Genomic DNA, 144,179 nt, shown 5'->3' on the forward strand with positions numbered 1-144,179 from the left:
GATTAGAGTATCTAAGGCCATAATAATAATCTATTTTAATTTCTTTCCAAACCTTTAAAGGAAGGTCACTGTCATTGTCATCTTATGAACCACTATAATAACTTTGATGGCGTTTTAAATATAGTTACATGGTATTTTGTGTTTGTCTTATTTTGTTGCAGGTGGCTCATGAGGAGCACATGGATGCTAATACCACAATGGGAAACACAACCAAAATGAGCAAACTAAGTTTGGACCTCCATTAGCATCAATTACCACTGAGAAAGGATTACATTTATCAAATTATATCTTAACTACAACATAAAAACATCTCCCTTGGCAACAATTCTAAAAATTCAATTAGGTCAAGAATTTACACCCAATATAAGGGGACACCCCTATTAATATGGTTATTCAATGCGTTGCTTCCCCCACTATTATAAATTAGATGTTACCCATCCTCATATCTAAATAAAAGAAAAGGGAGAAATAAAATAAATGAAAAGCACCCCAATGGGGGAAGTAATGAGGGATATAAAAACCTTTTATGGGGCTATGAACATCTAGTTGGTAGTAAATGCTTATTGTTTCATTGTGGTGATTACATTGTAGACATAGAAACTCATTAATATTGGAAGAATACTTTTAGAAATCCTTGAGTCATATTTAAGGAGTCTATTACCTTGAGATCTATACAAACCCATTAGATCAAAAACCAAACCTAAAGTGAAAGTAACAAAATTTATTTTTTAAAAATTAAATGACCTTTATGGATAAATTAATATAATAAAGGAGTATTTCTTAATCCTAGATAAAAGGCTTTCAATGTTAAACGAATATATCTAATCTCTTGTGAATTCCTAATAAGATTAACTAAAAATATATTATTATACCATAACTATAACAATATATATCATCAAGTTCATCGCAAATAGATAGTACATTCATTTGTGAATAATCATGTTCCTCTTAAAATAGATATACTACTTAGTTTCTTAATATAGATATATTATTTGCTTTATATTTGTACCTATATAGTTTCTTTCTTATATAGAGATACACATAATTATATGAAGACACAAAAAGAGAGATAGATATTTACATTGTTAAAATAGATAAATAAAAAAAAGACAAATTACATTAGCCATGTGATGTGAACTTTTTATGAAAATAAGGCACAACACATTCATATTATCATTGCAAGAAATTGAAGAGGTTGAAAAACAAATCTAAAATAGCATCTATGCTCAACAATATGTCGGTTAAGCCCTGTGATGTGAACTGCTTGTTTGTTGTTAATGCCCTGTAAAAGAGTTGGATTAAAGATGTTTTAGAACTTCATTTCCAAAAAGGAAAAAAATTTATTGTAATTTTTTACTTCATTAAATAGATCGTATTTTGTCAACATTGAAGGGATTGGATTTTGTCAACATTGTTAGCAAAATGTACACCATGAAATCAAATGAAAAACGTGTCAATCGATGTACAATTGTACAATATGAAAATCAGTGTATTTCCACATCACATAACTCGATAATAATATGCTCAACTTATATAATCATATTTTCATTAATAGCCAGAGTTTACCTGAGTCTGTATTTATTTCACTTTTCCAAAAGCATAATCACAATCGAAAAGAACCATAAACTAAGATTTGTTCATTTGAAGGGTCACGAAACCATAAATATATATTTTTACCAGGGATTGCATAGTGATATATAGTGTTTTGCAATTTTTAAGGGAAAATACTTATGATTTGGTTCCAGCTGCGCAGGATGGAAAAAAACTTGATAATTATAACACCAACGTGTTAGGATGACATGAGAGCTGTTACCTATTTCAAAATCCAGCATGTGCTAAGAATTGCATTAGGAATTGCATCACTTGGGCTTTGAGCGATATGGAGCAAACAAAGAAATGCCCACACACTTTCCACCTAGAACAAGGCATGGCATAATGTTTTTCTGCTTTTTAATAATCTTCCTTGCAACTCGGGTAGGAGATATATTTGATGCATTTTTGTTCTGATTACCATGCTTGACTACGGAATAGATTGCCTGGACTTTCGAAAAACTGATTTCAATAAGGCATTTATGTGAAAAATGATTCTATTTGTTTTGATTAGGTCTATATCATTTTTATTTGCTGCTGAGTCTGGGAGAGCTCTTGATACAGATAAAATATTTGAAGAGCCAGAATATGGTTTACAGGTTGATGAGATAAATGGTTACACATTTTCTTATCCTCTGAATGTACCCAAGAAACAATACAAATTGAAGTGGATAGAGTCTAGAAAGCCAGAACGATATTCTTCAGCTGCGCCCTTATCTGTCGATGCCCGGCAGCGCATTGTTTCTAAACGTAGAGACATCAAAGACAACCTTGTTATTTCTGTTTCGTTAGGTCCTCCAAACAATTGCTTTCTAACTTCGAAGGACAAGAACACATGGGATGCAAAAGATGTCGCTGAGTCTGTTCTTTCTGAAAATAACACCCAAATAACACCCAAGGCAACCCCAGTTCAATTCCCAGCAGTGCCATCACTGCAGATCTTTCGTAGGGCTAAGATTTCTCCGATTAATATCATATTGGATGCCTAGTAAGCACTGTTTGGGGAGATTCGTAGCAGATGGGGCGATTTTGAGAATCGTTGGGTGGTATCGCCCTGCCACCAGTGGTGGTGGTGAGGCAGTGGCGGGGCGATTCTTAGAATCACCCCACCACCCGGCGATTCTCAGAATCGCCCAAAACAGTGCTTACTGGGCATCCAATACGAGAAATCCTAGCCCTGCGAAAGATCTGCGGTGATGGCACTATTGGGAATTGAACTGGTATTGTGTATATATCATATTTACATTTTAACACACATATATGTATAGTCTTGAAGTCAGAGAATCATATTTAAGATGCAACTTTTGTTTTTTTATTCACCTTTAAAATGGGCCAATGAAGTCACCCACTCAAATTTTATAATGCCAAATTAATAAGTGCAAAATGTCGTAAATAGTTCAGCCCAGGATTAATTCAACATAAACCGTTCGACTCAGGTTGCTAGTGGCTCTTCATCTCTAATCGAGGTATTCTGTTTGTGATATTTTCAGATTCTATATTCTCTCATGAAATGAATGGGATGATGAAATGAATAAGATGTGCAGATTCTCATGCATTGAATGAGATGATGAAATGAATAAGTTAGGATATTGGTTTTATGATCATCTCGAGGTGTTGTAGATGTTTGTATTCTGAGGCTTTCCAAAACATTACTACTTCTCTTTATTATCTGGCCTGTATAGTGTACCATCTGTTGTTTCTCTTCTGCAAGCGAGCGAGTCCATCTTCAAGTGAGCGTGAGATTGCCATCATAAGTGCATTTGCAAGCGAGTGAGTTCGTGTTTTATCTGGTTCTCTTGCGAGCATTCAACTCAAGTTGCTTATAACCTGGAATCACTGGTGGGAATTGAAGAATCGTCGGGCCACTGCCCCGCCACCACCACTGGCGGCGGGGCGATTCTCAGAATTGCCCCAAACAGTGCTTGCATGAAATGAATAAGATGTGCAGATTCTTATGCATTGAATGAGATGATGAAATGAATAAGTTGGGATATTGGTTTTATGATCCTCTCAAGGCATTGTAGATGTTTGCATTCTAAGGCTTTCCAAAACATTACTACTTCTCTTTATTATCTGGCCTATATAGTGTATCGTCTGTTGTTTCTCTTCTGCAAGCGAGCAAGTCCATCTTCAAGCGAGTGTGAGATTGCCATCAGAAGTGCATCTGTAAGCGAGCGAGTTCGTTTTTTATCTGGTTCTCTTGCGAGATTTTGACTCAAGTTGCTTATAACCTGGAATCACTGCTGGGAATTGAAGAATCGCCAGGTGGTGGGGCGATTCTCATAATTGCCCCACCACCCAACAATTCTCAGAATCGCTTTAATTCATTTTTGCTGCATCGGATTTGTCTTTTGTTAAATCTGAGGAAGTCATTTTTTTAAATCGTCCTTTTACTTTTTGTCATGCAATTTTGTTGGCAGTTCAATTCATTTTTACTTTTTGTCATGTATGACAATTCAACTGGGTTACATTCCTTCCTTTTCTCAGTAAGAAATGGAATTGAATGAAAAGACAGGCCGATAATATTGTTAACCATCATTTCAATTCTTCAACTAAGCTATAATCCTACATTTTCTAGGTACGATATGGAATTGTATGGAAAGCTAGGCAGTGCGAATAAAAAATTGTAGGGACGCAAGTTAATCTTCGACCAAATGGCTGGTTCCTTTTTGGGAGATTTTTCCCTATATATAATGTATATAAAATTTATCACCATTATTTGTATCATGAATTATAATGTTGTGTAGGTTTTATTAACAAAAATATTTGATATTGTTGACGTAAATCAATTAATTCATATTTTTGGATTTGGCATTTGAAATACAAGATAAAGAAATACAGATATTCGATGATTGTAACAATATTTATAACTTTGCGTTTAGAACTTTCGATACTTTGTAGTTGTAGTAGCATTTATAACTGTAATTTGGTGGCTTTTGGCTCTTGATATTCGATGATTGTAACAATATTTATAACTGTGCGTTCAGAACTTGATACTCTGTAGTTGTAGTAGTATTTATAACTGTAATTTCTTATTTTTACCCAGGATATATCATCAAGTTCATCACAAATAGATAGTACATTCATTTGTGAATAATCATGTTCCTCTTAAAATAGATATACTATTTAGTTTCTTAAGATAGATGTACTATTTACTTTCTATTTGTACCTATATAGTTTCTTTCTTACATAGAGATACACATAATTATATGAAGACACAAAAAGAGAGATAGATATTTACGTTGTTACAATAGATAATAATAATAATAATAATAATAATAATAAGACAAATTACATTAGCCCTGTGATGTGAACTTTTTATGAAAATAAGGCACAACACATTCATATTATCATTGCAAGAAATTGAAGAGGTTAAAAAACAAATCTAAAATAGCATCTATGCTCAACAATATGTTGGTTGAGCCCTGTGATGTGCACTGCTTGTTTGTTGTCAATGCCCTGTAAAAGAGTTGGATTAAAGACATTTTAGAACTTCATTTCTAAAAAGGTAAAAATTTTATTGTAATTTTTTACTTCATTAAATAGATCGTATTTTGTCAACATTAAATGGATTGGCTCTTGTCAACATTGTTAGCAAAATGTACGCCATGAAATCAAATGAAAAATGCGCCAATCAATGTACAATTGTACAATATGAAAAACTCATCTCAATAAGCCATTTATGTGAAAAATGATTTTATTCATTTTGATTAGGTCTATTGAATCAAATTGTTTTTCAATAGGTTTGTTTTGAGTATGTGAGGTTTTTGTTGTCTTATTAATTCAAGTGGAAGAGATCTTTCTTACATATCATTAGATTATGAAGTGACATTAGACATAATTAAGCTTTAGGCCATACCCTTTTAGAAAAAACAACCCAAACTAAATGATTAGTTATAAAGAATTAGAAATTTCACAAATATAGTAAACCAATATTAAGTGTGATTTATGGCCTTAAATGAGTTTTGGAGGGTAAACTTTTAAATTCCACAAAATTGAAATTAGAGGTCAATAGAGTGTGTGAGGTCCTATTATTGGATAGAGTTCTTGAGAATTTATGCTCCTATAACATTAGAGTCAAACATGAGGTATCTCAGGTCAAGTGCCTAATGGTTAAGAGCATGTGTCTCCTCCTAAGAGGTCATAGGTTCAAAAACTAGAAGAGATTAGAGTAGGTATGCCTTCGTAGACAATAATCAAATCGTTGCGTGGAGGTGGGTTTCTTATTCCACAAACAAGGGGGTTTCATACACCAATTTGGTGTCTGGCTTGGCTATGACCTTAAAATTGGATAATAATAATAATAATAATTAGGATATGGATTGTTAGAAATTCATAATTTTCAAGGGTGAAAGCATGGAGCTGGGTTACACTTTTTGGCAAGAGATGGCATGTTTGGGTGGAAAAAATGATTGCTCAATTGAGCCCTTTTTAAGCGCTCGATCGAGCTGTTTGAGCACTTAAACAATGTAACCCAATGTTATTTAGGAGCTCGATTTAGCCATGTCTCTGCGGCAGTCAAATGAAGGAGATTAGGTTTTGGATTTATTTTCTGGCTCAAGTAAGTTTTATTATATGGAATTGAATTTCAATATGTTATTTATTAATTTATATGTCATTGTACTAATTTATTTCATTATTTCTTTTTTGCTTGATAATTAGGTACAACAATAGCATGCTGCCTTCAAAAAGGAAGAAATTGCACTACAATTGAAAAAGATCCAATACAGTGCAATTTCATTCAGCAAAGAATTAATGCTCTTCAATTTCTTCGAGATGCAATGCAAGAAATTGGGTTGAAGAAAGGGGACTTTAGTGAATCACGTGTGGCAAAAAAGGCAAAGGAACCCCAACCACCATTACATGGAATGTTTGGAAAGACATACATTGGGAGATTCACAGACATCAAAGATCCATTAGAAAAGGAAAATGAGCAAAAGGAAGTAGAAAATATTATGGAAGAAGAAAATGATAAAACCCTAGAGGATGAAAAGTTTGGATTATGTGACATTGTTGATTAAATTTAAGTTATGCTTGGAACTCAAGCTTTGCAATGTTTTGACTTTGACATTTTATGAGAAGAATAAACACTCAATTAAGGTTGTTATGTGTTTAATATTTCTAAGATGTGATTTTCGCATTAACTTTTAAGTTAATCATTATTTTTTGAAAAAAAATGTGATTATTATTATTTTTTTGACATGAAATTCATAAAAAAAGCTATTATTTAACCATTTTTAGTTAAAATTATCGTATAAAAATTGTGATTTTGACATGTCAATTCTAGCAAAAAATTATCAAAACGTGTAGTTTTTTAGTTATATATATATGTTAAAAATGGTTATTTTTATTTCCATTGTTAAAAAATATTGTTTTTAGAAACTATTATTTCATGTGGATTGAAAAATTAATTAAGGATGTATAAATATGTAGAATATCAAAAATTCTAAATATCGACCTCCTAATTTAAAAATGCAAAACAATAAAAACCTCACTAAAAAAAAAAGTTAAAATTAAAATAAAAAAAAAGAAAATGTGAAGAAAACGACCACTTCAAAAACGATCAAATTTACAAAATAATTATTTACATTTTATACATTAGAAAATTTAAAGCTAAAAAACAGGTCTTTTTAAAAAAGGGGGTGATGCAGAATACTCACTTTTTTAAATCAGCATGAAAATCACTACCATTCTAAAACGTAATGTACATAAAAAAAATTAAAGTGCCAAAAGCTATGCTCTAAAAAAAAACATGTGCATTCTACATCACCCCTTTTCAAAATCAGGTCACTTTTTTGCTATCTCTACAAAACGAGTAACAGTATCAGTTCTCGTTTCAAAGTTTACATTGTTATGAGGATACTCACATGGAGGAGCCTCATGATGATGATGAAGTAAGTATTGATACTTGTGTTTCACTTGAGCATTTGGTAGATGGACCATATGCAGGGAAGGGCAAAATCAGTTTTCCGATGCTAGGGAGGATCTTACCATGGATGTCTATGATGAGACCTTGTATGGAGAAGCAAGGATTGTTGATTGTTGCAGGACTTGTTGGGGTTGTTTGTGACCTTATGGTAGAAGGTACAAAGGCCCGTGACAATGGAGGAACATGATGATCGTTGCAGAGGATTAGGTCATGCTTTAGCCACATGGAGAATTGGCTAAGTGCCCGGCATGACTCATGGACAGATTGGAGGAGGGCACACACTTGAGTTTCTTGGGTGGACTTCTCATGGCCAAGACCAAGAGAAACTCTTGGTGGAACCTTCAATGGAGGAGCCATGATGGGAGGGACTTGTGATGTGATGATGATGATATGGTTGGGTGACCGAGTTCACTAGAGCGAAGATTGCAGACTTGGATGAGGATGACCGATTGTTGTGATGGGTCTACATAGCTGGACTACATGGGCAACTTAGTCATGGACATCGGGTTGGAGACATGGAGCATGGTACTCTTATGCAGGGAAATTATGTACGAGCACTTATAGATGTGTCACTTATGGGCATCCAATGAAGAGTGCCAAGGCAGGGATGTTGTGCAGGTGGATTTGTTGGTGTGACATGGAGATGTTTTACTTATGAGCCGATGGAGAGGTTGTGCACTATTGTACAACAAGGCCATGGACTTGGATGGAGTTGTGAGCAGACTATGGACCATTCCTACTACATGGAGAGCTGAGGCATCTTGCAGAGACCTTTGGGCCGTGACTCGTATGCTTGCTAAGATGTTGGTTGGATATGACTCATGGAGCTCATGATGTTAGGAGATTGTTGTGACTTTTAGGGACTTCATATATGGTGGACTTAGAGGATCTGATGCATTAGGGAGCTGAGGTTAGAGACTTTGATTCAGAATGGGATGCATACTTTCGAGTACATGTATGTGTGTGGCTTGAAAGAGTGACTTGATGTGGAGGATCGATATGAGACACTTTGGAGTGATGGAGTTACAACTATGATGATGCCTTGGTGGCAACACTTGGGCATGGGTTGAGCCAAGACTTGACCACTTTGACACATGGGAGATGATTGATCTATGATCATGGGCAGCACATGGATAGATGAGACAGGTGTATACTTGTTTCTATGGCAGGCTTGAGGGATGACACATTGCAGATATGATGGAGGTTTCTTCATGAACTTGGGTGTGGCACATCGAGAGTCGGAGTTGATGAGATGGTCTCTTCATATTGAGGAGGCACAGATATGGATGATGATGTTAGGATAGATGTGGCTGATTTCAGGCAGCACATTGGTACCAAACATCATGGACAACATGTTGCAGATGAGATGAGGACTACTTCATGGACCAAAGCATGGCTTACTTGTATGGAGATGGATTCTTGATCGAGTTAAGAATGTGACGGGATGTTTTTGAGAAACCACTGATGGTGGCATGAGGATGTTCACTCTCATGGTTTGAGCATGATAGTTGGACTGATCACCCGACTAGTTCAAACATGGGGTCCGGAAGTGTATAGAGATGTGTTAGAATTTGTTGGAGTATCATGGGAGCAGTTCACACAAGGACAACACGTGATGAGGTCCATACAAAATGTTGTAGGAAGCATGTAGCTTGAGATGGAGGGACCAACCTTCCACAATGAGGAGCAACATGTGGAGATTGCAACGAGATGGTCGATGGTCATGGATTGAGATGATTTCCGATGTATGACATACCGATGAGGTGTATACCTTGGTATGGTGATCTTGGTGACAGATGGTTTCCGGGACGAGACATGATGGAGACGATGGTTCTACATATGTTGCAAAGATGGTTGCAGTATGTGGAGGAGTTGACATCATGGATGAGACAGTTGTTGATGATCTTGGTGGATGGCTACCAGGATGGTATGTTGTCGAGGACGACAACGACTTCAGGTGGAGGAGGATGTAAGGACCTGCAGTCCTAAGCATGCCCACTAGATGAAGTGTGACCGCGGGTGGACAACCTGCACACGGTTGGAGTAAACGAAGTGCAACTGTGGTGGAAGTGTGAGCTCAACTTGGAGATATGTTATACATATGAGGAGGGCGAGCTGAACTTATATGCGTAGGAGCATGGTGTAAACCTTATGAAGGTCGACCCTTACTTGAAGGCAAGCCGACGATGCGTTTGTGAAGAAGTAGGGGCTCGTAGTGCGTGGAGGACGAGTCGGCCGGGTGAGCCAACTCGCCCTGCCACACGTATATACATTGGAAGTGCGTGGAGGCATTTTCACAATCGACAATCGCTTGAACATCTTCGCTCAAGGAGTAAAGGCGCAGGTCTAAAGTGCGCAAAGCTAAGGAGAAGAGGCGCAGGTTGGGATGCGCCCATTCTTGGGCTAGCCACACGAAGGAGGACGCGTTTGACTCGGTTGTGGGTGAAGGGTGTGGGCAGGAGTGCCCAGCGGTTGGGTGAGGGTGTGCACGGGTGTGTGGCGCCCAGTTTATGCGACGGAGTGCCCGACGGTGAAATATTGGTGGGCGCCTAGTTTGTGCGATGACTTGGCACGGGTTCTTGGGTGACTCGAGTGAGCGCCCACCCGCCGTGCAAGTGTGCATGGTGACTTGGTGAAGTGTTGAGATTGTGAACGGAGGTGTGTCTCGGGCAGAGGCGCCCGTGTGTGGTGACTTGGAGGTGCGCCCAAGTTGGGCAAACAACACGATCGTGCGACGAGGTGAACGAAGGGTTGGTGAGTCATGCGGCAATCGTGCGGAGGCACCAACAAGCTAGGCAACCGAGTTTGCCGAAGTTGTGAAAATTGGCTAAGTGTAAATTTGGGGTTTCCCAAGATTTAACTTGTACTTTGTAAAAGTGAAGATTGCATAATATATTGATTCGGACAGACTCATATTGCAGGGAATTCCCCTTCCCTTTATACTATTGTGCATTTCTATTGTATAATGCTATTATGTGAATGTTATGGGATTTCACTTGTATAAAGGAACACATAATAATAGTTGGTAACAAAAATAAAACGAAGTATGGAATGTTAGGCGTAGTCTACAATCGTAAGTATTGGTGAAAAGAAAACGATTGGTAGTGTCACACCTCGCTATAAGCGGTTGAAAGACTACCGCAGGTGTAGGGGTGTTACAAGAGGGCTCTAGCACATGTTAGAAGTGAAAACTAAGGCATCAAAAAATAACTACTAATTTTTATTTATATTTGTCTTTAAAAAAATTAAATAATATAACAAAATGCCGAGTGAAGGGTTGCGGAATAAATTGCAGGATATTCCTTGGTTATCTTGTTTTTTTTTTCTAAAATTATTTTAGCGGCGTATAGACTCTATAGTACTCCTTTACGTAAATATGCGATGGGCTAAAGGATTTAATTCAATGAACCAGTAGCATTAGCACATGTTTTGGTAAAGAGGTAAGAGACAAAAGATGCTCTTAATAGTGGGTATGTGATAACTGGTATTTAATAAAAGGAGGATTACAAATATTTTTATTTTTTTTGGTATCACAAAGGAACTTAGTAACGCGCTTGACATGTTCTTGACATGAAAGTGTTAGTAAATTTTTATGGGTCTATAACTTGTTTTTTCTTTTTCCGTAGACTGGGTCGCAATTGGGAGATTTAAACAACCTGTCTGGAAAACTATTCTGACATATATATATATATATATATATATATATATATATATATATATATATATATATATATATATATATGTGCGTGGATATCTACAAGAGTTTTCCGCAAAGCCTGCAGACCATGTGTCTTCAACCCGATTCAATCTGATGATGTTGTGAGATTATTATTTTTTGATACAAACAAATCCATGACTACTAGTAAAGGTTTTGGCGAGAGTTTTGGCCTTTGAGAATCCCTGTGGCCTCCAAACCCACTAGAGCATGTATTCATTCTTCAATATTTCCTTTTTTTTTGCGAGATTAAATTTGATAAATTCTCGATGTAGATAAAAGTGGTGGTTCCTCTCATTTATGTCGATGCTCCTACCCCTCATGTCGAGGACTTGGTGGCCAGAAGCTTTCCAAGAATTCTAGCCTCAGGATTTCGAATCCACAACTAGACATTATGGTTTACACATGCCACAAGGTTTTGAATTGCGATATGAACTTGGGAAAGCTCTGGGGTAAATTCTCGCTTCCTTTGGATTTGGAGGGAGCTCATTAGATTTGTTTTCATGTTTGATAGTGAGGCGTTCGAGTGTAGTCCACAAGTCTTGCATAGATCCATTTTAAAAGGGATCCAATTTCTTCACGTGTAATTTTTTTATAGACCGACAATATTTAAATGTTTTGTATGGTTATTTAATTTATTTTTTTTAGATTTTAAAAAAAATATATTTGGGCAGACATGACCAAAAATTCAATTTTGATGATGGACGAATAAGATTACAAAACATATTGCATTGTAGAATGAGCCTCTAGTCTTAATTAAGTCAAGAGATATTGTTAGTCTATTTTATAATAAAATAAAATAAAATTAAAATAATGTATTTTTATATTTATATAATATTGAAAAAAATTCAATTCTAAAAATAAAATTATTATTGCTTATACAATAATAATAATAAAATATTAAACTAATATATTTATTAATATTTATATCCCTAGGGTGGGCTTATTTCACTCCATATTTCTCCTTTATCTATATTTCTCCCTAACCCACAAATAAGAATGTTCTATCCCATGAGTTGTTGTAGTGCTTTATTTTGAAATAGGGTTTAGAATTATAATTAACTATAAAATTAATAGATGAGTAGAAAGAATTTATTTTTTGTAAAATATAATATTTTTAATAGTAGTTAAGATAAATTGGGAGAATTTTTAGGATAAAGTGTTGTTCAAAATATTTTTTTGAATGCATAAATAAATTTAGTCCAAAAACCCATGGGGCAGTGAAATTTTACAAATTAAGCAACTAAAATTTAGTTAAAATTAATAATATAAAAAATACTTTGAAAAAATCTATTTAGTATATAATTAATAATAATAATAATAAAATTATAATTTAGTTAACTTTTATGATTTTTTGAAATATTGATACTAAGAGATGTATTATGAGTTAAGTATTTTTTATCTTATCATGAATTGATGTTTATAAATGATTACCAACTATTTAATTTATATGCGTTTGCTAATTAAATATATATATTCAATTAAAAAATATTATAAATTTTAATTGGTTGAAATAAAAGTTACACTATCAAAATGATTAAATTTTTTTAATTAATTCTTAATGCATAATTAAAATGATTTATAATTTTACAAAAATATAAAACACATATGAAGCATTTTGAATAGATTTATTTTCATGTTGTGTATTACATGTATATGATTACTATACACCAGTCTATATTCATCATAACTATCCATCTACTAGGAGCTAAGAGGGATAAAAATTAATTGCACTCTAAAAGAGGTTTGCACATCTAGATTTGATCCCTCTCTATTTTTGGTAGATCGAGAGTTAAGATGGATCTAGGTTGGTTTATATAAACAATAATAATGCTAGTTTTTAGTTTTATCATAAATGCATAAACACATTAAAAAAGATAACCAAGTTAAATGTTATTTACCATTCATCATATACACTAATGTGCATTCATTGCATGATTACCTGGCATCATCAACCTAAATTTCCATGTTTATATCCTTTATACATGTGCGTGAACATTAAGATGTGTCCATGTAGTCTTTGTAGAGCTCTGGCTAGTGGTAATCATGTGATTTCACTTGAGGCTTGGATTTCTCAAGGCTCAAATAAATTATATACTTCACATCCAGAAGTAACATTTCTCTCTTCACTCCCATTCCCCTCTCTCCATTTCTATAGCAACTCCCTCTATCTCCTCCTTCAACTCCATCTCTCTCTCCCTTCCTCCCTCTCTCCTTCTCTCTTTGGAATATCTACTATATATTTTTGATAGTGGTGAGGATAGAGGGTTTAAATATATCTCAAAGGTAATGTAAATTTTCTTTCAGATTTAATTAAATAATGTTATAAAATTAAATTATTTTGATTGTGAAATGAGTCATGGCTTTTGGGCATTTGGTATTGATTAGTCATGGTTTTGTAAAAAGCATATTTACAAGTTAATAATATCTATGTTAAAGTAGGGGTGAATATTCATAGTTAAAAATCATGTAATATTTTAAGCTTGTTGTAACTTTTAAGCTTTTGTGTGCTTATTAATTAAATTTAAATATGGTTTTTGGGCATTTGATATTGATAAGACATGGTATTGGCCCATGGTATTGTAACAAATCCTATTTACAAGTTAATAATATCCATGGTAAAGTGGGGACGAATATGCATGGTTAAAAACCATGCTATATTGTAAGTTTGTTATAAGTATTAAGTTTTTTTGTGCTTATTAATTAAATTCAAATTATTTTAATTTATATGGATTTATGTTTTACATTTTCTATTTATTTTATATTTTAGCCTTTACATTATTGTTTACATTTATATGTGTTTTAATTTGAATATATAGTTGAATTTTATTTTTTCATATGACAAACTTACTTACATTACATTACTCATTTACATTACACACCTCTTCTATATTGAGTTATAAAGTGCATGTAGACATAATAATCTTGTGAATTCAAGAAGTAAAATATGAACTCTAAAATAATTCTTTATGGTGCAAGGGATTACTAGTTCTCATTTAACTTTGGAGTGATTAATTTGGTACACATTTTTTTTTTTAATTTCCTTTATGAGGTTCTTAACTATGATCAATTATTTAAAGGCTCAAAATCTTGGTGAGGTCTTAATGTGTGATTTCATAATTTTACTTGCTTAAAAATTTTATTAATAAAATCAATATCAACAAATTTAATATGCAGTTTTTGTTGTAGCATCTGTCTAATATATATATATATATATATATATATATATATGAGAAATTAGTATTTCAAATTTTATTAACTCCAAATAAATCGAAAAATGAATTGATTTTATTAAAAATTATAGAAATGTAAAAAGTTTATAATTATTAACACTTTACTATGTAATAATTTTAACACATTTTGAAATTTCTTTGTAACTAGTAGATATATGGTGAAAATAAATGTACATGAGAATTCTTTTACAACAAAATATCATATAGATAGTTTCCCACCATAATTTATGCAGCTACTTAAATTATAGTATACTATTGTGCAAAGTCATGGCATTTGGCCAATAATTTTTTTTTTAAATTTTGATTTTTAATATAATTTTTATATCTCACAATTAAATTTAGAACCACATTATAATTAAATTTAAAACCATATAAGAAACCAATTAAAAATTATATATATATATATATATATATATATATATATTCAATTTAATATTTATATTTTCAAAACCTTAGTAAAATTCATAAAATATGTTTATCTAAAAATCAAAAGTTCTAACTGGGCATTTTTTTTATATCGTTCTAACTCTACTATCGTTTGAGAGTTACTCCCAAACATGGAATCTTATATATCTTTCATTTGAAAATGATGCTTCCCTTCGAATATTATAACAAATATAGAACAGAGCAGTGCATATCGTGAAATCTCTACAGCCATTATTGTGTAATAAACGGTAATCTGAATGCAATTGGCTTTGAAAATAAACAGACAGATGGTTGTAAGTGGTCTATGTTAGCTAAATAATGATTCTTAATGCAGAAAAAAAATACTTAAAATAAACGAAAACTTTAATGCCCAAGAAAACTACCTCTGGCCATTGATGCTACTCACATTCCGACCAGTTCCTTTCTTTGTTTTCTGCTCTTGAATGTTCAAGCTTCTTCTTTTGAAATGTGCAGGAGTACTCTTGTTTGATATTTTCAATATCAAACTTGATTGATGTTAAAAGCTCTTCTATCATATAACTTTTGTGAGGAGACGATCACTTGCTGAAATCGTTCATAAATACCGTCCAGAAGTTCAGCAGCCGTTAATAATATCGAGGACAAAAGATGAGAAGAGCGATGCATCAATATCATCACTGTCGGTCAACAAATATACTAAAACCTTTACGGAAACTTGATTTATAGCTGCAAACACCAGTTCTTAAAATATATAATAAAACTCATTTTTACCGTTCACTGCACTTCTTCTATGAATGTAGTCCCAAGAAATAAAAGCGTTTAACATAAGGTGTAATAGAAATTATCCTAAGGCATTAAGGAATCTGAGTCAATTTCGTGTATGTCTGCAGCTAGGAGCAAAAACTATGAAGCACTTAGATTTACAAAATTCACCAAAAACTCTCATCCATATGGAAATTTCAAGTTCTACTCACTCTATCTTGATGGTGCAATGCTGAAGGGGATTGAGTTAGTGAGCTTGGGGACAAAACAGAAGTATATATAACCAAGCTTTGTTGGCTATGTGTCAAGTGTTCCACGGATCATAGTAGAGAACTCGAGAGGGAATAATGGACCACTCTAGAAGCTTCCATCAAGAAATTAATTAACTGCAGTTGATTTCCGTAATTTTAAGAAATGACTGCAGTTGGTTGCAGTTGGTTTCCCAAAAGAAAGAAATGACTGGCAGTTTGTTTTCTATAATTGACGGCAGCCGTTGGGAGCCATAAAGAGAGCTTAACATTCTCCCACTTGGTCCATACTTCTAATCTTAAAGTCTCATCTTAAAACCCATTGATAATTTGTATTAAGTAATAGATACATGAATCATGGCTATAAGTCCTCTAATGATAAGTATTATCTTCCATGTATTACTATGTATTTATTTCTATCATAATTTATGTGGCAACAATTTCTTAATGAATAAACCCTATGTTTATTCTTGGTCCTACACAGATGAATTTTCTCAAATCAAATTAAGGTGCACATAAATATGAGAAAAACATCACAATAATTAAGAATTTCATTAAAATAACATTGTCCATACAATGAGAAACTACATAATGGAACCAAGTCCCATATTCATTACATGATCCTTGAATTTAAATGGTGGCATGCCCTTAGTCAAAGGATCAGCAATCATCAACTCACTGCTAACGTGCTCAATGACCACTTTCTTTTCCTTAACACGTTCCCTTATAGCTAAATACTTAATCTTGATGTGTTTATTTTAACTCCCACTTTTGTTGTTTTTAGCCATAAAAACAACAGCTGAATCGTCACAATACATTCTCAATGGCTTAGAGATAGAATCCATAATTCTAAACCCATAAATGAAAATCTTAAGCCATACACCATGTAAAGTAGCCTCAAAACAGGAGACGAACTCGTCTTCCATAGTGGAAGTGGCAATCAAGGTCTACTCCTCCATGATACAGCTCCACCGGCCATCATAAAAATGTATCTTGATGTTGATTTGCATGAATCAACACATCCAGCAAAGTTAGAATCTAAGTAGCCAATTACTTCCAAATTGTCCGTCCCTCTATACATAAGCATGTAGTTTTTGGTTCCTTGAAGGTACCTCATTAATTTCTTTGTAGCTCTCCAGTGATCTAAACCTGGATCACTCTGATATCATCCCAATATTCCCACAAAAAAAGCAATGTCAGGCCTTGTGCAGATCTGAGCATACACTAGGCTTCCGATAACAAAAGCATATGGAATGTTCTTCATTTTTTCCCTTTCAAAGTCGTTCTTCGGGCATTGGTTCAAATTGAACATAACACCCTTCATAATGGGAGCGACACTTGGTGAACAATCCTTCATCCAAAATCTATCTAAAATTTTATTAATATAGGTTTCCTGAGACAGACCCAAGGTGCCTCGGAATGTATCTCTATGGATCTTAATGCCAATGAAATAAGATGCCTCACCCATATCCTTCATCGAAATTTTTAGAGAGGAATTGTTTCACCTCATGCAGCAAACACTTTTCATTGGTTGCTAGCAAAATGTCATCCACATATAAAACAAGAAAACAAATTTTACTCCCACTGACTTTCAGATATATACATTGATCCATAATGTTTTCTACAAAACCGAAAGAAGAAATTACATTATGGAATTTCAAATACCATTGGTGGGATGCTTGTTTTAATCTGTATAAGGATTTCTTGAGCTTGCAAACAAATTGCTTACCATCACTAAAGGGGAATCCTTCAGGTTGTTTCATGTAAACCTCCTCCTCTAGATCTCCATTGAGAAACGTTGTTTTCACATCCATTTGTTGCAACTCCAAGTCAAAATGGGCTACTAATGCCATAATAATGCGCAAGTAATCTTTAATAGATACAGGATAAAAAGTCTCCGTGTAATCGATTCCTTCTTTCTGAGTTAATCCCTTAGCAACAAGTCTTGCCTTGTATCTCTCAATGTTGCCCAATGAGTCTTTCTTTGTCTTAAAGACCCATTTAAATCCAATGGCTTTTGCACCATTAGGCAACTCAACAAGATCCCAGACTTCGTTATTCTTTATAGAATTCATCTCTTCCTTCGTGGCATTGTACCATAATTCTAATTCTTTGCAACTCATGGCTTGTGAAAAGGACTTGGGATCATTTTCGGCTACAATGTTGTAGTCAGATTCTTATAGATACACAACATAATCATCAGGAATTAATGATCTCTTTGGTCTAGTATATATTCTTAATGTTGTACCATCATTTTTCTGAGAAGTATGTGGTTCAACTCATTGTTCAAAAGTTCTTGACAACTCTTGAACTACTTGATCTACCAGAATGTCGTTAGCGGCTTGTGGAACTTCAACAATTGGTTGTTTAACACCAGTTTGTACTTGAGGGGTGCTGTGAACAATAACCAATCTATCACTTGAGGTGGAAGGTTGAGATTCTGAATGATCCTTCTAAGAAACTATGTTCCTAGTTTGATCACTCCCATTGATCAAGTCATTTTCAAGAAACTTTGCATTTCTTGATTCCACAATCCCAGTGCTCTGGGATGGACAATAAAATATATAACCTTTAGACCTTTCAGCATATCCAATGAAATACCCACTAATGATCCTTGGGTCCAACTTCTTCTCTTGTGGAATAAATATTCTTACTTCAAATGGGCATCCCTAAACGTGCATATGTCGCAAACTCAGTTTCCAACCTTTCCATAATTCAAATGGCATTTCAGGAATAGCCTTAGTTGGAACTAGGTTTAATATATACACCGTTGTCTTAAGTGCTTCAGTCCACAAGGATTTAGGAAGATTGGAGCTACTAAGCATACTTTCGCACCATGTCCAATCATGTTTGGTTTCTTCTTTCTGCTTCACCATTCTGGTCGGGTGAACCTGGCATGATGTATTGGGCAACAATCCCATGCTCTTGAAGAAATTTTGCGAATGGCCGAGGTGCTTGTCCATCTTCTGTGTATCTACCATTATTTTCTCCACCTCTATCTGATCTCACGATCTTAATTTGCTTGCCGCATTATTTCTCTACTTCAACCTTAAAGATCTGAAAAGCATCTAATGCTTCGCTCTTTTTATGAAGCATGTAGAAATACATATATCGTGAGTAATCATCTATAAAAGAGATGAAGTATCTCTGACCATGTGAGTCCATGTGTGGACTACATATATCAGTATGTATGATCTCTAATATGTCCGAACTCCTATTGGCACCTCTCTTTGACTTGTTGGTCTGCTTTCCTTTTATGTAGTCCACACAAGACTCAAAATCAATGAAATCCAGAGTATTAAGTACCCCTTCATTTACCAATCTTTTAATTCTTTCTATGGAGATATGACCTAGTCTCCAGTGCCATAATTTAGAGGAATATTCATTAATAACACATCTTTTAGTGCCAGTGTGAACATGTATTGAATCATAAGTAACATTGTTTTGTAAATTAATGTAGTAAATACCATTCCCAACACAATCAGATTTATAAAATAAACTGAAAGATATTTCTGAAAAGTTGAAGGAATATCCAAAATGTACAAGTCTTGAAACTAAAATCAAGTTTCTAGAAAAAGTTGGAACGTAAAAGGTCTTTTCTAATTCTAAAACAAAGCCACTACTTAAAGTTAAATAGCATGTTCCTATAGCTTCCACATGCGAGCCCATCTTGTTTCCTGATAAGATGCATTGCTCACTTCCCACTAGCTTCCTTATGTTTTGCAAACACTGCAAGGAATTCGAAATGTAAATTGTTGATCCAGAATCAATCCACCATGTGTTAATATTGACATTAACCATATTATATTCATAACAAACAAACAAGATTGAATTACCTTTGTCCGCAAGCCATTTCTGAAATTTGGCGTATTCCTTCTTCATGTGTCCTTTCTTTTTACAGAAGAAAAACTTGGAATCCTTCTTGATATCGGCTTGGGGAGGTACTTTACCTTTCCCTTTACAATTGGCTTGAGATTTGCCCTTTCCACGCGTTTCCAACATTGCACTTTCTCCTAGTTCCATCACCAGTCCCTTTTCCTCTTGAACACACATGGTCATGAGTTCATTAATTGACCATTTATCTTTATGTGTGTTGTATGAGATTTTGAAGGGTCCATATTGTTGCGAAAGGGTGTTCAGAATGTAGTCCACCAAGAAAGACTTCGATATTTTAACCTCGAGTTTCTTCAATTGAGCCACAATGTCCTTCATTTGCATGATGTGCTTGCACACACCTTTCACACTGGTGAGCCTTAGGGATGAGAACTTCATGATTAGGGTGCTTGCTAGTGCCTTGTCTGAAGTAATGAATTGATCATCAATGGCTTTCAGCAAGTCTCGGACCTTTTCATGCTGATCAACGAAACCACGAATACCAACTGAAATTTTAGTCTTAATGAACATCATGCTTAGGCGATTAGATCGCTCCCATCATTCATAAAGCTGATGTTTGTTGTAGTGTTGGTATTAGTAAGTGTCGGTGGTTCATCTTTCCTAATAGCATAGTCTATGTCCATCCACCCCAAATGAAGGAGAATTCTCTTCTTCCAGGCCTTATAGTTATCTCCCTTAATTTCAGGGATATCGCAATGAATTTCAGATAAATTTGCAGGTTGTACAACTGCATAAAATTAAAAATCACATGCTTACATTAAATTTGAGGCCTAAATAAAATTTCATGCTTTACCCATGTAAATCATGCTTAAAATTGAATCTAATGACATAAAAATTGTCTGTGAATTAAATTTTCAATTCAAGCAGATTCAATTATTCTTTATGATAGAATTTATCAAATTATTCACTTAATTCATAATTCTAAAAAGTATATTATGATTATAATTCGATATAAATTTTATCTTAGATTTGAACTTTATGATAAAACTATTAATTCATAATTCCTGTGGGTAAGTTATGAATATTTTATCTTAATTAATTATATAAATATAATAAAAATTCATGTGGGATACAATTTATTATATTTAGTATAATTAATTACAATTAATGTTTAAATATTCTTTATGTGATCCTAATCAATCATAATATATAATATTATTTAATTGGAGATGTTGTGGCTATTCTCTAATCAATTAAAATTATATGGATCGCTAGATATTATTCCTTTTATGCATAAAAATTAACTTGATATGAAAATAACGATATTTTGGATAAACAAAACTATAAAATTCATGCATAACATTTAATGATGAGTCTCGTATTCTCATCCAAAATAGCATGTTTTAATTAGAGCAGAAATAATCAATTCATGCAAATTAAATACGAGCATAGTTATAAATTTGCACAATAATTATACAGATTGCATATAATTAAACCAAATATTATAAGCATAAAATTGAGCAAAAATTAGACATATTTCTAAATAAATGCCTTAATTCAGAAAATCCTCTAAATATGGCATTTCACAAATAAAGAATGTCTATAAACACCAAGGCAAAGATAAAAAAGCTTTGATACCAAATGTTAGCAAAATAACGATTCTTAATTGCAGAATAAAATACTTAAAAGAATCGAAAACTTTAATGCCCAAGAAAAATACCTCCGACCATTGATGCTACTCACACTCTGACCACTTCCTTTCTTTGCTTTCTGCTCTTGAATGTTCGAGTTTCTTCTTTTGCAATGTGCAGGAGTATTCTTGTTTGATATTTTCAATATCAAACCTGATTGATGTTAACATCTCTTCTATCATATAACTTTTGCGAGGAGACGATCACTTGCCTAAATCATTCATAAATACCATCCAGAAGTTCAGCAGTCGTTAATAATATCGAAGACAAAAGATGAGAAGAGCGACGCATCAATCTCATCACCGCCGCTCAACAAATATACTAAAACCTTTACGGAAACCTGATTTATCGCCGCAAATACCAGTTCCTAAAATATATAATAAAATTCATTTTTACTATTAAGGAATCTGAACCAGTTCCGTGTATGTCTGCAGCGAGGAGCGAAAAGTACAAAGCCCTTAGATTTACAAAATTTACCCAAAATTCTCATCCGTATGGAACTTCCAAGCTTTGATCTCTATTTTGATGGTGTAATGGTGAAGGGGATTGAGTTAGTGAGATTGAGGACCAAACAAAAGTATATATAGCCAAGCTTCCATCAAGCTTTTGTTGGCTATCTAAGTGTTCCACATATCATGGTAGAGAACTCCGAAAAGAATAATGAACCACTCCAAAAACTCCCAACAAAAAATTAATTAACTACAATTAATTTCCATAATTTTAAGAAATCACTCCAGCGAACTACAGTGAGTTTGTAAAAAAGAAATTACTGGCAATTTGTTTTCCATAATTGATGGGAGCCATAAAGGTAGCTTAACTGTCTAAGCCTAATTTTAGTCGTGGGTGAATAAAATTTTGGGTTAGTAGTGGTGTAATTCTAAATATAAATTTCGTCTTTGCGTGAATAAAGTTTTGTTCCCCACCTTATCCAATCGGATGGTTCTGCCAAGTCAAACAATGCAGACGTTATCTATGTAGTCCATGGATGTGCTTTACGAGGGAAAAAATCTAACCGTTCTAACTAGTTCTTTTAATCGTAGACTGTGTCCTTTACAAAGGAATTGCGATTTTTTTTAATGTTTTGAAAAAACCATCATGATATCTCCTTAGTCAAACTCAATTCTGCTTTACATAAGTTCAGAGATTATTGTGTTGTATAAAGGAAAAGTTTCAAACATTTTGCTTTTTTCTTTTCCTTTTCCTTTGTTGCAGAGTCAAATCCAATGAGGAAGTGTATACGGCTATTTATTTATTTTATGTTAGTTTTTACATCTCATAAATATATGAAAAATTTAGGTACAAATTTCTAAAATTTTTTATTATAGTTGTTAAATTTCAAGTGTATACGGTTATTTATTTATTTTATGTTAGTTTTTACATCTGATAAATATATGAAAAATTTACGTACAAATTTCTAAAAAAATTTATTATAGTTGTTAAATTTCAAGATTTTGAATATATAGAGATTTTTGATAATGCCAAATATATTTCCATCATTTAAAAACAATTTAAACATTCTACCTACTTAATTTTAATTTTTTTTTATTAATTTCAAGAAAACCTACCATCCAAACTATTTTATTAAGACAACGCCTTTTTTCAATTGTATCGTTAATCAGTACCTACCTTAACTTCCAGTAAACCCTACATATTTCATAGTTAAATTGTCGTGATTGACATGAAATTGTACCTTGCAACTTCATTATATGTGGTTTGTCGATATGGATTAGATACGTACAAGTGTTTGTTATTCGTGAATACGGATTGGACGGAGGGATTGCTGAACACGTCACAGCCATTCAAGAGGGCTCTAACACGTTAGAATTGAGAAGCAAAAACTATGCTAAAAAAAAGTTGTTAACTTTTATTTATATTTGTTTTTAAAACCATTAAATAAAATGCCGAGTGAAGCGTTGCGGAATAAATTGCAGGATATTGTTCGGTGGTCTTGTTTTTGTTTCTAGAATCATTTTAGCGGCTTACAAACTCCAAACTACTCCTTTAGGTAAATACCAATGTTTCTCCATATTATTTATGCAATACGTTACGGAATTTTTGTTTCTGGAATCATTTTAGCGGCTTACAAACTCCAAACTACTCCTTTAGGTAAATACCAATGTTTCTCCATATTATTTATGCAATACGTTACGGATATTTATGGCGATTGGTGAAGAGATTTAATTGAATGAATGAGTAGCATTAGTGCATGTTTTTACGTTACGGAATTTTATGTCCTTAATTGAATGAATTAGTAGCATTAGTGCATGTTTTGGTATATAGATGAGGGATAAAAGATGGTTTTTAGAGTGGGTATGTGATATCTGACATTTAATAGGAGGGAAAAAGACTTTTTGTTTGTTTGTTCATATCGCAGAAGAATCTAATAGTGTGTATGATATGTAATTATTAGTAAATTTTTAAGGGTTTATAATTTGTTTACTTTGTAGACATGGTTACCACTGCCCGCTTTGAACCTTAGATCACTTAGTTTTCACAAATTTCACATTATTTTGATCACTGATTGAGTTGTCTCCTTGGGACTAAGAACTACAATATATTAACGTGTGAGGTGATGAGGTGATTGCTTGATGGACACAATTTGTAAGCAATTTGAGTCTGCATTTACATTTGGTGGTACTGGTGCACAAAGTTACTTGTGAGATGATCATTTTCTTCCAACCCGTATGACAAGCAAATCTTTGGTCACTCAAATAGGTTGATCTAGAAAACTATTCTGGTGTATATATATATATGGGGAAAAATAATCATAGATCTCTACAAGAGTCGATTCCGCAAAGCCTCGAGACCATGTGTGTTCAACAAGATTTGATCTAATGATGTTGTGAGATTATTATTTTTTGGTACAAATGGATCCATGCCCGTCCGTGAAAAATTTGGCGACAAGTTTGGCCTTTAGAATCCATGTGGTCTCTAAACCCACTAGAGCAGGGTTTCATTCTTCAATATTTCCTTGTTTTTACGAGATTAAATTCGATAAGTTCTCATTCCATACAGTGGTGGTTCCTCTCATTTATGTCGATGCTCTTACCCCTAATTTCCAGAACTTGGTGGCGAGCTTTCATCTGGAGCATTCCATGTTGGTGAAGCTTTCCAAGAATTATTGCTTCGGGATTTGGAATCCATTGCTAGAGATTATTGTTTACACATGCCACTAGGTTTTGAACTGTGATATGATCTTTGGAAATGTGTTGGGTAAATTTTCAATTCCTTTGGACTTGGAGGGAGCCCATGAGAGGTTGGTCGTGTTCCATAGTGGGTAGATGTTTAATGGTAAAAACTCGGATGGAATCCGAAATCGAGTCCTCATCTTCACTTTAACATTTGGCTAGAGCCCGACCCGAGGTTCGTTTTCTAGTTTGATAGTGAGCCCGAGTGCAATCCGCGAGTCTTACATATTCACAGAAATATTCGTCAACCAATTTCCAGCTGCAAGTTTAGTCGTGACAAGAGTTCCTGATTATGTTGGTGCTTTGACTATTAGCTCTCACCACATTTTTTCATTTATATATATTTCATTTATTTTGGTTAAAATAAACCATGAAAAACTTAATCTTAGGACTAGCACTCGGTCTCATCCCTTCAAAACTCATGTCATTCTAGTAGGACACACAATGTTGCTAATGTAACACTAGTTGACGATTCACTACAATTTCACTTCGTTGACTTCATCAATGAAATCTGAATTAGTGAATAACCTGCACCGTCTTTCCATTGAAACAAATTTCATGTGTTGGGGTAGATCACAACTAGAATGGAACCATTGTGGATGGATAAACACACTGGACCTAAACCTTAGTGGTGGGTCATTGTCCACCTCAAAAGCAAATCAAAATAGACACTCTATGATTTCCCCTTAAAACCCATGGCATCTAGGTGGGGCCTATGACATACAGATTGAAACCTTGGGGGATGTGCTAACACTCAATAAATGTAAAGATGAAAAAGTACCCTATTTCCATTAGTCTGTATTTCACTTCCCATCTGTTTGCTGAATTTTGGTTCAATTCCATTTACAATCTGATAAGTTCTCTCTTATTCCTATGTTTTCTGTAGATCTTTTCTTGTTGCTCTAAATTATAGATCCACATGGATACTACAAATTATCATTCTATTAAATAGAGAAATGCGTGATTATGATAAATAGGAGTCTTCTATTTCCACTAGTTAGAGATAAAATAATAAAGTAAAAATAAAAGATAGAAAAATGCAGAAGTTGATGATAGGAGTCTTCTATTTCTACTATTTGGATATTAAATACTTAGAGTTCTATATAATTTAAGTTGTTATACTTATATAAGTTGAGTTATTAAATTTGAATCATTTGAGATACATGGAACTTGATAAGAGAAAACACTCAAGTACACCTTTCTTTTGGGGATGAAATGTACTATTTCATTTTGAAAATAATTAATACAATTTATAAATTTTGTAATTATGTGAATGTATATTTTCATATTTGACTATATTATCAATTTTATGTTGTCCTAATGTGATATTTTCTACATGCCATTTAGTTTAGGAATTTGATTTATTTAATAGAAATAAATTTGATTGAAAATGAAATGTAGAGATAATATACTATTATTCACTAAATTGTATTTTTTTAATCTTTTCATTATGGAAGAAGGACTACATGAATATATATCTTTCTAATTGAAATTAAGACTAATCCTTCAAATTCGATCACTGCTCAACCAACCTATTATTGTTGAATAAATTGCATTGGTTTATAACACAAATTTGTGATATAAATGATTCACAAGTTTTTGGTATAGATGATATATAGTTATAGTATTTTATGCACCATTTTCCATATCCATCATTTTTATGAAGTTAGCAAACATTTCTAGAAAATATTGTACGTTGATATCACATTTTATCAATTTGCATGTTTTTTTTCCAATTTTAAAATCAATATTTGGTATTATTGCATTTTCAAAATTGGCAATTTTGAATGTAATTTTAAATTGTAAGTTGAATTTTTAAATTAACGTATGTTTTTTTTTCCAATTTTAAAATCAATATTTGGTATTATTGCATTTTCAAAATTGGCAATTTTGAATGTAATTTTAAATTGTAAGTTGAATTTTTAAATTATCGTATTTAACAATATTATTTTTATTTGTTTGAGGGCATATGATAATATTTAAAATGTTTTTTTTTTAGTAAATTTGACATAATTTTAGATGCTATGTATTTTTTATTTATTTATTTATTTTATTTATTTTTATAATTTTGTATATTTCACATGATGAATATATTTTTTTCCCCTAGGAAAAATCATAATTTTATTAAAAATAACAAAATTACATTTTGTAGATGCAGAAGTGCATATGCAACAAGCAGCGCAAAAGTCTGCTGTCAAAAATAGAAGAAAAACGGTACGTAGTGTACAAATGGGGAGGAGAATGTTGTCTTTTGGCTCCGCTAGTGTCCACTGTATCTGGTATCTTCTCCGGCAAAGAGTCCATCAATTCCTATGTTGCAATTTTCTCAGATTATGGCGACTTGTGTATCTGATTGTTTGCTATGGAGATGGATGTCGTGGCTTCTTCTCCAAAGGATCTTCATCATGTTCAGGTGGAGGGATAACTGCCTCCTCGTCCTCTGTTTCTTCTTCTGTATTCACTGTGCATTGCCAGCATCTTGGTTTTTGTGTTTGTTTCTAGTTTCTTCTAGTTTCTCTTTTGACTTGTGGACAGTTATTATGGAGGTGACCTGTTTGTTGACAGCCTCAACACCTAAAGGCCGTGTTTTCATAATCTAGTGGTTGTTTCCACTATGTGTTGTTATGGATCAGAATTATGCTGTCAGGTAGCCCTTGACTAAAATCAACCTCCACACACATTCTGGCAAAAGTATGTATGCATCTAGCAATTCTTTCCACATCTTGCTTGATGTATTTACCTATCGCGTTCCCCAATGCTTCAAAAACTTTGAGAAGCCAGAAGTGTAACGGGAGGTTGTGTAGCCTGACCCATACCGGCATTTTAGAAACCACCATAGAGGAGGGGTCAAAACCCGGGAACCAGGGGGTCATGAAGAGTCCTGCATTTCCCCATAACCATGGCCCCTCCTGGAGGACACATTCTTTTTCCTTGACCGTGTCAAATATGACAATAAAAAAACCTTTGGAGCACAAATGGATGTCACAGTGTGTTGTCCATGTGGAGAAGATCCATTGTCGTAATGCATCTGTTTTGGGTCAAAAGCCATTGAATCTGCAAATGACAACCATGGAAGAGAAATCAGTATAAAATTTGTTTACCTCAGGCACATCGATTGTTAGTATTGGAGTCTGCGATCTTTGCTCCACAATATAGGGTCCAAGTAGATCTTGTGTTGGTGTTGGATTGTTGGTGGCTTCCCACTTCCCTTTGACAACATCCTTGAAAGAATCGGTGCCCTTTGAGCAAGATCTAAAGCTGCCACCTCTCAGCCTCGTGCTTAGAATGATGGTTGAGTCTCGCACAATGCCATAGTGTTGTACTGAAAATTTATCCTGTAAAATTTGTCCTGCATATACCAAGCTTAGTAGGTTTGCTAAGATTCCAAATTGTATTTCGTCCTTTATATTTTTTATCCGCATCCCTGTCTGGATTTGCTTTCAAATCGTATTCCCTGACAAGGTTCTGATGAAAATTTGTGTATGTTCCTTGCTGGGGTCCTTCGTCACTAGTTTTGTTTTTTGCCTGGATTCTTCTGCTATTTGGTTCACCGATGCAATAAGGGGTGCAGGGTCATCGAGGTCATTTTTCTGCCACTCATTTAAAATACCAACAGGTCTTCTGTGTATGAGGGAAACCCTGACCACTTGACGTATGGAATTTTTGATGGGGAGGGCCTGAGTCTTATATTTCTTCTCCACCTTTAAATCATCCTCCCACGTCTGTCTGGAGGTGTACAGGGGTGCATCAAAGCGCTTGAGCCATGACCCTATGCTCCCGCCCCTATCTTGTTTGTCGACCTTTCCTTTAAAAATTTTCTTGGGAACGGTGGTTCGGTCTTCCCATGGCAGTTTGAGGAGGGGCAGTGGTTCAATCAGCCACATCGCCTTCAATATATCGCAGGAATTGCTACCTCGCCAGACTGTTTCTCCCACGATATTTAGTATTGCGTCCCGAAATAGGGTAAGATCTGGTTGTTTTGAATCTATCAGCCCAAGGCGCTGTGGTATGGAGCCCTGAGCTACCCAGTGAATACCGCCTTGAGCCAAGAAGGGAGAAACCTCCTCCAGCCGTTGTTTGCGTTGATCCGCTCCTTGGGACTCCTTGCCTGCTAAAGTTCCAGGCCAAACCATTAGCGGTAAAACATGCTCTGCAATCCCAGTTGCTAGCCTCCTAACTGTTCCATTGTAGCTCTGATCTCTGGGAGTGGCGGCGGCGCAAAATTTCCTCTCTGTAACCCTAGCCATTCGAAAATCCTCGTTTCAATCAAAATACTGAACTCATTCGATCCACATGATGAATATATGTATGTTGTTAATATCTATTAAATCATTTATCAGAATTGAATTTGAGAGAGGAGAACGCAATTCCTTCATCTCAAACACTAGAAATAATCCCAATTAACAAATGTCAAATATATATATATATATATATATGAAAATTTTAAAATAACTTTATATATAGATATATTATTTAAAAATAATAATAGTTTTGGTTATTTTATTTTATCTTATCTTGTTGGTTTTCTATTTATTTTTAATATAACATGGCCATTTCTATTCCAAAAATAAAATTTAAATTAAATGTTTTATTTATTTTTTAATAAATATTATTATTTTATAATAATAATATAGTTTTAAAATTTTGTTTAAGATCATATAAAAATATTTGGAGGGGATAAAGAAATCCCAGGATTAAATTTAATGATAAAGTAACATTGAAAATCATAAAAATAATATATTGATCTTCTCTAAAAACATATGCTTTCATAACTATGCCTAAAGTCCCATAACACATGTAAAGTATTTTGAAGAGGTGACCATGTATATTGATTAAATAATTTTGTAAGACCCATGAACAAAGAAGTCCCATTGGTTGAAAACACATTGAAAGTGTAAGACAAGGAGGGGCTCAAGAATTTTTTTTATTTTTTTTCCAATTAAAAAAGTTCATTAATTTGATTAGAGGTATAAAAATGTTCATTAATTTGATTAGAGGTAGAAAAATTACAAGAGTAGAATATTATAAGGTGTTTTAAGGTTATTATATAAACTAATTATGGTGTTTGTTTTTAGGAAAATATCCTATGATTGTGTATAAAGTAAAAAAAAAAAAGGAAAATAAATTATTTATCGTTAAGAATATCAACGACATGTCTAGTTCTCGTGCAACCATTTTCTACAAATGATAGATAATATATAAAGAATATAAAATTTTTGGAGGGTCCAAAAAAGTGACAAAAATGATTTTAGATACATTTAGTATAATCAACCATCAATTTAGAAATAGTAAGAATATCATTTTCAAATAGAAAATGTGAAAAAAAAACATGAACGGCCAATTAATATATCTTTGAAGGAACCATTTCCCGAGGTTGCCTCGATTGATCTAATAAACCCTTCAACTATAGGGAAGAAGAGGAGTGGAGATAATGTGAATCTCTTTTGAATTCCTCTTTTGAGCATGAAGAAGGGTGACCTTTACCCATTAATTAAAACTATAATTTAAGAGATTGAGATTATACATCACATGACCCATGTTACAAATTGTAAAATGAAGTCCATGTGAATGACAATGTGGTGGAGAAAGATCCAACTAAAATTTTCAAATGCTTGGATATATCCACTTTAACAATGATGGATATTAGATCCTTGGTTTTTACGTATAAACCTTTTTGTGATACACCAATAACCTCATGTATTTTATTTCCTTCGACAAAGCCAAATTACTCGAGTGATACCTATCTTGAGATATCTTTTTTGTCAATAGGAGGTGATTTTGTAAATAATATTATAGCAGTAAACAAGATGAAATCTATCATAGTGTGTTGGGTTGTCTATCCTTGGTATGAGTGTAATGAAGGTAATGTTAAAGTTGACAATACTTTCCTAGATTTCCTTGAGGCCTCCACTACCCCTCAAAGATCATTTTCAATGAAAACATAATAGCTAAGAAAAAAATCAATAGGGAGACCATCAGGGCCTGGATTATTACCTTTCTAAAAACTTTGAAGAGCTTTGAATAATTCGTATTTTATCACATTTGCCATAAGGTTTTGGTTGTCTTCAAGATCCATGAATCTAGCAAAGAAACTTGTCAAATGTAAGATGACATCTATAGTGGCATGATTGTTTTATTTGAAGAGAGTTTGAAATAACTAACTCCCTCATTTGCAATGTTTAGGAAATTTTTAGAATAGGTCCCATCCTCTATAGTTATTTTCTATACATAACTGATGTTATTTCTACTATTTGCAAAGCAATAGAAGAATTTGGTGTTATTTTCACCTCCCTTAAGCCAAATTACCTTGTTCTTAAGTTGTCACTCTTTATCTCTTTCTAAGAATGACTTTCTTCTCTTATGTTCTAGTTGAGTAAGCCTAACCTTCTAAGAGTCCATTAGAGAACTAAATCATTTCAAGGAAAGCCTAATGGCTATAGATTGTTCTACTTATAGTAGGAATCTATCATCTCTCTCTCATTTCCTTTAACCATTGGATTGCGTATTACTTATCACTTTTGAAGTTTTTCTAAAATTGGATGGCCACTAATTCATTTAGGGAATTGTTGATTTAAGGTAGTAAGGTATTCTTTAAGGTTTTTAAGAAGACATTTTCTTTGAACGCCAAGATTTATCTTAAAGGGTCTTAGTGATTTCCCTTATGGAGCAACTAATTTCAAAGTACTAGGTTATATCAAACTCCCCTTTATTTGATACTCATTGGCGTAATCCTAGGATCTGTTGTAGTGGCTACAACCACCCTCCAAATTTTTTCCTATGCTTTGATCTTGTAGCCCCCCTTCTAAATCATAACAACTCATCTCGCACTAATCCAGGTATTTGTGCTTCAACCAGGATTTATTCTCTTCATTTGGGCTTGTGTTTCCTTACTTAGCTCATTTTCTAACCCATAAGCCAATCTCTTGACTTGGTCTTCCCACATTTCTGGGCTTGGCTCAGAGAACTGCGCAATTCTTGAGAGAAATTAGCCTTGCTCTTGGGAATTGCACAATCATGACTGACAACAAGCCTTATGGCCAGGAATTTCATAGAACATGAGAGGCAGCCTAGAGCCACTCAGCCCAGAAATTGCGTGGAAATGACTATGCTTACAAACCACATAATGCATGAGCCAAAGAGTTGCCCAGTACTTCCCAGAACTGTGCAATCTTTCTAGGAAATGCATGTCAGGTTTCCCCCCAGAAAAGAAAGAAACTAAAGGGAAATAAGCATCCTTATCCTTAGAGGTACATTGATATCCTTAGAAGTTTCCACCAAGTGTCACTTTTGTCCTTAATCTTAGAAATATGCGTCATAAATTCCAATTTTCTCAATTATATGTAATGGAAGCCTCTAGAGATAACTTGTACATTTGATCATAAAGCTCTAGCATTATTAAGGAGATCAAGGACCCTTCAGAGCATTGTCGTCACTTTTCTAGGTGAGTTTTTCTTGTATCATATTTTTTCGCATTTTTTGTCACTTTTCATTGTTTAGCTTGCGAGAGTGTCATTTCACTTGTTTCTTAGACCAACTACTAGCGTTTTGACTTGTTTTAGCTTGTAGAAGTGTTAACGAATCTTGTAACTCTCTCATGTCAAGAAGTTAGGGTAGGTAGTTACCTAACCGTAACTAATTCCCTGAATATGATTTCTCCAAGAAGGGGATCAAGAAGGTAGTTTTTGGTACCTGAGATAACAAAGGAGAAAAGAGAAGGAAGGGAATGTCTCCTGTGGTGATATGTCAGACGATTCGAGAGCTAAGTCTGGTGGAGACTAGATAGCCGCTGATGCTATGACTTATAAGTCTTACAAGAAGGCATATGTCTTGTGAGTAAAAGCTTGGGGGACGCTTGGACATGAAGGCAAGTCTTATGGTTGGGAGGATAAATCTGATAAATTATAGTTGTGACTTCAACAGTTGACTGTCATAAAGACTGAATCCAAGTAAGTATTTAAACTACTGTGTTTATTTTGGTTGTGAAACTATATAGGAAGAAATTAAAGGTTGAAGAATATTAATACTTGAACCAGAGAAATATGTGGCATGTAGACACTAGAGTGGACTGTATTCTATACACATATTTATATTGTAAGGAAGCAAAAGATAAACTGTGTGGAATTGTAGAAAAACAGACAACCTTTGAAACTAGAGAACAATAAGTGGATTTCCAAGTGACCTAGGAAAATAAGAAGGAAGGTCTTTTCTTTAGATAAATTTATTTTAAATAAAGACTGCTAAACAGTAGCTTTTTGAAAATGGTTATGAACAGTTAAATACAATTGACTAATTCGAGTAATTGCTCCAATATCGAGAATCATTCTGTCAAACAAGAAACAAACTAATGGGTTGGGTACAATGGCCTCAAACCCTGTAATATCTAAATGCAATCAAATAAACAAAGTACCTTAATAATCATTTTAATAGGCTTGCAGTGGTTTGCCAAAATCGAGTAAACAAAAGGGCAAGATATTCTTAAGATACCTGTAGCATAAGAGGTCGAGAACCCTTCTGGCTTAAAAACAAGTCCAACAAAGAATGGCATATACATATGGGTTGAAACTACTCCTATGGAGCTAGAGTCCAAAACAAAACCCCATACCTTAATTCCAAAAAAAAAAAAAAAAGTTTATATTGTCAAGAGAAAATTCGACAACAACAAACGTATAATTCAAGAGATAAATTTATGACTGAGATTTATAACTCAGAGACAGAGTAAGCTAGTCAACCATGATCTCTCGAATACAATTGAATAAATTCGAAGGGGATTGAAAAATTGGACATTCATTAACTGAACAATTAAATACACAGCAAAAGGTCGAAACGGAAACACATTAACTATGCCAAAAAATTTACAGTGATAGCTCGAAACAGAAACCCATTATCTGTACAAGTAAAATTACAATCAAAATCTAGAATGACAACTTAATAACTGAACATGTGAATTTACAATGAAAGATTGGAGCTGCAATTTCACAGCTTGCAACAAAACAATAACGCGTTCAACTAGGGTTTGGAACCCTCATCAAAAGAAACCTCAAGGGGTTTAATAAATAAACTCCATAATGAACCTGAGGAATTTTTGGAAAAGAACCATCACTAACTATGCCCTGTTAAAGTATATATAATGTATTACATCGACGGAGGCTTGCCTCAGAAGGGCGAAGTTATTTAGTGTGTCGAGAAGATTTAACATAGCAATAACATCATCAAGTCTGAATGCTATAAAACTAGGCAAAAACCTTGTTGCGGGTGCTCAAGAATAGGCAAAGCTAAACCAATATTCATATCCGAGCCCATTAAAGCTCTGCCACCTATAGGCTACCAGAGGACGAAATATTCTTTCAGATACCCGAAGAAATGACTTTGTCTAGAACACGAAGCCATGACAGAGCTCCGGACGACGCACCTTGCAATTCTACATGGAATGCTAAGGTGCCTCCAGAGAATCCTAAAACAAAACAAAAAAAAGTGTTACTTAGATAGCAGAATAACGAAATAACAATGCACAGGAAGAAAATTATCAAAGAAATGGTGAATACCTTTTAGGGCCACGCTATGGGTGGAATCTCCAGTAGAAACATAGTCAATAATTTGCATCATAGCCACAGAAGCGTATCATATGGAAACCTGCAGTGAATCCATGGAGCAAGTAAATCACCGGAAGGCCAAACCCAACGCTGTAATGCCAAACATGACACAATGGAACTCATTGATGACCAACTCGAGCTATTAGGTAACCACTCTATCATTGGATGAATTCAAGTGCGGAAGATCGTCAATGGAGTGGAGTTGCTGAGGTGGGAAGTGTTGAAGTTTCTAACTTTACTTAGTTTAGAAACCCTCCATGCACTTTATCTTATTTATTCCTACCTACTTGTTATGTTACTTAATAAGTTATTTACAATGTAAATACTGAAAATAAACACTAGTGCATGTTCAACATATTACAGATCAGCAACTAAAAGAAACAAGAACAAACACACTACATGACACCATTATTTTTGGACCAATGTCCCTGGAAAAACCAAATGCGGGAAAAATGGTGCAACTATCTGAGGATTTTCTTATTAAGCAATATCAAAGTACAATCTGGGTGCTGAAATTGGCCTACCCAAGAGAGAATTTCCTTAGTAGCTATACCTCATAGTTTGAGAGAAATCTCCTCGCTGAAACCCCTGAAATTCCTTCCGGCAGCTCTTCAGCACAAAACTGCTCCTGCAACCCCAACGTCTGCCCAATCTAGACTGCGTTAGCCCCTCTTTGTCTCATGATGTCCCTGTGTCAGCTCTGGGAGGCCTTGCGTCAGCTCTGGGAGCCTCTCTATCAACTTCCTTGGCCCCTCTATTGCTCTGCCCAACACTTGGCTGCCTCTGCGTGGCCCCGGGTGAGCCCTTGCTGGCACTGTGTCACCCTCCTTGGCTGATGCTCTGCTCTCCCGTCACAATCTATGCCTTCTATGTATCTCTGTACTCAATGCCCCTTAGCTGCTGTCCCGATCACTTATTCTATCTCTCTTACAAAACCCTGCTCTAGAGAATTGAATGACTGATCATTTGGTGTATTCTCCAAGTCACCCTCAAGCCTCCTCTTATACTTTTCCTGTTGACGATTCAACGATCGAGATTAAGTCCCTAACCAATGGCTAATATTAGATATGGATTGATCCATGTCTTTTGGACCACTCTAACATAGATTCATATTAATACACATTAATATTTTATTTTCCCTAAGTTTAGACTTAGGGACTCCATTAAATATTGATTATTTTAATATCTCCTGATATGTTTAGAATCTACCCAAACCCTTTCTGGGTATTGGAGTTCTCATGTGCCCCAACCTCTCCACCAAATTTTGTGGCTAGAGCACATCCGATGCTACCCCAAATCAACACTCCCTCTTAGCAAAGATTGTGCTCTAGCAATACTCCTCACTGAGTATTACTTTGATCATCCAGCATCAATACCTGTGCTGATGCTAGGCCTTCCTGCCCAACATCCCCTGCACTACTGCCTCTTGTACTGCTGCCCATGGTTCTACCACTGCCACTACTACATCTATACGACAGCTTCCTTTGCATCTGTGCTAGTGTTGGTCCTTTCTCCCAACACTGCATCCATACTGCACCTCTTCTCATCAAGTTGCATTGTGCTACCCACTGCTGCACTACAACTCAGTTACTAAGAAGTAAGTAACTGATCTCCCAACTGACCTGCCTGTTGGGCTAGAAACACCCTCTGATGCTGAAGCTCCCTCTGTCACTGACAAGTGCTCCCTCTCTAAACTCTGCACTGCTACAACAACTCTCTTGCATCTCGCACCGTTGCACACCTCCCTATGTTATCCTGCACTGGTGCAACACTCCTGTTCCTCTCACATTGTTGCAGCCTACTAGCTCTGCACTATCTCGAGACTCCTGCATTGTAGCTTTCTCTGCCACTCCATCCGCATTCGTCTCTACCCACTCAGCTAGTCCTGTTACTCCTCGTCGGGGCTCCCATCGCAAGGTCTAATCCAAGAGGCTGGGTACCTCAAGGATCCTACCCCTCATCGCCTATAGTCTGCTTGACTACAGCTCGATGTCTCCCCACTTCCGCTCAAGTGGTGCATGTGCACTCATGGCACAGTCATCGTCTGTCAAAGCTTCCTTCTCTGCCCGTGCTAGCATTTCCTTAGTCTCGAAAGACTCTCCCTTACTATTCCTCCTTGGACACTGGGTCGCATAATGACCCATATGCCCACAGTAGAAGCACTTGATCTTTGAGAGATCTTTCTTCTTCCGCTTCTCCTGCTTTCCCTCAGATGCTAGGGCCACATCCTCCTCCTCCTGCTTGACCTTGATCCCTTTGATGTTGCTCCTTGTCTTTGACTGTCGTCTGATCTCTTCCTAGCGAAGCGCTACCCACATCTCGTCCTAAGGTAGGAGAGTCCCTCTGCCCATGATGCTCTGGACAAACACTTCCCACTCTTCTGAGACAATATTCAGGGTTGTCCTCACCATAATCTCCTGATCCAGTGTTGCTCCTATAGCAGTCAACTGATCTCAGATCTCATTCAGTCCTCCGAGGAAGGAGTCAATCATTTTACCTTTCTTCATCTGATACGACCTCATCTGGTTCTTGAGCAGCGTTCTTCTCTGCATAAAAGTATGTTGGTACAAGTTCTTGAGAGCCTTCCACATCTCAAGTGTCATTTCCTTCTTGGCTATATGTGGTACCACATGATCCTTGACCCTGTCAAGGATAATGCACTTAGCCCTCACCATCGCCTCTTTGTACTTGTCATTATCATTTGGGTCGACTGGGATAGCTATTGTCTCCAAGGTGAAGTCCTTAGCACAATTTCTATCAAGCATTGATAAGATTCTGGCCTTCCAGACTATGAAGTTTGATGCTTCATTTAGTCTATCCTAGTCTCTTACCCCGTGTAGTGCCATGATTCTCCTGTACTTCCCTCTTGGAAGTTCTCTGTTCGACTCCTCTATGTCTCTACTTCCCTTCTGGAAGTTCTCTTCTAGACTCCCTCTAAGTCCTGATTTCCCTCCTGGAAATCCTCCTGCCACTTGTTGAGATACCCCCTACTCTGATCGTCTTGTGCAACTGCAATGCTGATCCAGGTTCCTCGACTAGAAACCCTCGGTAATAACTCCTCTGGCCCTGCTCTATCAAGTATTGTTCTTACTATAATACCTCACCAACTCCACTATGCAATATTTCTGTAGCCTTCTAGACTCTAACAACTACCTCTCTGTGAACTGCGTCAGCCCCTCTCTGCCTCACACTAGTTCTGCGTCACCCCAGATGGGTCTGCATCAACCCTGGGGTTCCCTACGTCAACCCTCTAGCCCTCCACGTTAGGAACGCTGGCCTCTTTGAGGCTCTCCGCAACTCCCATTTCTTCTGCGTGACTCTGGTTGGCTCTGCGTCACACTTCTTGGCCTCTATGTTGTTAGAAATAACTTTTGTCACCTCCGGACAACTATTTTTTGCTATTGTTGCTCCACTCAGCTGATGTCTCTTAGTCCTCCTATGATCTGCAATCACCCTCTGATACCATGTTGAAGTTTCAAACTTTACTTAAGTTAGAAACTCTCCATGCACTTTATGTGATTTATTCCTACCTACTTGTTATGTTACTTAACAGGTTATTTACAATGTAAATATTGAAAATAAACACCATTGCATGCTCAACATATTACAGATTAGCAACAAAAAGAAACAAGAACAAGCACACCACATGACACCATTATTTTTGGACCAATTTCCCCAGAAAAACCCAATGCAGGAAAACCGGTGCAGTTACCTGAGGATTTTCTTATTAAGTAAAATCAGAGTACAATCTGGGTGCTGAAACTAGCCTACCCAATAGGGAATTTCCTTAGCAGCTATACCTCACAGTTTGAGAGAAATCTCTTGGTTGAAACCCCGGAAATTCCTTCCAGCAGCTTTTCAACACAAAACTGCTCCTGCAACCCCAGCATCTGCCCAATCTGGACTACGTCAGCCACTCTCTGTCTCATGTTGGCCCTGTGTCAAACTTTCTTGGCCTGTGTCAGCCCTAGGAGGCCTTGCGTTAGCTCTGGGAGGCCCTGCGTCAGCTCAAGGAGCCTTTGCATCAGCTATGTTGGCCCCTCTAGTGCTCTACGTAGCACTTGGCTACCTTTGGGTGGCCCTACGTGAGCCCTTGCTGGCTCTACGTCACCCTCCTTGGCTGCTACGCTGCTTTCCCAACACAATCTCTGCCTTCTCTATTTCTCTATACTCAATGCCCCTCAGCTGCTCTCCCGATCACTGATTCTATCTCTCTTAGCAAACCTCGCTCTAGAGAATAGAATGACTGATCATTTGGTGTATTCTCCAAGTGACCCTCAAGCCTCCTCTTATACTTTTCCCGTTGACGATTCAACGGATGAGATTAAGTCCCTAATCAATGGCTAAGATTATATCTGGCTTGATCCATGTCTTTTGGACCAGTCTAACACAGATTCATCTTAGTACACATTAATATTTTATTTTCCCTAAGTTTAGACTTAGGGACTCCATTAAAAATATTTATTATTTTAATATCTCCTGTTCTGTTTAGAATCTACCGAAACCCTTTCTGGGAATTGGAGATCTTATGTGCCCCAACCTCTCCACCAAATTTTGTGGCTAGAGCACATCCGATGCTACCCCAAATCAATAGGAAGGACAACTGGTGAACAGACGGAGGATTTCCCGAGACCTTCTTGTTGTGGGGAAAAATGCCTATGCAGGACGATCCTATCCACCTAAGGTGTGACAGTACCTTAGCAACAAACGAATACAGCTACTTCGGTTTCTTCCTTTATGAAATATGAAAGAGAGGAGATTGGTAGACCTACCGTTATCTTCCGGTTGTCCCTCGATCTAAATCCTCTCCTCTTTGTGTGTCCACAGCTACTTGCCTCCTCGCTTTGCTCAAGAGAGTAGCTACTTGATTCCCACAAGATCACAAGAGAACGGCTACCTGTGACAAGAGAACAGCTACTTGCGACAAGAGAAGGACACAACACAAAGGCAAATATACATATTCATAAATGATTCAGGATTAGAAGTAAATCAAATATACTAATGCAAATCATACAAAGTACACCAGCATATAGGAAAGAACCAAGAAGCTTTATTGATTGATAAACAAGGTTCAGGAAGAGATACAACCCATAGGGCTCCAACCCAGCATCTCCTTCCCAGCAGAATGGAATTCCTTCTTCAGCCCCTTTCAAAGCATAAACACCCAATGATCCAACCACAAACCAACAACAATTCTTTGCAATCACAACATTCCAGCCTCCTTGACCTCATGGAGAGAGATCTATATATAGGAGTTTTGGAGAGAGGATGAGTCAGCTTGAGAAGTGACTAGTGTCCTCTCCCTCTCTCAGTTCTTGAGTCCACTTGGAGGTTCTTGCTTCCACTTGGAGATTTGGAACCTCTTACTCATCACCAGTCGAATTCCCTGACCCAAGTGTCATTTTGGAAGCTTCCTGGGCATTGACACCTTGAGAAATGAGCCCGACACTTGTCCAGTTACGCTCAGCGCAGGTAGCCTTCTTTGCAGTTGACATTCAACGCAGGTAGACAGTGGAGCAGTTGACATTCAGAGCAGATGCTTAGTGGAGCAGTTGACATGATCCAGAATTGGCCTGTTTTTGAGTGTTTTCAGGTGGAGAACTTTTGTGAATTGTTGTGGTTTGCTGGCCTTGTTCCTCTAGGGGTAGGAACAACATGTTTAGGGACTTTGAATCCCTTAATTATTGACATTTCATGCTCAGTGATGCGAGGCATAAAAATGTCTATAACACTTCTCCCGCCATCGCTCAGGAGGACAGAGGAATATAACAGTTTAATGTATATCTATAGAATTATCAATGAATATCCAAACCATTTTGCAGTGCATTAAATGCAGGAATTAATATATAGATAATGGATTTAGTGTAATTGCATGTGATAAAGATACGATATCTGTATGTAAATATATTTATTTGAACCAATTTTCACTATAGTTCAATGCTGTGGGTTTTATAACTAATTATTTATTTATTTGGATTATGTGGAGACATGACAAGTGGTATCAGAGAAATTGGGTTATAAAGTTGGGGCCTTTGGAAACTAATGATTAATAGTGTTTGTGATATACACAGTAGAAGAAGCAAGAGCATCTAACATGAAGAGGACAAGCAACACACCTCATAGATCCATGATAGGTTTAGGACCTGCATCTTTCCAAGAAACCAACCTTGAGGTATGGGTACAATTGGGAGAAGAACCATGCAACACCAACACTACAATCGTGGAAATTGTGCAAGAGTTAAAGAGTGAGATGGCCCGGTTGTGGGCAGATAATGAAAGGCTGATGTAGGAACAAGAGAATATTATGAAGAGTTTGTCATATAGACAAAATCAGCATCAGCCAATTCCCAGCCCAGAACACAGGCATATGACCAGAGAGAAAGAATATCAGACAGAGTATCTAGAGACTGAAGGAGGGGAAGAAAATTAAGAAGAAAATTTTGATAATGAATCAGAACACAAAACGCAAAAAAGACAAAGGATAGAACTGCAAGGAGAATTTCGGAAAATAAAACCTCCCTTCTTTGATGGCGATCAGGAAGAGGCAGTCGAAGCCTGGATTATTAACATGAATAAGTACTTTCAGTTGTATGAATACGATCATAATTTAAAAGCTTGCTTGGCCATTTTCCAGCTGCAAGGGAAAGCCACCCTGTGGTGGGAAGAAGTAAAAATTGTGCATGGGGTAAGAAAATAGAGCATAATGTGGGAAAAATTTCAAAGTTATTTTAATGAAATATATTTAACTGAATGATTCTATGATGAAAAGGAAAAAGAGTTTCACGATCTACGACTAGGACAACTGAAAATTGATGAGTTCATTACAAAATTTACATCCTTACTTTGGTATGTTCCCTACATATGGGAGGAAAAGGCGAAGGTGTAGTGATTTATCAATAGTCTACCATTGTTCATGAAGGATCATCTCGAATTCGATAACCCAAAAACCATGGATGAGGTTATACGAAAAGCTTGAATATGCTATCAACAAAACAGACAAAAGGGAGATGTAGGGAAAAGATGGACTGACAAAAAGGGAATTAAGTTCCCTGTTGGCAGTAAGGGAAACAAGTCTATAATCAATAAAGGACCCCATAAAGGACAAGTAAATATAAATATGAATAGAAATCAACCCATATTTAGACTTTCTAGTGAATCCAAAACCAATAAGAAATCAGGCAAAACTGAAATTGAAATAGTAGCAAGACCCCCAGTACAATGTTGAGGATGTGGAGGACCACATTACGTCAAAAATTGTCCCAGCTGTAAAGGTACTGATAAGATTTCATTGATTTAGGAGGCATCCACTTTAGGAGAAGTGGCCAGAAGCATCCCAAAAATCATTTTTTCCCTTGAAGACCATCAGGCGGAATACCAACCAACCATTGTGGAATTCGAAGGTAAAATTTTTGAACAAACTATATCTGTTTTAATTGACCCAGGAGCTACATTAAGTTATGTTAGTCCTAAGATAGTAGATCAGTGATGTTTACAAGTTGTTAAGTTTAAAAATCCTTGGTTAGTACAGCTAGCCACAGGGGCAAAAAGATGTGTGTTAGCCAAAGTCAACAATTGCCCATTGAAAATAGCAGGTCAGTCCCTAGTGGCAGACCTAAATGTATTGCCCCTAGGTTCGTATGACATTCTAATAGGCATGGACTGGTTGGAAAAGCATTGGTACCTCATAAACTGTAAAACAAAAGCTATTTTCTACATGGATGGGGAGGGAAAGAGGCAGGAAATTCGAGGCATATTGAGGCCTCTAAAATTATGACCAGTAACTGCCTCTCAGTTAGAAAAGTGTATTAGAAAAAGGTTCCAAATTTATGCAATTTAGGTGGGATATGTCAGCACAAAAGAAAAATTTGCTTCCTTAGAAAGTATACTTGTAATAAATAATTTTCCGAATGTATTCCCTGAAGAAATTTTGGGACTTCCTCCAAAAAGAGATACAGACTTCACCAATGAATTGATACCATGAGCAGCTCCGATATCTTGAGCTCCTTGTCACATGAGTATACCAGAGTTGACAGAATTAAAAATGTAGTTACAAGAACTGTTGGATAAAATACATACGCCCAAGTGTATCACCTTAGGGACCCCAATACTTTTTGTTAAAAAGAAGGATGGAACCCTGCAAATATTCATGGATTACCGCCAGCTAAATAAGTTGAGTATTAAAAATAAATACCATTTACCTCATATAGACGAGTTGTTTGATCAAGTGAAGGGTGCAACAATGTTTTCAAAGATTGACCTACGTTCAGGATACCATCAGATCAGAATCAAGGAAGAAGACATAGCTAAAAAAACCTTTAGAACTCGTTATGGACATTACGAGTTCATTGTGCTACCCTTTGGGCTGACTAATGCTCCCGTGACTTTCATGTGTCTCATGAACAATATATTCCATTAGTACTTGGATAAATTTGTGTTGATTTTTATTGATGATATACTAATTTATTCTCGGAATGTAGAAGAACATAAAGAACATCTCAGAATAGTGTTGCAGACTCTCAGAGAACATCAATTGTATGTTAAATACAACAAGTGCGATTTCTTTAAAGAGTAGATTCAATATCTAGGACACATCATTATCAAGGATGGAATTATTTTGGATCGAAAGAAGATAAAGACTATAATGGAGTGGCCAGTTCCAAAGGACGTGGCAGATATAACATCATTCATGGGTCTAGACGGGTACTACAAGCGATTTGTTGAAGGATTTTCCAGAGTGGTATACCCCATTACCTCCCTACAGAAGAAGGAAAAACCTTCAAGTGGAAAATTGAATGCCAAAGGAGCTTTGACCATCTTAAGAATTTATTAACCACTACAGTTATCTTGAGCATCACAGACCCAAATAAAGATTATGTGGTTTGTGCATATGCTAACAAGGAAGGGGTTGTTGGTGTTTTAATGCAAGAAGGCAGAGTGATTTCCTATGAATCTAGGAAACTTAAGGAGCACGAGGAGAAATATTCAACATATGACTTAGAGTTAACAACCGTTATTCATGCACTAAACATGTGGTGGCATTATCTAACGGTAAAAAAAATTTCTCTTAATGAGTGATCATCATAATATCTTAACTAACTATTTTAGGCAGCCCACTTTGAATGCCAGGCAAGCCCGATGGGTCGACCTTTTAAGTGGTTTTGACTTTGAAATCAAGCACTTGAAAGGTAAGGAGAATCAAGTCGTGGATGCCTTGAGTCGAAAGGTACACTATATTTATGAAGTCTCTTACAGTGAGGTGTGAACTACCTTTAATGAGTTGATCAAACAGGCAGTCGGGTGTGATCTAGAATATTAGTTTTTATGGTAGCAAGCTAAATTTTTGAACAACCATGAACAACAACTAGGATATGAAATAAACCATGAAGGTATGCTAATTTTTAAAGGAAGAATGTATGTGCCTAACCAAAAAATTATTAAAGACTTAATCTTGGAAGAATATCATAAGATTCCATATGCAGGCCACATGGATACCAGAAGCTGATTACCACACTTAAAAAATAATATTTCTAGTCTAGCATGAAGAAGAATGTAGCAAAGTATTTGACTCACTGTCTAGAGTGTCAACAAGTGAAAATGGAACATCAACATCCAGCTGAGTTACTGCATCCACTGCCAATTCCGAAATGGAAATGGGAGACCATATCCATTGATTTCATTACAAGACTACCAAAGTCCAAAAAGAAAAATGATTCGATAATGGTGGTAGTGGATAAGTTGAGAAAATTTGCTCATTTCATACTAGTGCAATCAACCTACAAGGTTGTGTAGATCACTAACATATTCATGCAAGATATTTTCAGGTTACATGCACTACCAAAAATTATAATTTATGATCGTGATGTAAAATTTAAATCAGCCTTTTGGACAGCTTTATTTGAGGGATTGGGCACATAGTTGCACTTCAGTACTGCATACCAACCTCAAACGAATGGGCAGACCGAATGGGTAAATCAAATAGTGGAGGACATGTTCCAAACTTATGTAATGTAGCAGCCTTCCAAATGGGAGGATTACATACATTTGGTAGAATTTGCTTATAACAACAACTACCATACGTCATTACAAATGAGATCGTTTGAAGTTTTGTATGGGCAGAAGTTCTGAACACCTTTAAGCTGGGGAGGGCCAGAGGATAAGTTGATGTTGGGACCCAAGATGTTAAAATAAATAGAGGAAATGGTCAAGAAGGTTCGTTCCAATTTAAAGGCTGATCAAGATCGACAAAATAACTTTGTTGATTGAAAAAGGAATTTCTGGGAATTTCAAACTGGAGATCACGTCTATGTGCGGGTATGAGCTAAGAAGAGTACATTATAATGGAGTGATTGTGCTAAGTTGGCACCCCAATTTTTTGGCCCTTTCCAAATCTTGGCACGAGTAAGGCCAGTGGCCTACCAGCTCGCCTTGCCCAACCATTTTCGTGTGCACAATGTTTTCCATGTTTCCGTGTTAAAAAAATATGTTTATGATCCTAAACATATAATCAATTGGCAAGATATACAGGTAAAATAATTTTAATAAATCTGTCAAAAGAAAAGTATTAATAGTAGAAGGGACTGATTAATTTTTTATTTTTTTTTGTAGGTCAAACTGGAAGGTGAGTTCTCAGTTGAACCTCTGGTTATACTCGATCAAAGAGAAGTAATGTTGTGGAAATGAGTTATCACCCAGGTTAAAGTGAAATGGCAACACTTTGGGCTGAATGAGGCCACTTGGGAGGATGAGCAGGTTATGAGGGAAACTTGTCTGAATTTGTTTGCAGCAGAAAAACATCGGGATGATGTTTGATTTTGGGCGGGGAGATGTGATGTCCCTAGAAAATTGTAATTATTTTATTTACCATAGCAAAACAAAAATGGATCTTATTATTATTATTTGAATTTATGCATTTAAGATTTTATAAGCTATGAATGAAACAAATATGGAGTGTTAAAAAATATTGTAACTCTCTCATGTCAAGAAGTTAGGGTAGGTACCTAACCCTAACTACTTCACTGAATATGAATTATCCACGAAGGGGATCAAGAGGGTAATTTTTGGTACCTGAGATAACAAAGGAGAAAAGAGAAGGAAGGGAATGTTTGTTGTGTTGATATGATAGATGGTTCGAGAGCTAAGTCTGGTGGAGACCAGATAGCTGTGGATGCTATGACTTATAAGTCTTACAAGAAGGCATCTGTCTTGTGAGCAAAAGCTCGGGGGGAGGCTTGGACCTGAAGGCAAGTCTCATGGTTGGGAGGATAAATATGATAAATTATAGTTGTGACTTCAACAACTGACTATCGTAAAGACTGAATCTAGGTAAGTATTTAAACTACTGTGTTTATTTTGGTTGTGAAACTATATAGGAAGAAATTAAAGGTTGAAGAATATTAATACTTGAACCAGATAAATATGTGGCCTGTAGACACTAGAGTGGATTGTATTCTATACACATATTTATATTGTAAGGAAACAAAAGATAAACTCTTTGGAATTGTAGCAAAACAGACAACCGTTGAAACTGGAGAACAATAAGTAGATTTCCAAGTGACGTAGGAAAATAAGAAGGAAGGTCTTTTCTTTAGATAAATTTATTTTAAATAAATACTGCTAAACAATAGCTTTCTGAAAACGGTTATGAACAGTTAAATACAACTGACTAATTCGAGTAATTTCTCTAATATGGAGAATCATTGTGTCAAACAAGAAACAAACTAATGGACCGAGTACAATGGACTCAAACCCTGTAATCGTTGAATGTAATCAAATAAACAAAGTACCTTAATAATCATTTTAATAGGCTTGCAACGGTTCACCAAAATAGAGTAAACAAAAGGGAAAGATAACCTTGAGATACCTGTAGCATAAGAGGTTGAGAACCCTTCTGGCTTTAAAAACAAATCCACCAAAGAATGGCATATAGATATGGGTTGAAACTGCTCCTATGGTGCTAGAGCCTAGACAGAACCCTGAACCTTAATTCCATAAAAAAAAAAACTAAAATTTATATTGTCAAGGGAAAATTCGACAAGAACAAACATGTAATTCAAGAGACAGATTTTTTATTGAGATTTATAACTTAGAGGCTGAGTAAGCTAGTCAACCATGATCTCTCGAATACAATTGAATGAATTCTAAGGGGCTTGAAAAACTGGAAATCATTAACTGAACAAGTAAATTCTAAATACACAGTGAATGCTTGAAATGGAAACACATTAACTATGCAAACAAATTTACAGTGATAGCTCGAAACAGAAACCCATTATCTGTAGAAGTAAAATTACAATGAAAAGTCAGAATGACAACTTAATAACTGAACATGTGAATTTACAACAAAAGATTGGAGCTGGAATTTCACATCTTGCAACAAAAAAATAAGACATTCAACTAGGGTTTGGAACCCTCATCAAAGCAACCTCAAGGGGTTTAATAAATAAACTTCACAATGAACCTTAGGAATTTCTAGAAAAGAACCCTCACTAACTATGCCCTGTTAAAGTTTATATAACTTATTAAATCGACAAAGGCTTGCCTCAGAAGGGCGAAGCTATTCTACGTACCCAAAAGATTTAACAAAGCAATAACATCATCAAGTATGAACGCTATAAAACTAGGCAAAAAACCTATTGGGAGTGCTCAAGAAGAGGAAAAGCTAAACCGAAATTCATATTCGAGCCCATTAAAGCTCTGCTGCCTATAGGCTACCAGAGGAGGAAAGATTCTTTCACATACTCGAAGAAATGACTTTGTCCAGAACATGAAGCCATTACAAAGCTCTGGAGGAAGTGCCTTGCAATGCTACCTGGAGTGCTAATGTGCCTTCGAAGAATCCTGAAACAAAACAAAAAAAAAGCATTACTTTGATAGCAGAATAACGAAATAACAATACACAGGAAGAAACTTATCAGAGAAATGGTGAATACCTATTGGGGCCGTGTGATGGGTGGAATCTGCAGTGGAAATAGAGTCAATAAGCCACGTCGTAGTTGCAGAAGCGTAGCATATGGCAACCTGAAGTGAATCCATCCAAACCCAACGTTGTAATGCCAAACAGGGCACAATGGAACTCACCGATGAATAACCAGAGCTATTAGGGAACCACTCTGTCATTGGATGAATTCAAGTGCAGAAGACCATCGATAGAGTGGAGTTGTCGAGGCAGGAAGGATATTTGGTGAACAGACGGAGGGTTTCCTCAGACCTGCTCCCACCATCTTTTGGGAGGATAGATGAATGTAATAGTTAAATGTATATCCATAGAATTATCAACAAAGATCCAAACCATTGTGCAGTGCATTAAGTGCAGGGATTAATATATAGATAATGGAGTTAGTGTAATTGCATGTGATAAAGATACGATATATGTATGTAAATATATTTATTTAAACCAATTTTCACTATAGTTTAATGTTGTGGAGACAGGACAGATTCTCTTAATCTTGGCAATGTAAAATTTATCATGAGATAAATGTTTTGATGCCTATAAAAGTTTATCGTTCTTTTAAATTATAAAGCTATGCTACTAATAATATATTATGAAAAATGTGATTAATACTTATATAAGAGCTAACACTTAGAAAGCATAAAAGCAATATAATAGTCATCCTTAAGAGCATGCACCTTGAGAACTAAGCACAAAAATGCCTCATCAGTGTTGCCTAAAGTCCTATAAACACCAAAAATAGTTGTAAAGCACTTTCAAGAGATGACCATGTATATGGAGATCTATTTTTTAGAAAATATTTTCTCATTGTGGGTAGAGTCAATGAAAAGGGAAAGAAATTGTTTAAATAAGAATCTCTTATAATTCTCTATATTTATTTTTATAATAAAATAAAATAAAAATGATTTTTTTTTTTATATTTCTAGATTTTTTATATTTATTATTTATTTTTATAATAAAATAAAAATAATATATCTTTTTCAATTTTATATAATATGAAAAAACAAAATCTAAAAAGTAAATTATATTATTTATAGAATGATAGTGGACTAAACTAATATATGTATTAATATTTATATGCATAGAGAGGGTTTATTTTACCCCATATTTCTCTTCTATCTATGTTTCTCCCTAACCCAGGAATAAGAGTGGTCTACCCCACGAGGAGTTGTAATTAAATGTTTTTTTTGGATTTTCTTTCTTTTGAAATAAGGTTTTATAATTATATTTTAATTATAAAATTAACAGATGAGTAGAAATAATTTATATTTTATAAAATATAATATTTTTAATAATTTATTTTTTATAAAATATAATATTTTTAATAGTAGTGAAAATAAAGTGAGAAAATTTTTATGATAAAGTGTTTATTTAAAGTATTTTTTTTAATGCATAAATAGATTTAATCTTCTCAAAAACCCATAGAGCACTCAAATTTTACACATTGAACAATTGGTTAAAATTAATATTAAAAAAAAAGTCTTGAAAAAAGATATATATATATATATATATATATATATATATATATATATATATTTTAGCTAATTTTTATGATTTTTTGAAAAATTGATACTAGGAGATGTATTATAAGTTAAGAATTTTTTATCTTATCATGAATTGATATTTATAAATTATTACCAACTACTATGCTAATTACATATATATATTCAATTAAAATATATTATAAATTTTAATTAGTTGAAATAAAAGTTACACTATCAAAATGATTAATTTTTTTAATTAATTCTTAATGCATAATTAAAATTATTTATAATTTTACAAAAAAATAAATTTTACATATACATGATTACTATATCCATCATAACTATGGATCTACTAAGGTCTAAGAGGGATCAAATATTTTTGCACTCTAAAAGATGTTTGCACCTCAAGAGATTTGATCCCTCTCTGCTTTTGGTAGATCAGTTAAGATGAATCTATGTTGGTTTATATGAACAATAAGTATGGTAGTTTTTAATTTTACCATAAATACATAAACACATTAAAAAGATAACCAAGTTAAATATTATTTACCATTCATCATATACACTAGTGTGCATTAGGTGCATGGTGACCTAGCATCATAAACCTAAATTTCCATGTCTATATCCTCTAGACATGTGTATGAACAATAAGATGTGTCCATTTAGTATTTTTAAAACTATTTCTAGTAGTAATCATGTCACTTCATTTGAGGCCTGCATTGCTCAAGGCTCAAATGAACTATATACTTTACATCTAGAAGTAACATCTCTCTCTTCCCTCTCATTGTCCTCTCTCCTTCTCTCTCTCATGTCCTCTCTCTCCCTTTCTATCCCATCTCCCTCTGTCTACCCGTTCAACTCCATCTCTCTCTCCCTCCCTCCCTCTGTCATTCTCTCTCTGGAATATCTACGAAATATTTTTGATAGTGATGAGGTTAGAGGGTTTAAATATATCTCAAAAGTAATCATAACCTTTTTTGTAAGATTTAATTAAAAAATGTTATAAACTTAAATAATTGTGAATTTAATTGTGAAATGAGTAGGGGTCAATATCATAGTTAAAAATCGTATTATATTGTAAGTTTATTGTAATTTTTAAGTTTTTATGTGCTTATTAATTAAATTTAAATATGGTTTTTTGGCATTTGTTATCGATAAGACATGGTATTGGCCCATGGTATTGTAACAAAGCATATTTACAAGTTAATAATACCCATTGTAAAGTGGGGGTGAATGCATGGTTAAAAATCTTGTTATATTGTAAGTTTATTGTAAATATTATTTTTTTGTGTTTATTAATTAAATTTAAATATGGTTAGAAAATCATGCATTTTAACCTTTACATTACATTTTACATTTATATATGTTTTAATTTGAATATGTAGTTCTCTCTCTCTCTCTCTCTCTCTCTCTCTCTCTCTCTATATATATATATATATATATATATTCCCAACATTTAATAAATGTTGACCAACTTACTTACATCGCATTACTCACTTACATTATTGTGAATTCAAAAAGTAAAATATGAATTCTCCTATATTCCCCTATGGTTCTTAGGATACTTGGTTTTCATTTAACTTTGGAGTGATTAATTTGGTACACCTATTTTTTTAATTTCCTTTATAAGATTCTTAATTATGATCAATTACTTGAAGGTTCAAAATGTTGCTCTGGTCTTAATGTGTGACCTCATAATTTTACTTTCTTAATAACCTTATTAATAAAATCAATATTAACAAGTTTAATATGGTGTTTGTTGTAGTACATGTCTATTATATATATATGAAATTAATATTTAAAACACTTTGGAAAACTTTATTTCCAAATAAATAGAACAATGAATACATTTTATTAAAAACTTAGAAATATAGAAATTTTATAATTATTAACATTTTACTATGTAATGATTTTAATATATTTTGAAAATTTCTTTGCCACTACTAAATATATGGTGAAAATAAATATAAATGAGAATTTTTTACAAGAAAATAACTAATTTCCCACCATAATTTAAACAATTGGTTAAATTATAGTATGAAAAATTTAACACTTAGTAAATACAAATTTTTTAGATTATTATATTTTTAATATAAATTTCAAAATATTCACTTTAGTATTTAATTTTTTCAAAACTTTTATAAAATTCATAAAATATGTATAAAATATTCAAAAACTATCTAATTTTTTTTTTTTTTACCTAAATAAAAAACAATATAACAAGTTAGACCAATATAAATATAACCATTATACAACAGAGAATTTCGATTCTCGGGTCCAAACACCCTCCACATCTCATCTATACGAGATATACCAGTCACATTCCATCGCCATAAATGCCGCAAAGCTAGAAATCAAGTTCTAACTGTTCTAACTGGGTATCATTATGCCGTTCTAACTCCACTATCGTTTGAAAGTTACTCCGAACACGGAATCTTGTATATATTTCATTTGAAAATGATGCTTCCCTTCAAATATTACACTAAATACGGTAGGGATCCGTGTGTCAAGGTTGGAATTTTAACACACATTTGTTTTTAAATTTAATGGTTTTCATATTAATAAATTTATATTTAAATTTAACAGTTTTCACATTTTTTTTCACTATTTTTCATAATTTTAACTAATAATTTTAATAATTTTGTAAAATATTAAGTTTGGCAAATTGTCAGTCAAAAGTCCATCCCCGATCTGAAGCCATTCATTTGTAAATAACTAGCATTTGCATCTGATGTTGCAAAGGAAACGCTGTAAGGTATAGAGTGGGGAAGAATAGCGACATGTGAATGGACATTGTTGAAAACAAGGGTGGATAATCAGAAACCAAGTGAGCAGTGTGTGTTTTCCTTCTGGCACTTTTAATGCTATATATTTTCCTTATGCCATGCTTTTGCTCTCTGGAAAGTCAGAGAGAGCAGTTCCCTTGAATATATGTCATGCTCAATTGTGTAGATTTTAATTTTAATTGGAGCCAGAGAAAGCAATGTAAGAATGTCATTCTTGATCACAATAATACAAGTGGTTGGAGGATATCATAAACCAAGTGACCAATACATGTTTAGTCATAAGACCAGGCAAGTGCTCTATGATTTGGCAATTGTTGGTAAAATTGCAAGGAGGAGAAAATATAGTAGTGTAAGTTCACTATTTGGAGAACATTGAGCACACTTTGACTACTATATCTTTTCCTTCTAGCACTTCTACTGCTATATCTTTTTCTTTTGTCATGCTCCTACTCCGATATACTATATTCTCATTCCATTTTCATTAGCAAACACAATACAACTATAGTCCTGGGCACACCTCTCTCTCCATGAAGTCCAGCTAATCTTATTCCTTCCGTGATGACAAGTTATGGATTTCATTCCAAAAAGGTGCATCTGTCTGACAAATTTGATATGCAAATCAAGTTTATATCTAGAAAGTCTATAGATACTAGGCACAATCACTGCCTACCATGTAATCACATCCTCTGCATTCGTTCCATCACTCAATAAAATGCAGTGTAGTTTCTAACACTAACATCTATCGATCTATCTAAATATATGACTGGAAGTCTCCACAAAAGACAGGGCTCATAGGTAGCTAGGTCATTAAAATTAACACTTGGATTGATTTTCCTTTCGTAGGTCAGTTCACCCTGATAAGTGCTACAATTTTAAATGGCCAAAGAAGATGCTTCAACCCTATCACTTATGATTACAACTATCAAACCATGTAATGGCACCCACCCTAGTAAGTGCTACAATTTTAAATGGCCAAAGAGGATGCTTCAGTCGTATCACTTATGATTACAGCTATCAAGAATTGATCTGTTGTTTGGATTTCAAATGCTCAGGGCCAAATTCACGTTACAGATAAGCTCATAGCTCTTTGCTGTCACACATACTCGAACTTCACGCAAACTACACGTTTGCGGCAACGCCACTTGTAGAAAAAATCACACATATCAAGGCAGTAACCTTAATCCTTCGGCCAACTCACCCTTCACTGGCACCATCAATCTCTACACACGGACTTTTTGTGTCACACCCTTAACGATCTCTCACACTAATCGCTCACAGAGGAACCTTACCCTCTCAGCACTCAACCTTGCTCTGATACCAAAACAACACACACTAAACAACAACTTGACTATTTGATTACCAAAGAGGGGTATTTATACAAATATAAGAAATTTTTGGATCGGCTACACTGTCAGTGGCGCTTCTTCAAGAAGCTAAGGAAATATTTATTGAACCTCATAGAGGAACCTTACCCTCTAAGCACTCAACCTTGCTCTGATACCTAATCCGAAAACACACATTAAACAACAACTTGACTATTTGATTACCAAAGAAGGGTATTTATACAAATAGAAGTTTCTATTCGGCTACATTGATGACTTCTTCAAGAAACTAAAGAAATATCCAGAAACTCCGAGACAACTCACCATTTAATCCATGAATTATTGTTTATCCATGACTGCATTAAGAATTAAAGAACATTATAAGACAAATAAGAACAAATAAGCCACTCGTCAAATTTGAGAGATGTTTATTTTCTGAGTTAATTTAATTGTATTATCATAGTTAATTTAAAAATTACCTTTTTAATTTAGAATTATTTACTTATATAAATAGATATATTTATGATTCCTAAATATATATATATATATATATATATATATATATATATATATATATATATATATATATATATATATATATATATATATATATATATATATATATATATATATATATATATATGTTTTTAAATTAATCTAAACTGTAATTATTAAAGAGTTGTTTCATGATTGACAAAAGGTAATTTACAACTACAAAAGTTAATAAAAGCTAGCAATCTGACTATGCGATAAATAACGCTACATAATTTCCAAAATTAGAAAATTGATTCATGGTGGATGAAAAACAGTGTACCATCTCAGAAAATAAGAAAGGCAAGCAAGTTCTACATAACGATATTTGGATCATCTTGCTGCAACATTTTAAATTTGAATCTCCTTTGCAACATCATTGTGATATTTGGTGAATCAATTTGCAAAAACAATAGTTTTTTATGTTTGTCTTAGTGGCTCTACATGTTGGGAATTGGATAATCCAACGGTCCCCGTTAATGGTGGTGTAGAAGGATAATTTAACGCTCCCCCTGTGTTTCGTGACATGTGCTTAACACTAGAAGGATAATTTAATGCTCCCCGTGTGTTTCGTGACATGTGCTTAACACTAGCGATGTGTCTGTTTACTAACACCTACGGGTTTTGGTGTAACGACAATCATGACTCCATTTAGTATTTAGCACAACTGTTTGTTATAAATCTTGCCATGTAGGTTCTTCTCAAAGTGAATCCTTGGGTGTGCTAGAATATGATCATCTCCATGAAATTATGCGATCCCACAAGCTAAAGCTTAAAGGGTGAAAGAATAAAAAATGATGTAATCCCATAGGCTAAAAGTTGAAGGTTGCGAAGAAAAAAAAATGGTATTTGGGAGCACTTCCATATCTGACCTTTCAGATTCATTTTCTAACTTGTACATGAAGTAAAGAAGATTTATGAATTTTGATATAAAATTACAGTAGATGATTATTAAAATTATTCATAATTAAAAAAAAATGGTATTTGGAAGCACTTCCCATATCTGATTTTTTAGATTCATTTTCTAACTTGTACATAAAGTAAAGAAGGCTTATGGATTTTTATACTTTTCTAACTTGTACATAAAGTAAAGAAGGCTTATGGATTTTGATATAAGATTACAGTAGATGATTATTAAAATTATTCATAATTAAAAAAGAAAATCCTTTGAAAGAAAGCTTGTTTCATGTTAAGAGTGTTCATCAAATTCATATTTAAAGGAGTGAATGTTTTTTATTATATAAATGGATTATAAAAAAGATTGCTCTGAGAGGGAATTTCTGGCTGGAATCTGGCCAATTGTTTTTCCAGAAATCTTATTGTGGAAGTGTTTAAATATTTTTTTAGGAGGATCAAGAACCTCTAGGTCACTCAAAATCCTAAATCTTAATAGATGTAACCCAAAATCCTCAAACTATGAGAAAAATATCTATATATATAATTTTAAAAAGGTAAGAAAATTGCATTGTCCAATAACATAGAGGAAGAGAGTGCCATAACGTGCACTAATCATAGAAAAAAACCATGTATTGTATAGAATGTGCACCAATCATAGCAAAACAAAATGTATGGTATAGAATGTGGTGTGAGAATCCAACTTTGCTGATTTGTAAACTGCTCATTACAACCCATCAAATATATATTTTCTGAGTTAATTTAATTGTATTATTACAGTTAATTTAAAAATTACCTTTTTCATTTAGAAAAGTTTATCTATATAAATAGTTATATTTATAATTCCAAATAAATAAATATATGTTTTTAAATTAATCTAAACTATAATTATTAAAGAGTTGTTTCATGATTGGCAAATGTAATTTATAACTACAGAAGATAATAAAATCAAGCAATCCGACTATGAGATAAATAAAGCTACACAATTTCCAAAATTAAAAAACTAATTCATGGTGGATGAAAAGCAGTATACCATGTCAAAAAATAAGAAAGACAAACAAGTTCTACATAAAGATCTCTACAATAGTCAACATTTAGTGCGTATAGTGTTTATTTAGCACAACTATTTGTTATAATCCAACCACATAGGTTCTGCTCAAAGCGAATCTTTGGGTGTGCTAGAAAATGATCATCTCCTTCACATTATGTGATCCCACACGCTCAAGCTTAAAGGGTGAAAGAATAAAAAATGATGTAATCCCATAGGCTAAAAGTTGAAGGTTGCGAAGAAAAAAAATGGTATTTGGAAGCACTTCCTATATTTGACCTTTCAGATTCATTTTCTAACTTGTACATGAAGTAAATAAGGTTTATGAATTTTGTTATAAAATTACAGTGGATGATTATTAAAATTATTCATAATTAAAAAAGAAAAACCTGTGAAACAAAACTTGCTTGATGTTCAAAGTGTTCATCAAATTCATATTTAGAGTGAATGTTTTTTATCATATAAATGGATTATAAAAAGGTTTCTCAGAGAGGAGATTTCTGGCCAGAATTTGGTCAAAAAAATTCCAGAAATCTTACTGTTGAAGTGTTTAAATATTTTGTTTTCAGCACAATATATATAAAATTTTAAAAAGGTAAGAAAATTGTATTGTCCAATAATAACACAGATGAAGAGAGTGCCATAAAGTGCACCAATCATAGAAGAAAACCATGTATTGTACAAAATGTGGTCTGAGAATCCAACTTTGCTGCGTTGTAAACTGCTAATTACAACCGATCAAATATATGTAATCACATTATGCAAAATAGGGAACATTATTACAAACATAATAGATTCTTTGATGTAGAAACAACTATGTGAAAGCATACCATTCGGAAAATGTGGTGTGAGAATCCAACTTTGCTGCGTTGTAAACTGCTAATTACAACCCATCAAATATATGTAATCACATTATGCAAAATAGGGAACATTATTACAAACATAATAGATTCTTTGATGTAGAAACAACTATGTGAAAACATACCATTCGGGCTCTTTTGATTAACATCTGACATTTAGTAATCTGCAGAAATGGTATGAAAATCACACTAGCTAGTAAAGCAGGTGGAAAGAATGGTATAAAATAGAAAAAAATATGTATTCTACCGAATTGATGGTCTGAAAATCAAACTTGGGTTTGTTGTAAGCTCCTAACCATAGTTGATCAAACACCATGTAAGCACATTAATTGAAATAGAACATTATTACACAGAATAGACTCAATGAGTAGTCTTTAACATAAAAAAATACAGTTAGCTACAATAATACCATTCAGGTCCTTTAGATTTGACAATTATTAGATATAAACATGCTATCAAAGATGTCCTTAATTCCTGAAAATCTATCAAACACTTATTGAGAGGAAACAAGTGATTTTAGCATGCATTAAAAGGGGGCTTGTGCAACTGACTTTAATTACATACATCCTTCTTTCCAGCCGCGCTCATTCTCCTCTTCTTCGTTGGAGGAGCCAGGGCCATACTCCTCTTCAATCTATCATTACAACGCCCTCTGACATCAGACATATATCTATTACAAAATTGCAGTCCCACTTTCATAAAAAATTTTATGAACAAGCTAATCCCTAGAAAGACAAACAATAAATTTGAGAGATTTAGAAAAGGATTGGCCTGAGACTGTAACCTTGGGAATGAAGTTGAGGCCTACTTTGATCTACCCATAGTAAGTATTGTGGGCAAGAACCACGTTGTAAGGTGTAGGAGGTAGACTCCTTGCCTCGAATAGTCCCTCCAATGGGATGCTTTACTCGCAAAAAAAATCAATTTCAAAACTGTTAGCCTATTGGTACATATTCATTTCAATTTCAAAAAAAAAAAACCATTATATAAAACAAATTATTAAATTTATTATTATATCGAGACAGGTTCAGTTCATTGTAAAGTTGTTGTTTGATTTTAGGGTCAGAAAAATATATCATTCTCTTCAGGTTAAACATTAAATTGATATGCCATATTTAAATTTAAAAAACTAATCCCTCATTTCTGATGGTGAAGACAAAAGGAAGAAGCAAACCTCCCAACTGCTGCAACAGAAAAAGTATGACAGAATTACTGCTTGAAAGACGGAGGAAAGGAAAGAAGTTAAGATACAGAATCATGAGCTGAGGTATTACCAGGCCTAGCGACTGTAGATGTAGAAATTTTGAATAATAAACACTTATTCACAAGGATTATCCCGATTATACACTATTGTGGAATACATGCACAATACATAACCTCCTCTACGTTGATCATCAATTTAGCAACATTAAAAAAAAATGAAACATTAATCGCATGCACACATTAACACAGTATGTAACCCGGGGAAAGCATACAGCTGAAAACCCCACACTATCTGTATATTATAATGATTGAGAACATGTAACAATTTATAGTACAATACTCCTCACAAGTACTCAGTACTATCTCCACCTGTTACACACAAAACTAGCTCAGATCCGAACAAGTCACAGGTTAAAATCTCCTCCGTTGCTTTGCCTGCCTCCACTGCACAATCCTGCAAGAGAATCACGTGAGCACAAGCTACAATTCCCTTGATATTTGCCCACACTGTGCAGTCCTCATTGGCATAACTCAATCCATCCATGTGCAAAATCTCATGCACAACTGATAGTCACAACTCACCCTTTCACTTACCTCTAACACCTGTCTCTGTTGAACTGTCCATGCACTGAGTTAACTGATGTATTCTTTAGTTGCTTTATGAGTTAATAATTAGTGAATTAATTAATATTTAATTCACACAACTCATCACTAGTGTATTCTTTAGTTAGACTAAATACAACTAGTTCAGCTAAATCAAACTGAACACAACTCCATTAACTCCACATCCAACTCCACAGAACTCACATGCATGAGTTCTAACTGAAGTCCTCCATGCAATAGCTCAACTAACACATAATAAACCATGTGATTCCTTCTGTCAGCTGCATGTGCCACATCCATAGCTCGAACTGAAGTGCTCCAAGAGAATAAGATAATGTTTAGAGTCCAAATATTACTAAGGGCTAATAATATTTGAATGTTTCTATTTTTAGCCTGGCAGTCTAAAAATAGATTCTAATCACTCCGCTGTGAACCAAAAATAGAAGTCCATCTATTTTTCCCAACATGACCAATCATCCATAAATAGCATCCTGCAACTCATAGACCATGATCCATATGTCTAAAAATAGACGTAGTCTAGAAATAGACTTTGCGCCAAAAACACCTGCGGGCCCACTTAGTGAAGGCGACTCCTTTCCACTAAGTTCCACCATCTTGTTGCATTTTCAACACTCCCTCTCAACAAGATATGGATTATCTACAACCCCTATCCTGCAACTCTGGAATGTTCTACATGCAACACATTTGCCCGGTCCACTTGCTCCAACAACACTTGGAACAAAAACACTCCTAACTGACCACTTTGTTGGACTAGGAACATACTCTGATGCTGAAGCTCTACCTATTGCTGACAAGTGCTCCCTCTTTGACATTTGTGCTACTGCAACATCTCCATGCATCTCACACCATTTCACACTTCTCAGTGCCACCTGGCACTGTGCAAAACACTTGTGCCTCTCGCGTTGCTGCAGCCTTCTAGCTATGCGCTATCCTGGGATTCCCTACACTGTCGCTCTCTCTGCCGCTCCATCCGCATCTGTCTCTACCCAATCAGTCAGTTCCTGCTACTCCATATCGGGGCTCCCATATTAAGGTCTCATCCAAGAGGTTGGGTACCTCAAGGATCCTGCCCCTCCTCCTTGGGACAATCAATCCACATCACCCCACCTCCTACCTAGAGGTATGGCTACATGTGATCCCTCAAACCACCTGGCTCGAAGTTTCCCCCTACTGGAGGTCTCTACATGAGTAGATGTCTCTACTCGATCTCCTCTCAGCTTCCCTTGTCGTGGCTGCTCCACAACCTTCTGAAGCTGCTTCACCAATCGTGGCTCCTCCACAATTGTCTGAGACTTCTCTTGGCTCTGCATGTTGAGGGGTAATATATGCTCCCTCTCAACCACCAAGTCTCCATCAGTTGCCTCGCTGCTCAAGGCTTTGCATGCATCTTGAACCTCAAGATCATACAAGTTCTTGACCCGTGAACTAATCTGCTTCACCTGTCTAGTGATGATGTGTCTAAGGAAAACCTTTCCCTTACTGAAGACTACATCACAACCTCTGTCTTCCAGCATCGTGATCGACACCAAGTTTCTCTTCAGTCCTGGTACATACTTGACATTGGTCAAGGTAAGGCGAGCTCCATGCTCCCTCTGAAAAATAACCGTGCCTACACCTGAGACACTATACTTCTCATCATTACCCATCGCTATGAGTATCTGGAGATCGTTCTCCTCCAAAGTACTGAACAAACTCTTGTCATTGGTCATGTGGAAAGAAGCTCCACTGTCAAGAAACCAACCACTTCCCACCATGGATGAAACCATGCATGTGAAGAGTGTGAAATCCAACTCAAATTTTGAAGCAAGTGCCTCACCTTCAGATCCTTCCCGAGATCCCTTCTTGGACTTCTTCTTTGGGCAATTAGTAGCATAATGGCCCAACTCATGACAACGAAAGCTTCTCACCTTCGACTTGTCAACCTTTTTCCCATCATTGGAAGAACTAGATTCGGAAAGAGAACCCTTCTCCTTCCCCTTCTTCACCTTACTCGCTAAGGCACAGTTCTCCTCATCATGCATGGATGAAGAACTGTTTCTAGTGCTCCGTCTGATCTCCTCCTGCACAAGATCCGACCAAAGTCTCTCCCATCCTGGCAATTTTTCCTGACCATTGACATAGTCCTGATAGGAATGCTAACTCTTCAGAAGACCAAGGAGAGCCAAGCTCACCAAGTACTCATCATCAACAGTCACCCCCACACTTCCCAGCTCATCCCTGCACTGGGTGAACTTCGTGAGATACTTGGGCATACTGTCTCCATTCTCACACTTAGATGTTTCTGAGTTTATCCTTGAGCGCCATTCCACCAGCTCAAAACTCAACCGCCTCTGATCTAAAACTCGTGAGAACAAAGTATTTCTCGTACAGAGATTGACTGTATGAGCTTTTATCAGATATCTCACCTTCCAAAGGAAGGATGAATCTAGAGGCTACCTGGCCCGATTACAGACTCTGCCTGAAGAAATAAAATGTAAACACTTTCTGAATAATAGATCTGATGATCAACAACTCTGATACCATGTAGAAACTTTTTCTACAAATCAGCTAGCTCTGATACCATGTAGAAATTTTGAATAATAAACACTTATTCACAGAGATTATCCCGATTATACATTATTGCGGAATACATGCACAATACATAACCTCCTCTATGTTGATCATCAATTTAGCAGCATTAAAAACAATGAAACATCAATCGCATGCACACATTAACATAGTATGTAACCCGGGAAAGCATACAGCTGAAAACACCACACTATCTGTATATTATAATGATTGAGAACATGTAACAATACATAGTACAATACTCCTCACAAGTACTCAATACTATCTCCACCTGTTACACACAAAACTAGCTCAGATCCGAACAAGTCACAGGTTCAAATCTCCTCCGCTGCTTTGCCTGCCTCCACTACACAATCCTACAAGAGAATCACGTGAGCACAAGCTACAATTTCCTTGATATTGGCCCACACTACGCAGTCCTCATTGGCATAACTCAATCCATGCATGTGCAAAATCTCGTGCACAACTGATAGTCACAACTCACCCTTTCACTTACCTCTAACACCTGTCTTTGTTGAATTGTCCATGCACTGAGTTAACTGATGTATTCTTTAGTTGCTTTATGAGTTAATAATTAGTGAACTAATTAATATTTAATTCACACAAATCATCACTAGTGTATTCTTTAGTTAGACTAAATACAACTAGTTCAACTAAGTCAAATTGAACACAACTCCATCAACTCCACATCCAACTCCACAGAACTCACATGCATGAGTTCTAATTGAAGTCCTCCATGCAATAGCTCAACTAACACATAAGAAACCACGTGATTCCTTCTGTCAGCTGCATGTGCCACATCCGTAGCTCAAACTGGAGTGCTCCAAGAGAATAATATAATGTTTAGAGTCCAAATATTACTAAGGGCTAATAATATTTGATTGTTTCTAGTTTTAGCCTAGCAGTCTAAAAATAGACTCTGATCACTCCACTGTGAACCAAAAATAGAAGTCCATCTATTTTTCCCAACAGGACCAATCATCCATAAACAGCATCCTGCAACTCATAGACCATGATCCATATGTCTAAAAATAGACATAGTCTAAAAATAGACTTTGCGCCAAAAACACCTGCTGGCCCACTTAGTGAAGGCGACTCCTTTCCACTAAGTTCCATCATATTGTTGCATTTTCAACAGTAGAAAACCATCCTAGAACCTGCATCTGTAATCCCAATGGTGAACTAGTTGTATAGCTATTCTCTTAGTCGAATCACTAAAAAACAACCATCTGCAAACCTATCATTTAGGCTCTTTTGATTAACATCTGACATTTAGTAATCGATAGAAATGGTCTAAAAATCACACTAGCTAATAAAGCAAGTGGAAAGAGTGGTATAAAATAGAAAAAAATATGTATTCTACGGAATTGATGGTATGAAAATCCAACTTGGGTCTTTTGTAAGCTCCTAACCACAGCTGATCAAACACCATGTAATGACATTAATCCAAATAGAACATTATTACACAGAATAGACTCTATGAGTAGTCTTTAACATTAAAAAAAACAGTTAACTACAATGATATCATTCAGGTCCTTTTCATCCAGATTTGACAATTATTAAATAGAAACATGCTATCAACGATGTCCTTAATTCCTAAAAATCTATCAGACACTTATTGAGAGGAAACAAGTGATTTCAACATGCATTAAAAGGGGGCTTGTGCAACTGACTTTAATTACCTACATCCTTCTTTCCAGCCGCCCTCATTCTCCTCTTCTTCGTTGGAAAAGCCAAGGCCATACTCCTCTTCAATCTATCATTACAACACCCTCCGACATCACACATATATTTATTACAAAATTGCAGTCCCACTTTCATAATTTTTTTAAGAACAAGCTAATGCCTAAAAAGAAAGAAACAATAAATTTGAGAGATTTAGAAAAGGATTGGCCTAAGGTTGTAACCTTGGGAATGAAGTTGAGGCCTACTTTGATCTTCCTACAGTAAGCATGGTGTGCTAGAACCACGTTGTAAGGTGTAGGAGGTAGACTCCACGCCTCAAATAGTCCCTCTAGAATATTGCAGAGGCATTGCATTCCTTTCGAACCACCCATTTTGAGAGTTTCCAGAGTCCTACAGGAAACATAAAACTGGATTAGGGTTTCCAAACTCTTTAAGACGAAAAGATAAACCTAGGTAAATACCTCGGTTGGTAGAGGAATGTAGAGTTGCCCTAGTGAATCTGAACCCTCACGAATGAAGTATGCAGAGTTGCCCTGTTGAATTTGAACCCTCATGAACGAGGTCTCAACTCATTCGGGTGAGGTTCGAATCACCCATTATGAGAGTTTCCAGAGTCCTACAGGAAACATAAAATTGAATTAGGGTTTCCAAACTCTTTAAGACGAAAAGCTAAACCTGGGTACATACCTCTGTTGGCAGAGGAATGCAGAGTTTCCCTGGTGAATCTGAACCCTCACAAACGAAGTATGCAGAGTTGCCCTGTTGAATCTGAACCCTCATGAACGAGGTCTCAACCCATTCGAGCGAGGTGGACTGAAAGTTGTGCGTCATGGATAGACCCGCATTTCTGATGGTGAAGACAAAAGGAAGAAGCAAACCTCCCCACTGCTGCAACAGATAAAGTATAACAGGTTACTACTTGAAAGCTGGAGGAAAGGAAAGAAGTTAAGACTCAAAATCATGAGCGGAGGTATTATCAGGCCTGGCGACCACAGAAAACCATCCTGGAACCTATATATGTAACCCTAATGGTGAACTAGTTGTAGAGTTATTCTCTTAGTCGAATCACCCAGCAAATGGCGGTGTTTTCCTTACTTCCCCTGGGGTAGTTACCCTAACCACGCCTCAACAATCCTGCCCTCCTCATCCTGCAGCAAAGAAGAAGGTATGGCGGACCTGCACTCGGCGGCCCTCCTCATCCTGCAGTTGCAACAAAGAAGAAGGTATTCTCTCTGCGACCCTCATGATCCTACAGCAAAGAAGAAGGAAGAAAGCAGGGTAAAGAGAATTAATTACATTTTTAATAAATTAATTTTATTTTAAAAGTTTTTGAATTAAAATGTACACCAGAGCCTTGTTGAATCATCTAATAATGCATCTAACAGTTAGGATTAAGACAGAAAAGCACTTGGGGAAGTTGATTTCAGCGGGGAACACCTTACAACGTAAAAAGTAATCTGAATGCAATTGTCTTTGAAAATAAACACATGGATGGTTGTAAGCAGTCTAATTCTAATTCTAGTCTCGTGTGAATAAAGTTCTGTTCCCTACACTACGCAATCAGATGGTTCTGCCGAGTCAAAAAATGCAGATGTTACCTATGCAGTCCATTTATGTGCTTTAGAAGGGAAAAATCCAAGAAAAATCCAAGTGTTATAACTCATTTTCTTAATCACAGACTTTGTGTTTTACAAAGGAATTGCGAATTTTTAATATGTTTTGGAAGTAACCATCATGGTATCTGCTTAGTCAAACTCAATGCTTCTTACATAAGTGTTGAGGTTGTGTTTTAGCTTACATAAGTTCTGAGATTGTGGTGTTTAACGGGCCGAGGTTTGGGGGTCAGGACCACCAATGGTCTTATCCACCAGCGGTTCCGAAATACTAGTCACATAACCGTGGAGATTAATTGTGGCCATCAAAACCGCCAAACTTAACAACATTATCCCCTAACCACCGGTTGTAATATCTATCACATGCGCGCCGTCAGTTATGGTCATCTCCAACGGTTAGTTTGGTGGAGCAGAGAAATTTAGGGGATTTTGCCAAATTTAACTACAGATAACTGCAGTTAACCAGATTTTGTGGGGGATCTCTAAGGAAAACTATCTAAAGGCACTCTAGAAGCAGTTTTCGACCTAAGAGAGTGAAACAAGAGGCTGGATAAGCTAGATGAGACCTTCTGAAGCCAATGGAATAGTCCAAAGAAGCTGAAGAAGTACACTTCAAGGAGATTTTCATCCAGGGAAATTTTGGAGCTCAGGGCCACCACAGGTTGGAGGCAGTTGCAGGAGCTACCAATATCCATTCTCAGTGAACTAGCAGTCATTCTTGGCTGTAATGAGCCTTTTGAATCCATTACAAGGGTTTACATAAGTATCTGATGACTTCTAAAGGCCGAGATGCTACAAGGAAGTTTGAGGCAGCCTAGTGCCAACCATGGAGGAAGGCCTAGGTCGAGGATGCAGTGCTCATTTTGAGAAAATGAATAGTCTATTGTTGATTTATGATATGTGCTAAAGATAGTAGAAGAGGTTTCAGAGATAGTTGAGGAATTCTGAAGGAGTTTGTGCCATCAAGAAGCTCAGGGAAGCTCAGTGCACCGATTGAAGGAATCAAGTCTAAGGGATCTTAGATCTGTTTGCATAATGATGACAACCATGATAGGGATATAGATGGTTTTCTAAGCCCATTGGTTCAGTTCAATAACCTTTGGAGTTGAGTGTGGAACTTGTAAAAGAATTGAAGCCATAATCCCAAAGAGCCAATTCAAATTGACAGGATCTCAAGGAGACGTAACCCACAATATTCGGGTGAACTCCTAGATTAAATTTGTTGTTATGTGTTGATGTTTATTTGCTGCATTATATCGTTGTTATTTGTGTTTAATATTAGCAGAAGCAAATTGAATTAAAGCACTTAACGGATAGAAAAAACAAACAAAGACATACACCTGTTTCAAGTACTTAATTCCACAATTGTCAATATAAGCTAGATCATATATTTGTAAGTGTTAGCTTCACTCTCTTAAAAATCAATAATAAATCCAATTCTTAAATTAAATAAATAAAATCATGAGAATTACTCAAACCAAGGATTTTAGTATGGATGAGAGATTCTCTCCAACTAGCTCTCCTAAATTAGTGTGTACGTTGAGAAATTATCTCAACCAAGTGAGTCTAAGATAGACGCACTATCTTAAGACCGCTTGCTCATGTATTTAAGTGTATTATTAAATTATTTGAATAAGAAAGAATTACATGAGTATGAGAGACCACATGATGGCTCTCTACCTTTTCCGCCAAGTTTAAGATGTGTGTGTTAATTTGATGTGCATATGGTTATATGGCTTTGTGATTCTTCTTCATATCGATGATCCACATATCGATGTCGATGGGTAGTTAAAGGAGGCATCTATGGTGTGGATTGGTAAGAAATGGTTAGAGTTCTTATTCAATTAAATTTACATGTCTTTTGATGTGAAAAGAAATGTGTCACATCTATTTGCATTTCTTTGCTAATGGAATGCAAGTTGTAAGATGGAAAAGTTGAGTATGTAGACTCACTTTATTGCAGCAAAATTATATTCATTTCATCTTTGAAAGTACATGTACATGTGATCAAGGATCTTGTACTCATGATTGTGCTTAAGAGAAAGTTGAAGAATCGAATACATGCATGAGGATGGAACGTATGAACACAGGGATGTTAATGATTTCCTTGTATTTGAACATGTATGTAATTGACTTGATGAAAAGCTATCGGCCATCATATTGTTTTTTTTAATCATGCATGTAATGTCATGTTTACTTGGAAGAATTGATTTGGTCTCCAAGATTGTGAAAGGGAGATAATGATGAAGTGTTTCATCTTTGTAAAAGAATCATTAAAATTCTTTTTTTACATGCTTGACTTAAAGGGTCAATTGTTGAAAGTGCATGTTTTTGTTGGCTTGGGATTTAGTCGATCATTTGTACACAAGATGTAAAGACATGTTGATGATTCACATGATGTGAAATTTGTTTATTTTGATCGAGCAAGAATTTATGTCGTCAAGTTGTTTTCTTGTATTTTGACATTGTCTGCTAAAGGAGATTTGCAACAACAAAGGTCGCCATGGAAGTGGCTTAGAAGTGATGTTCAACTACCTTTTGTACATTCTGAATGAGTTCAGGGAAGACAATTCTTAACAGGAGAACAAGCGCATCTAGGAAGGGAAGTATCAACTACCTTCAAGTTTTGGTTCAAAGGCACTAGCCATACATGCAAGTGTATGGAGGCTGAAAGAATAGGATATTGTACTGTCATCTACTGTTCAGATCAGTATATTAGTCTTTGGGGGTCCAAAAGATTCCCAATGGGGAGGAGTGATCAGATATTGATCCATGACTTTAATGATAGCTCAAATTTCAAAGTGTTCAAAAGAGTGTCAAACCTGAATGACCGGATAGATCTCTTCTTCCTAATTCCAGTGCCGTGAATAGTTCGAAAAATGACACCATATGAAGAAGTTATCGCAATTTGAAAAAGTCTAGTAAACTGCAATTTCCAAGAATAAAATGAGAAAAATATTAAAAAAATAATATTCCAAGGAATACTGCTTGGAATATTCCATAGAATATTCCTTGGAATATTCCCCAAAATATTCCTATTTTACTGACCAATCAGGAGTTGACATGTGGCAAGCCCGGAGGCTGCCACGTGGCCCTAGAATGGCATGGTAAAATTTTGTTAGGTCCAACAAAATCGAACCTGTGACCTTCGGCTGGCTAAACAAGCACGCTACCAACTCCACTCTACATTGTTTCTTAACAGCTAAGGGTTAAAGGTTTAATTTAAAGTTTAACGGGTGGAGGTTTGGGGGTCAGGGCCGCCAACAGTCTTACCCGCCAACGGTCCCAAAAGACTAGTCACATTACCACGGAGATTAACCGTGGCCATCAAAACCACCAACCTTAACAACATTATCCCCTAACTGCAGGTTGTAATACCTATCACAGGCGTGCCGGCAGTTATGGTCACCTCCAACGGTTACTTCGGCGGAGCGGAGAAATTTAGGGGATTTTGCCAAATTTAACTATAGATAACTATAGTTAACTAGATTTAATGGAGGATCTCTTGGGAAAACTGCCTAAAGGCACTCCAGAAGCAGTTTTCGACCTAAGAGAGTGAAACAAGAGGCTGGATAGGCTAATTGAGGCCTTATGAAGCCAATGGAATAGTCCAGAGAAGCTGAAGAAGTCAGCTTCAAGGAGATTTTCATCTATGGAGATTTTGGAGCTTAGGGCCACCAAGGGTTGGAGGCAGTTGCAGGAGCTACCAGTATCCGTTCTTAGTGAACCAATAGTCATTCCTAACTGTAATGACCCTTATGAATCCATTGCAAGGGTTTATAGAATAATTTGGAGACTTTTAAAGGCCAAGATGCTATAGTGAATATTGAGGCAGCCTAATGCCAACCGTGGAGGAAGGCATAGATCGGGGATGCAATGATCATTTTGAGCAAATGAATAGTCTATTTTTGATATCTGATATGTTCTGGAGATAGTAGAAGAGGTTTCAGAGATAGTTGAAGAATTCTGAAGGAGTTTGTGCCATCAAGAAGCTCAAGGAAGCTCAGTGCACCGATTGAAGGAATCAAGTCTAAGAGATCTTAGATCTGCTTGTAGAATGATGACAGCCATGATAGCGATATAGATGGTTTTATAAGCCCGTTGGTTCAGTTCATTAACCTTTGGAGTTGAGTGTGGAACTTGTAAAAGAATTGAAGCCATAATCCAAAAGAGCCAAGTCAAATTGTCAGGAGCTCAAGGAGACGTAGCCCACGATATTCAGGTGAACTCCTAGATTAAATTTGTTGTTATGTGTTGATGTTTATTTTCTGCGTTATATGGTTGTTATGTGTGTTTAATATCAGTAGAAACAAATCGACTTAAATCACTTAAACAGTTAAAAAAACAAACAAAGATATACACCTGTTTCAAGTACTTAATTCCATAGTTGTCAATATAAGCTAGATCGTATATTGTAAGCATAACAAGTTGTTAAACCCTCATTTCAGATCACTATGTTTCTCCCTAACCCACAAATAAGAATGTTCTATCCCCTGAGTTGTTGTAATACTTTATTTTGAAATAGGGTTTTAGAATTATAATTTAATTATAAAATTAATAGATGAGTAGAAAGAATTTATTTTTTATAAAATATAATATTTTTAATAGTAGTTATTATAAATTAGGAGAATTTTTAAGATAAAGTGTTGTTCAAAATACTTGATGTATAAATGGATTTAATGCCTAAAAAACCCATGGGGCACTAGGGTTTTACAAGTTAAGTAACTGAAATTTTGTTAAAATTAATAATAATAAAAATTAATTATAATAATTATAATAATAAAATTATAATTTAGTTAATTTTTATGATTTTTTGAAATATTGATACTCGTAGATGTATTATGAGTTAAGTATTTTTTATATTATCATGAATTGATGTTTATAAATGATTACCAACTATGTAATTTATGTGACTGTGCTCTCTCTCTCTCTCTCTCTATATATATATATATATATATATATGTATATATATTCAATTAAAAAATATTATAAATTTTAATTGGTTGAAATAAAAGTTACACTATCAAAATGATTAAATTTTTTTAATTAATTCTTAATGCATAATTAAAATGATTTATAATTTTACAAAAATCTAAAACACATATAAAGCATTTTGAATAGACTTATTTTCATGTTGTGTATTACATTTACACCATAGAGGATCAAATATTTTTTTCACTCTCAAAGAGGTTTGCACTTCCTTTGATCCCTCTCTACTTTTGGTAGATCGTTAAGATGGATCTAGGTCGGTGCATTAGCTGCATGATTACCTAGCATCATAAACCTAAATTTCCACGTATATATACTCTATACATGCGTGTGAACATTAATATGTGTCCATATAGTATTTGTACAACTCTTGTTAGTGGTAATCATGTGACTTCACTTGAGACTTGGATTGCTCAAGGCTCAAATAAATTATATACTTTACATCTAGAAGTAACCTTTCTCTCTTCCCTCTCATTCTCCTCTCTCCCTTTCTATACCACCTCCCTTTGTCTCCCCCTTCAACTCCACTCTCTCTCCCTTCCTCCTTCTCTATCTACACTATCTACTAAATATTTTTTTTATAGTGGTGAGGATATAGGGTTTAAATATATCTCAAAGGTAATTGTAACCTTTTTTCTTTTAGATTTAATTAAAAAATGTTATAAATTAAATTATTTTGATCGTGAAATGAGTCATGTTTTTTTGGGCATTTGGTATTGATAAGTCATGGTATTGTAAAAAGCCTATTTACAAGTTAATAATATCTATGGTAAAGTAGGGGTGAATATCGATAGTTAAAAATCATGTTATATTGTAAGTTTGTTGTAACTTTTAAGCTTTTATGTGCTTACTATCTAGATTTAAATATGGATTTTGGCCATTTGGTATTGATAAGGCATGGTATTGTAACAAATCATATTTACAAGTTAATAATATCCATGGTAAAGTGAGGGTCTATAAGCATAGTTAAAAATCTTGCTATATTGTAAGTTTGTTATAAACATTAAGTTATTTTTGTGCTTATTAATTAAATTTAAATATGGTTACAAAATCATTATTTTAATCTATATAGATTTAGTTTTAAATTTTCTATTACATATTACATTTTATCCTTTACTATATATGCTTTAATTTGAATATATAATTGACTTTTCTTTTATATATATATATGAAAATTTAATCTTGAAATATGAACTCTCTTATAATTCTTTATGGTGCATGGGATAACTTGTTCTCATTTACCTTTGGAGTGATTAACTTGGTAGACAAATTTTTTTAATTTCTTTTATTTCTGAATTATGATCAATTATTTAAAGTCTCAAAATCTTGGTCAGATCTTAATGTGTAACCTCATAATTTTACTTGCTTAAAACCCTTATTAACAAAATCAGTATCAACAAGTTTAATATGTAGTTTTCATTGTAGTATGGGTATATTATATATATATATGAAATTAGTATTTAAAATACTTTTTAAAATTGTATTAATTCCAAATAAATAGAGTAATGAATTGATTTTATAAAAAATTATAGAAATGTAGAAAATTTATTGTTATTAACATTTTATTATGTAATAATTTTAACATATTTTGAAATTTCTTTGCAATGGGTAAAGATATAGTGAAAATAAATGTAAATGGAAATTATTTTACAACAAAATATCATATGAATAGTTTCCCACCATAATTTAAACAATTAATTAAATTATAGTATTCCATTATAGAAAGTCATGACATTTAATGAATACTTTTTTTTTAATATAATTTTTACATCTCATAATTAAATTTAAAACAATACAATAAACCAATTATAAAAAATTATATATATATATATATATATATATATATATATATATATATATATTCAAAACCTTAATAAAATTCAAAATTTATAAAAATATGTTTAGCTAAAAATCAAAAGTTCTAACTAGGCATCGGTATGTCGTTCTAACTCCACTCTCGTTTGAGAGTTACTCCCAAACATGGAATCTTATATATCTTTCGTTTGAAAATGATGGTTCCCTTCGAATATTACAAAAGATATAGAACAGATCAGTGCATATCGTGAAATATCTGAAGTCATTCTTTTGTAAATAAAGGGTAATCTGAATGCGATTGGCTTTGAAAATAAACACATGGATGGCTGTAAGTGGTCTAATTCTAATTCTAGTCTTGCGTGAATAAAATTCTGGGTCAGAAGTGGTGTAATTCTAAATATAAATTTCGTCTTTGTGTGAATAAAATTCTGTACCCTACTCTACTTAATCGGATGGTTCTGCCGAGTCAATCAATGCAGACGTTATATAAATTTCGTCTTTGCGTGAATAAAGTTTTGGGTCAGAAGTGGTGTAATTCTAAATATAAATTTCGTCTTTGCGTGAATAAAGTTCTGTTCCCTACCCTACCCAATCGGATGGTTCTGCCGAGTCAAACAATGCAGACGTTATCTATGTAGTCCATGCATGTGCTTTACAAGGAAAAAATCTAAGCGTTCTAACTAGTTCCCTTAATCGCAGACTCTGTTTTACAAAGGAATTGCGATTTTTTTTTGTTAATGTTTTGGAAGTAACCATCATGGTATCTGCTTAGTCAAACTCAATTCTGCTTACATAAGTGCTGAGGTTGTGTTTTAGCTTACATAAATTCTGAGATTGAGTTCAAGTTTCAACATTTTACCTTTTCCTTTTCCTTTGCTGCAGAGTCAAACCCAATGAGGAAGTGCATACGTTGTTTATTTAGTCCATGTCGGCTTCTGCATAACTGCCTGGCATGTCGGCTTTTGCATAAGTGCCGAGCATGTGTTTTATGAAGGAAAAGTTTAAATGTTTCTTCAGTGAGTGGCTTTAAAAAACCTAAAAATAGTTTAGAAATTTTGATAAGTTTATGAAAAATTTCATTAATTTTTTTTTTAATTTTGCTTAATTGAAATAGAAAATTTTAAAAATTTTAGTTATAAATTTTGATAAGTTTATGAAAAATTTCATTAATTTATTTTTTAATTTTGCTTAATTGAAATAGAAAATTTTAAAAATTTTAGTTATAGTTGTTAAATGTTAAGATTTTAAGTATTTTTAGATTTTTGATTGCTAAATCTATTTTCATCGTTAAAAACAATTTAATTATCTAATTTTTTGAAAAATAAAATTATCCAATTCCAATAAAGAAGCATCCAAACTATTTTATTTCATCGGTAGACAACGTCCTTTTTCAATTGTATCCTTAATGCGTACCTACCTGTAACTTCCAGTAAACCCTACGTATGTCATAGTTAAATTGTGATAATTGGTATGAAATTATACGTTGCAACTTCATTATCTGTGGTTTGTGGATATGGATTAGATACGTACAGGTTGATAACTCGTGTTTGTTATTCGTGAATACGGATTGGATGGAGGGATTATACGTGAATACGGATTGGATGGAGGTATTGCTGAACACGTCACAGCTATTCAAGAGGGGCTCTAGCACATGTTAGAAGTCAGAAGCAAAAACTATGCGTAAAAGAAAATGGTTAATTTTTATTTATAGTTGTTTTTAAAACAATTAAGTAATATAACAAACTCCCGAGTGAAGGGCTGCGGAATAAATTGCAGGATATTCCTCGGTGGTTTTGTTTTTGTTTCTAGAATCTTTTTAGCGGCGCATAGAGTCCAAATTATTTTTTTTTATGTAAATACCAATGTTTTTCCGTATTATTTATGTAATAGGTTACGGAATTTTATGGCGATTGGCGAAGAGATTTAATTGAATGAACCAGTAGAAGTAGAATTAGCACGAGGGACAAAAGATGGCCTTGACAGTGGGTAGTGGGTATGTGATAACTGATATTTAATGGGAGAAGGAAGGGGATGACAATTTTTGTTTTTTTGGTGGTATCACAGAAGAATCCAATAGTGTGTCTAACAGGTAATTACTGGTAAATTTCCAAGGGTCTACAATCTGTCTTTTTTGTAGACCGGGTCACAACCCGGGAGATTTGAACTTTAAATCTCTTAGTTTTCACAAATTTCACATTACTTCAATCACTGATTGTCCTGCCTCCCTTGGACTAAGGACTACAATATATTAATGTGTGACGTGATGAGGTGATTGCCCGATTGACACAATTTGTAGGCAACCTAATTCTGCATTTACATTTGGTGGTGTTGGTGCACATAGTTACTGCTGAGATGGTCATTTTCCTCCAACCTATATGACAACCAATTCTCTGGTCACTCAAATAGGTTGGTCTAGAAAACTATTCTGGCGTATATATATGGGGAAAAATAATCATAGGTCTCTACAAGAGTTGATTTCGCAAATCCTAGAGACCATGTGTGTTCAACAAGATTCGATTTGATGATGTTGTGAGAATATTATTTTTTGGTACAAATTATTCCATGCCCATTCGTGAAGGTTTTGGCAACAGGTTTGGCCTTGAGAACCCCCGTGGCCTCCAAACCCACTAGAGCCGGGATTCATTCTTCAATATTTCCGTGTTTTTACAAGATTAAATTCGATAAGTTCTTGATCCATATAGTAGTGGTTCCTCTCATTTAAGTTGAGACTGCTACCCTGATGTCGAGAACTTGGTGGCGAGCTTTCATCTCGAGCATTCCACATTGGTGAAGCTTTCCAATAATTATTGCCTTGAGTTTTCGAATCCACAACTAGAGATTATGATTTACACATGCCACTAGGTTTCGAACTGTGACATGAACTTGGGAAAGGTGTTGGCTAAATTATCGGTTCCTTTGGACTTGGAGGGAGCCCACTAGAGGTAGGTCGTATTCCACAATGGGTAGATGTTTATTGGTAAAAATTCGGATGGAGATTTGAAAGTGGGTCCTCGTCTTCACTTTAACGTTTGGGCAGAGCCCGACCCGAGGTTTGTTTTCCAGTTTGATAGTGAGCCCGAGTGCAGTCTGAGAGTCTTGCATATTCATGGAAATATTCATCAACCAATTTTCAGGTGCAAGTTTAGTCGTGACATGAATTCCTCAATATGTTGGTGCTTTGACTCTTAGCTCTCACCACATTTTTTCATTCATATATATTTCATTTATTTTGGTTAAAATAAACCATGAGAAACTAAATCTTGGGACTAGCACTCGGTCTCATCCCTTCAAAACTCATGTGATCCTAGTATGACAGACAATGTCACTAATGGAACCCTAGTTGACGATTCAATATGATTTCACTTTGTTGACTTCACCAATGAAATCAGAATTAGTGAATGACCTGCACCGTCTCTCCATTGAAACAAATTTCATGCATTGGGATAGATCACAACTAGAATGGAACCATTGTGGATGACTTAACACAGTGGACCTCAACCTTAGCGGTGGGTCATTGTCCACCTCAAAAGCAAATCAAAATCGACACTCTATAATTTCCCCTTAAACGCATGACATCTAGGTGGAGCCTATGACATACAAATTGAAACCTTGGTGGATGTCCTAACACTCAATAAATGTAATGATGAAAAAGTACCATATTTCCATTAGTCTGTATTTCACTTTTCCATCTGCTTGGTGAATTTTGGTTCAATTCCATTTACAATCTGACTAAGTTCTCTATTATTCCTACATTTTGTTTAGATCTTTTCTTGTTGCTCTAAATTACAAATCCACATGGATGCTAAAAATTATCGTTCTATTAAATAGAGAAATACATGATTCTGATAAATGAGAGCCTTCTATTTCCACTAGTTAGAGATAAAATATTAAAGATAAAAATAAAAGATAGCAAAATGTAGAAGTTTGATGATAAGAATCTTGTATTTTTACTATTTGGATATTAAATACATAGAGTTCTGTATAATTTGAGTTGGTATACTTGTATAATTTGAGTTATTAAATTTGAATCATTTGAGATACATGGAACATGATAGGAGAAAACACTCAAGTACAAGTTTCTTTTGGGGATGGAATGTACTATTTCATTTTGAAAATAATTAATATAATTTATAAAGTTCTAATTATGCAAATGCATATTTTCATATTTGACTATATTATCAATTTGATGTTGTCATAATGTGATATTTTCTACACGCCATTTAATTTAGGAATTTCATTTATTTAATAGAAATAAATTTGATTGAAAATGGAATGTGGAGATAATATACTATTATTCACTAAATTGTATTTTTTTAAGCTTTTCATTATGGAAGAAGGATTACATGAATATATGTCCTTATAATTGAAATTAAGACTAACCCTTCAAATTTGATCACTTCTCACCAACCTATTATTGTTGAATAAATTGTCTGGTCTATAACACAAATTTGTGATATAAATGATTCACAAGTTTTTGATATAGATGATATACAGTTATAGTATTTTATACACCATTTTCCATATCCACCATTTTTAAGAAGTTAGCAAACATTTCTACTCCATTTTCCATATCCATCATTTTTAAGAAGTTAGCCAACATTTCTAGAAAATATTGCACGTTGATATGAGATTTTATCAATTTGCATGTTTGTTTTTTTCCAATTTTAAAATCAATATGTGATATTATTGCATTTTCAAAATTGGCAATTTGGAATGTAAATTTAAAATGTAAGTTGAATTTTTATGTTATCATGTTTAACATTATTATTATTAATTACATGAGGATATATAATAATATTTAATTAATAGTAAATTTGACATAATTTAGATGCTATGTATTTTTTTCTTTTAGATATAATTTTATATATTTCACATGATTTATATATATATATATATATTTTGTTAATATTTGTTAATATTTGTTGTGACTTACCAAAATTAAACTTGAGAATTCAATTCTTTCTTTCCCACCATTAAAATAATCCATATTAATAAATATAAATTATATATAACATTGAAAATTTTAAAATAACACTTTTATATATATATATATATATATATATATATTATTTTAAAAAAATAATAGTTTTGGATTTTTTTATTTGATATGGTTGGTTTCAATTTATTTTTAATATAAGATGGTCATTTGTTTTTAATATTTTTTAAGATTAAAATAAAAATCTTATTAATAATAAAGAATATTTTATTTATTTTTAATAAATATTATTATTTTTATAATAATAATAATATCGTTTTAAAATTTTGTTTAAAATCATATAAAAATATATTTTTAATTTTTTGAGAGGATAAATAAATCCAAGAATTAAATTTAATGATGAAGTGAAATGGAAAATCATAAAAATAATATATTGATTTTCTTTAAAAACATATGCTTTGATAACCAAGCCTTACGATGCCTAAAGTCCCATAACACTTGTAAAGCATTTTGAAGAGGTGACCATGTATATTGATTAAACAATTTTGAAAGAGCCATGAACAAAGAAGTCCCATGGGTTGAAAACACATTGAAAGTGTAAGACTAAGGAGGGGCTCAAGGAATTTTTATTTTTTTCTAATTTAAAAAGTTCATTAATTTGATTATAGGTATAAAAAGTTCATTAATTTGATTAGAAAAGAGTAGAATATTATAAGGTATTTCAAGCTTATTATATAACCTAACTATGATGTTTGTTTTGAGGAAAATATTTTATGATTTTGAATAAAGTAAAAAAAAAAGAGTAAGGAAAATATTTTATGATTTTGAATAAAGTAAAAAAAAAAGAGTAAATTGTTTATTTTTAAAAAGATTAAAGACATGTTTAGTTTTTTTTGCAACCATTTTCTACAAATGATAGATAATATGTAAAGAGTATAATATTTTTGGAGGGTCAAAAAAAGTGACAAAAATGATCCTAGATACATTTAGGACAATCACCCATCAATTTAGAAATAGAAAGAATATCATTTTCAAATAGAAAATGTGAAAAAAAACATGAACTACCAATTAATATATCTTTGAAGGAACTGTTTCCCGAGGTTTCCTTTACTACTCTAATAAACCCTTCAACTATAGGGAAGAAGATGAGTGTAGATAATTTGAATCTCTTTTGAATTCCTATTTTGAGCATGAAGAAGGGTGACCTTGCCCCATTAATTAAAACTACAATTTAAGAGACTAAGATTATACATCACATGACTCATGTTACAAAATGTAAAATGAAGTCCATGCGAATGAGAATGTGGTGGAGAAAGATCCAACTAACTTTTTCAATGCTTGGATATATCCACTATAACAATGATGGGTCTTAGTTTCTTTGTTTTTACGTATAAACCTTATTGTGATACACCAATAACCTCATGTATTTTCTTTCCTTCATAGAAGCCAAATTGCTCGAGTGATAACTATCTTGAGAGAATTTCTTTTTGTCGATAGGAGATGATTTTGTAAATAATATTATAGAAGTATACAAGATGAAATCTATCATAGTGTGTCAGGTTGTCTATCCTTGGTATGAGTGCAATGAAGGTAATGTTAAAGTTATCAATACTTTCCTAGATCACATTGAGGCCTCCACTACCCCTAAAAGATCATTTTTTATCTAATCATAATAGCTAAGAAAAAATTCAGTAGGGAGACCATCATGACCTGGATTATTACCTTTCTAAAAACGTTGAAGAGTTTTGAATAATTCATATTTTACCACAATTTCCATAAGATTTTGGTTGTCTTCAAGATCCATGAATATAGGAAAGAAACTTGTCAAATGTAAGATGAAATCTATAGTGGCATGATTGTTTTATTTGAAGAGAGTTTGAAGTAACTAACTCCCTCATTTGCAATGTTTAGGAAATTTTTAGCTTAGGTCCCATCCTCTCTAGTTATTTTCTATACATAATTGATGTTATTTCTACTAGTTTCAAAGCAATAGAAGAATTTGGTGTTATTTTCACTTCCCTTAAGCCAAATTGCCTTGTTCTTGAGTTGTCACTCTTTCTATTTTTCTAAGAATAACTTTCTTCTCTTATGTTCTAGTTGAGTAAGTTTAACCTTCTAAGAGTCCATTACGGAACTAAATCATTTCAAGGAAATCTTAATGGCCATACATTGTTCTACTTATAGTAGGAACCTATCATCTTTCTCTCATTTCCTTTTACCACTGGATTGCATATTTCTTAGCACTTTTGAAGTTTTTGTGAAATTGGATGGCCACTAATTCATTTAGGGAATTATTGAAAGGTAGCAAGGTATTCTTTAAGGTTTGGATGAAGACTTTTTCTTTGAACGACAAGATTTAGCTTAAAGGGTCTTGGTGATTTCCCTTATGTAGAATCTAATTTAAAGTGCTAGGTTATTATCAAACTCCCCTCTATTTGATATTCATTGGCGTAATCTTAGAATCCGTTGTAGCGGCTACAACCACCCTACAATTTTTTTCCTATGCTTTGATTTTGGAGCCTCCCTTCTAAATCATAGCAACTCATCTGGCACTGATCTAGGTATTTTTTAGTCAACGTGGATTTATTCTCTTCATCTGGGCTTGTGTTTGCTTACTTAACTCATTTTCCAACCCACAAGTTGATCTCTTGACTTGGTCTTCCCACAGTTCTGGGCTTGGCTTAGAGAACTGTGAAATCGTTGAGCCTTTCTCTTGCGAAATTCGCAGTCATGACTGAAAACAGGTCTTATTCCCAGGAATTGCGCAAAACATGAGAGACAACCCATAGCCACTCAACACATAAATTGTGCAGAACCCACTGTGATCAGAAACTGCATAGTGCATGAGCTAGAGAGTTGCCCAGTCCTTCTTAGAACTGTGAAATATTTCCAGGCAATGCATGTCAGGTTTCCCCCCAAAAAAGAAATAAAACTAAAGGGTAAGAAGTACCCATAGGAATTAGGGATCTATATTAGTTTCCTGAAGGTGGCACATTTTTATCCTTAGAAGTTTCCGCCAAGTGTCGCTTTTGTCCTTGATCTCAGGCATGTGCATCATAAATTCCAATTTTCTCAATTATATGTAATGGACACCTCTAGAGCTCATTTGTGCATTCAATCATAAATCTCTAGCATTTCCAAGGAGATCAAGGAGCCTTTAGAGAATTTTTGTTGCTTTTCTAGGTGAGTTTTTCTTATATCATCTTTTATCGCATTTTATGTCACTTTTCATTTTTTAGCTTGCAACATTGTCATTTCACTTGTTTCATTGAATGACTACTTGCGTTTTGACATTTTTTAGCTTTTAGAAGTATTGTTTCAAGTTATAGGTTGCCTTTTGCATGTGTCACATGAGTTTTCCCGTTTTCACCAACGGTCAATGTTGTGGTGACTCTCTTCACATGCTTCCTTTTCCTTTAGTAGAATCAATTGTAGCACTTGTTTCACATGCATGAATAAACACTTAGTCATATCTACACTCAACATCAAACCATCCTTCAAATCTGCTTGATTTTCACACCCCCCATGGGCAGATCTGGGCTCCCCTTACTCGGATCTCACACTTCACTGCCTGCACTGCAAAATCTTGGAGCTCAAGGCCTTTGTCTTGGCTTCTGGAATTGTGTAGAGCCTGTCCTAGCCTAGTTCCAATTGCGCACTATGCAATTCCAGGAGCTAGTCTTCCAACTTGGCCACTAAGATTGCGCAATGCACAGTCTCTCCCACGCCCTAGCCTAGACGGAACTACAAATTGCGTAGTTCCAGGCATTAAGCTTCCACACTAACTATTGGGATTGTGCAATATGCAATTCCCATAGTTAGTCAATCACCCCTATTAGTCACAATTATGTAATCCCTCTCATTAGATGCCCTGATTTCTACTTGATCATGCTGTGAAGTTAGATTTGCAAGAGCTAATGTTTTATTTCCATGAGTGTCCTTCTTGTCCCATAGGTACTGCATTCGTGAAAAACTTCTCTCCACCAATAAGTTTACCATGGAACCCAAGAGAGATGCTTCAAGTGAGACCACTAAAAGCAATATTGGGGAAGTAGTTGAGAAAGCGCTAGTTAACTTTCCAATATATGCAGAAACTCAATTATTCATAGAAATGGAGTCAACACTAACATGGTTGCAAGTCCAAGAGCAGTAGCAAAAGGTAGAAATTCAGTACAAGATCAGGGAAAGAGGAATTTTTTAACATAATACAGGGAGAACAAAGATGCATAGTGAAAGCGGATTCGATCTTCATGCAGGAAGCTTTGACATTAAAAGCAAAAGGAAGAAAAAGATACAGACATTAGAGCTGAGGAAGAGAGAAAAGAAGAGTTTGTAGGTAGAAAAACTGAGATCGTAACAAGAAGAAAAAGAACTGAAGGAAGAATGGGAGCTGAGGAGGAAAGAAAAGGTAGAGAAGCAGAAACAAGAAGAAGAATAAAAGTAAGGTGGGATGACAAGAGGAAACAATTTCCATACAGGTCAAAGAGTTGGAACAACTAGCAACAGAGGAGGAGAGTGAATAGATTCATCAATGAAAGGGTGATAGTTTCAAACACCAGGAAGCATCTAGCTTCCCTTGCCGAATCCAACTTGGGCTATCCAAGAGTGAAAATATCAAATGTTAAGCACCTAATGGCTGAGAATGAACAACTGGAAAAGAACTTGCAAGTTGCTAGGCAAGAGGCAAAGCAACTCTGAGCATCAATTCAGAATGTGGTTTTCAAAATGGGGGAGATGAGGAAAGCGATATTCGTTGAAGTATCAAGACTTGAGGATACCATGCGGAAGCTCTACGATGGATTTGTCATCACGCATAAAGAAGCTTTCCATGTGCATGGCCTACAACAGTGGAGCAAAGAGTATGTTCAAACTCTCAAGAACATACATGTTTCCATTGCCCATGTACAAGATTTGACAATGCATTACAAAGGGGCCCGACTTGACTTAGTTAAGAAGATGAAGCCACAGACAGAGCTGGAGAAAGAAAAGGTCCAGATGTTGTTCCAAAACTATGAACATCCTGCCCCATTCATCGGCAGCATACAAGCCTCATATGTGTAGTTATACAACAGTTTGGATGTCATGGTAAGACAACACATGATCCCATCAATCGATTCCCTCACTAAGAATAAACCTAAGAACCAAGCCCAGTTTGATATCAATGAGTACATGGAGCAGCTAAGATGAGAGGCCATCAGGGAAGACTTGGAGCTGAATGCATATAACATGTAGAAGTACATCAATGGTCCCGTCATGGTCAACACCATGTTGCACATGCTTCAGGACAATTTGGATACAGGTTCCAAGACCATATTCCCAGATGCTATGGAGGCAAGAGTCTTCTATTATCTCATAGTACCAAGTTGGCATGAGTAAATGACCGAGAAACACCATGTGGAGGTTGGTGAGTTGGTCTTTCCCCAAACTTCGAAGTCGTAGTGTTTTGTATTGTTAGGTTGTCTCTAGCCTATTTTGTCTCACATGGGTGCATGAGGAAAACATAATATTATTTGTAAATATGTTGTAAGTGAAATTCCAAGTGTCATTAGTGGAATATTAAAGGTCATCATATTATGTAATGAGTTATTTGTGAATAATTTGAAGAGTCATGAGGGTAGTCAAAGAGTCAACAAGGGGAATGTCAACGGTGACCCCACCCTTTCTTATAAATATAACCTAATAACTCATAGAAATGGGATTTTTGGAGCCAATATTTTGGCTAGGCATAGGGTTAGAGAAGGCTTGGGAGTATTGTGATGAGCCTTGGATTCTCCACAGCGTAGAGTGAGTATACTTCTTTGGAGGAGCAAGTGTTCTAGACTGTAATGTTCCACTATTGGAGCTAGTGGTCATCAATGGTGTATGGATGGATGGAAATTACACCTATAATAACAATAACAGAGCCAACACACTTTGATGCATATGTTGTTATTGTAGTTGGACTATTCTGGTTGCTTTAGCAATGTATGTTGTTTAACTTACGCATTTTCTTATGAACTATTTTGTATGCAATTGTACAAATCTGGTTGAATGCATGTTGTTGGATTAACCTATCACTTTAATTTGTGGACTATTCCACATTTTAGCTTGTGATGTCATTTTGCTCGTGTGTTCCTTTCGAGCTATGTACTATTATAGACTTATAAGGGGCACACTTCCTTTTCACCTCCATGTATTAGAAACCCCATGCATCTCACTTGACTTGTTGCAAGGTCACATACTTGCTTCAACCCAAAGTTATCATACTTATCTCTGCATGCTATCGTGGTCAAGGCATTACATTACCACCCACTGTTGGGACTCCTACTCCAAATGGTTTGAGGTCTAGTTGGGACTTCTTACTGGGGATATCCCCTGAATGTTGTCTGGTCCAACACCATCAACATTTCTAGTGCTAGAAGTAGGGTCATATGACAGGCTAAGCCCTTGAAGTTTGTTTTGTATTTCTGCACCCATTTCATAACTTCTTCCACAATCAAACTGTCGAGATGTTTTTCAGAGATATAAAATTACAAGTGCCGGTGAATATCATTGATGACTTGTCACATATTAATTTTAATGGCGAGGGTGAAACAACCTTTCTTGAGAATATTGAGAGTTTTCTTCAATTTTTCATAGATCACAGCATATCCCATGAGGATGTTTCCTGTAGGTTATTCATTCTCGCATTCGAAGGGCACATAAGGAAATGGTGTTACAAATTCACTGATGCCACCATTCACTCTTTCAAGCAATTTGTCACAAAATTGTCCCATGATTTTTGCAGATATTATCATGAACATCTGTGCCAAAAAAAATTCAGAATTGTGAAAATCACTTGATGAATCGTAATGCCATTTTCACAATCGTTTTGTACATCTTTGTTGTGAAATTCCATAAAATGAATTTGATTGGGATATCCTAGCTGGAACATTTCTACATCTTGTTCACATTTCATTAACTTCTCAAGAATTAGAATATTTCAAGTCACTCCCAGCTTGTCGGGAGGCTAAAGCTTTGAAATCTTCGATGAACGAGGTTGTTGTTCTAGGTAACCCCCCATCTGCTTCTCGTCATGCGGATTGAGGTGGAAGAAATTTAGAATATGATTGTTGAATTGTCACCTTCTCTTCCCATATCACATGCTCAAAACCCGTACACAGTTTTGGACTACAAGCCCGATGTGTGTCATCAAATGTTTTCCCCTCATTTTACACCCTTCGCTCCCTCTGATCCTCCAAATTGTGAGTTTGTGTGTTCATCTATTTCAAATATTTTCTTTGATTTTCATTATGATTAGGTGTTGGATGGAGTTATTGTTGAGCAACCAAACTGTGATATCATTTGCAATGAGTATGTCTAGAAGTCAAGAGTCGAACAAGAATCTGCGATGAAGGGTGATCCTATTCCTTCCACAGCTCTTCCGCACTATCCTCACATTGTCCGTGATTCTGTCATTCTATTTGAATCATGTGAGAATTCACTTTTTGATCATATTAATACTTCCAATCATTCGCAGAATTCGTGGAATGCTAGTTTTTCATCTAAATGTGGAGAGGTTGAATTTGTTATCATAGATATTCTCAATTCATCATCATGCCTTTCTGGAAACATAGAGGGTGAAATTTCTCATTCTTCATGCTCCCCTCTATACAGTTCATCATATCACGAGGATGCCCTTGTTGGCTATCTTGAATTTTTTTATCATGGTTATCGTGACTCGTTCATTGATTTAGCAAGTAATGATGTTGATTCTTCCACTATCAATTTTTCGAAGCCACATATCTTTAATGATCTATGTTCCGCTGAGGTGGAACTTCCTCAAGCTGTCGGGAAAGTTCAGCATGCGCTGATGGTTATGTTAGGTTCTCATAGCCTTGAGGTCAGTTCCATCTTTGATTAGAATAATTTTGAATTTGTTGAGACTCCTCGTCACTTCAACGCACATATTGAAGATCTTTTCGTTTTACAATTTTCGCATCCTCCATCCACTTTTCACGATCCTATCACTCAATATTTGGAGGAGTCCTATTTAGTGAGCACCACGGTAAAGAAAAATGTTCTTTCTTTCTTTATGTTTGATCGACTTCGCAGTTCGAAATTTTTCGCGTGCAAGTCTTCGACTTGTTGTGTGTGAGGACAATATGACATAACCACGGAATGTCTCCCTTGCGATTTTGTTCTTATTTTTCTGCACGTTCATTCAAACTTTAAATTTTTTGGCTTACACTATTTTATATTTCTTGTTTCGTGTGTTACTTAAATATTTTTCTTGACATGTATGCCCCCACCTCCGTAGGCCTACCAATGCATAGGTGGATACTTTTAAAAATATCACTTACATGAGATTGGCCTACTTTCTGCTTAGGTTAGGAGTAGGAGTAGTGTTTTATTTTCTTGCTTGTTTCTTGATTTTATTAATTTTTTTTCTTTTGTATTGCTTCTTTGCTTTGCTTGTTTTCTTTTGTACCCATAGGTTACTTTCCGCATGAAACTGTGTTTGGCTTCTTGGACAAGCAGGGTGAAATCCAAGAGGAACTTGTACAACTATCAATATTTGGTTATCTGTCTATTCCCTATCTTTATGAGGATCTTGCATTTCTTTCAATAAATGATACCCTGATGGAAAATACATTCCTTTCAAAGAGATTCATGGTGAAATCACAATGCACTCTTAGCTAGTACTACATACTCTATTCAGTTCTCTATATTCGTTTAACCCTTGTCAACTCAATCAAGTAGAGTAATGAGAGGGGGGAAACCTTAACAAGTATGTCAGAGGTATAAACAAATATCATTCTCTGAAGAGACAAACTCTTCTTCTTTCAATAAGTCGGGATCGCTCTTCCACCTCATGAAGTAAATAAGTGCCTATGCATAGTTCTTTGAAAAATGAAAATAAATACAAAAAAAGGGTGAAAGAAGAGAAAGGCTTCTTGCTTAGAGATTTGAAGCGAGTACATCCATCAAGGTACTGTCCAGGCTCACTGGCAACAAAGCAATGCTTGTGTTCCTGAAGTGACTCCGTCAGGGTACTGTCTAGGCATGCTGGAAGTGGAGCAACACCAAAGATGAAACTATGATAGCCTATTTTAGTTGTGCATTATATACCCCTCATCCCCAATCGAAACAACTCAGTTTGATTTGGCTTGGTATGCATAATGTTGATAAAGAAAATGGTAGGGACAACACCTTTAACACAAGATAGTGAAGAAGCTATGGAAATCAAAGAATTGAACAATACTTCTAAAAGAGTTAGACTCGTTTTGCACGAGGCAAGGTGATGGAACCCAGCCCACCTGGCGTAGCTTTTGCGCTTTATATGATATTTGGTTTGTTGACGTGGCGGTGAACTGTTGTCTCTCCCGCGGCTCTGTAGTTGTGGTAGCTGTGCATTGAATGCAAACGTAAATGTGACAGTACCCTACCTTGGTAAACTATACAACCCTAATCTTCACGCGCCTTCTCGACTCTTCTCTGTTTATTGTTCTGTTGGCTCCGAGGGTTTGCGAGCTCTGCGTATGGAAAAATAATGGGTGCGCTGTGCTATGGTTCCTTCTCCTTCTGGTAACGCTGCCTTTTCTGTGGCTGCAAGCACAGGAATATCCGGGAAGCGACTTCAGTTTCTGATACAGGTAAAATGTTTTTCCATGCTTCAATTTTTTTCTTGCTCCTCATTCTAGGTCTAACCCCAAATTGTTCCTCCTCTCTTCAGTTGCTCTGTGGCGTACTCTGCTTCAAAAATATGGCTTCTCCTCTCGCGTTCTCCAGGTAAGGGTTTTTTTTTTTTTTCGTTATCAGTCCTTATGTTGATTCTAGAGGGTTTCGTCCCTCTGAGCTTTTCTGTGGCTCGAACTCATTCACGCCTGGTTCTTGCAGGTCCTCTCAGGCGACCTGGACGGCGCAAGCCCCTGTGTTCAATGACATTTGGTTGCGTATCTTTTGGTAGGCCTGCAACCTGTTCTGTTCTGCTGAATATGGGTCACTGTTCGAAGGACGGCCTGTCCAATAGTTGGTTATCCGGTCACTGTGTGGTCCTATGTTTGTCGTTGTCGTTCTGAGTTGAGTCCTATGTGTGGAAATGTGGCTTCAACGTAACCCGGTTACAAATCTGTTTCAAACCCTAACCTAGGGTTTTATGCTTGACCTGTATAATTGTAATTTCTGGTTGATTTTTCACTCGCCGTGACTATGTTGGTCTCTGTATATGTGAGGGAACTCGACCCTATCGATTCTAGCTATGAATTGCTATTCTGGACAATGTAAATGAAATTTGTTTTTAATGAAAGAAAATTATGGTGATTGATACATGTGACGTCTTCGCTTGTCTTTCGGTTACGTTGCTGGGCATTCAATTTGTTTGCTTGTCTTTCATTTAGTGGCTGTGCGTTGAACGTATTCGCTCATCCGTAATTGGATTGCTGTGCGCTTGTATGTAAGTGTGACGGCTTGTCTTGTGGCCTGGAATTTATTTAATATTCTCTCTGCTTGTCTACAATTTAACTATAACTCGTACTTGTACAATAGCCATGACAGTGTGCTTAGTTTATAAGAATACAAAGGTCTGCTAAACGATGAAAAACATAGGAATGAGAGATCAACAAATAATTTATAAAGTAATTTTGATGGACAATACTTTTCTGGTTTTGAATGCTTGACAATTCTATTAGTAAATTTACTCAACTTATTCTCTTCTGAACTGAACCCCCCTTTTCCAGTACATGTATTTTTGGCTTTATAGCCTCTGTCTTCAGTTAAGGCTTACAGTTTGTCTTTTTCTATTACAAAGACAGTTACATAACTTCTGTTTCTATCCGTAACTATAATCATTTTGACATTACAAGACTTGTAGGACAGTTAAGAGTTATTTCTCCTAATTACATAAACTACCTTTTAATCAACAATGAAACTACAGTAATCCTAAACTGGAAAAGTAAAGACATCTAACTGTTGCTGACTTGTAAAATAAAGTAAAAGAAAAATTATTCCCAATAGAATTTTAACAGTTCAGTTCCTCGCTTGTGAACCTGGTTGGAGTCCTTTCTACCTCGTCACTGTGAGCTGGATGCTCCTGCATCACAAGGTCCATCTATAGTTCTACCAATGTGTCGACAATGTTGTAGCGACTACAACAACCCTCCAAAATTTTTCCTATGCTTTGATTTTGGAGCCTCCCTTCTAAATCATAGCATCTCATCTCGCACTGATCCACGTACTTGTGATTCAACCAAACTTTATTCTCTTCATATGGGCTTGTGTTTTCTTACTTAGCTCATTTTCCAACCCACAAGCTAATCTCTTGACTTGGTCTTCCCATAGTTCCAGGCTTGCCTTAGAGAACTGTGGAATCCTTGAGGGCAACCAACCTTGCTCTTGGGAATTGCGCAGTCATGACTGACAATAGGCCTTGTGCCGAGGAATTGCACAAAACTAGATGATGACAAAGCTTGAGCTGAGAAATTGCGCAGAACGTGAGAGGCGTCCCAAAGCCACTTATCCCAAAAATTGTGTAGAACGAACTGTGCTTAGAAACTGCGTAGTGCATGAGCCAAAGAGTTGCCCAGTCCTTCTCAGAACTATGTAATCCTTCCAGGAAATGCATGTCAGGTTTCCCCCTCAAAGAGAAATAAAATTAAAGGGAAGGAAGCATCCCTTGGAAGTAGGGATCTATTATTAGTTTCTCTAAGGTGGCACATTACTATCCTTAGAAGTTTTTGCCAAGTGTCAATTTTGTCCTTGATCTCAGGCATGTGCATCATAAATTCCAATTTGTTCAATTATATGTAATGGACACCTCTAGAGATCATTTTTATATTTGGTCATCGAGCTCTAGCATTCCCAATGAGATAAAGGAGCCTTCGGAGCATTGTCGTCGCTTTTCCGGGTGAGTTTTACTTTTATTGTCTTTTACTGCTTTTTCTATCACTTTTCATTTTTTAGCTTGTGAGAGTGTTGTTTCACTTGTTTCTTTGAATGACGGTTGGTGTTTTAACTTGTTTTAGCTTGTAGAAGTCTTGTTTCAAGTTATAGATTTCATTTTCCAAGTGTCGCATTATTTTTCCTGTTTTACACCAATGGTTGTTATTGTGGCAACTCTCTTCACATGCTTCATTTTACTTTAGTCGAATCAATTTTTTCACTTGTTTCACATGCATGCATCAACACTTAGTCAAATCTTCACTTAGAACCACACCATCCTTCAAATCTTCTTGACTTTCACACTCCCCATGGGCATATATGGGCTCCCCTTGCCCGGATCTCACACTTCACTGCATGTAGTGCGTAATCTGGGAGCTCAAGGCCTCTGCCTTGGATTCTGGAATTGTGTAGAGCCTGTTCTGGTCAGGTTCCAACTGCGCACTTTGCAGTTCTAGGAGCCAGTCTCCTAGCCTGGCCACTAAGACTTCGCAATGCATAATCTCTCATAGGCCCTGGCCCAAACTGATCTATGCATTACACAGTTATAGTCATCAAGCTTCCACACTGACTGCTAGGACTGCACAATGCACAGTTCCCAAAATCAGTCAGTCACCCCTGTGAGTCAAAATTGCACAATCCCTCTCATCAAATGCCCTGATTACTACTTGATAATGTTGTGAAGTTAGATTTGCAAGAGCTACTGTTTGGTTGCCATGAGTGTCCTTTTTTTCCCACAGGTACCACACTCATGAAGAACTTCTCTCCAGTAGTCATTGTACCATGGCACCAAAGAGAGATGCTTTAAGAGAGACCATTGAAGGTAGTATTGGGGAAGCAGTTGAGCAAGCACCATTTACCTTTCCAATATATGTGAACATTCGATTGTTCATAGAAAAGGAGAAAACAATATAATTAAATTCAGTCCAACAGCATTAGCAGAAGGCGACAACCCATTACAAGATCAGGGAAATAGGAAGTTGCTGACAAAATACAGAGAGAAGAAATTTGCAGAGTGAAAGAAGATTCTATCTCCATGCAGGCAGCTTTGGCAGCAACAGAAAAATGATGCAAAAGATACAGACAACAGAGTGGAGGAAGAGAGAAAAGCAGAGCTTGTAGGTTGTAGAACTGAGATCATCGCAAGTACAACAAGAACCAAAGGAACAACAGGAGATGAGGAGGAAAGAATAGGTAGAGAATAAGAAATAGGAAGAAGAACAAAGGTAAGGCGTGATAAAAGAGGAAACAATGACCATATAGGTCGAAGAGTTTGAACAACCAACAGCAAAGGAGGAGAGTAAATAGATTCATCATGGAAAGAGTGATAGTGTCAGACATCAGGAAGTATTGAGTTTCCCTTGTTGAAGCCATCTTGACCTATGTAGGAGAGACAACCTCTAATGTTAAGAAACTGACAGCTGAGAATGAACAACTGGCAAAGAACTTGTAGGATGTCAGGCAAGAGGCTGAACAACTCCGAGAATCAATGCAGAATGCAGTTTTTGAAATGGGGGAGATGAGGAAAATGATACTCGTTGAAGTATCAACACTTGAGGATACCATGCAAAATCTCTATGACATATTTGTCACTATGCATAAATCAGTTGTCCATGTACATGGCATATAGTAGAAGAGCAAAGAGTTTGTTCAAACTCTGAAGAACATACATGTTTTCATCGCCCATGTACAAGAGTGGATAATTCGGTACCAAGGGGCCTCGCTTGACTTAGTTAAGAAGAGGAAGCCACATGCAAAGCTGGAGAAAGCAAAGGTCTGGATGTTGATTCAGAAATATGAGCAGCTTGCCCCATTCATGGTGAGAAAACATAGGATAACATCAATTGGTTCCCTCACTGAGGTTAAACCCAAGAACCAAGTTCGGATTAAATTAATGAGTAGATGAAGAAGCTAAGACAAGAGGCCAACAGGGAAGACTTGGAGCTAAATGCACATAACATGTAGAAGTACATTGGTGGTCCCATCACGGTCAACACCATGTTACACATGCTTTAGGATGAGTTGGATACAGGTTCCAAGACCATATATCCAAATGCTATGGAGGCAAGAGTCCACTATCAGAAAGACACCATCAAGCAGTTTTGGGACATCATATTACAATACCAATCTTGGCATGAGTACATGACCGAGAAACACCAAGTGGAGGTTTCCAAGTTGGTATTTCACCAAACTTCGAAGTCATAGTATTTTGTCTTGTTAGGCTATATCTAGCCTATTTTGTCTCATTTAGGTACATGTGGAAATGTAATATTATTTTTAAATATTTTGTAAGTGAAATTCCAAGTTTCATTAATGGAATATGAAATGTAAACATATTATGTAATGAGTTATTTGTAAAGAAGTTGAAGAGTCATGAAGGTATTCAAAGAGTCATAAAGGGGAATGTCAAGGGTCACCCCACCCTTTCTTATAAACAGAACCTCATAACTCATAGAAATGGGATTTTGGGAGCTAATCTTGTGGTTAGGCTTAGGCTTAGAGAAGACTTGGAGTATTGTGACGAGCCTTGGCTTCTCCACAACGTAGAGCGAGTATACTTCTTTGGAGGACCAGGTGTTCTTGACTGTAATGTTCCACTATTGGGGCTAGTGGTCATCAATGGTGTATGTATGGATAGAAACTCCACTTATAATAACAATAACAGAGCTAGCACGCCTTCATGCATATGTTGTTATTGTAGTTGGACTATTCTAGTTTCTTTAGCAATGTATGTTGTTTAACTTACACATTTTCTTATGAACTATTTTTTATGCAATTGTACGAATCTGGTTGAATGCGTGTTTTTGGATTAACCTATCACTTTAATTTGTGGGTTATTATGCATTTTATCTTGTGATGTCATTCCGCTCGTGTGTTCCTTTCGAGTTGCATAGTATTACAGGCTTCTAAGGGGCACACTTCCTTTTCCCCTCCATGTGTTAGAACCCCCATGCATCTCACTTGACTCTCTGCAAGGTCACACACTTTATTCAACCCAAAGTTATCATACTTATCTCTGCACACTATCGTGGTCAAGGCATTACATTACCAGCCACTGCTGGGACTCCTACTCCAAACGGTCTGAGGTCTATTTGGGACTTCTTACTAGGGAGATCCCCTAAATATTGGTGGGTCCAACACCGTTAACAGATTCTCCTCCAAGAAATCTTTTTAAACCAGAAAATGGTTAATTCCTTTGGAAATTTGGGCTCTCCAAAGCACATTTTTTCCAAATTGGGGTATTGTTTCTAGTTCAATATCAAAAAGCCTAGTTTGTTTCGAGATTCTAATTAGAAAATACAATAGGGAATCCACTTGACTCATAGCCCCCCAAATATCAAATCATTGAAGTGAAAAATTTAAGTCTCCTCTTAGGATAAAAATCCTTTTCGAAATCGTAAACTAATTAAGAAGTGTTCCAAAAATTCCCTTCTATCAAAGCAGGGTTTGTATATGTGTAGGAAGGTGAGATATTTTCCTATTTCCATGGATAAAAGTGAGAAACCTATCCCTAATGCGAAATACCATGCATTATATAAATTGAAGAAACTTGTAGTCCAACCTATGGTATTCCTCCAAACTGGCCTCTTACATTAAAATAATTAAAACACCATCCCTTTAACAATTTGGAAAGATATTATACATCTTTTACCGATTGCTCATCAATTATTGTAGGTAGATGATAGGTGAAATGTGTTTCTTGATCAAACTACTTAAATATGATTTCTTGGAGGTATTGGCCAACACCCTATAATTCAAGGTTAGAATAATTAATATGAAACTACCTTTTGGGTAGTCACTCTAAGAGCTCCAATTAGTGATTGTTGTCTACCACATTTTTTATTTCTTTTAAACTTGGATTTCTTTTGAGCTACAAATAAGTAGTATTTTCTCCCTTGTTGACCAAACTCATGGTTTTTGTACTCTAAATAACCTTGTCCCCTCATAGAAACTCCTTCAAAATCTAATCTCCCTTGCTTTAAGGCCTAATATTATATTTTGAAAATTTTAGAAGAGGGGTATTCATATAGAACTTTCATCCCATGCAATATTTTTGGAGTGGGAGGGTGGGTATTTGAAGGACTAGAGGTTGCAGGGGGAATTCTCAGAGACCATTTAGAAGAGTAAATGTGGTGTCATAAGGTTTGGAGAACCCTAAAATAATGGAGAGGAAATATCCTTGAGTGTTCCCCAATGCATGCTCTAATCCTACCTCTGAAGTTCGAAAATTTAATTAACCAAATAAAGTAATAGGAATACAAGAATGAATATTTCTTACTAGTAACAATAATGGTTGTATTGTCCTGTTGAGGAGAGAGGCCAACGAGGGTGATTTGTTGCTTTTGAGAAATCTTTTCTATTGTAGTATCATGTGTTGAGTTTTCTTTCGAAGGGATTTCATGAAAATTTGTAGAGGGTGATTTTCTAGTTGACTTCTTAGAGGAACCTAACCTTAACAAATGAAGGAACCTTCCAAACCTGCTTCCTAGTGAAACAAATTGCACAATATGTTACAAGGAATACATACTCATGGAATCTCCCACTTTTAAAGATAATATATTCATAATTAAGTGTTTGCTGGAAGAAGGAAATAACTTTGTGGATGGTTATGGAGTTTGCTAGTCCCTTGGATAGACCAACACCCATAAGGATTCTAACTATTCCCATGTGTCATGTATCTCAAAATGAGTTTTCCACATCAAAGTAAAGACCTAGTGAATTTTTTATCTCCTTCAAAATATTCTTATACAAAAGAATAAGAGGAAAAAAGATGAACCCAAACTAGGATGAATCCTACTTGGAGTAAGTTTGCATCAGTGCCCATGTGCCATTTTTAAGGTACAAGGCCTAAGAACTCCATTTCCAACATTTTTGTCTTCATTAAATCAAAAGGACCATGATATTTATCCCTTTAATAAATACATATTTCTTATAATATATCTAATCAAGGTGCCAAAGTTCTCTTCAGTCCATGTTTTTAGAGTTACAACACCCATATGCTTGCTCAAGAACCTACCAATAAGTGAGAACTTATAAAATTACATAATTTCATTAACTTTCACACTATCTCCCAGTTGCACATTTCACGGTTTGTGAATTTCCTCAACTTATGTGGATTCCCTAATCCTCCTATTCCCAATATTCCTTTGACAGGGATGCTACGTTCAGAGTAAAAAATCCACTCATATGTTCACTGGTAAATTCATAATCTTGGCAACCTTCAATGGTTCAATTAATGAAACTAGATCCTAGTGCTCCTACCATCAATTTGAAGGAAAATGCATAATAAAGAGTTTCTATGTGGGTTGGTTCATTTAAGGTTTCGCTAATTACCTACCCTAATTTGTATATAGGTGTTGATATTTCTTTCTTAATGGGTATCCCCAAGTATAGTTGCTTTAGGTCTCCCCGTGTGGGCCATGAATACCAAGTAGAGTATATTTCGATAGTGCCAACTCTTTAGGGTTACAAGAGGTCATGTCATCAAACAGATGGTTTGATATTATCCCCACAGGTGTGTTGAAGTTGTAACTAGGTTTGGTCTTCATAATGAATATTTATCATTATGATTTTGTAAAACAGTAAAAAAGAATTAATTTGAATCGAAAGAAAATTATTTTATTTAAAAGAAAATTGATTTTTTAGTGTCTCCAAGTAATCCTTTCCAAGAATTGTGTCCTTTTGTATGTAAAAACAACTATATATTGGCATTATCACTCCACTATTTTCGCAACCAACTCGCAGATTTTGTTGAAGAATAATTCAGGTATCTGAGGCATAATTTTCTATTCTTATATGAGCTATTTGAGATAGTATACTTTTGTAGATACAAGCTACCTAAGGTAGTGAATGCGAGCTACCTGAAGTAGGAAATGTGAGCTACCTGAAGTAGTAAATGTTAGCTACCTGAGAAGTGAATGTGAGCTACCCAAGTTTGTGTTATTTCTAAGGAATGTGAGCTATTTTGAGGTATTATTTCTACTGTGATTTTTGAGCTACATGAGGCACATCTTTTTGTGATGATGTGGCATTTCATGAATAGTGTTGTGGACAGTTGGAGAGCTAAATTGGCACTTGGGTAATCAATCTACTGGTAAGTTTATCTATGAATTAAATTTCTCTTGTTGACTAAGATGCTATAAGGAAAGGATTGTTGGGTTTTCCTGCTTGTGGGTTTTTCCCTAGACGTTGACCTAATCTCTATTGTCTCTTATCTTTTGTGTATTGTATTTTTATAATTACTAGATGACCTAATGAATGAATTAAACACTCAATTGAAAAGCACATATAAACAATCACAAGTAATTATCATGATTAGAAATTCTAGAATACACTTGAATTTCAACATGGAATCAAAGCTAAGGTCTAAGAGTAGTCTTGAAGACGTGTTTGTGACCTATTTTATAAGAGATCAAAGTTTAGAAGTAGGTTGAAGGTGAATAAAGTCTCCCTATCTAAGCATATACATTTTTCTGGGTGTTTTAATCAAGAAAATAAGCAAATAAAAAGAAATTCCTTATATTAAAAATTATCTTTGTTAAGGATGAAGCTTATATATTGTCTCATATCTAAACCTGTGTAATTTTTGTGAGTATATCCGAACCTGTGATTGGCACAAGATCATAACCAAAGAACAACATTTTGAGGTGATACCTGTAAGATATCTGATTCTATGAAGAGATTCAAACCTGTGACAGATCCGCACCTGTGAAGAGATTCTAACCTATGAGAGATCCAGATCTATGTAGAGATCAGAACTTGAAATAAATCTTCACCTATAAAGAGATCTGAACTAGTAAAAACATTTATGATATATTGTATAAATGAAATGCAAATTGGTACAAAAGTTTATGGTCTGTTGTGACAGAGATTCGAATAATCTATGGTGAAGTCCAAAGTCTGAGAAAAGGATCTGAATTTTAGAGGGATAGAAGAAATTTGTATGACCTAGCTCCAGCAAGAAAAGAAGGTCGAAGAAAAGTCGAGTCTCTGTGGAAACATTAATCTGTGGTTGTGAACTATTATCCAAAGTCTGGAGTCTTCTCCAATTGTAATAAACTCAATCTCATAACAGGTATAGATTATGTAAATCAAATTTGAGATATAATCCATCGTTAAGGGAATAATCATAATTATTCTATGGACCTGAGACCAAATGTCCCTGTGGAAAATGATTTGATTCTTTGTCATAGAGCCTTTAACAACCCAAATTACATCTTTATGATTCATATAAACTAACTTTGTGGCATGATCTAAAGCTATGGTATGGTCTATTCATATAGTTCAAGTTTCTTATCTCTATGAATCAAAATTTGAGCTCCCTCACTCATTTGATTTGATCCACTTATCTCTTTCAAAAGAAGGCTTCTTTAGCAAGCAATTATGTGGCACCTTTTGGCATCACAAGTCTAAGTTCACATACCATCGTTGAGATGCAACATATTCTCTATTCTTAATTTTGCGGCACTATTTCTCTAAATATGTGAATTGTTGAGACACTATCTCTGTGGTTATAGGTAAACAAGTTGAAATTATGATGATAGAAATCCAAGTTTGCATGAATAATATTCCTAATAAATTAAAGATTTTGTTAAGAAATCTCTATGAAAAAAATTGGAGGATTGACTTGGTTGTTGAGCTTTGTACCATACATAAAGTAAGGACAAATTTCGTTACAAAAGTTGACCTGATTGTTACTCTAACCAAAAAAAATTATGTCTAAGTGATGAGTGGTAAGATGAAAGTTTGCAGTAAAGTGAAAGACTTGATGTGTCAAGTTACAATCAGTATGTTGGTCTATAAACCCTAGCAAGGGTTTGAACAAGAAAGGTCTAGAGTTTGTGCCCTATGATTGATTACTTTCGTTGAAAGAAGAAGAAACCCTAGCCTATGTGTGATGATGAATTTTCCTTACAAGCTAGATGCCAGATGGAACCAACTAAGTTAAAAATGTATATAGATTAAGAGGGAGTCGATTTTTGTCAAAAGATAATTATTTTATAACTTTTCTCTTTGATCAAGACTATTGTTATTGTCTTAAATTTTTGGTTAGTCACTTGTCTATCTATCCTTTACTTGGTTATAATTGTTCTTCCATGACCTCCTAATGAGGATTGAAAGTACATAGTAGAAGTTGCCAAGGTTTTGACAACATTTGGAAGAAGTTCAAGGACGAAACAAAGCAAGAGGATTTTCCAAAATTTCTACTTGAAGGATATTGTACTAAGATGAGCCTCAAGTTCAGAGGGAGCAAACAATTTGAAGTATGCCTTGATTATGCCAAAGAGATGTCAAGATCTAGCATGAAACAAATGATATTTGTTGGGTAATTTAATTTTTGGTTAAATTACTTCATTAAATTATCGACCGGGATTTGTGAACTTGTGAAGTGTACGTGCACCGAATTGTTAAAAATTAATTAACGGAGCAATGAAATACACAAAATATCTCGGAAACAAAAATACAGAAATGCATAAAACAAGATAGAAACATATATACATGGGTACCTAATTTGGTCTACATCCATTGGGAAACAACTAGTCCTTTATTTTATATTATCCAGCAAAATCAAGAGATATAACCTACAACAAATCTGTTGCAATTTCCTCTTTTCTCTCACATAGTCTCCTCTCTCTTTCTGGCTCATAATAAAAATTCACATTTGCAATATAATTCCCTCATATAAACCGAGGGGTTTCCTTGTAGGGAAAAAAATCCATAAATTAAACATAACCTCTCTTGTCAGATGATCTGCCTAATGAACGACCTAGATTTACTACGAAATTACAATATTTTAGAAGGAAATTTTTCGTGTATTTTTAGCTTCGGGGGCGCATCCCCCAAACCCACGCTAGGGTGGGCTCCAAACATGCAGTTGTTATAGACAATTTTGTGCCTTACAGCAACAGGCATGGATTGTCAATAGTCCAAGGGATCCAAAGTTCCCTAAACATGATGTTCCTACCCCTAGAGGAACAAGGTCAGCAAACCAACAACTCTCAGATCAGTTCTCCACCTGAAAACACTCAAAAACAAGCAATCCTGAAATCAAAGCAGGTGCTCCACTAGGCTTCTGCACTGAAACTCAGATCCTCCATGGTGTACCTGCGTTGCAAAGCAAGTGGAACAAAGGCCACCTGCGCTGAGCGAGATGGGACAGGTGGCACACCGAGTCATTGCTCTGGAATCTTCCAAAAATGACACTTGGATCAGGGATTTCGCCTTGTGATGAGTCAGAGGCTCTGTTTCTCCAAGTGGAAGCAAAGTTCACCAAGTGGACTCAAGAACTAAAGATCAACTGAAGAGAGAGAGGACACAAGGCAGCTACACATCAGTTGCAAGCTGACTCATCCTTTCTCAATTCATCTATATATTGAGCTCTCTCCTATGAGCTCAGGAGGGTGGAATTTGGTGCAAAGTAATGATATGCTGTTGGTTTCACTATAGAGTTATTGGGTGATTGCTTGAGAGAGGTGAAGAGGAGAAATTCTTTCTGCTGGGAGGTGTTGCTGGATTGGGGTCTTCAATGGTTGTAACGCTCTCAGAACCTTTACTTCTTCATTAATAAAAGCTATTGAGGTTCTTCTATATGCTCTTGTTTCAATGATATATTGTGATAATTGTATATTTGGTTTACACTAATCCTTGAACCAGTTATGATTGCATGCCTCTTGTAGTTTCCTTCTGTGTTATTTTGCAGGATCTCATTGTAGCTGGGCCAGCAAAAGAGCAAGGAGCTAGGAGCAAGCGGTCAAAGAAAAGAGTTTGGATTCGACATTAAGCGCAAGGCAACGGTCAGTGCATTTCTCCACTCTCTTTTGCTTTCATAAAGAAGTAAACCTTAAGTAGTTTGCTTTACAGTTGTTGCTGAGGTACTATCACCCTTAGAGTGGGATAGGGTCATCCGAGTCGGATAATTTTCCCTACAACAAACTGGCGACTCTGCTGGGGATCGTATCCGTTTGATTGTGTTTGTAGTATTTTGCTATTCATTTCCTGAACAAGGGAGTACCAAATCGAAAAGCTTTTGACTATATCAAAAGCGAAGTAGAGGGCAGCTACTCTAGCTCATTTCTGAGCAAGTTCATGATTTGAAGAGCTGATCTACAAGGATCCTTGTAAGCTCTTAGTGATAGCTTTTCACCTTCCTTATCATCCCTTTGAGTGTGCTTGACTGATTGCTTTTGATTGGAGCAAAAACTGTGCATTTTTGAGAAAATTATGACCCAGAAACTGTGAAAACCCAACTTTCGTTTTCCAAAGCAGGTAGTACACAGGCTACCTGCTTTGCAACGCAGGTCCCGAAGGGGCTACCTGCGCTGAGAGCCAGACTGGCTGTGCAGCACCTGCGTTGGCCCAATTTTTCCTAGTGCTGTTGGGGTTTCCTCCTTTTCTCTTGCCTGTTTTCACTATAGATTTGGCTACCAGTTACCAGTCTTGCACCTGTTCTGAAACCAACATTACTTGCCATCATTCTGCCTCTGTTATATAACGAAATTGTACTTGTTCTTTTGTATTTCTTAATCATTTACAATTTCCCATAACGAAGAGTAAACTAGTCTTGCTTTTGGCCTCTTAGATCTGAACCTGTGTTAGGCATTTTGCTGGTCTAAAGAGTTAGCTTGTTTGCTGTCCATAGCTGATTAGTCATTTTACTTTCGTCATTATGGTTTGATTTCATGTATTTCCAGTGATTAAGCAAGTAAATCTTAAGGTGTCTTTTGATTTTGGACAAGCTTGTTTGTTTTCACTTTAAATCGAAATCAAAGTTATACAACAACTTTCTTTTTGTAAAACATCAACATTAAGAAAGGGAAAAGAAAATACATGCATTGTGCATTTTTCATTTGAAAAAGTTTGCATGATGATTTAGGAGAAAGTGCATTAGTTTGTGCTGTATGAGCTGTGTGAAAAGAATTTGCCTTTCTTCTCCCTCAGTAGTTAAGATTTTCATCAGTCAAAAAGATTTGAAAAGCTTGCTTCTCATCTTAGGCTGCATTTAGGAATTTGTCATATACATCTCGTGGTGAACCTTGAAAGGCAAACTTTAAAAAGATCAACTTAAAATATACTGAATGAACCTAACAACGCATTGTAACATAACGCAAACATCTAGAGGTCTAGGTAGAGACGTGTTCCAGCGTCGTTAAACATAGTGACTGTCGATCTCTACGAAGGTGGGTGATTCCTCCTGAGAGTCGGTGGCACTAATACGGACTTGTGCTCCCACGTACCGTCGCGTATATATTGGGAGACCCCTATAGGCAATTATCCTTTATCCATAGGAAGCCGTGTCGGCCACCCTACTGATCGCGATGCAGTTAACACAGCATTCACGAAGATCGACCACCCGTACCGTAAAACGTATTCTGTGGTTTCGCGAAAGGTTTGGCACACCCTATGCCTAGATCTCCAGAGCAGTTTCTTTTGGCCCTTTTCAAACTCTATAACTGAAAAGGTCCAACCGAGCATTTGTCACTTCGGGCTCATTAATACATCGAAGGAGACTAGAGTCATCTTTAGCTTTTTCTCGACTCTTAAAACATGAAAAAGCAAAGTTATGTTTAAAAGCATCTAATAAAATTCATTCAAATCGGAAACACAAATTTTCCCCATTATATTTTAGTTGATCGAGTAATCTGCAATCGTGGAAGAAAGTCAATTGAATATCCGTCGTTCTCGGAGGCTTGCGAGTCAACCTTCTTTGTCTCCGGAATCGAAAACAATCTGGGCAAAGCGAACTCGTCGAACCAGTTCAAAATCTCCTTTAAAAGTTAGAACAAGTGTTCCAACAACATCTGAGATTCTGGTTACTCCAAACATTTCCGGAAACCCTGCCTCCATAGAAGAAGTTCAACCGCCACAGAGGGACAGTAATACTGATCCTAGTCTGGAGGCAAATACTTGTATAACTGAACCAGTTCCATCTGTAACCGGTCCAGAGAGTTTTGTTCCTCAAACATTTGTCGCTGTCATTACAACCCCTTCTTCGGCACCGGAAATCTTTTACGGACCTGACGGTCTTCCTCTTCCACCTGGTCTGATTCAATAGAGGAAATTATAGAGGAACCGCAAGTATCCACTCCAACTCATTTTGGAGTAGGGGTCACTCTATTTCCTGCTACAACAGAAGTTTGTCCATCACAAGTGGAAATTCCCGTAGAATCACTAGGCAATCAATTGGATAGACTAAAAATGTCTGAACAACCATCGACATCTAGGACTGTGTCAAATGACACGGCGACGGCAGAATTACCTGCTGAAAATCCAACGATGTTCGCCGGCATACCATCTGTCCCAACTAGCTCTCAGTCGCTAGAAGGAGTCCACCAAGAGACTATCTCGACAGTATGGTTTGTTCCTGTTTGTTCCAGAGTAATGTCTGGTAACTCTCATGGTGAGACTCATCAAATTAACCCTTTTGGGAATCTAATTAGGCCATCCAGTCCTCCAGGACAATCAATTGCCCTGAGTTCTGGATTGCTACCGTATGGGGGGCAGTATGCCCTTTCATTACCCCCTCCGGGAGGGTACCCATACGGGAGTTCTCAACCTTATTCAAGTTATGGTGGAATTGCAACGAGTAGTTGGGTACCTATGCTATCCCAGCCACCAAGAGTTGTATATTCTATGCAACAGTGTGTACCTGTGACAAACATCCCAACTACACCGGCTATTGTGACCGTGTCGCAAGTTCAAACAATGCCTGTTGTATGTCAACCTCAGATTTCTCAGGTTCTCATGCAACAGCCCCTTGACCCTGCGACCCAACCACAATCGCCTACTGGTGGGGCAACACAAGTACAGTCGGGTACAACTACCCCATATCTTGGTCCAATGGTTAGTATAGCGCAACAACCCATGGTGTCGCAACCGTGGATAGTGCAATACCAACAGCCGCAATTCCAACAAGTGTACCAAGGTTCTGAACAGCAAATCTTTGCGAATACGGGACAACCATATATCCAAAATGGTCAAAATCAACCACTTTATAGTGGTCAAGTCCATCAACCATATCAGTCATACCAACATCAACTCCATTATGCTGGTATGCAAAGACCAACTGTTCAGGCGATTCCATCGTATCCTGGTTACGCTTCACCTAACTTGAATCAACAGTTACCATTCGTGGTGACTCTAAAGTTGCCTGACTTACATCGGTTAACCAATGATCCAATTGCCTACGCCCCATGGTGGCCAGTGATCCCGCACAAACTTCCATCCGACATTCCTAAATTCAATGGAAATCCAGGTGAAGACCCGTCGAATCATGTGATGACATTTCATCTATGGTGTTCGTCGAACACTTTAAATGACGATTCGATAAGGCTTCGCCTCTTTCAGAGGACATTGACAGGTCCAGCGGCAAAATGGTATATAGAATTGCCTAGAGCTTCGTTCGACAATTTTAGCTCCCTTGCCACGACATTCTTAACCCACTTTCAATTACCAATAAGGTATGAAACGGGAACAGAGATATTGACCAACTTCAAACAGACCACCGCAACTCATATATCAGATCATATACATGAGTGGCGACGTCGACGAAGAATGGTTAAAACATACGTTCCCGATCAGCTTTTAGCTGAGTGGTTTATAAAGTCGTTACTTCCGGCCATAACGGAAGATGTGGCAAAGGGGGGAGTCGTAACAGAAGAGCAGGTTATCGCTCGTGCACAATATTTGGACTTAGTATATACTCAGTCCGGCACGCTCTATGACAAAATACCAGATGCCCCTAGACCAGAGTTTTCGATCCCTCCTCCTCCTAAATCAAACAGTGACTCTCATGCCGGCGATGGCGTGATTGGCACGGCAAACACGAATCCGAAAAGGACCCATCAAAAGAAGGCCTGTAAGGATTCGAATCAAAATGCACATGAAGAAATTCTTGCTTCGGAAGTAAATGCCGTATCGACAGATAAGGGCAAAGAAACCAATCAACCAGGAAGCAAGAAGAAACAAAACAAAGGGAAGAAGAAGAAACAAGGAGAGTCATCTCCTCGAAGAACTTCTTCAAGCCCTCCTCGAGATAGGAAACCACCTTATGGGTGTCAGATATGTGATGAGGATCACTGGACGAGAGAATGTCCATACAAAGCTAATCTAAAAAGATTCTTAAAGAGTTCGCAAACTCCAGCTGTGTTAACTGATCCGTTTCCCGATCGAGGAAAAAACCTGGTTGGTAGTGGAAATGCTTCCCCGTCGCAAGTGCTTATGTTATCAATATCGAAGCAACAGAATGATGCTTTGATTTCGACAAGGAAAAAAGATTACGGGAATCCACAGGTGTCGAACGATAAAGGTAAAGATCAACCTAGCAGTTCGACAACAACTTCGGCAGAAGTTGTACCCCCCATCGCACATGAATTAACAATAAAACCGCCAAAGGGAGTAGTACACAAGTCGACATTTAATCCTCGTGCCAGAGCGGCACAGCATTATAATATAGTGGAAGATTTGGCGCAATCGCCGTCTGCTATGTCGACTCTTGAAGTACTACAAAATTGCCCATCCCAAAGGCAGGCATTGTTATCAGCAATTCGTGGGGTGGATCCTAAAGATTCCAATCTTGTATCCTTTGATCACAAAGGATATGATCCTCAGTTACCAGCTCAACTAGCTTTCCTCGTCCAAGTGAAAGCCCTCAACAAAACTGTTCATCGAACAATTATTGATGAGGGGGCATCGACATGTATTATGTCGATGAGTTGCTGGAAAACTTTAGGATCTCCAACCTTGTCGCGATCATCGACAACATTAAAAGCATTCGACGGAAGGACATATACCCCTTACGGTATCCTTAGTAACTTGAAAGTTGAACTAGGGGGCAAAACAGTAGAAATAGATGTTGAAGTCATCGAGGGCAATCTTGACTATAACATCCTACTGGGAAGACCATGGATTTATGCCATGGAAGCTGTTGTGTCGACCTATTTTAGGAAAATCTCATTCCCCTTTCAAGGAGGGATTACGATCATTGACCAACAAAATTTCCTCCCTAATGGTTCACAAGTTACAGGAAGCGTTCCTCTGATCCATGGAAGCGACTATTCGTTTCAAAATATCGGAGTAGGCCTACTAAAGGATCCTACATTAATGGGAACTTTCACCCTTCCGCCAACGTTCATTGTGGGAGAAGTGGCGACAGTAGGAACCTGCAATATGATATCTTCCGCACAGAAGATGTCAGAAAACGATATAAGCGTGGATCATGCAAAGGTTTTGTCCCCAAGCCCAATGGAAGTATTGTAGCAATCAATTTTCTTGGCCTGGGGGGCAACCCCAAATCAACGCTCATTAAGCGTTTGGATAGATAGGTCTAGAGAATATGGCACCCCTTTAAGTCCTTGGTCGCGAGTGCATGGAACCGACAAAGGAATAGTCCAATCAATGGTAATTGACGGGGCACCATGGAATGATTCCCACCATCGTTCCCTTCTCCCGGGTTGTGGGGAAGATACTCAAAATAACCTTTATCATCCTTCAGTTTTCGATTTTCTATCGAGTACTGTAAATACAGTGGGCAATGAGGATAGTTCTTTTACTATGTCAACCTCATTAAAAAATGAAACGATCCCCTTTCCAGATCTCAATGGTAAACCTTCATTCCAACCAACAAAGTTGAATGCAATGAAGCGTGGGGGGCATGCACCTCGATTTGCGTTATTATGCTGGGGGCATGCAAACATATCATCGAGCAAGGTTTGATCACTTTCAAGCTCGTTAAAAAATGAAGCCATCATCGAGCTGTTTTAGCACACAGTTCATGCTCGTTAAAAAATAAACGCAAAATTCGAGCAGTTTTTGTACAGAGTTCATGCTCGTTAAAAAATAAACATAAATTGTGAGCAATCTTTCCCTACAGTTCAAGCTCATCCAGAAAAAATGAACCAGTAAATAACCTTGAGAAATGTAACCTTTGACTGCCATATTAAAGCCCTTGGTCGTGTTTATATGCCATCACCTCCATCCGTTCATTTGGCCAATCGTTCATCTCCATATGTTTGTTTACCCATTTTGAGGAACAGCTGCGAAGAGTGATTTCACTTAGCCATCCTTGTGACACTGCCGTGATTGGAAAATTCCAACCTGTACTTGGAATCTGCTGCTATCCCTGTTCATCACTCGTTCCTCAAAAGACGAGTCTTCTTTGAGCTCTTTTCACTGACTCGTAAAATATGAAAAGTTTGCCGAGTTTTGGCCTTCCAGCTCGTTAAAGCGACCGGAAGAGATATCCCTCCTCTAGATTTTAATCTTTTTGGACCTGAGGGATTATTACACAAAAAGATCGAGCGCTTGTTTTGTTCGGCTCGTTAAAGCAATCGAAAATTCATCCCTTCTGTATTGTTTTATACTTTTTCGGACTTAAGGGATGAGATGACGAAAAAGGAATTTTGGAGTCGACTTTATGTACCTTTTCCGACTCTCTAAAAATTAAAAGGACCGAGTTATCCTTATCGTTAGACTCATTAAATTTATTAAATAGCGACAAACTTGTCTTTAGACGAGAACGAGTTTCCCTATCGCTAGGCTCGTTAAAACATAGCAATGGGCTTGCCCGAAGGGCAGGTTATATAACAAGCATAGGTTATCCTCCTCAAGCTTGATAAAAATAAAGAGGTACTGGTCAGCAATGACTGGGGAAAAATTGGGAGAACCTCACAGCTTTAATGGTAGCAAGTCGCTCTTGAACATGACACTTTGTCCTCCGTGTCACATCGGGTTGGGTTGTTTCATTCACTGGTCTCATCACCATGGTCCTCGCCACACCATCCACATTTGGGGTAATGCTACCAATCCATCACATCAGTGTAGTTGTATGTTCAAGAGATGTTGTTCTGCAGAGAGTCAACCGTGTCCCATCCACTTCCATACATTGTCCTTCATCCATTTCATGACCGCCACCCTGAATCATACATCACAGTTTGTTTTCACCTCATCACAATCACTAGCTCCATTCCGTGTCACTGATGTGGGATTCATTAAGGCCCTCCTTTGACGGACCACTCCTTGTCGACATCAGCTCATTATCCAAGGAGTTGATCTAGGAACACCCCCTTCAGTACTTTGAAGCTTGCATGCCTCAATGGCAAGTTTCTCACTTCCGGCGACAGGTATACATCAATGACCTTCGACCAGAAGATTTTGCATGGTGGTCGATGCCAAGTCCTTTATTCCCACCGTGTGGATTGTACTGCCGTACCTTGAGGGTCATCATCCTTATCGGTGATTCCTCTCGCGCTTGTTAACAGTTCACATCATTGGTCGGTAATCAAGCAATGTCTTTCCATGTTCGACTTCAAGAAATTCTCACATGGATCGACTTTTACATCGAGTGAAGATCGGAAGAGATTGAAGACCCCGGATCTAGTTTCATCCATCCGGGCTGCAATATATATTCAGGACATAAAGACATTTGATATGTACATCATTACAGCAGATGATCATCCTTCTCAAAGGATGATAATTTCAGCAGAGAATTATCGGTCTACAATCAGACGATCGTCTATTCTATGTACCAAAATGTATTTATAAAGCTGAGCATGGGAATGCCCGCCTCAGCTAGATCATGAAAATGTATGAAAAATAATGTATTGTATTGTATCTTATTACAGGACACTTCTCAGCAGATTGAATGAACTTCGGATCCTCTCAATAAAGCATTTCACCCGATAAACGACCTCATACTTTAGGGGGCATCTGTTATAGACAATTTTGTGCCTTACAGCAACAGGCATGGATTGTCAATAATCCAAGGGATCCAAAGTTCCCTAAACATGATGTTCCTACCCCTAGAGGAACAAGGTCAGCAAACCAACAGCTCTCAGATCAGTTCTCCACCTGAAAACACTCAAAAACAAGCAATCCTGAAATCAAAGCAGGTGCTCCACTAGGCTTCTGCGCTGAAACTCAGATCCTCCATGGTGTACCTGCGTTGCAAAGCAAGTGGAACAAAGGCCACCTGCGCTGAGTGAGATGGGACAAGTGGCACACTGAGTCATTGCTCAGGAATCTTCCAAAAATAACACTTGGATCAGGGATTTCGCCTTGTGATGAGTCAGAGGCTCTGTTTCTCCAAGTGGAAGCAAAGTTCACCAAGTGGACTCAAGAACTGAAGATCAACTGAAGAGAGAGAGGACACAAGGCAGCTACACATCAGTTGCAAGCTGACTCATCCTTTCTCAATTCATCTATATATTGAGCTCTCTCCTATGAGCTCAGGAGGCTGGAATTTGGTGCAAAGTAATGATATGCTGTTGGTTTCACTATAGAGCTATTGGGTGATTGCTTGAGAGAGGTGAAGAGGAGAAATTCTTTCTGCTGGGAGGTGTTGCTGGATTGGGGTCTTCAATGGTTGTAACGCTCTCAGAACCTTTACTTCTTCATTAATAAAAGCTATTGAGGTTCTTCTATATGCTCTTGTTTCAATGATATATTGTGATAATTGTATATTTGGTTTACACTAATCCTTGAACCAGTTATGATTGCATGCCTTTTGTAGTTTCCTTCTGTGTTATTTTGTAGGATCTCATTGTAGCTGGGCCAGCAAAAGAGCAAGGAGCTAGGAGCAAGCGGCCAAAGAAAAGAGTTTGGATTCGACATTAAGCGCAAGGCAACGGTTAGTGCATTTCTCCACTCTCTTTTGCTTTCATAAAGAAGTAAACCTTAAGTAGTTTGCTTTACAGTTGTTGCTGAGGTACTATCACCCTTAGAGTGGGATAGGGTCATCCGAGTCGGATACTTTTCCCTACAACAGCAGTCTCCCCCCTGGAAACCCCAAGAAACAATAGTGGGGGGGAAGGCCCCCCCACACCCCCCGTCAAGGATAGGGTTCCAAAAGCGGCTGAAACAAGACCTAATAATCTTGAAGATAATCATGATACACATCCAACTATCTCCCACTTGGAGATGGATTATATCAACTCCATCGTTGCTTCACTTGTTGGACAATGACTCTACTTGGACCTGGTTGTTTCTCATCTTCATTATCATTCTTGCATGCCAATTGAAACTAAGTAGAAACTTAGTTTCTCCCTAGTTACAATATTTGTTAACATATCAGTAGGATTCTAGCTAGTGTGTACCTTTTCCATCTTCAACTGTCCATCATCCAAAACTGACCTTATGAAATGATACCTGAGCTATATATGTTTAGTCTTAGAATTAAAGGTTGAATTATTTGCAAGTTGAATGGAACTTTGGGTGCCACTATATAACTTTCTCATCTCCTGCTTCTTTCCCAACTCATCCATAAACCTTTGTAATCAAATCATTTCTTCGCTAGCCTTTGTAGCAATAACACATTTTTCTTCAGTTGTTGAAAGTACAAAAATGTTTTGCAATTTTAAAACCAAAATTACAATTGCTCCACCTGCAATAAACACATACCCTGTGGTGCTCCTCATGTTATCTTTATCACCTCCCATATCTGCATCAACATATCCCTATAGAGCAATGCTTGAACCTCCAAAGCATAATGCTTGATTTGTGGTACCTCTCAAATACCTGAGAATCCACTTCACTGCGATATAATGTTATTTCCTTGTATTGTTCATGTATCTACTTACAACTCTCATTGCATGTGCAATATCAGGTCTTGTTCAAACCATTTCATACATTAAGCTTCCAACTGCTGATGCATATGGAACTTTACACATATAATTCATCTCTTCATGTATCTTGGGACACGTCTACTTACTTAGTTTGGAATGGCTAGCCAAAGGTGTACTAACTAGTTTTGTATTTTGAATACTAAATCTTTCCAATACCTTTTCTATGTACTCACTCTGAAACAATGTTAATTTGTGATTTTTTCTGTCTCTAGTTATTCTCATATCAAGGATTTTTTTTGCAACATCCAAATCCTTCATTACAAATGATTTTTCCAATTTTCCTTTGAGCACATTTATTTCCTGCATGTTAGACCCTGCAACAAGTATGTCATCTACATACAATAGTAATATAATATAGTTGCCATCATTTTTCTTTTTAAAATAAACCCAATGATCAGAATGACATCTAGTATAACCTTGTTCAAATATAAACCTGTCAAATTTTAGATACCACTGCCTTGGATCCCGTTTGAAGCCATACAAGCTCTTCTTCAACTTGCACACTAATTTCTCCTTTGCTTTGACCTCATACCATTACGGCTACTACATATAAATTTCTTTCTCCAAATCCCGAAGGAGAAAATTTGTTTTTACATCTAATTGCTCAAGATGCAAATATTTTACTGCCACTAAACTTAAAATAGTTCTCATTGAAGTCATTTTAACTATGGGAGAAAAATTTTCATCGAAGTCTATACCTATCTTTTGTGTAAAGCTGTTCCCCACAAGTCTAAACTTATACCTATGTTTTCCTCCATCTTCTTCCTTCAACCTGTAAATCCATTTATTTCGCAATGTTGTTTTACCTGTAGGAAACTTGACTAAGTCCCAAGTCTGGTTCTACATCAAGGAGTCCATCCATTCTTCCATTGTTTTCTCCAACTTCTTCCTATTTTTTACCTGCATTGCTTCTTCATATCTTTCCAGTTCACCAAAATTAGTCAAAAATACATAATATAAAGATGGAGAGTATTGTTCAAGGGGTCTAATTATCTTGGTAGATCTTCTAACACTGCTTTCAGGTGTTTGAGTTGCCTATTGCTATTGTGGTTTTTGTTGTTGTTATGGATGCCGATTATTATGATTTTCAGGCACCTTTACTTTTTATGTGATCTCATCAAGCACTGCGTATTCCTTGTTTTCTTTTTCATGTTTCTTTCCTTGCATCTGATCCTTATACAATACCTTTTCATTGAATATGACATCTCTGCTCCTAATGATTTTTTGATTTTCATAATCATATAAGTGTTAACCAAAATCATTTACATAATATCTAATAAAGGTACATTTCTTTGATTTTGCCTTCAGATTTGTTCTATTTTCATTATTTATGTCGACAAAGGCTTCACAACCGAAAGTCTTTAAAAATGAGTAGTTTACCTTTTTACCTGTTCATGCCTCCTCTGGAATACCACCATCCAAGGAACTTGAAGCCCCTCTATTTATTAGATAAACAAAAATATATACATCATATACCAAAAATTGTAAGGGCAATCCTGCCTGCAATCTCATGCACCTTTCACACTTCATGATTGTCTTGTTCATCCTTTCTAACACGCCATTTTCCTATGGTGTTCTTGGAACTATCTTCTCTCCGCGAATTCCATGCTTTGAATAATAGCTATAAAGCTTTTTGTTTCAGTATTCACATCCATTGTATGATCTGAGACACTTTAACTTATTTCATGTCTCATTCTCAACCAAAGCTTTAATTTTCTTGAAAGTATCAAATACATCATATTTGTTTCAAATACAATAAATACAGGTTTTTCTAGTTGCATCATCAATAAAAGTAGCATAATAGAGAGATCCACCAAGATATGATACCTGAGAAGTTCCCTATACATCTCTTGTACTGGATTTAAACAGGAACGCAACAAATTACAGATATAACCATAAATAGAGAGATGCAGCAAAAATAATACTTCATTTCATTAAGGTAATATACTGAAATATGCTTACAAACATAAATGGAAATAAACTAGCTAGGGCGATGCTAGCTTATCTCCGAGAAGAGATGTGGTGGATACATGCCTCTGAACTGTGTTACAATGAGGCTCAAAGGCTTATTTATTATTGAGAAACAATGGAAAACCCTAAACATCCAAAAACCTAACCCTACGAGATGAAGCGCCAAAACTGTGGACTCTGTTTGGTTAAATTGGTACATCAACTACCCAGGGTCATAACTATGGCATACGATCTTCATTTGGCTATCATAATACCTTGTTTCAAAGATCTCAAAGAGAAGGCCAAAAGGAAAATTGAAAATAATATTGGGACACTTTTGGTCTCTCCATTTTCCCTAAAAATGTCGTTTAGGGCCTCAAAACGGCTCCGGAAGTTTAGGACCTGAAAAATTGCCAAAAATAGTAAATTGTTCTACAATTAAGGAAACTAAAACATTGAAAGAAACAATGGTGGAGGTCTAGGTGGAATAGGCGATGAGGAAACTTCTGTTGAACTTGGTCCCTGGTGAGCCACTTGCCCTGGTGAAGGAGTTGGCATACATTGACAACTCAATATATTTGTATCCTTTGCTATCGGTTGTTCTTGATCTATGTGTCCATGATTAGATCAGTTGTGGTTGGTTCCATGCAATCTGGATTTAACTCTGTAGGTGTGAGTTGTTCTGTAGTGTTTGATGTGTCTAGCAACGGTGGGAAGTATGGTTGAAGGTGGCCCACATTAGACATTGGGTGCAGGCTAAGGAATGGGGGAATGTTGAGCTCAAATGCATTATCCCCCATGGCCTTGGTAATGGCATAAGGACCATATCGGAGTGGTCTGAGTTTCCGATAGGCTCCGATAAGGCATTCCTTTTTAAAATGCAACCATACTTTGTCACCCACCTGAAACTTGTGCAGCATCCGATGTTGATCATGTCACTGCTTGTACTTGACATTTGATTTCTCCAGAATGTCGTGTACCTACTGGAGGATATGTTGGATGTGCTCAATGAAGTTGTTTACCTTATCGGTTTCTGACTGGACATGACCCAAATCTACCTGAGTAGTTGCAAATGGCATGGCCACATCAATGGGACATAGTGGCTGGAATCCCAAGCCCACCTGAAAGTGGTTGTGGCTAGTAGAGTTGTGGAGTGTCTAGCTATAGCTGTGCTGGACATACGGGAGGCTCTCATCCCATGTGTTTGGATGCTTTGATTTGTACATGCATAGAATCTGTACGATCATCCTATTGACAACCTCCGTCTGGCCATCAGTTTGGTGATGGAAAGCTGTGGACTTAGTGAGCTTGGTGTCTAGCATTGACTAGAGACTAGACCAAAATGTACTGAGGGACCTGCTGTCTCGATCTAAGATGATAGACTATGGGATACCAAAGTGTATCCACACTCGTTTAAAGAAGAGTTTAGTAGTGGCTTCCACTGTGATATTCTTCTTGCAGGAAACCATAATGGCCATCTTCGAGAATCTGTCAACGATCACAAAAACACAGTCATTGCCATGCTTAGTAGAAGGAAGGTCTGACATGTAATCCATGGAGATGGATTCCCAAGGTCGACTAGGGGTAGGTAGAAAAGTGCAGAGGCCTTGCTTCTTGATGGTCGGTTTGGCAATGACGCAGGCAGTGTAGGATCTGGTGTACTTCCCCACATCCTGTCAAAGATTCAGCTAGTAGAAATAAATTTGTAGTACTGCCACTGTTTTCTCGACCCCGAAATGCCCAGCAGCCCGACCGCAGTGTGCTTCCCAAATCATATTGGCATGCTTGCTTAAAGGAATGCAAAGGTGTCCCAAGTGGCATAATAGGGCATCTCGGAGGTGAAAATCTGTAACTTGCTGACCCCCCAAGAGCGTTTGGTATGTGTGGCCGAATTCAGGGTCGCTTTTGTAGAGAAGTGGCCAATCAGAAGTCTCGTGCCCACAAGAGTTGAGCACGATGGTTAACACCATGATTGGTGGTCGGCTGAGGCATTCCGCAACATTATTAGTGTTTCCCTTATTATACTTGATATTCAAATGGAACTACTGCAGGTATGTGGACCACTTCTGATGACGATCATTCTACAACTTCCCTTGCATCTATATGAACTACAGGGGCCAGTGGTCTATGTGGATGACCATTTCCTTCCCCAAAATGTAATGCTTCCATTATTGGCAGGCGTGCACAATGGAATACATTATCGGCATGCCTGCACAATAGAGTAGATCTCTTTTTCATAACTGGGATACTTTTGGACTTTATCTAAAAGTGTCTCACTGTGATATGCCACTGGATGCCCCTGTCGAGTAAGGACTGCCCCAATGGAATAGTCAGAGGCATCTGTCTCGATCTCAAGTGGTTGTTGCAAGTCTGGTAATGTGAGCTCTCGTGTAAAGCAGGGGCAATGCTTCAACTCTATGAATGCCTTCTGTTGAGATTCAAACTAAAAGAATTTTTCTTTTGCTCCTCCCTTGGTGACTTTACTCAAGGACCAAGTGATATGATAGAATCCCAACATGAACATGCGGTAGAAATTGGTAAGACCGAGAAAGCTGCGGAGCTTTGTCATAGTGGTTGGAGCTGGCCAATCCCAAATAACTTGGATCTTGGCTGGATCCACATGCACCCCCCATTCATCAATAATGTATCCTAGATACTGAACATGGGTCATGCCAAAAGTGAATTTCTCCAAATTGGCACATAACTTGTGTTGCCATAGTGTTTAGAGAACCTATCGGATGTGGTGGAGGTGCTCTTCCCAACTCTAGCTGAAGATCTGGATGTCATCCAAGTATACCACTAAATGAGTTGGTGAATGGCTACAATGTGTCATCCATCAGCCTCATGAAGGTTGCAGGAGCATTCGTCAACCCGAAAGGCATAACCAACCATTTGAAAAGTCCCTCCTTGGCTTCGAAGGTAGTCTTCCACACATTGGAGGGTTCGATTGGTACCTAGTGATATCCTGATTTCAAGTCGATCTTGCTGAAATAATTTTCCCCCTTCAGTTGGTCTAGAAGGTCATAAATTCGTGGGATCAGGTACCTATTATGGACAATGATCTTGTTCATCATCCGATAGTCAATACAGAGTCTTCAAGTCCCATCCTTCTTTTGTACCAACATGATCGGGCTCCCACAAGGTGATGAACTTGGACGAATGTGACCTTTTTGTTGTAGCTCCTGAATCTGTCTCTTGATTTCGTCGTTCTCCAGAACGGAGCGCCCACTGATTGGCCGATTGGATAGTGGCGCACCTAGGTTCAGATCGATGGAGTGCTTGATTAGATAGTGCAGAGGCACCCCTTCAAAGGATGTGAAGATGTCCTTGTACTCCTCCACGCCCTTGTCCATATGTTGTTTTTGTGTGGAGTGGCCCTGTCTTGAGGTCGTGGCCACCGTCTTCTTCTTTCCTTGAGGGCGTATAATCAGGAAAACAAATTTCCCGCTCTTGGAAATGAGCTTACTGCATTGTTTTGTAGTAACCAAAGAGATGGCAGTAGGCGGTGCTACCTCTGGTATCCTGTACAACTTATTTCCCAAAGTAACAATAACACCACGAGGCCTTGACTCATACACAACATGTTGCTTCCATAAGTATGGTTAGCCTAATAATACATCACAAACATCAAGGGGAGCAACATCACTTAATACCTCATCCGTGAAGGGCTTGATGTTGTATGGAAGGCGACACTGCTGGCTCACGCGAAGAACCCATCCTTAGTGAAGCCACCCAATGGTGTACAGTTGTGGATGTGTTGTGGTTGGTAAGCCCAGCCGCTTCATGACTTCTACTGAAATGAGGTTCTTTTGGCTCCCGCTGTCGACAATGAATTGTAGCGGGGAACCCTTTACCCGCATCTAGGAGTAGAAGAGGTGCACCTCCTCCTCTAGATCTTTGGGTTCCTCCTTTTGGATCTTCGTGGTGGCAACGGTGGCATTGGGTTCCACATCGATAATTTGCTTCCCTTTTTCATTCCCCTTGACAGGTTCTGACTCAGAGTCAGAACATGCATCTGATTCTGAAGCCTTTATCTCGGCCACTAATGACTGCTTGGCCAGACACTCATTTATGTTGTGAGTGGAGCTCTTATGAAACTCATACCACTTTCCCGTGTCCTTCTTCGGCTTCACAGCATTGTTATTTTTTGATGGCTTTGGTGGGTTGTCTTGGGCCAACACGCCTTGGATTTATCCTTTGTTTTGCGGTTTGGGGGCACCTTTCCCTTGCTTCAGATTCGCAGATCCAAAGTCTCGCTTCTTCTGTTTAAGTTTTTGCTCGATCTTAATGGCATATTGGTATGTCATGCCAAGCGAGGAGATGTTTAGGAATTCCATTTCGTCTTCAATGTACCTGTTATGAAACCAGCTCAAGAAAAGATAGAAAAGAGAGATCAACGCCTTAGAATTCAGCCTCTTCGAGGGGGCAACCTCCTTTACATTACATAAATGAACAATTCTTGGATGATACGAATGACAAAACCTCCTTTCTATATATAAGAGTCTAAGGAGTCACAATATAATCCAGCCGACCTAACAATAATAATATAAAGCCACAAAAATAACAATAGAGGGATTCTATGGGGCACAGAAATAACAATATGGGGGTAATAGGGGCACAACAATATAAATAAGGGGTATAACCACAATAGTAATGGGGTAATCACTAGTATTATAGGGACCCAACATGCCCCTCTCCTTCAAAAAAGTGTTGTCCTCAACGCTTGAGCAGTTCTGGATACTTCTGCATAAAATTCTCATCCTCCCATGTGGAATCTTCAGCGGATAAGTTCTTCCACTTGATAAGATACTCTGAAATTGATCGATTTCGTAGCTGTCGAGTTCTTGTTTCTGTGACTGCTTCCGGTTCCAATATAATTTTTCCTTCCTCGTCAAGTTCTGGCAATATTGTTTGAACTGGGAGCTTGTCGCCTATAACCTTCTTTAAACATGAAACATGGAAAACTGGGTGCAATCGAGAAGCTGCAGGAAGCTCCAATTTGTATGCCATAGTACCAATCTTTTCCAACACCTTGTACGGACCATAATACTTTGGTGATAATTTATTATCCTTCTTAGCTTGCTTTAGGGACATTTCTTATATGGTTGTAGCCGTAGGAATACCCAATCACCTACATCAAAACTTCTTTCACTGCGATGTTGATCTGCCTGTTTTTTCATTCTATTTTGTGCCAACACGAGGTTATCCTTTAAGAGTTGGAGGACTTGTTGTTGATGTTCGATGTGATGTTCCACTGCCTGAACCTTAGAATTTTCTCTTAAATATGATGTGATTGATGGTGGTTGGTACCCATAAAGTGCCATAAATGGGGTCATTTTTGTTGCTGTATGGAAGGAAGTGTTATACCACCATTCAGCCAGAGGCAACCATTTGACCCATTGTGTCTGTTTATCAGATACAAAGCAACGAAGATATCCTTCCAAACATTTGTTTACTATCTCAGTTTGCCCATCAGATTGAGGATGATAAGATGAGCTATGAGCTAACTGAGTACCAAGACAAGAAAATAATTCTGTCCAAAAATTTCCAGTGAAAATGGGATCTCTGTCACTTACAATAATCTTTGGGTTTCCATGTAGCTTTTGAACTGTTTCCATAAATGCAGTAGAAACTGTACTGGCTTTAAATGGATGTGATAATGCACAAAAGTGTGCATACTTGGTAAGTCTGTCAACTACCACCATGATGACACTCTTTCCCTCAGACTTGGGTAAACCTGTGATAAAATCCATTGAAACCTCCTCCCAACGTTGGCTTGGAATGGATAAAGGTTGTAATAGACCTGGTGTCTTAATTGTTTCAACTTTATTTTGTTGGCAAACCAAACATTCCACCACAAACTTTTGAATATCTGATTTAAGGCCATCCCAAAAAAATTCCTTCTTAACCCTGTGGTAAGTTTTTAAAAATCCTGAGTGCCCTCCTAAGGGAGAAGTGTGCAATTCCATAAGAATCTTTTGTTTTAGCTGGGAATTCTTACAGAGGTATAAGCGATCTTTGTACCATAACGAATCATTTTTCCAGCTAAATGTATCAGAAGTACTGGAATCTTGTTGTAGCTTTCGAATAAGTGCCCACACTTCTTCATCATTCTTCCATTCCTCCTTTGCTTCGTTTATCCAATCTGGTTGGATAATAGAAATGGCACACAACAATGCTTCCACATCCTCATCCTTTCTTGAGAGTGCATCTGCCACCACATTTTGCTTCCCTTTTTTGTAGATGATTTCAAAGTCATAACCCAACATCTTTGTGACCCACTTTTGTTGCTCTTCAGAGGATAATTTTTGTTCTAAAAAGTATTTAAGGCTATCATGATCCGTTTTTACCTTGAAGTGTCTTCCCATTAGGTAGGGTCGCCATTTCTTAAGTGCATGGAGTATTGCCAACATTTCCTTCTCATAAATAGCTTTGCTTAAAAACTTTCCCTTGATTGGACGACTTTCAAAAGCAATGGGTCTTTCATCTTGCATTAGAACAGCACCAATTCCATTTCCTGAAGCATCACATTCCACAATAAAGGTTTTTGTGAAGTCCGGTGTAGCTAAGACCGGTGCTTGGCACATTGCCTCTTTAAGATGTTTAAAGGCCTTTGTTGCTTCCGAAGTCCATGAAAATGAATCTTTCTTCAATAATGTTGTTAGAGGTGCTGCTATTCTCCCATAATTCTTAACAAACTTGCGATAATACCCTGTCAACCCAAGAAATCCTCGCAGATGCTTTATGGATGTGGGGATTTTCCATTCCTTAATGGCTTTAATTTTGCTAGGGTCTACCTTAACTCCTTCATGAGATACAATATGACCCAAATATTCCACCTCCTGGACTCCAAAGAAACATTTGGATCTTTTTGCATATAATTGTTTCTCCTCCAATAGTTGTAGCACGTTGTCAACATGTTCAACATGATCCTTCCAAGACTTGTTGTAGATTAGTATATCATCAAAAAATACTAACACAAATTTTCTAAGGAATGGTTTGAAAATTGAATTCATCAAACCTTGAAATGTTGAAGGTGCATTGGTAAGGCCAAAAGGCATGACCAAAAATTCATAATGACCCTCATGAGTTCTAAATGCCGTTTTTAGAATGTCTTCAATCTTCATTCTGATTTGATGATATCCCGAACGAAGATCCAACTTGGTGAAGTAAATTGATCCATGCAATTCATCCAGTAATTCATCAATGACAGGAATGGGGAACTTATCTTTAATAGTGAGCTTGTTGAGCTCCCTATAATCTGGACACATGCGCCATGATCCATCCTTCTTGTGCACCAATACTACTGGAGCTGAGAAAGAACTTTGACTCGGTTGAATTATACCAGCCTCTAGCATTTCTGCAACCATACGTTCAATTTCACTTTTTTGGACATATGGATATCTGTACGGCCTGATGTTTGGAGGAACACTTCCTGGAATCAGATGAATAGCATGATCATGATCACGCATAGGTGGGAGACCTTTGGGAGTCTCAAATACCTTGGAATGATTGTCCAGGACTTTTTGGAGATCTGGAGAAATAGATGATTCCAATGTGGAAACATCTAGCGAACATAATTGTGCAATTACACCTCTTTGCTCCTTTTTTAGAAGCTTTGTCATGCCATTAGAGCTGATTATCTTTCCTGGTTTCCCTGCAATACCCCTTAATTCAACTTCCTTTCCTTCCACAGAAAATTTCATGAAAAGTTCTTGAAAATTAAAAGCTATTGTACCCAAGGATTGTAGCCATTGGACTCCTAGTACAACATCAGCACCTCCCATTGGAATGGAAAGCATTGGGCTAGTCAATACATATTCTCCCATGGATAGCTTGATATTATGGCACTTTCCAGAACAATTTATTGTTCCTCCATTTGCAATCATCACTTGACACTCTGGTGCTGGATATAGGAAGCAATTCAATTCTTTTGCTACCCTACAATGAATAAAATTGTGGGTGCTTCCTGAATCAATCAACACTATTACCTTTTTCTTCTTGATTTGTCCTTCTATCTTGATGGTTTGAGGAGTGGTAATTCCCGCCAATGCATTACAAGATATGGTCGGATTTATTTTTTCTTCATCTAGGCTTTGTTCCTGGAATATATCCTCTTCTTTTGACCTTTCTTGCTCCTTTTCTTCTTCCTCTTCACAATCTATGTAGAATAATTTCTTCTCAGCACACTTATGACCCTTTGTGTATTTGCTATCACAATTGTAACAAAGCCCTTTTGCTCTTTTTTCTTCCAATTGTTGTGGTGTCAACCTTGTAGGTTGTGGAAGACTATAGGCAACAACACTTCCGTCTTTATAGTTGTGAATGGTATGCTTCCTAGTTGCCATAATTTTGCTTTCCATTTTTCTTGCTAACCTGAATGCCTTCTCTAATGAATCAGGTTCCCAAAGGCGCACATCATGTTGGATATTATCCTTTAAAGACCCTATGAACACATCAATCCTATGCTCCTCTGGAATATCTTTTACCCTTATGTTCAATTTTTGGAACTCCTCAATGTGCTCCATTATTGAACCCTTTTGTTTGAGACTTATCAATTGGCTAAAAAAAGTGTTGCTTTTTGTATCCTCATAATGTGCTATCAATTCTTCTGTAAAAATTGCCCAAGTGATAAATTGTTTACGAGAACAAAGCCATTGATACCATACAAACTGATTTGGTTCCAAATATAAAGTTGCCATACGTACCTTTTGTGTGTTTTGCACATTATTGAGATCGAAGAATTGCTCCATCTGTAATATCCATGTGGTGGGATCCTTGCCATCAAACTTCCTCATATCGATTTTTGGAACATGGTGAGGCTTCGATCCAACATTAGAGTCTATGGAATCATGATTAACATTTCTTTTGTTCTCATCATGAGTTTCCTTTAGTACTCTTTCACCCTTAGTGACCATTTCTTGTAGCAACTTATTCATATTTATCTTCAATTCTTCCATCTTATAATCCATGCCATCAATTTTAGCGTCCATGCCATTCACCTAAGCTTCCATGCCCTTTATCTTAGATTCCACGCCATTTATCTTAGCATCTGTTAGCTTTTGTGAGCGTGACATTTGTTGCACTTGTTCTTGTAATTTTGATATATCATGTAGCATTTCTTCCTCTTCTTCATGAGTCATGCTAGAGCTTTCAGGTTCCTTACTAGGTGTTTGCATTTTCTTTCCTCGGGGCATCAGTTACCGATAATAATGCTTTACTATGCCCTTTGAATTCCTTCAAACCAAGCTTATGCAAAAATAAAAAAAAAACTACACACCTTTTTCTACTTTGTAGAAGCCTGATATTGAATCTGATGTATCTCTGTAATTTCGAATCATCCAGTTCTGAAATTGTGACTTGTAGTAGCCTTCTATGTCCTCTTTCCAATGCCACTAGTCTGATCCAAATTGGATTCTCCAAGAAAGAGTTATGCACAATCTCCCACAGTGACCTGATTATAGACTAGTTCAGTAGAGCGAACTTGTATGAAGTGCCACGTGTCACTGTTTCAACCTTTGACTCTGAAAAATATATAAAAGAAAACTGCATTCCGTCCTCTTTCTGTACCTTCTTATGCAATTTCAATCCGATGCTCAGAAAGAAAGTTATGACGATTTTCCCCAGGTCACCTGTTTTGAGTGTAATTCAGGAGTCTGCAAAAAGACCAACTTCCTCAGATCATATCTCCGAAAATATCACGCAAAAGGCTCTGAAATTCGGACCCAAGCTTCAGCGCGATTTCTTCTCAAATGGGTTTTTTTTGCGACTTCTGAAACGTCACAGAAAAAAGTTATAGCGAAAATGCCACGATGACCTGTTTGGAGCAGCGAAACCCTAGAATCCAAAGCTCTGATACCAAATGTTATGAAACCAGCTCAAGAAAAGATAGAAAAGAGAGATCAACGCCTTAGAATTCAGCCTCTTCGAGGGGGCAACCTCCTTTACATTACATAAATGAACAATTCTTGGATGATACGAATGACAAAACCTCCTTTCTATATATAGGAGTCTAAGGAGTCACAATATAATCCAGCCGACCTAACAATAATAATATAAAGCCACAAAAATAACAATAGAGGGATTCTATGGGGCACAGAAATAACAATATGGGGGTAATAGGGGCACAAAAATATAAATAAGGGGTATAACTACAATAGTAATGGGGTAATTACTAGTATTATAGGGACCCAACAGTACCTATGCAGGCAGCCGCGGTACTTGAGAACCAAATGGTTCTCAGGATCCTTGATACCCAACTGCGTGCGAAGGGTATGAAAACCATTGGTGAACTTTGGCACGTCTTGGTCCCTTCCCTGTTGCAACATTGTCCACTTTATGTATTTATCCTCATAGCTCCCGACAGGGTAGTACTGCTCCTTGATGGCATCCCGGAATGAGTTCCAAGTGGGTGCGCCTGAAAAAAGTGAGTTCATACTTTCATCCTTCTGCTCACAGTAGGTTTCCCACCAGTCCTTGACGTGGGGGGATGATTTTAGAAGTGCAAAAGTGATCTTTTCCTGGATGGAAAAATCATGAATGGAAAAATATCCTTCTAGCATATTTAACCATTTATCTACAGCGTCTGCATCTATCTGACCCTCAAATATGGGAATGTCAAAGTTAACATGTACATTAAAAGGTGTGGTTCTTACAGAGTAGCTGTTGGAAGTAGATGTGTTGCCCCTGGGTAGCCACTGAAGGATCTTGGCAAAGTTGTCCATCATCGCGTTCCTTTTTCACTCGAGCGCTTCTTCGAGCAAGATTTTGATAGGATCTCCTGTCCCCTCATCTTTCTTTTCATCCACCATGGGAGGTTGTCGGGATTTGCGAGGTTGGTCTGGCAAAGGTTTGACCAGTTCAAGCCCTAACTCCTTATATCCTAACCTCGTTTGGGACATGCAAAGAAAAACAGAGAAAGAACAAATCCCTCTGATACCACTGATTCAGATCTAAACAGGAACACAACAAATTACAGATATAACCCAAAATACAGAGGTGCAACAGAAATAATACTTCATTTCATTAATGTAAAATATTGAAATACGCTTACAAACAGAAATGGAAATAAACTAGCTAGGGCGATGGTAGCTTATCTCTGAGAAGAGATGTGGCAGCTACATGCCTCTGAACTGTTTTACAAAGAGGGTCAAAGGCCTATTTATTATTGAGAAACAATGGAAAACCCTAAACATCCAAAAACCTAACCCTAGGAGATGAAACGCCAAAATTGTGGGCCCCGTTTGGGTAAATTGGTACATCAAATTGCTGAGGTCATAACTTTGGGATATGATCTCCGTTTGGCTATCATAATACCTCATTTCGAAACTCTCGAAGAGAAAGTTTAAAAAAAAATGGATAAGTCAATTTGGGACATTTTTGGTCTCTCCATTTTCCTTAAAAACGTCGCTTAGGGCCTCAAAACGACTCTGAAAGTTTAGGACTCGGAAAAATGCCAAAAATATTAAATGGTGCTACAATTAAGGAAACAGGAAAACTTAAAGAAACAATGGTGGAGGTCCAGGTGGAATAGGCGGGTGGCCACTAAAATCCACCTGGATCATTTGTATGCACAAGATATAATTTTTTCACTCTTATTTTCCCTCCCAACTTTGATAAATTTGGATCTCTTTTGTTTTCCATAAACAGAATTTTCACAAAAATCCAAATCAACATGCTTCAAACCTTGCAACTAATTTCTTGAGTGAAGAATCTAAATCCCCTTCTGACTCATGTGCTCTAGCCTATGATGCTAGAGCGTTGTATCTTCTCCTATGGAGGTTAAACAATTAACATAATTAGAAATACTATTGCATAAATAACATGTACCAACCTTTTCTCCTTTTTGTATTACCAGGGATCCTTTAGTGACCTTCCAGGTTTTTTCTATAAGTGTAGTTACATAACCTTCACCACCTGACTGCCTTGTTGAAATTAGATTTTTCGTCAGATATGTAACATGCCTTACCTCCTACAATAACCATTGGTTTCCATTTTTTTTTATAAAAACCTTACCCATTCTAATGATTTTATTGCATTTATTGTCATGATACTTGTTTATAGTCATTTTGTTGTTTTATAAAAACATTACACATTCTAATGATTTTATAGGGTTTCTAGTCATGATACATGTTCCATCTCCTTTTCCCTTCCGGGATTTGAAGTCTTTATTTAGTTGTCCTTTCTTCCCGCATTTCCAACACACTATCCATGATTTTGATTTGGATCTTCCTTTCTTTGACTTACAGTGATTTCTTGGGCTCCTCCCTCTTTCCATTTTTATTCCCCCAATCTCTGCAATCAAAGCATTACCTGATGTCTCACCAGAGCTTTTCAATCACATTTCCTCGCTAAGGATGGAACCAACAACATCATCAAACTTTAAATTACTAGATCTAGAGACAGAGTTACTAATAGCCATAACCAGGCCATTCCAACTTTCTGGCAATGAGCACAACAATAATAGAGCCCTAACTTCATCATAAAAATTTACCTCTACATAACTTAACTGACTGGTAACCGTGTTAAATTCCTTTAAATGATCAGCAACAGATCCACCTTCTGACATCTTCATATTAAATAGATGCTTCATAAGAAATAACTTATTTGAGTCCGAGGGTTTTTCATATAGTTTTGCTAATGTCATCATTAAAACTTATGTTGTTGTTTCCTTTGAAATATTGAATGCCACCAACACTGTCAGACACATCCATATTGCTCCTATTGCCTTTCTGTCGAGATTCTCCCATTCTGTGTCCATCATACTTATCCACTTCTTTGATTTTTTGCTCAATGGTAGGTACAAATATTTCTAATACAAATAATCTTCCATCTGCATCTTCCACTACTAGTAGTTTTGGACATTAAATTTATCAACCCTAAACCTACCATCTTCCTCCATTTCTCCCACTTAAACCAAGAACCCCTATGTCCTGTGAGTTCATAAGCCAAATACACCTTCGGCTCTGATACCAGTTGTTAGAAATTAATTCACGAAGCAATGAAATAAAAAAAATATTGTGGAAACACAAATACAGAAACACATAAAACAAGAGAGACACATATATGTCGTTCACCCAATTTAGGCTACATCCACAAAGAAACAACCAGTTCTTCCTTTTATATTATCCGACAAAATGAAGAGATACAACGTACAACAGATTCGTTGTAATTTCCTCTTTGCTCTCACACAATGTCCTCTCTCTTTCTTGCTCAGAATAATAATTCACATCTTCAATACAATTGCCTCATATAAACCGAGTTACCTTCTAGGGAAAAAACCCTAAATTAAGAATAAATTCTATGCCAGATCATCTTCCTAGTGAACGATCCATATTGACTATGAAATTACAATATTTTACAAGGCATTTTTTCATGTATTTTTAGCTTTGGGGCCGCTTCCCTCGAACCCTTGTTTGGTGGGGGGTGCAAGCCCCCACATACCCCCCATCAGGGATTGGGATCCAAATGCAGCTGAAACAAGACCTCTGAATCAGGAAGATAATTAGGCTCCACATCCAACATGTATATGATATGAAATCTATTTTCATTTAAAGAAGATAACTCTAATTAGAAATGAAAACCAAATCTACTTATGACTAGATCTCATTAAGTATACACACATGTTCTATTTAAAAGGCAATTTCAACATCAATGTAAACAAGCTTCAAAATAAACTATGCTATTGTTCAAGGAATTGAAAACTTTTATATTGGTCAGAAAATGAAATTCATTCTGTTGAACAAGAAACTAAAGTATATTCTAATGAAAGGAAATCTAATTTAGTTTACTTGAAAATGAAAGTATTCTAGAAAGCTTGAAATGATTATATTCTATGAAAAATAAATTTATTCTATAAGTCATGAAAGGAAATATAATTATCAAATTTAAGTCAACAATATTCTACGAAACTTGGGAATGAAACTATTCTAGAAATTAGTGATTGAAAGCAATGAACTATTCACAAGATTTCAAATGCAGAGCCTTAAAATATTATTTATGTGTGCATTCATCACTAGAAATAATCATAACATCTAAAGTAAATTGAAGACTAAGCATAAAAGAAATGTTTTTAGTGTTTTTGTTTTATTATCAAGCGATCAACATGTCACAAATCAAAGACAAATAAGAAAGGTTGGATTTGAAAATAGAGAATTTAAAACACCTAACTGTTTTGAGAACTAAATTAAAACGAATTCTAATCTAACTACACAACAAAAATAAAACCAAAATTATAAAAGAGATATCTATATTATCTCTCACAACTCCATAGGGGGCCCTCCTAGTGAGCATGAGAAGCTAAGAATTCAGATCACGAAGTTTGAATTGTCAACACAATCATAATTGCACCATAGAATAGAGTATTTGCATTAATGCAAAAACGAAATCTTCTTCTCTGGAGAATAATAACAATAATTCAAAGTTAACACCCCTAGTCTTTCGCTTCCATATCAAAGCATTTTATAATGTCTTATTAATTAACAACTCAAGAAACTAATTCCGAAAAGTATGTTCTGGATTCAAAATCTATGTTTTGAAGTCAAATTAGGAAATTTTCTCTCATGATTCACTACTGAAAGAGAAAATCATGAGAGAACTTTGATTGACACATAGTCAGCTAAGATTTTAGATTCCAAATTTCACTCTCTTGATTCTTTCCAAGCTCGCTTGATGATAAGGTCGACTCCTTGACATTTTGCACGAGAACAACATTCCATAGCCATGTTTGACTCTGAGTTTGACCAAAAGATTCACATATCTCATGAGATTCCTGCTACGCTCAATAGGTGGATGTCCATGTGGCTGAAATTTGGCAATTGTTCATATGTCTTCTAACAAGTGAGAACCTGTACAACTTAGGATTTGGCTACAAAAATGCTAGTTAGTTGTAGAATGTGGATATTTCAGAAACTATAGCATAATTTAAATAAATTTCACAAAGAAAGAATAGAGTATGAGATTAGAGTGGATGATTACCTTTTTATTATAACATTTGAATTACTTCGATGACCTATAATTTATGGATGAAGTGAAAACGGGTACAAAATGGATGAAAGAAAGGAAAATAGTTTATCAAAAGGAAACAATTCAGAGGTTCAACATTCCCCCACATTGAAAAAGGTGTTGTAGGTTCTCATGCACAAAATTTCAAAAATTAGAGAGATACCCTCAAAAGAATGCCTCTGATGCCTGAACCAAAACATCTAGATTGGTCTTTGCTCTTTTGGTATTTACATCCAACAACCATTGTGGTTTTTTCATCAAAATATTTCCCTATAATCCTTTAATCTTTTGCCTAGTACCCTTATTATTTTCTTTGATTTTTTGGTTCTTCTTGTCATAGTAACACATTCTAAGTAGCATGGATTCATTTTGAGCTTTCATTACTTCATTTTCATCTTTTATGTGCCTATTTAATAGCTCCAGTTCATAAAATTCTTGTTTCAAGGTATTGATAGTCTCTTGATCTTTACGAGTGTTGGGACTCATAATTGACCTTATCTTTTTGTCATAATATTATCCTTTTGCAGTCATAGGTTGAAAGCTTTTGATTTTATAATGACATAATTACCCCAAGGTACGAAGTAACTTCCCGCATATCTATGTTTAATTGTTCATTGCATATTCGTGAATATATTTATATTTTTCCTTGGAAAAGCTGACTAAATTGTCAAGTAATTGTCTTAAGCTTGCAGGAATTATAATGTATAGTTGTTGTAACACCAGAAACAGCAACTACGAAGTTGCTGCAACACCAAAAACGACAACTACGCAGCTGCTGCAACACTAGAAGCAGCAACTCCGCAGTTGCTACAGTCAGCAATAGCAATCATCTAAAGCAAGCTATTTTGCAACAGCTGCAAATAACAGATGGCAACGATCTAAAGAACTCTGACGCGGCATAGTCAAGCAGATGTCTAAAGCAGGAAGAACACAGTCATCATTTCCTAAATCCGGAACAGCATGGGGAAACGGCAAAGGAATGCGAAGATCCCGAGAAGACGGTCGAAGTCAGTTACTAGCTGTGTAACAGCCAAAACCCAAGAAAGAACATATTATCATACTGTTGTAACAGCGTTCTGTAATTCTTATTTTTGATAGAATGGGTTAACTGAATGAACTGTAATACTCTATTGTAATAGATGTCTCCTCTATAAAGAGGAGACATCTACATGAGAAAGGGGATCAGTCGGTGTGAATAGTCAGTCTGTAAGTGAGATTTTGAGAAACATCAGCAAGTCTGAACTTTATTGTATTTGAATCCTTTTGGCAGATGAATATAAAATTGTTTTGAGCACTTAATCCAGTCTTCGTGTTCCGGGGAATCTTGTGAGAAGGACTGGGCCCACCTTCCTCACAAGATTCACCCATTTACTTTCCTGTCAAGTGTGTAAGTGTGTAATAGTTTCTTTCTTTCTGGTACTCTGTTTGGATTCTGTAGCATTACCTCTGGTATTTCTGTTTTGCTAGTACTCTGTTTCATTAATTGCTTGAGTTTGTTTCTCACCGGTGAACTAGAGTGCAGTGTGCATTAGCAATCTGATTACAGGGGTAGGTGCTGAACATCTTGACCTGGAGGATAGGGTCCTGATCCTCTGCCAACAGAGCATCCATCATTTTGTTTTCCAGATTTGTAGTTTTAATTAATTACTTTCATTTTAACAGTACTGTGATGACTTAGCGTAAAGATTACGTATACTACAACTTTCCAATGCTTTTATAATTTAAGTACATACAGTACGCGGTAGCCTTTGGAATCAAAATACTTTCCCTGGTTGAAAATTAATGTGGTACTTGAATGTTTAATTTATAAACAATTCAACTAGCCAACATTTTGGCGCCGTTGCCGGGGAAGGCAACTAAAGATTTCTAAAAGCATTAATGGTTTCTTTGTGAAAATAACAGGTGCATGAGAGGACGCAAGAAACCTAATTTCGCAGGCGGCAAGGGAGGAAGAAAGACTTTTATTGACGAGATCATTTCAAAGGCCGAAACATCACAGAGGACGAGTTCCCGGAGACTGCAAATCCAATACTCCTCACAGACAGACCAACAGATGGAGGAAGTACTGGGACCTGAAAGGAAGCTGGAAGCACCAAAATACACTGAGGAACTGGTGGAAGAACCTGAAGATACAGAAGACAAACAAAGTGATTCAGGAAAAAGACCAATGGAGGATAACAGAATAGAAGGAAGAGGGGAAAATTCGCTTTCTACCCTGGAATTTCCTATTGGGGAGCTCCCGAGAGGAACGACCCCTATGAAGAATATTCCACTCTCAGCACTACCCAACTTCCATGGGTTGTCCTCTGAGGACCCAGATGAATTCCTCTTTGAATTCGACATACTACGCGGAAGTTATGATTATGTGAATCCTAATCAGAAACTGAAATTATTTCCAGCAACGCTAAAAGGGAATGCACTGAGGTGGTTCACGAGCTTAGGAGCTCAAGTAATCACCACCTGGGACCAGATGAAAGAAGGATTCTTGGCCAAATATCAAGACTATTGTCGAACGAGAGAAAGGAAGGAAGAACTGTTCAAAATGGTTCAGAAGGAAGACGAGAGCTTAGAAGATTTTGTGGAAAGACTGCAGTATAATCTGCAGAGGTGTGACCATCCTAATATGAGTAAAGACATTCTAAAGACCATATTGCTAAAAGGGGTAAGAGATGACTGCTTGGATATGCTAAACATGCTAGGAAAAGGGGACATTTCCAAAGAATCATTTGATGAAATCATCAATCTCTGCATGAGATGCTCAAGAGGAGCAGGCAGCAGATCAAAGAGCAGAGATAATGTGTATTCAAGAGTTCAGAAGTCAGCCAGTGGAGGAGCGACAAGAGCCGAAATAGGTAACTTATTAGAAGAATTTAAAACTGAAATGCTAAGCTCTTTTGCTTCACAAATCGATGCTCTGCAGGTTAAGAAGAAACAGGCGGAAGCAGAAGCTGCTCTAGCTATCTTCTGTTCCAAATGCAGAGAAAAGCACCCACTGAGGGAATGCCCACTGGATAAGATACCTATCTGCACAATCTGCGAGAAGGACCATGAAATGCAACAATGCCCCTCTCTGCCTGGAATCAAAGCATCACTGCAGTGAACTGAAGAAGAGGCTGAAGCAGTGTACCTGATGACACAGAGGAGGCAGTGGCCACAAAGACAAGGTATGAGCTCTAATACAACATTCAGTCGTTGGAATAATAATCCTCCTTTTTACCCACCCATGAACCAAATGCAGTACCCACCCTTCAATACAATGAACTTTCCACCTATGCAGCAATCGAATCTTCCTTTCCATGATCCTACTATATGGAATCCTTGGGCTCCCCAACAACCATATTTCAATCAATGGAATCCAAATTGGGCAGCCCAACAGATGCCATTTCCTCAAAAACAACAATATCTTTCCCTACCATCTAATACTCCTCCAAATAATCAGGCAATTAGACCATAGCTGCCTGTACAACCTAACCCTAATCCAAATAATAATAAAGCCCTGCAAGTAATTGACATTCACAATCAACCTGTCTCTCCCCTGCAATGTAATGATATCCATCTTCGCTCTGGGAGAATTGTCGAACCCATTATAGATGATATCACTGACTCTGACAAAGAAGAAGTTAGAAAAGAAAAATCATCTAACAACCATGCTGAAACAACAGAATCAGCACCTAATAATAATGATAAAACGATAGATCCACCATTTCCTGAACGGCTAGCTCTCACGAAAGCACTTGAGCAACCTACCTTTAACCTTTTAGGAGAGTTACAAAATTTGTATGTTAAAATCCCATTATTGCAAGCATTAAGAGATGTGCCTATTTATGCTAGAACCATTAGAGACATTTGTATAAAGAAACCGAGAAGAAAGGCTAAGGATCCTCTCACAGTTCATGTGATGGGAGAATTAACTGCCTTAATGACCGAAAAAGATTATCCTGTGAAGTATGGTGACCCTGGTCACCCTACAGTTACAGTACAGGTCGGAAAAACCTTTATCTCTAAAGTTCTAGTAGACTTAGGGGCTGCAATAAATATTATGACACTCGAAACAGCACAACTGCTTCAGTTGAAAAACTTAATTAGGGAAACTCCAACAATTTTAGAGTTAGCTGACCGATCTACAATTAAACCTGAGGGAGTCATTGAAGATCTTATAATTTCTGCAGAATCCTGGAACTACCCGGATGACTTTGTGGTGCTACAAACTAAAACAAAGTTGGGGGGTCATCCGTTGATTCTAGGGAGACCGTGGCTGGCTACAGCAGATGCTCTCATCAGCTGTAGATCGGGATCAATGACCATCTCCAATGGGCAAGAAACTAAACAGCTCACCCTCTATCCTCATGCCACACCCATGATTAATAGTGACAATTCTGTATGGGTAGACTATGAGGATGAAGAAACCCAACCAATACTGACTATTGGACAAGCCTTGACTTTTAAGGACTCCACCGAAGATGAACTAATTAGCAGCTTTATTTCTGAACCCTCTTCGGTTAACCCTGAAACATTTAACCACTTCACTGCAATCTTAGAATCTGAATCCCAGCAGAATATGAAAGATGAAAACTTATGCCAGACAGCATTAGGCAACCCTTCCAAGAGCACAAAAATTGAAATTGAACCTGGTAAAACACTAAATATAAATCCTGACTTGGCTGATAATGAAAGACGGCAATTAATAAAGTTACTCCAAGCAAATAAAGAGGCATTTGCATGGGACTACACAGACATGAAAGGGATCTCCCCTGAACTATGCACTCACCGTATTTATATTAAGGAGGGATCCCGGCCAGTCTGTCAACCCCAGCGAAGAATGAACCCCAACCTTAGAGAAAGTGTAAAGGAGGAACTCCAAAAAATCTTAAATGCAGGATTTATATATCCAATATCTGATAGTGAGTGGGTTTCCCCACTTGTAATTGTACCAAAGAAGAATGGAAAATGGCGAGTATGTGTGGACTATAGATCATTGAATAAAGCCACCCAAAAAGACCATTTCCCTTTACCTTTTATTGATCAGGTATTGGATAATTTAGCAGGTAAGAAATTCTTCTCATTCTTGGATGGGTTTAGTGGATACAATCAGATTAGTATTGCACCCCAGGACCAGGACAAAACCACATTTACTAGCCCATGGGGAACCTTTGCTTACAGAGTACTTCCATTTGGGCTATGCAACGCTCTAGAAACATTCCAAAGAGCGGTGATAGGAATATTTTCTGATATGTTAAACGATTCATTATAAATATTCATGGACGACTTTACTCCTTATGGAGTGACCTTTGAAGATGCACTACAAAACCTTGAAAAGTACTTAAGCGGTGCATAGAAGCACATCTTGCTTTAAGCACTGAAAAGTCCCATATGATGTTGAATCAGGGTATTGTATTAGGTCATTTAATTTCATTTTTAGGAATTCAAGTCAACCCAGCTAAAATTCAGGTGATTCAGAACCTTCCTATCCCCAAAACACAAACTGAGGTGAGAAGTTTTTTAGGACATGCTGGATATTATAGAAGATTCATTAAGGATTTTTCTAAAATAGCTTCTCCTCTGTTTGTGTTATTAATGAAAAATGCTGAATTCAAGTGGACTGATGACTGCGAAAATGCATTCAATAAACTTAAACATCAGTTGTCCGCAGCTCCCATTTTGAGAGGACCTGATTGGGTATTACCCTTTCATATCTCCTCTGATGCCTCAGATACGGCAATTGGAGCTGTCCTGGGTCAGGAAGAAAACAATCTCCCCTATGCCATCTATTTCATTAGCAAAAACATGACTCCAGCTGAGCTAAATTATACAGTGACTGAGAAAGAATTTTTAGCAGTTATTTATGCTATTAATAAATTTCGGCATTATATTACTGGCTATACTACTTTTGTGCATACTGATCACTTGGCCATTAAGTATTTAATGAATAAATCAATTACAAATGCCTGAGTCACCAGGTGGTTATTACTATTACAAGAATTTGATATCACAATTGTAGATAGGCCAGGAAAAGAAAATGTAGTTTCTGATTTCCTTTCTTGTTTAAAAACTGATGAAAATGCTCCAGTAGATGATTCTTTTCCTGATGAATATTTATTTGCAGTATCTGCTCACTCACCTTGGTATGCAGACATTGCCAATTATCTAGTTGCAGGAAAATTACCATCACACCTATCACACAGGGAAAGAAGAAAGATCATCCAGCAAAGTGCTAGGTACAACTGGATAAGCGGGTGTCTATTCCACACAGGAATAGATCAGGAAATCCGGAGATGCATTGGGGAAGATGAAATTTATGATGTGTTAAAAGCTTGTCATGATGGCCCTTGTGGAGGACATTTTGCAGATAAAAGAACAGCACACAAGGTACTTAGAATGGGTTATTATTGGCCATCACTTTTTAAAGATGCTAGAAAATATGTGAAGGCTTGTGACAGCTGTCAAATAATGGGTCAGCCTAACCATAGAGATGAAATGCCACTTAACCCCCAGGTAACTCTTGAACCTTTTGAGAAATGGGCATTAGATTTTATAGGTCCCATTAATCCTCCATCTAATCAAAGAGTCTACATATTAGTATGCACGGATTATATGACTAAATGGGTAGAGGCCAAAGCACTCATTAAAGCTAATGAAGAAGCAGTACTAACATTCTTATTTGAAGAAATCTTTGTTAGATTTGGACTACCCAGAGAATCAGTCACTGATGGAGGACCTCCTTTTAATTCTCATGGCTTCAAAGACACGCTCCAGAAATATCATATTAAGCACAAAATGACCACACCATACCACCCCCAAGCAAATGGGCAGGTGGAAAGTACCAACAAGGTCATAGAAGCCATCTTAATAAAAACGATAAAGGAGAATAGAAGGGACTGGTTTCAGAGGTTGCCCGGGGCTCTATGGGCCTATCGAACCACTTGGAGGAATACAACAGGCTTTTCACCCTATGAATTAGTTTATGGAAAGAATGATATTTTCCCTGTAGAGTTTGAGGTTAACACCTTAAGAATTGCCTTAGCTGTTAACCTTGATTTAACTGATGCACAGACAACCAGGTTGCAGCAGCTTCAGGAATTGGATGAGAAAAGACTGGATGCCATCCATCAAACAACTATGATACAGCAACAAAGAAGCAGATGGCATGAGAGAACCATCAAGCAAAAGCAGTTCCAGAAAGGTAACTGGGCTTTACTTTATTATTCCCATTTCGAGAAATTTCAGGGGAAGTTAAGAACAAGGTGGTTGGGGCCGTATGAAGTGGATGCTGTTTTTCCAAATGGAACAGTCAGACTTTTAATAATTGATGGGGACAGAACACCACTATTAGTGAATGGCTACCGACTTTGGTTATATCAGCGGCCGGTTTCCAAAGAAGATTTTAAAGCCACTTGCATGGCAATAAAATAGTATTCTTTTCCAGGGGAACTTGTTGTCCCTCAAAGCACTTGAATTTTTATTATTTAAGTAATTTTCTTAGGTTAGATATTCTTGTTTTTTTAGAAACTAATAAATCCTGCCAAGGATTGCGATATTATATTTCAGTATTTTGCAGATTTTAGCCTGGGAAGTAGCTGAGAACAAAAGATTCAAAGGAATTACTATGCGGACTCGGAATTCCCGTTGCTGCAACACCATCTCCCGTTGCTGCAACACGATTCCCCGTTGCTGCAACACCAAATCCCGTTGCTGCAACACCATTCCCCGTTGATGCAAAACCATTTCCCGTTGCTGCAACACCATTTGCCGTTGCTGCAACACCACTCCCTGTTGATGCAACACCATTTTCCGTTGCTGCAACACCATTCCCCATTGCTGCAACACCACTCTTGTTGCTGCAACACCATTTCCTGTTGCTCCAATTTCATTTCTGTTGCTGCAACACCAGTTCCATTACTCCGGCACATTCCCCATTTTCACAAACGTCTTTTTCCCAATGATAGAACACCAGTCCCTATTGCCCCAACGGCAATTTTCCGTTGCTGCAACACCAATCCCGGTGCCACAATATTGCTTCCCGATCACGAAATATCCTTCCTAGCAAATTTCCCTCACGTATGAAAACGCCAGTCTTACCACTTCAGCCCCAAAGGAACGAATCTTGATAAAATATACCACTTCTTGTGATGATTACAGCACCCTACTATCACTTCCCGTCATTATCATTACAAATCACCCATATTCCCATGCTTCCCGATCCGCGGTAATTATTATGATCCAGCAGAAGACAAGATAAGACTTTTTGACGCAGCAATCAAAAAGGTAAAATACGAAGGTACGAACGTTTATGAATGAGCATTAAATAATAGATAATGCGGAGAAGCTGATAGGACCATCAAATGATTGCATTTCCAATCATATCATTTACACGTAGGAGGGGGGGGATTACCAAAGCAACTCTCATAATGACATACTACGCCAACTACCGCCACCCTTAATTCTCCCGGTAATATGTAAAAGCCACGGCATGTTACCATTTGCGATGTTTTACTCTGAGTTGAAATTGGAAGCTCGGCTCTGAACTATGAAAATTCACTAAAACAACAGCCATGGGAGGAACCCTCATTACACATGAACCTGGCACGACAGCAGTCCTGGAACTCTTTCCGGAAATTTATCAAATCTTCTTGCAAGCAGGATGGATAGAGTATTTCAGGAGACTTCTGAACTTCGACGAGCAGCAAGTCCTTGAATTCGCATGCAACTTAACAGAAGAATTCTCTGTCGTCCAAGGAGTTCAAGTTCCAGTCACGGAGGAAATCATAGCCGAAGTTACCGGGCTACCAGCCAATGGCACACGGTGGTTCAGCAGAAAGCACCTGATTCTGAATGCGCAGCAGGATTTTCTCTGACCAGGCGAGCAAGTAGAGACCAAGGGCAGAGGCGTAGCACTTCGGTCGTTACCTCAACCATGGCCAAAAGTCGCTGAATTCGTCAAGCAATATCTAACGTGCGAAGGCCGCTACCAGGTAATTTACCAACATGACTTCGTCCTGTTAAATCATTTGAGAAATGGTCAGTTAGTAAACATGCCATATTATCTATTGGGTTGTCTCAAAAATATGTCACGATATGCTATGAAAGCGAAGCATCCAGTTCTCTCCTTAAAGCACCACTGCTTAGCTCAATTGATGATTAATAGAGCCCTTGCTCTAAATAACCCTCCACCCCCCATTAATCCCCATCCGGAGGAAGAAATTCCACAAATGGAGCATGAAAGTCCTCATCAAGAAGAGGAAATTCTTCGTCAAGCTGAGGACACACCTCAGCAAGATGAAGAACTTCCTCAGCAAACGGACAACATGCCTGAACAAATCCCTTTGGAAAACCCTCAGCAAGCAGAGCATATTCCTGAACAACCCCAGCAAACACCACTGCATGTTGCTGAGAATGAACAAGCAGTAGCAAAAATAACCACATCTCCCAAAAGAACCAATCCTTCCATTCCCATACTTAGTATTTCTACTGATGATTCTGATGATAATATCCCAATTACTCTGCTTAAACGAAAAATGCAGCAGGGAAAGAAAACCCCAGCAAAAAGAAGAAGAACTAGGGTTTCAACTAAAGCACCTGCTACTCCGACTACTGTCCCTATCTTAAAGAAAGTTAGTAGGAAGAGAAAAATGCCTAAATTCCCTGCTTCTCTACCAAAACGAAAATCAGTAGCAGTTGAATCTCCTAATTCCTCCAGTTCACCGCCCATCGCTACAAGAATCCGCACTCCCACCAGTCCTCAAAACTCGTCTCCCTCACCCACGGAAGCTGAGATGCAGAGTGTTCATAGCTTTATGACATCATATCTTAAGACAGCTGACACACAAGAACCAGCTGCCGACACCCAAAGTGATAGTGACCAAGTGGCTGCAACACAAGAAACAGCCACTACCCCAGGTGACACACAAGAACCACCTGTGGGGAATACTGATCAAACTGACGAAACACAACCTCTGCCTCCACTGGAATCTACCGTTCCACAGGATCAGCCTACCATACCTGCCCTACAGGAAGAAATTGAGTTTCTGAAATCTCAGATTCAGGACTATCAGGAAGAGATAATAAGGGTCAAGGAAGCATATCAGAAAGAGTTCAGCCTGCATGTTTTAGCACGAGTAGCATCTGCAGCAGAGAAAAGTAAAGATAATGAATATATGTGTACCAATTGTGGCGAAATATATACTCAGGCAGGATATAAGGTAGTGGAAAAACCAATGAAGGAAGCCTCCGCTGCTGTAGATGAAACAAAATAGCCTGCTGATACACACATGGAAATCCCACAATCCTCTGCTGAAGTAGAAGAACCTGTTGACACACAAGAACCAACAGGTTCTCTAGAAGAAATGCAGGCAGAAGCACCTGTTGTTACACAAGAACCAACAGGACCTCCAGAAGAAGTGCAGACAGAAGCACCTGTTGTTACACAAGAACCAATAGGACCTCCAGAAGAAGTGCAGACAGAAGCACCTGTTGTTACACAAGAACCAAAAGGAGTTCAGAAGAAGTGCAGACAGAAGCACCTGTTGTTACACAAGAACCAACAGGATCTCCACAAGAAGTGCAGACAGAAAGACCTGTTGTTACACAAGAACCAACAGGCTCTTCAAAGAAGATGCAGGACCAAACTGAAGAACTTACTAACACACAAGAACCAATAAGTTCCCCAGAAACTGCACAAGAGCTTACTGACACACAAGAACCAGTAATTTCACCAGAAACTGCACAAGAACTTACTGACACACAAGAACTAGTAAGTTCCCCAGAAACTGCACAAGAGCTTACTGACACACAAGAACCAGTAAGTTCACCACAAACTGCACAAGATCAAGAGCTTGCTGACACACAAGAACCAGCAAGTTCTCCAGAGACTGCACAGGAACAAACAGAGGAGCTTGCTGACACTATGCAGGAAGAAAAGAAAGAGGAGAATATGGATTCACCCCGGCCTACCCAATTTGCTATGGAAGAAGAAGTTACACAAGAATCAGGAAATGAAGAAGGAAACGCAAAATCATCTCGACCCACTCAAAGTGTTATGGAATGAGAAGAAGAAGAAGGAAATGAGGAAAAAGGTACATACTCACCACGGCCTACCCAAACCATTATGGAGGAAGAAGAAATAGTTTCAGGAGGAAATGAAGAAGAATTGGACTCATCCAGCCCTATTCAAATTGCCAAGGAGCAAGAAGAAGAAGAAGGAAATGAGGAAAAAGGAACAGATTCACCCCGGCCCACCCAAATCACCATGGAGCAAAATGAATTAGTACAACAGGAAGAAGAGACCCTAGTCAGAAATGAAGAGAAAGATGTTGGATCATCCCAGTCCACTCCAAGAGAGCAGATTATCCTAGTTGATGCCTGTACACAAACAGAGCTTCCCTCTGTTAGTGATGTATGCACAGAAACAGAGAGTTTTCAAGCATTAAAAGGAAAGTGGTGGAGAGAATATCAGCAGTCTCAAGGAAAAGCATTCGAACAGCAAAAGGGGACCTGGTTCGATCATGCTTATTAGAACTGGGAAGCACTGGAGCAGTGTAGAGCCCAGTATAAAGAAATCAAGGAACTGAAAGCCAGACTGTCCCGAATGTTTGAGTTATGTCAAAGAATGCTTGCCACAAGGAAACCTTCTTTTAATTATGCTACATTTTTGAGGGAAAGACTCGCATTTCTACAGATAAAGGCTGTCAAAGAGGGAAGGCCTTATCGAGTAGTCACATCAGAGCAGTTTATGTAGACCTTTGTAGAGACACCTAACAACGATCAAAACCTACTATGTGAACTGTACCTCCATAATGAAGCCATGTCCGAAGAAAGGAACACGAATATGATACATGTAGTTGGCGACATACAGCTGAGAGCCTTTATCTCCTTTTTGGCTAATCAACTTACCTGGCAGAATGCCTTTGTCTCAGCTCACCATAATGAACAGAATTGTCTTCTGTGGATTAGAGCTGAACCGCAGAACGCTGCCACTTTCATTGCACAACACCTAAAAATGGTAAGTGATCCCGATATGAAGAACCATATCACGCAACTGCAAACAACGATCCTAGAAGACTGTCAGCATTATGTGAAGACTAAGGCATCCTTGGCTGTTAAAGCAAATAAACTGTTTTGGGAAAACTGCCCCACAGAAAGGCAGGAATATCACCCGTATAATCCATCAAATCTGCAAGTAGCACTCTCAAGGGTACCTCAGTATGTTAAATGCATGCAGCATTGTGCTGAAAATTGGATGGGTTACAAATTTAAATTTCCACTTTTATGGTTATCTGGTGAACAGTATAAGGGCCAGTTTGGACTATCCAACAAGGAAGAAGCAGCAGCATGGAAGAATATACAGACTGTTTGTGGGTTCAGGGAGAAGTTTGATGCCACTCCCTATAGCTATTGTCTTAGTAATCTACATTGTTCGTCCCAGTTCTCCGACTCAGACTCAGAGTAGCCATTGCATAAGGGACATGCAATCTCTTCAGTTGGGGGGGATGTTGGGACTCAGAATTGACCTATTTTGACCTTATCTTTTTGTCATAATATTATCCTTTTGCAGTCATAGGTTGAAAGCTTTTGATTTTATAATGACATAATTACCCCAAGGTACGAAGTAACTTCCCGCATATCTATGTTTAATTGTTCATTGCATATTCGTGAATATCTTTATATTTATCCTTGGAAAAACTGACTAAATTGTCAAGTAATTGTCTTAAGCTTGCAGGAATTATAATGTATAGTTGTTGTAACACCAGAAACAACAACTACACAGTTGCTGCAACACCAGAAACAACAACTACGCAGTTGTTGCAACACCAGAAGCAGCAACTCCGCAGTTGCTACAGTCAGCAACAGCAATCATCTAAAGCAAGCTATTTTGCAACAGCCGCAAATAACAGATGGCAATGATCTAAAGAACTCTGACGCGGCATAGTCAAGCAGATGTCTAAAGCAGGAAGAACACAGTCATCATTGCCTAAATCTGGAACAACATGGGGAAACGGCAAAGGAATGCGAAGATCCCGAGAAGACGGTCGAAGTCAGTTACCAGCTGTGTAACAGCCAGAACCCAAGAAATAACATATTATCATACTGTTGTAACAACGTTCTGTAATTCTTATTTTTGATAGAATGGGTTAACTGAATGAACTGTAATACTCTATTGTAATAGATGTCTCCTCTATAAATAGGAGACATCTACATGAGAAAGGGGATCAGTCGATGTGAATAGTTAGTCTGTAAGTGAGATTTTGAGAAACATCAGCAAGTCTGAACTTTGTTGTAATCCTTTTGGCAGATGAATATAAAATTGTTTTGAGCACTTAATCCGGTCTTCGTGTTCCGGGGAATCTTGTGAGAAGGACTGGGCCCACCTTCCTCACAAGATTCACCCATTTACTTTCCTGTCAAGTGTGTAAGTGTGTAATAGTTTCTTTCTTTCTGATACTCTGTTTGGATTCTGTAACATTACCTCTAGTATTTCTGTTTTGCTAGTACTCTATTTCATTAATTGCTTGAGTTTATTTCTCACCGGTGAACTAGAGTGCAATGTGCATTAGCAATCTGATTACAGGGGCAGGTGTTGAACGTCCCGACCTGGAGGATAGGGTCCCGATCCTCTGCCAACAGAGCATCCATCATTTTGTTTTCCAGATTTGTAGTTTTAATTAATTACTTTCATTTTAACAGTACTGTGATGACTTAGCGTAAAGATTACGTATACTACAACTTTCCAATGCTTTTAGAATTTAAGTACATACAGTACGCGGTAGCCTTTGGAATAAAAAGACTTTCCCTGGTTGACAATTAATGTGGTACTTGAATGTTTAATTCATAAACAATTCAACTAGTCAACAACGAGAAGCAATTTTGATTTCTTGCTTAGGAAAATCAAACATAGGAGCATCATTTTGTAAAATATATTCATCAAATTCTTGTTCGAAGGGAGGATTTACCTTTTCTTGTGCCTTCTTTTCTAATGTCTCTAGATAGTCATAAACTTGTTATTGAGCGGAGTCAATCTCCAAGGTATTCCTTGTAGGACTCTGATCATATGAAGATTTTGTAGCCATTTCTATTTTCAATATTGTGGACTTCATCAAGATCTATAGTCTTTGGTGGCTCCTCATTTATTTTCTTGCTCAAATTTTTGGTGATCCTCTTGATTCTTTACAATTTTGTTTCAGGTTCCATTGTTCCCTAAATGCTTTTATTTTGTTGCCTTGTGTTTTTTCTTTTCCTCTATTTACTTTTGGTTCTTTTGGTTGCTCTTTCTTGTTTTCAGCTTTCTTTCTTCTAACATCCTTAGTTTTACTATCTTTCCTCTTTAATTTCTTCATAAGTTGGCTAAGTGGAATATCATCTTCTACCTCATTGTTTTGAATCTCCATCTCTATTGGTTCATTTGATGTCAAATTCTTAGCTTCCTTTGTTCCAGACTCAGTGTTAGGGTTTTGAATAACCCTACATCGACTTCTTCTAATATTCTTTACCTCCTCTTCTTCAAGGATTTCCACAAAATGATTTATGATGAGGAAATTTTTCCAACTATCACCAGTGGTTCTTAAATCTGCCTCTACAAGGACTTTACTAGTTCGTGATAATACAAGGCTCCATCCATATTCCTAGAATCTCTCTGTATGTTGAATGCCATATTTTTGAGACTCCGCATTAGGTAATATGGTAAATTCAAATATTTACCCTTAATAAAATGCATCAGAAGTCTTGCATGATAAAAGAGTAATGTTCCATATCTACCTTCACATGTAAGAAATTTTTGAAGAACCAGTAACAAATTTATCCATTTGGACTTAAGCGTAGACCCTGGAATTCCTATTTTGAAACTTTGAAATATCCATACCTATGATGTGAAGGAAAATTTTCCATTATTAATCCTTGAATTTCCAGTTCTTAAACCAAATCTCACTTCTTGGAAGTTTTTCCCCTCTGCTACAAAAGACTCTGTAATCTTCAACCTTATATCTCTAATTTCACTTCTACACTATCAAAAGTTTGAGTAAATGCCCTGGTCACCTCCATTTCATACTCATTGAATTTCTCAAATAAATTAAGACACAAACCTGCAGGTAGGCGCTAAGAAAATTTTCTCTATATGTCTCATATCGAACAATGATGCCCAACGTCGTGATAGAGAAGTATTACCTCTAAAATTCTTCTTTTTGACAAGGTCTTGATTGAGAAATGAGCAATGAAATGGGTGCACTTGGCATTGGTGAGGTTAAAATGAGATGTGTGTTTTAATGTGGTGGTATAATTGTAATATAAGTCTCTCTTATGATTTCCGATGATTCTATAGGTCTGAGCTTATAGGACCGTTGTAATTTACAAGATTCAATTTATTCACATGTGATGAGGGAGATTTTCAATATGATTCAATGACATATGGAGTATGAGAAATGTGATATGGTTATGAAATATCAATAAGGTTGTAATTATAGGTCATTATTTCAAAAAGTGTATCAATAATATTCAATAAATCCATCAACTCATAAATTTATAAATTCATTTTAATGAAAATTGATTCAACATTCTATAGTCACCTTATAATCCATAACCCTTATTGTACTAATTTCTCCTTTTCTTGTGGTTCCATAATGAATTCTTGGAAGAAACTAGCCACAAAATGTGAAATCAACTACAAAATGTTGCAAATTCTGCAATTTTGTCTTCAACTTTGTTGTTACTTTGAAACTTGCTACTGTTGGATGTTGATAATTCCTGATGATGTTGATGATTGTTAAAAGTTTTCTCTTGTAAAAGAGAAACGAATTCTTGAAAAAAAAATGTTTTAACTTGAAAATTTTACTTTGCAAATAATGAGAGGGACAAAAGAAAATGGGAAGAATAAAAGGAAATGAAGAAATTTAAGCTGCCAAGGATCCCCTGGTTTTCGACTATATTTCTACATAAGAATACCAACAATATTGGTTTTCATAACTATGTTTTTTATTATTATATTTTTTTCTTTTTATTTATTTTTTTATTTTTTTCAATCGTCTTCTGAAGAAAAAGAAATTACAATTCTTTGAGTGGTAGGGGAGGAGAATCTCTTTTTCCCACTATCTTAAGATCAAAATTTTCTTGCAAATTTATAATAAACTCTTCTCTTGCCAAAGGCTTATGATATATATTTCATAGCAACCAAACCAATGTGTTTGAAACTTTCCTTCAAAATATTTAAACTTAGAATCAAAGGGAAGAGCCCAATCACCTTAATCGAAATTTTTGACTTTGATGAATTTGTCATGCCACCTGGTCCTTTGTTGTTGAATTATACTTGTTCTTTGTATTACATCTTGTCAGATCTCATCAATTTCATTCAATTGTGTTATTATTTGATTTTGCGCTTCAGAGAGATCAAGCCCCAACTTTGTTGCTATCCTGAAGTTCTCCACTTTAAATTCAATAAGAAGCAAAAATTGTTTCCCATACACAAGATCATAAGGAGTATGCCTAGTAGTAATTTTCCATGTGGTATGGTATGCCCAAAGTGCTTCTGGAAGCCTATCTTCTGTATCTCTTCTATGCAAGTGTACACTCTTGGTCAGTATAGCTTCAAGTACCTTGGATTCCACTTTCCCATTGGCTTGTGGATGATACATAGTATATTTGCAGTGTTTGATCTTATATTGCTCCATAATTTTCTGCACCAACTTAGATGTAAATTAAGCACCTTGATCTATCACAATTTCCCTTGGGGCACCAAAATGAGTGAAAATATCCCCAAAAAGAAATGTAACTACAACATTTTTAGTAACAAAAGTAAGAAGCTTAACTTCTACCCATTTGTAACATTGCAAACAAATATATACCATTTATTACTAGATAGAGGATTAATGGGTCCCACAAAATCTAGAGCCCATTTTCAAAAGGCTCTATTAGTACCTGAGGTTGTAGATTAATCTCATTAGATTGAATAGGTTTTCCCATTCATTGGAAGCTATCACTTCTTTTGACATATTCTGTGGCATCTCTAAAAAGAGGGCCAAAAATATCCCAAAATAAGTACTTTATAAGTAGTTCTTCTATCAGCAAAGTGTCCTCCACATGGTTCATCATGGCATTCTTTTAGTATCTTAGGTACTTCGTCCTCTCGAATACATCTTTGAATGATTAGATCAGGTCATTTTTAGAACAATTTTCCCTCTATCCAGGAGTAAGGTGCACTAGTTTTGACAACCTTATATCTTTCTTTGGATGATAATTGTGGAGGAAATTTCTCTATAGCCAAATAGTTAGCAATATCTACAAACCAAGGATTTTTAGTAGATATTGCAAAAAGATATTCGTCAGGAAAATTATCTACCACTGGAGTATCAATATTATCAATTTTAATTATGGAAATGAAATCAACAACTGTGTTTCCGTTTCCCGATCTATCCAAAATGGTAATATTGAATTCCTATAATAATAAAATCCATCTAGTGTTCTTGCCATTAGTAATTGGTTTGTTCATTAATTACTTAATAGTAGAATGATCTGTATGAATGAAAGTCTCATATCCAGTAATATAATGTTTGAACTTATTAATGGCATGAGAAAAAACCAAAAAATCCTTTTCTATAACTGTGTAAATCAAATATGCAGGAGTCAAATTTTTACTTGTGTAATAAATAACATAAGAAGTTAAGTATTTTTATCCCAATATAACTCCCAAAGTTGTATCTGAAGCATCAGTTGAAATATGAAATGGGAGAGACCAATTTGGTCCTCTTAAAATTGGTGCTTCATAGATTTTCTGTTTTAATGATTCAAATGTTTTTTGGCAATCAGAATTCCAAACAAATTCACAATCTTTTGTAAGAAGTTTAAAAAGTGGTGAAGCTATTTTTGTGAAGTTTTCTATAAACCTTCTATAATAACCTATAAAACCGAGAAAACTTCTAACATCTCTTTGACATGTTGGTACTGAAATTTTGGAAATGACTTCAACCTTTGATGTATCCACTTTGATTCCAACACTTGAAATATGATGACCCAAAACAATTCCTTCGTTAAACATCATAAATCATTTTTCATGACTTAATGAAAGATTTGATTCTTTAAATCTAATGAAAACATTTTCTAATTTTTCCATAGATTCCTCTAATGTATTTCCATATACAGTAAAGTCATCCATACAGACTTCTACACAATCATGGAAAGTCTGAAAATATACTTAAAACTACCATTGAAATGTAGAGGTGCATTACGTAAACCAAAAATAAGCACCCTGTAAGCATATGTACCCCATGGACATGTAAAATTCTTTTTGTCTTGATCTTCAAGTGCTAGTTGAATTTGATTGTATCCACTGAAACCATAAAAAATGATAAATATTTATTTTATGCTAAATTATCTAATACTTGATCAATGCAAGGTTGTGGGAAATGATGTTTTAGAGTAGCTTTGTTTAGTTCTCAATAATATATGCATACTCTCCACTTTCGATTATTCTTAGGTACAATCACCAAGGGTGAAACCCATTGGTTGTCTCATATTGGATAAATGAAATTTACATTAAGCAGTTTTTGTAATTCCTCCTTAACAATTTCCCTCATATTAGGATTCATCCTTCTTTGAGGTGGTCTCATTGGTTTGACATTTTCTTGAATATAAATATGATGCATACATGTATTTGGATCATAACCCTTCATATCAATATAACCCCGTGCATATGTAGAAGAATGTTTTTGTAGCATCTTTATTAATTGCTTCTTTTGAAATTCTTCCAAGTCATTGTTATTGTTTAATGCTTTACCTGGATAACTTTCTACTAAAGAATTGCCAAACTTTTCCATAGAGTTTAATGCTATTTTTGATTGTCTAGATGAGAAATATTCAATTCCACAACCTTCCTGAAAACTTCGATCTCGCATTTGTACACAATAATTTTTCTTACAATATGAAGAAAAACCATGATTATTCATCATGTTTCAATAATTTATCTGCTTTATCATTTTTTGAAATTCAATACAGGTTGAATGTTTTCAAAGTCTTAATTATCATCATATTCAATCTAAAATTCATTCTCTACTTCATTTATTGTTTTTGTAGGTGGATATAATGTGAATTTCTTAGTAGAGTTACCATAAAAAATGAACATATCACCAGATCTGCAAATTATGAATGCATCAACTATAGCTAGCCATGGTCTACCAAGGATCAATGGGTGGTCTCCTAGATTTTTTTGGGAGTAAATACCATAAAGTCAACAATGTACTCCCATGAATCTAGGGATATTGATACATCTTCTAATATACCATTATGTTTAATAATAGATATATCTGCTAATTGCAATAAAGTTGGGGTATATTGAAGATTAGGTAGCCTTAATTGATCCATAGTATTCTTACTCGTGATATTAATAGTTGCACCTAAATAAATCAAAGTGTTTGGAATTTCAATACCATTGATGTGGATTTTTACAATGGGGCTACCTGGATCTAAATATTTTTCAATGATTGGTTTCCCCATCATAATATCTGCAATTTTTCCTACCAATTGAATCTTTTTAATGTATTTTCTTCTTCTTCTTGGTTTCTTGATACACAACTCCTTTATTTTTTTTGTAAAAATGGGTATTTCCTTTATAGCTTGAAGCAAAGGAATTTTGATGCAAATATTTTTCAATTCATCTAGCATGTTATAATCAGGTAAAATTATTTGCCTTTCTATTCCTTTGTCAATTTGAAGTCTCTCGAAAAGAGAGGAATTTGGAAGGAAACAAAAGGTTTATCAAATATAAGAATCCTAAGAGTTGGTTTTATTTTCTTTTCATCTAATTGTGTAGGAATATCTTCCCTTGAAGGAGTCTTTTCTTGATCAGGAGATTTGATCAGGAGATGCCTCCTTTTCAGTAATTTTATCGTCCTTGTATTCTTAAATGAAAACCGGTGGTGTTTTATTTTGTAAAACTCAACTGGATCTAAGTTGGACATCATTTATACCTAAAGGAGCTATCATACAAGCTTGATGTTTTTGACCTCCAACATTATAAATGGGTTGTTGAGTTGTTTTATTATTCGGATTGGGGAGTGGTAGTGCAAGTAGTTGGTTATATTTTTTAGGAAATGGAGTGGATGGTAATGGAAGAGGTTGAATTGAAGTCAATTGAGGTTGAAATTGTGGTTGAATAGGTTGTGGAGGAGAATAATATTGATGTTGGTATTGAGAATATGGTTTCTGGAATGTTTGAGGATAATGGGGGTTCTTTCCATAAGAACCTTGCCACCTTG

The sequence above is a fragment of the Pinus tabuliformis genome, chromosome 3_1 (assembly GCF_031772625.1).
Source record: "Pinus tabuliformis cultivar Carrire ecotype Pingquan chromosome 3_1, CPIR1, whole genome shotgun sequence".
Classification (NCBI taxonomy): domain Eukaryota; kingdom Viridiplantae; phylum Streptophyta; class Pinopsida; order Pinales; family Pinaceae; genus Pinus; species Pinus tabuliformis.